Here is a 144,179-nt window from a genome sequence, read left to right as displayed (position 1 = left end):
ATCGACTCCCCATGTGTTAGAGAGAGAAATAGGAGACAGATAGAGAGATAGACACATGGGGAGTCAATTTATCATTTTGGGGGGTCGATTTATCACTGCCCTATAACGACGCTTGAAAAGATATTGTTCATCTATTACCTTTTCATTGTAGAAATCCTTTGTAGTGGCGTTTGTGCCTACTCCGCTATTTCTCAAAATCCATTGATTTTTCTTTAATGGGTCATGGACCAAATGAAAACTACGTTATCTCGGTTCAATTGTCAATGAATAGATTAATTCTAGAGCATAAAAAATTTATTGAAGAAATCCCAAATTTAATGAATAGATTAATTCTTAAATGTGAACTTTCTGAACTAAATACAAATTTAATGAATAATTAGTCAATTTCTCATCTATTATTTGTAAAGTTTGAGAGAAATTCAAAATTATTGATAAAACATTATAGCAAAAACTGAACTCACATTCTAATCTAAGAAGAATATGTACTTGATCATTCTTCCATGTTTTTCTTCTGTCTTGTACACAAATACAAGTAGACGTGCGTGTTGTAATTAGAAAAAAAATTGCATTTTTTTTCTAATTTTCCCCAACTCTTTTCAAACATTTCCTGGATTAATATTTTCCAAAATTTGCCTCGCCAAATTACTCCCGAATACAAACTTTGTAGCTATACGTACATATAGCACACGTGTTTGATATCTCAACCGTTCATCCGTTGGATCCCATCGTTGGTTACCACTTACCATAGCCTAAATAGCACTCTGCTGGACGATCCTAGCCGTCCGTCCGATCCAAAGATTTTACCCGTTCATGTGAACTGTTTTATAATTTCTCAATTTTACAACCGCCCATTTGCAGCTCCTGAAAGCCCCGTCGTTGTGGCACATCTTTAATGAGAGCCACAAGATGAACGGTCTCGATCTCTTATATGTGGCATGTGTGTAATCCACATTCCCTTTATTCTCAGCTACTAGGTTTTTTTATTATCCCTGTCAGCAAAAATCTAGAGGTGCAGAAAGCCCACAATAGATTCTGTGTTCCACGTGGCAGAACATGGGTGAAGAGAAAATCCTCCCCATCTCTCTCAAGATAAAGCTCAAACATACATTAACAGCTTTCATTCCATACATTTCTTCAGCTCCAACTATAACCCAATAGACACACTAGTGCTGAAATGGTGTCTATTTGTGCCTCTTCTGCTGTGGCAGCTGTAGCCATCTCTTCTTCCAGGCAAAGATCCTCAAACCCAAAATGAGGAGAGAAAAAATAAAAAGGGAAATGATATCAGCAGAACCAAGTTTTGATAATTGTGGCCAAGTTTTGATAGTTGTGATACCCCCATCTTGTCTTTTATTATTTAAAGAGGTGTCAAAGGTCATTGCAGTTCCAACACAACTCTCACAGGCCAATTAAAAAAGAAAAGACAAGCTGACTTTGTGCAGAAACTAAACAAAGATGCCATTTTTTTCCTAATGATTGATTTGTTGATCAAAAGAAGGAACATTTGGGTTTCCTTTTCCTGTATTTCATTGCTTAGCACAAAATGGGAGGAATGATAAATTGGTTTTTTTTTTCCCTTCCAGATAAAAAATGAAAAAATAATTTGGGTTTTGCTGAAAGTTTAAATGGGTATGTTCTGTTATTCTTTGCTAAGCAGTAAAAAAGAAAAAAAGGTTATTGGGTTTTGCTGTAATTCCTTTCTGATGCAAGTACTACGGGAAAGAATATGAGTTGGGTTTTTTCATGTGATTTTTTTTAATGGAAAAAGGAAAGATGAACAAGTGGTGGTTTTCTGTTGTTGGTTTTTTTTCTCCAAAGTTTTTTGCCAATACATTTTGACAAATATTTCAATGGATGTGATTCCAGTTCTCATAAGAGTGGAAATGGTTTGGGAGCAACAAAGGCCTCTTTTTTTAGAGGTAGAAAAATTAGACAGGGGCCGTCCACGGCAACTGCCGGACAGCGATCATTTTCTGTGTCCGCGGTTGCTTCCTTTGAAAGACCCTTATGGTTTCCAGGCAGCATCCCTCCTCCATGGCTTGATGGCAGGTTCATTAGTACTTTCTTTCTTTTTCCCATTTTCAGTTTTGCTTTTTCAACAGAAACTTAAATGTTTTGTTTGAAATCTGTGAATGCAGCCTGCCAGGAGACTTTGGATTCGACCCTCTTGGTCTCAGTAAGTTCAAGCTTCAATTCATACCTTTTTGTGCATTGATTGAGTAAAAAGAAAAAAGAAAAAGAATAATGAAATGTACCTCCCAGAAAGTTTTGGAAGAGTAGTTCATTCATGAATGTTTTAATTAAAATTTAAATCAAAATTGGAGTTTTAATTTAGGGAAATGATATCTGCACAACCGTGTTTCGATAATTGCACTGACCCATCTTGTCTTTTATTATTTAAAGAGCTGTCAATGGTTATTACAGTTCGCAAAAAGCTCTTACACACCAACTATAAAGGAAAAGACAAGCTGCGTTTGTGCAGTTATTAAAGCATGGTTCTGCTGATATCATTTCCCTAAATTTATATGACCTCCATTAGATTAGCTTAAAATGTTTGCTTTAATGTGTCATAACAGGTTCTGATTCACAGAGCTTGAGATGGAATGCACAAGCAGAGCTTGTACATTGCAGATGGGCAATGCTGGTATTTTCATTCCTGAATTTCTAACAAAGATTGGTATCCTAAACACTCCCTCATGGTACACTGCTGGAGAACTTGAGCACTTCACAGACAGAACCACACTCTTCATTGTTGAGCTTATCTTCATTGGTTGGGCTGAGGGGAGAAGATGGGCTGACATCATCAAGCCCGGGTGCGTCAACACAAGACATATCTTCCCCAACAACAAGCTCACTGGCACCGACGTGGGCTACCCGGGTGGGCTTTGGTTCGACCATCTGGGCTGGGGGAGTGGTTCTCCTGAGAAGATCATGAAATTGAGGACAAAAGAGATCAAGAATGGGAGGCTGGCCATGTTAGCAGTGATGGGTGCATGGTTCCAAGCAGTTTACACAGGCACTGGCCCCATTGATAACCTCTTTGCCCACCTTGCTGATCCTGGCCATGCCACTATTTTTGCTGAAAGTGCAAAAACCCAGATCCAATTCTAGTGCACCCATTGTATTTCATGCATGAAAACATAGGTGGAAATATCATTTCCCTCATTATTATTAGAATGTCATATCCACACTTTCTTGTTTAATAATGCCATTCTTCTGTTTGTTTTCGCTTTCGTAATTAGCTGTTAAATCCTACTGCAATTCCATAAAAGCTATCAACCACAAATTGGATATTTGAGAAATGCAAGATAATGGGAAGGGTGATGAGGTGCGGATATTATTGTTATTATCATATAACCATGCCAATGTATGCATGCATACATGCATACACATACATTCTGCATCATCAATTCATTTTTTATTTTATGGGCAAGCTGGGGTTAGGCTAGACCCCTACCAGAAATATATTTAAGAAAAAGAATTACAAACGAGTATAGCAAAATCCATCTCTATCATTATTTACAATACTCTCAAGGAGCGAAGGTTGTCTTTAAGCTCAGCAGTAGCGGAGATTTTGCGCCATGGGCACATCATAGCCCCAGAAATAACTTTGACTGCCACCACGGAATCAGCCTCTATCCAGAGTCTAGAGGCTTGGTGTTAGAGGGCCAACTTTACACCCTCCACAATCGCATCAATTTCAAGCTCATATAACCATCCCAATGTATGTATGCATGCATACACATACATTATGCATCATCAAATCATCTTTGAATGCAAGCAGACAGAGATATAAACTGCACCTCATCCGTGTACATATATACTTATCCACAGGCATACATGTAGAAGGTGTTTAAATTACTAAACTTCCACTCTGTTTTTCATTTGTGTAGGCTTTCACACCCAAGTGAAGAAAGCACGGAAGAGCATTATTGAGATTGATGTTGGGGAAATGATGGTAAATCTTTTGTGGGGATGGGAGTTGAAATGAGATTTTATGGCAAAAGATGTCTGTCATTTAGAGTTGTATTGCGATTTGTGCATGTATTTTATACTATGCCCATGCAGTGTACAAATATTTCTTGCATTTTTGCTTCTTAAGTAGCTGGTCTCATGCCTTAACAGGTAGCTGCAAAAGTTGTTAGCAACACCTTCCCTTTGAGTCTCATGACTTTGATTCTGAACTAATGTTTCGTCAATAAAAACCGATAAGTGAACTTCTGAATGGCCTAAGAATGACAAATTTGATGCTATCTTCTACCTTACTCGCAGTTCATAATAACTTAAAAGTTACATGATTTTTATTGTGTTTATATGTAGTCTGTTATGATTAAGGAACAAATCAGGGGCAGTTAAAACTTTCATCCAGATGGAAGGTGCTTTCTCCCTCAACCAAAAGATTATTGAATCAAATCCCAGATTAGGTACCAAAACACACACAAAATTTACTAGTTAACGCCCATGTTGAGCAAATCCCAGATTAGCTACCAAACACAAAAAAAAAGATTTACTAGTTACAGTCAATGTTCAGCAACCGTTACCAAACCACTCATTTCATGTATGTACAAGAACACTTGAAATCATATTTCAGCGTTCAGTTCCCCTCATGTTTTTGTTACCCAGAAACTTATGATTAAATTTAAACAAATCATGAATGACCGAGGGGAAGACACTGATGCATACATGATTTTACAAAAAAACAGTAGTTCTTTGTGGTAATTTTCTTCAATTTTTATGTTGTGAATAATATGTCAAACCATGTTTTAGTTGACTGTCTCACCGGATCAGTTAGGGAAACTAACAAAGAATCATTTTAGTGTTGGGATTAAAGAAAATCATGGGTTTTTAAAAAACTAATACATGGTTAAAAGGAGAAGACAGAATAGATAACCAGCAAAGAAACTAACATGTGGTTAAAAAGAGAAGACAGACAGCAAAGAAACTAACATGTGGTTAAAAAGAGAAGACAAAATAGATAACCAGCAAAGAAACTAACATTTGGTTAAAATGAGAAACTAACATTTGGTTAAAAGGAGAAGACAGAATAGATAACCAGCAATGTGTGTGAAAATATATTAGCAATTACATAAAAGATATCTGTCATAACTAGCTATACTTACCGGAAACAGTACAGTGGGATAATACTGAGACATTTATAGAACCTCTGAATAAATGGTCTCAAAGTGTGAAGGTTTAGAAGTACACTGAAGAAATTTTACAAGGGGTAAAATTCTTGTTGAGATCAGAGGGATGGCAATTCAGAAATAACACTCTTCTACTTGTTAGGTACTGAATATATAAGGTATTGATTATTGAATCTGTGCCATCTGTGGCTGATGCTTCTGGACCTGTAATATGCGAAAAATAAGCATTTCAAAACAGTGTATGGCATCAGATCTTTCGCAGAATAATTCCAAAATGTAAGCAACATTTACCTTCATGCCAGTCATTGATAATAATCAGTTGGAAGAAATATCTGAATTATTTAACCTCTTCTCCACAAAATATTTCACTTCGGAGACACCTGATTGCAAGAGGGGAGACTCACTTTCTATATTTAGCATCATCCCAGAGTTCCAAAGAATGAAATTAACAATTAAATTGTTACAAAAGAAAATCTGAATTAAATGTGAAACCGTCCTTCTGAAAGCAAAACCTAAACACTGTTGATGGTCTATCTGTTTATGAGACTCCAGAAATCAATGCCGTAATAATGCAACTTATATTGTTCTCATTGGGGTTTTAGACTCTATACCTGATCAAACAAAGACATTATGGGCAGAAGGTGACTCATGTAATGCCATCCTTGGGCATTCACAACAGGGATGTGACATCTCATATCGTGAATAGCATACTTGTGTTGGACCCGGGTAGAACTTCCCTGGGTCCAACACAACTATTGCTACCTGGGTCCGAACAAGCGGTAACTACTGTTGTAAATTTCGTTCCGGATTTCGGTCAATTCCGGAAATTTCGGCTGAAATTTACCGAAATTGACCAAAATTTGCCGAAATTTACCAAAAAGTTTTGAACGAAAATTTCCGTTTCGGTGGCCAAAACGAAATGGCCACCGAAACGAAATTTACAACATTGGCAGTAACAGAGCCGGGGCATGGTAACTCCGGTGTACCCTCGAGAACGGAGAAAATCCATCAGAGACTCGTTTCCTCGTTACTTCCGCTTGGAGGGGGAGATTGTTGGGGTTCCAAGCAAAAGCAAAGATCCCACATCGGAAAAGTGAATGGATGTGGGGGGGCTTATCAGGACTTGGGCACCCTCTCCTTAACAGCTAGCTTTTAAGGGTAAATTCTACCAGGGTCCCAATAAGTTGACTTGTGCTGGGTAGGGTGTTTATAAGAATGTATGAACAATGCGGCACACTCCCCTGTTTGTATCATCTGTTTTTCTTCTCGCAATAAAATTTTATTTTCTTCTGAAAAAATGACAGACAGAGGACAAAGCAAGTGCTTGTCAACCGGATGGGGAGATTGTAATAGTACCTTGCAAAGGCAAGGTAGAATTTGAATGTGCTTGAGAACTTGTGTAACAAGGTAACAAAACTAAAAAACCAAAGCAAAGTGGAAAACAAAGAGGCCAAATTATCCGAGATTATCAAACTAGTATCAAATATTAAATCTTATGTAGGACGATTTTCACTTAATTTAGAGTCCTAGTCATAGTAAGAATTCCTAATTCTAGATAAGAGTCCTAGTTAGTAGCTGTGTTTGAATTAGTAGTTTTAGTTTGAGTGAATTTAGGAAACAATTAGAGAATTCTATAAATATTGATCATGTAGTTTGTGTAGAGAATCAATTAATCTTCATTATTGAATAAACTTCAGTTGCTTATTTCCTTGCGGATTGAAGGTTTTCCCCCTTACCCTTTGTGGATTCAAGACCGTTTCTACCTGGGGTTGAAGACGATCTTTGCATTCTTTTCACACGCTTCAGCCGCGTCAAAATCTTTAGAAGTTTCCTTCTAATTCGTGAATATTATTATTAGCCACTAAGCTCTAATTGCAAGGGAACATTGTCACATAAAGCCTCTACACAAATTATCAAACATGGATCCTTTAGTACCAATAACTACAAAAGTGAAGTTACAATAATTCAACGAAGTACCAAAGTAGTGGTATCAAAGAATTGGGGTCCCGGACTTGTGTTTGACCTTGTAGAGAACCATTCATATGTTCTCTGACAGGTTAGTTCTTTGGTTAGAGTATTTGGAATGTATTATGCACCAATCCCGCCCAACCAAAATAAACCTCTACTCACATACATGACCATTACTTAAATATATTTTTAGGAATTTGCTAGGCAACTTTGTGGAAAGCCATTTCGCAGCTCACTTTTGCAGGAGAGAACTACCACCTCAGATGAATTAAATGAATATGACAAAATCTGCAACAACAAGGTGGCAGTTATCTCCTGCAAAAGTGAGCCGTGAAATGGGTTTCTGCAAAATTGCCTAGCAAATCCCATATTTTAAACATAAAAGATTACTCTGAAATAAAAATGAAGCAGCAACTAAGCATAAAATGCTAGATAAATAAAAATAATAATTCCTAATTACAAAAGAGAAGCATGACATGTTCTCACCGATCCCCTGCCTTCATTTTTTTTTGGAAAGGTAACCCTGTATTCCATAAGTGAAGAGGAGAGAGAGAGAGAGAGAGAGAGAGAGAGAGAGAGAGAAAGAGAGAGAGAGAGAGAGAGAGAGAGAGAGAGAGAGAGAGGGTTACCTTATCCAACACCTCAGTTGAGCAGATGTTCTTTGTTTTGGATCTCTATGCCTACTTTGGTAGAGTCAGTGAAGAGATAGCTAAAGTTGGAATGAGTCACCAGCATAAAAATATAGGAGAATCCTTGGGAGGAAGGCTACTGGAAAAGGTTCCTGGTGATACAGCAGTGAGTTTACTGGAAAAGGTTCATAAATGGTCTCCAACTTAAATTTCTGGAGGCGTCTTCTTTAAATATTCAAGGAATGCCATTAGTTCAGTTTGGTGAGAAAGGTCTATCTGTCAATGTTAGTCATTGGACCCTGGGTGGTGCTCTATTGCAATCTCATCCAGCTTATGTTGGGAGAATGCTTGGGTGAGCTGTGTGGATGAACAGGGTACCTCGACTGATAAGAATTGCATTGAAGTCCTGATTGTGGTTTGCCGATGGCTGGGAATGGATGCCCACAAATGAGAGCTGTCTTTTGGATTGATAATAGAAGCAAGCATAAACAAAATGGTGTTGCTGTAAAAGTCCCATCTCCTAGATAATAAAAGATATAGAATTTATCATTCTTGTTTGAGCTTAGACCTATTTCATTTTTCAAGTTGGATAAGTTGGGCTCTTCCTGATTTGTTTCTTTCTAACAAAGAGACTCCTAAAAACATCCTTGTTATAGGAACAGAGTGTCACTTCAAAAGCCTTCAGTTTGTGAACAAGTGATACCCAAGAGATCCCTTAAAGGATTTTTCACTCAACCTATTCATTTGAATCAGATGGAATAACCACAGATGTTCAAACAAAAATGAAGAAAGACTTCTCAATCCCCAACTGTGTACTTCTCTTTGCAAGGGAAGTGATAGGAGATTAGGTAAGGACTTTGGAAAGGACTCCTCCCTAGTTGACAAACTCTCCCTAATTGAAATTAGGTAGTGTTTGAGGTGTGTTGATAGTTGTGATCCGTATTTGTTGGAATATAAATCTAAGTTGGGGTGGTGTAGTCCTTTTTAGCCTATGAGCGATTTATTTTGTATAATTGAGTGTAAAGGGATCCAAAATTATGTAAACCTATCATCTCTAAGATCAGGGCAAAACTGGCCTTTATGACTGCTATACTTCTCTACTGTAATTCTTGTATTTATGGCAGTTTTCGTCCTCATTGATTTGAAATCAAGAGGCATGAGACCTTAGGCCATATCGTAAGGGGGAGTTTGATGCAAGTCCTAAGACTAACTTATGGTCATGATTTTAAATTTCTACCGAAACCAACACGAAATGACTGAAATGTTACTGACTCAAATGTATACCGAAACCAAAATCGTTAGTGTATTAGTAGTATATCAGCATATGTTACATATTTATATTTATGCACATTGAATGTGAATTGAGGGGTGATATCAAATCGGTCTATTTTCAGCGTCATATTCATAGTTAGCACATATAGATAGATGAAAACCTATATTACCTAGTTCAACAATTCACTTGTTTCATATTCAAGTTCATGGTTGGTTAGTCAAAGTCTTCATACGAACCCGGTTTATTGAGATAGGCTTATTGGTTTACTTCAATTCACTATTTTGGTTCACTCTGGGTACTTGTGCTTTGAAAAACCATTCAAATCCTCTTCAAATCCCAAGTATATGCTATGTCCAAAGCTAAGACTCAAAATGTATAAGGGTAATTGTAGTTATAAAACCATTCAAATCCTCCTCAAATTCTGAAGTATATGGGGGGTGGAAAGCTAAGAGCCTAAGACTCAAACGTAGAAAGCATAAATTGTACTTGGGAAAACCATTCAAATCCTCCTCGAAGTCCTAAGCCTATGGGTGGTTGAAAGCTAAGACTCAAAGGTGGAAAGCATAATTAAGATTCGAAAAAACATTCAAATCCTCCTTGAATTCTCAAGACAAGGGTTCACTAAGAACTGAAATTAAAATTTTGATATGGGAAATAAGTTTGCATAAAAACCCAATTGCCAAAATCAATCACAAACTTCTTCAATACACAACAAGACCAATGACCCAAGAAACCCAAAATCAAATAAACCCAACTCAAAATTCCCCCAAAAACTGTGATAAGAACTTCAAAAATGAAAATTTCACTATACCAATTTCATGTAAAATTGTAATTCCCTATTCATACACATGAATTCCTTCATACATATAATAATTTAATAATTGGAAAATACTACAAGCTAAAATTGAATTATAGAAGAAAAATAAAAGGGGTGATAGAGGTGGAGACGACGGACGGTGGAGATTGAAATTCAACTCATGTGGGGTCGATTATTGCCTCTTACAGAGACCTGAGAGGGAAGTGGCCGGCCGGTGCCGGACCCACCACAGCTGTTGCAAGCCATCCGGCCGGACCCAGCACAGGTCCGGCAGCCCACGTCACCGTCCGACCACCGAGAGCAAAGGCAACTGACTCGTCCGGTTCCATGACACGTGGCGCAGCGGGCCCACGCCATGGGCTTCTGCTCGATCACCGATTTAACTATCGCGGCACACGCTAGCACGCCCAGCCCCGTGGCTAGCTGAGACAACACCACGATCGGACCCATCTTCTTTCTTTCTTATCCTACGCACCCCCTCCACTTGACTACTTTCTTTTCTCTGTTTTGAGAGAAGAGAGAGATTGGGATTTTGCTAGCGAGATAAAGAAAATAGAGATTTTTTCGCTTCGTGTTTTTTTTATGTGGGTTTCGTTCTGTTTTTATACAGGAGTTGGTGGTGGTGGTAGAATTGGCCACGCTCGTTATATAGGTGAAAGGATTTGGAAATTTGTTGGCCGCTTGTCATGCAGAAAGAGATCTTTCTGGGGGTGTCCTGATAAGAGCTTTCGTGAGAAATCTAGAGATAATTTACGACGGGCAAAAATAAATTCGGACCCCCTGTAGGATAATTCGCACCCTTAGGAGGATATGTGGCAGACTTTAAAGCTTTTTAACGTTTGGTGCGAATTATCCTTCGGGAAGAGTCGTGGCTTGCTAGGGGAGTTGGTTGACTTGAGGATATGTTGAACCAGTCATCTGCAGTGTATCTCAATAAGGCTTGAGGATATGTTGAACCAATCAACAAAGAAAGATAAGTCTAACTAGTCCAACTAAAGACTCGTTCAAACCCGGCTCTTTGGTTGCCGTGTTTTTTTCTTTTCCTGGATTTATATGGGTAAATGTAGGAACAAAAGAGGGGACAAGCATTAATTAGAGAAAGATATTATGATGAGTGGAGAGAGATGGTAGAGAGAGAAAGAGAGACCACCATTTTCAAGACAAGATTTTGCTGATGTCAGCAAGAAAAAGTTGATATGACCACTAAATATTCTCTCACATAAATCCTAGGAAAAAAAAAACCCAGCAACCAAACTTGAACGAGTCTTTAGTTGGACTAGTTAGTGTGGACCCCGATCCAAGAATGGTGAGGGAACACCTACATCCTCTAAGATCATCCACCTGTGAAGGAGAGCTCTACCAAGGAACTCTCGAAACAGGTGCCACCCTCATAACATAGCACGAGTGGCGATACAAAAATAAATACCTTTCGATTCGGGAACAAGTCCGGATTCGAAACGTACCTAAACAAACTCAGAGTCGCCATCCATGGTATACGGCCATTGATCCTTAAACAAAATAGGCTCCGTATACCATGGATAACCAGAAATATATATGGGTCCGTGCCTGTTTACGAATGGAGAAGGTCTGAAAGCACCCTCAATTCGTCCGAGTGCAAGCACTTGGTCACTTATGCCATTTATTATTAAATTTAAAGAGTTTTGGGCGAAAATCATATGAAATAGGAACAATTCTCAGGAATCGTCTACCTAAGCATGCATTTCCTGAGGATAAAGAAATAAGCATACACAAAATGAAATGAAAAAAATGTGTCACCTAAGCAAAGCTAGGTTATGAGTGACATGCCTAATGGGGGTCTAAGTTCTGGTGGACATACACATGCAAGCTACAGCTAAAGGTATAGTATCAGTACAAGAAAGTAATAAAACACATCAAAACATAAAACACAAATCAATCCTATATATGACAGGACAAAACCAATCCTAACTCTAATGCGACTTGACTCGGACCAAGATGGCCGTCGATCTCAGCTGCTCTACGTATCCCGGCCTCGGGAAGAATCAGAGTCAACGTAGTTCGATGACCTATTCTAAACTACGATGCCTAACCGTCTAGAACCACTATCCTATACTCGATCCACTAGACTCGACTGGTTTTTAAATCTTTTTTACACAATTGCTTAAGTTCACGTGAATTGTAAGTTTTAGGACTCTCTATATGCCCTAACTAATGCAAGTTAGTTAGCCTTAAGCTAATGCAGGTGGGCCCTACATCATATGTATAACTAGGCTGTGCATCCTAAGGAAAACCATGGGCTGACTATATGCTTCCTAGTCTAGCCATCAGTTCGAGTAAATGTCTAACCGATCAACTCGAGGCCTCCTAACTCTAGGGACACTCACACGACAGGACACACCACATCAATACAAATCAAGACAGCCCCCTAACTCTAATTGGAAGATTTGAAATGTTTATTTTTTAAAGGTTTGGCTGGACCTGCGATGTGGATCTCAAGCTGCACTATGTACCTCGTGGAAGAGGATCAAGCCAACGTAGTTCGAAACGAACTCTCCTAATTACCACCAAAAAGCTTTAAAGCACCTCAAAATGACTTAAGTTTTTTTTTTATGTTTTTCAACTGTTTTTGAATTTTAAGATATTTCAATGCTCTTGTGATTTTAAATTTTTAAATATTTTCACCCTTTTGGTCAAAGGCCAAAGGGAACACACAATGTAACACCCTATGGTAAAACCCTTAGGGTAAAGGGGAAACCCCAAATCAACAAACTAGTATTCCAGAATAAAATGCAACAATCCACAAACAAATAGACGAGTACTACAAGAATAGAGAAAACATCCAAAAAACCTAAGCGAGCATAGCTCTAATAAGACTGAGCTAGTCTTTAACAAAGAAGAAAGACTACAACTCTAAAGGAGAAACTCCCAGCTATCAAAACCAAAGAAGGGGTGCAAGTGAGTCAATGACTCTCTAATAGCGCTACCAAGAATGAGGGTAAAAAATAGTCAAAGACTCACTAGAAGAAAGGGGTTACTCTAACATGAGGCTTAGTGAGCCTCCTAAAGGGGAAACTCTCTAAATGAGACATGGCATGTCTCATAAAAAGGAAAACATCCTAATGAGACATAGTGTGTCTCCTAATGAGGACTTTATTATCTAATAGGTGTCTAAAAGACTGTGCTAGTCTACTAAATAAAGAGGAGAGCACTACTTGGACTAAGTAAATCCCCTAAGGATGGGCTTGGGCTAGCACCTTCATCGCCCTGCCTCCACAACTTCAGCCAAATCACAATATTAAGATGATTTCCATCTTCCTCAAAGGACAATTCGTAGAATACATAATTGCTATAGAATCTTCATGCAGAGAACATATAATGCGAAATACTAACACAAAAGATTTCAAAGTTATAGATTCATGAAACTAATAGCCACACTTTGTAATTATTTCCTCTTGTTCACAACAACATGCCATTTATACCTTCTTTTCCTAAACAATGAACTTGCATGCTCTGTAAAATATTGAATTAATATATGATCAAAAATTAACTCCAATTTTTTTTTTCTTTCAAACATGTTATGCTTCCTTAGCTGAAATAACAAGGCATGCACATAACTGAAACATATCCATAGTCCCTATATATGAATAATTCTTGATGAATATGAATAACATGGTGATCTATTTACAGCACCATCTCAAGTTATTTCTTGTTATGAATAATGTAATCACCAATACTTATAGCTCTCTAATAATTGCTATGACTATGGAAAAAAAAAAAAAAAAAAAAAAGTGAGCCGACTCATCAAGTGTTCAGAATTTTGAAATGAGTAATCTCAGATTAAAGTGAACATGCTAGGTTAATATGACTGATGATATATATCAATGACTGCATTGATTCCTTGAGAAATAAAATGAGAATTGAAAAACTATGTCATGACCACAAGCTGGAAAACTGTCTATTTGTATGCCATTAACACAATTATGTCATTTCAAATAAATTTAAGACAAATGAACAGGTAATGCCATCAACTTCTAAATGATTCTAGAAAAGAAATATTAGTAGAACATGCAGATTATGAAGTAACATAACCACTTCCAACTATCAGTTCAACACACATAAATGATCCACAAAAGCTCTCAAATTAGCACAATGTAAATGACGTACAAGAGCTCACAATGAACATGACCTGTAAGAGCTTTCAATTCAGCACAATGACACTAAACTACATTAGCTTTCATTTCAGGTACAATGGAAATAAACTATGACATCATAATGAAGATGAACTACCATAACTTCAGCATGGCGCAATAAGAAATAAACCATTGGTTTTTATTTCAAGTTGTGACCATTGATCTCAGATTGTATATTAAATGGTTGATGTTAATTCTCAACAAGAAAAATGGAAGGAAGCATTGAATAGCATTATTAACCCATGGAGGAACTTTAAGAGCTTAGATTTATTAAAGGCAGCAGCACCGTGTGTGGCAGCTCCAAACACTCTTGGCTCAAGGTGACAGTACAAAACCAAAGAGAAGAATCAAATCTATTAAGGCCAATAGTTGGCTGCTGTCAGGTTAGAACATCACAGAGACGGCAGCCCTTTTGGAAAACATTATGTTATATCAAAGAACCTTTCCAAAACCTATCCTTGATCTTAACATCCCATTAGAATCTAGAATTTTCTTTTGTTTGTGACAGAAATTCCCCTTTTGTAATGGAGGTAATGCTGTTATGACAGCCTCCAACTTGACTTGAGTTTTCAGCATGAATCAACGCACATATAATGACTGATGAAGAGCACTTCCAAATGACACAAAGCTTTCAAATTTCTGAGCTTAAAAACATTCAGAGAATGACATTTTCTTTGGCAATTAGCTTGTACACAATTTTAATCAACAGATGCATATGCCGAAAGAAACGAAGAGAATAAATGTGGAGTGGTTGATTCCCTGTTATTTTATATGCAATCCTCAGCCAAGAGACCAGTGATAAAATTCCTAAAATATATGAGGGTTGCTATTATCAATGTGAATTAACTAATATCATGTACTCTAATTTACATGTGAAGGCTAAAATATGAACTCTGATTCATATCAAAATTTAAAAATCATCTAAAAGAACAATCTCAAAGAAAATGGAACTTCTAGACATCCACACATCAAAAAGAATCAAATCAATACAACATACAAGAAATTTCTTGAGTTCTGATAAAGATTGAAAATACCTCAAATCCGTTAGAATTTTATACTGAATATGGCGATCTCCAATCAAAAATGACGAACGATTAGATCGGATGACTCTGATTTTCTGAAAATCTTTGAAATAGCAAAGGATTGAGCTGAGTTCATTCAAATCTATTTCTTTCCCTTCTTTCTTCTTTGAAAATAATCAATTTGACCAAAAGAATTTTGATCTCTAATGAAAATGCATAGATCTGCGATGAAGAAGGTTGAATCTCATGGAGGTTTGATAGATCCGCAAGGTAAATGGTCAGATCTACGGATTTAACATTGTAAAATGATGAATCAAGACTCTATCTCTCTGGATCTAAGGTTTTGGAGTTTGAGCTAGGGTTTCAAATCTGAAAAATGAAGATTCTATGGTTTCAAGGTTGAAGATGAAGAAAATACCGATCAAAGAACGTGAAGATCAATGAAATCTAAGGTTAGGGTTAGAAGAATTTGAGTTTTGACAAAGTAAACAAAGGAAAAATCGCATATCATATCACAAGGGAAAGGAATAAGGGCAGATTGAAAAAATATGGAAGGATCGGCTGAATTCCGACCGGAATCCGACGAGAAATCGTCGAAGATGATGATTTGCGACGAAAATCCCTTTTCCTTTTCTCCTCCTCTCTCTCTATCTCTGTTATTTTCTACGAAAAAATGAACAGTTTCCTCCTTGCTTTTCTTTGATTTTTGCTTATATATCAAAATGATAGAAATGATATTGGCACCCCCGATTTAATAAGCGCACAAAATCGTGATGAGCGCGCGAATCAGCTCCGTCCCAGACGAGCTAATTCACCTCCCTTGCTTCGGATATTCCCTAATATGGATAATTCACTCCCCTTTTAGGTTCGCACTATACTCCTTACATCACTCGTCTTATTTGACAAATCAGGTCGGATTTTGACGAAATTTGGCGGGGGCCTTGGTGAGACTCTAACCTAAATTACAATGTAATTTGGGATCCTAGCTTGGTGATTGGATGGGGTTTCGCACAAACACAGCGAACTTGGGTCCGGTCAAAATGGGGTGTCTATAGTTAGACTTATCTTTCTTTGTTGATTTTTCTTCATTGTAGGAGATATTTTCTCCACATCAGTTGTCAGTCTTGGGCCTCTTGGCTGTTTATGGCCATGGAATAATAAGAATAAGGCACCAAAATTCCTAAAATTATTGGGTTAATACTCAAAGGAGACCAGCCATCTCGAACTTGGCCTTTCTTTATCTGTTTAACTTATCAGATTTTCGCACCCCCTTTTTTTTATAATGGCACCTTTCATTTTTTTTTTGTACGAGTCAGATTGGACGGTGATAGTTTTTTAGCAATCGTAGTTTCCTATCAGATTCTAATAATTGATTTTTCAGCGATCGTAGCTTCCTGTCAGATTTAAATAATTGATGTAAAACGAATATGCAGAAAGTCAATTTCACGGTCAATGATAATAGGAAAATTACATTTACACTCCCTCTAGTTTATGACACATTCAACTCTAACCCTGACTTTCAAAACGTGACAAGTACACCTCCTGAGGTTTCAAAACGTGACAGGTACACCCCCTCTGTCAACAGTCTGTCAGTTTAATTTGACAGAAAGACTGAAACTAACCATGGTTAATATTTTGAGGACATAAATACCCTCATTTGCTTAGGGATTAGGGTTGCGCCATTTCCCGCCACCGCCACCGCCATCTCCTGCCACTGCCATCACCTCTACCACAGAAATGAAACCCCACCCCATGGCTACATCAAACCCACATTTCAAGAAAAAAATATTGATAAAAACAAAAAAAAGGCCCTAAAATATTAGGGTTTATGTGCAAATCATGATAGTAGTGTGAATGAAGATAAATAAAACTCATAAATCGAGGGTTTATGTTGATAAATAAACAAGGGTTTGAATCAAACCCTAATTTTCAGTTTTCAAGTTTGAAAACCCCAATTTTTAGTTGGGTAAGACGAGGGCATTTTGGTCATTTCTGCCTCGCAGTCTACTCCGTCACGTTAAAAAAAACTTCAGGGGGTGTACTTGTCACGTTTTGAAAGTCAGGGTTAGAGCTGAATGTCTCAGAAACTAGAGGGGGTATATCTATATTTTTCCCAAATGAATAAACAAAAAGTCAATTTCACGATCAATGTGAAATCAAGACTGTTCATCTTGTAGAACATCAGGAGGTAGTGGCGAAGCCTGGATTTATACATAAGGGGGGCAGGCTTCGAAGGGACCGGGCCCAATTGAGTTGGGCCTATTAAGGTGTTTGACCCAGCTCAACGAGGGAAGCTGCCTCCCTTATGCTACATGTACCTCCGCCCCTGTCGTGAGGCGACCCAGATGGTCTTGGTCCCATCCTGAACGAATATAAGATAAAAGACTACAAAAAGTCAAAAATCTGATGTTTAGATTTTCTTGGCAGAAGCCTGAACTAGTGTTGTTGGACCAAGGGTCCAGATTATCCAATCAACTGTTCATAATGGCATTTGGTCGAACTTGTGGTTTCTGTTGGGATCAAGGAAGGATATGATCACGTAAATGATGCAGAAGTTGGACCCAATAAGGGGCCGTTTGGATACCCTTTGGATTTGGATTTGGCGGTGAATTTGGATTTTTAAATCCAAATTCGGCGTTTGGCTAGCCTTTATCACATCTGGATTTGGATTTGAGTGAAATCCACAAGATTTACAAATTCCTCATATTAGTGTAATTTTTTGGATTTATAAATCTTTTCTGCGAGAGGTTAATAAATTTAAATGTGACCCGTAAGGGGTTAAAATGACCAAAATATACCAAAGAAGTGTTAAATGACTAAAGTACCCACATGACATTAAAAAATGATCAAAATACGTCGTATTAGGTAAAATGACTAGAAAACCCCTGGGGCAAAATGACCGAAATACCCTTATAAATACCCCGAGTCGTGCAAAATGACTAAAATACCCTTATGACATAAAAATGATCAAAATAACCTCATATAGGGTAAAATGACTAGAATACCCCAAGATTATGAAAAATTACTGAAATACCCCTATATCAAGTAAAAATGACCCATGGATCATAAAATGACTAAAATGACTAAAAATACCCTCATGTGATAAAAATGATAAAAATATGCCATATTAGGTAAAATGACTAGAATACCCCCGGGTCAGGCAAAATGACTAAAGTACCCCTATACCAGGTAAAAATGAAAAAAATACCCCCGGATCGTGCAAAATGACTAAAATACCCTTATGACATAAAAATGATCAAAATAATCTCATATAGGGTAAAATGACTATAATACCCAAAGATCATGGAAAATTACTGAAATACCCCTATATCAAGTAAAAATGACCCAGCTCATGAAAAATGACTAAAATAACTAAAAATACCCTCATGAGATAAAAATGATAAAAATACGCCATATTAGGTAAAATGACTAGGATATCCCCGGGTCATGTAATATGACCGGAATACACCTATATTGGGTGCAAATGACCAAATACCCTAAGTCATGAAAAATGACTAAAACACCCTTATAACATAAAAAATGATCAAAACAGCCCCATATAGGGTAAAATGACTAGAATACCCCTGGACCACGGAACTGAAATGCCCCTATATCAAGTATTTTAGGGCTTTTTGGTTTTGTTAGATTTCAAATTCAAATCCAAAGAGCACCCAAACAAAAAAAAATTAGTTTAGATTTAAAATCCAAATCTATACGTGGTCATCCAAACGGCATTATTTATAAATTTGTGAATTTTAAAATTCTGAATTTTGAATCCATGGATTTTGGAAATCCAAATTCACCTCCAAATCCAAATCCAAGGGGTATCCAAACGGGCCCTAAGTGTTTTTAGTTTCCTTTTAGTATTTCTTGATGAGTGAACTGTAAATCAAAGGAACAAATTACAATACCATAATCCTTTTATTTTGTAGGAAGGTTTTGTACTCTCTAGGAGGTGCCAGTGTGATCACGCTGTGTTCTCATTTAAAATTGCACGTGTGAGATATGAGTGGGATTTATTTGGAGCATTCATCACGTGCCCTTTATTGTCAAGAGTAATAAGAAAGTGATATAACATCAGGAAGGATTGAACGGGCGTGATTGCCACGTACACTGGAGCTGGCTTTGCCATGTGAATAAAATGGGTGAATTTATCATTTCCGTAAGGCCATGTTTTAATACCCACAAGAATTAGATTTGGATTTCTCACATTGGCAATTGAGATTTGAAACTAGATCAGATCCTTAGATTTCCAAATCAGCTATTATAATGGAAAAAAATCCGATTTGCAAATCTATTCTCCAAGACATTATTTGGAAATCAATATTTGTGGCAATTACCGTCACCCTCACTGCTCCTTGACCTTGCTGCTGCAGCCGCCAGGTCTCCCTCCCTTCCTCTCGTACAACATGAGCATCAGGATTATTGATGTATTTTGTATCCAAAACTCAAATCCAAATCCAAATAAAAAAACATGAGGTATCCAAACGCGTCCTTATACTAGTGTGAAATTTTCAATGGAGAAAAAAAAACTTTAACTATTTGGATTGCAAGAAAATTAATTCACATGGAATTTTCTCTTTGGCTTTTTTTTAAAAAAATTTCATAATTTAGATGGAAATTATATGATTATGGTTGATCAAGTAGTTTGATGCTAAAAAAACCATTTTCCCCATTCTTTCCTAGGAAAGTGATGCTATGAAACATGAGTAAGTGCTTCTTTGATTGCTAGATATTTTTTGGGGTCAAAATTTGTTCAAGAACAAGTGCTTATTCAGCATTTGTTGAACATGAAAGGAAAACAGTTTGTATAGGAATGAAACAAATTTGATTTCTTTAAAAATTCTTTTCTTAATGCCTAGATCCATGTTAGACGTGCTTGTGGTTCAGAAAACAAACAATAAAAGAAAAGTTACCTTTATTAGTCGTAGATCGCAAATATGATCATTGTGTTGGGTCTAGTCCTTATCAAGCCGGACAGCTTCTTAGGTTTTAGCCCTGGGTTGTAGTAGTGTCTCCCTTTTTTTTTGAAAAAAAAACCATAGATCTAGAAGTATGGATGTGTGTGTGTGTGTGTGTGTGTGTGTGTGTGTGAGAGAGAGAGAGAGAGAGAGAGAGAGAGAGAGAGAGGAACCGAGAATCCAGGATTTCCTTTTAGGCTCTGTTCACTTGTTTTCCCGGGAAAGGAAAAGAAAATGTTTCCCGGGAATCTGATGTGGCATTAGGAAAAGAAATCCAGAGAATCTGTACAAGAAAAGGTTCCCCTGGACTGTTTCTGGACTGTTCACTTGTGCAGGAAAAGGTTTCCAGGGAAACTGCTTGCCCTTCTTTTTGCACTAGTTTTCCCGGGAAAAGAAATCCGATTGTTTTTTGTCGGAAATGTAATCCCTAAAGGGGAAGGGGGATGGGGAATGGGCTTTTCCATGTCATTTTTTGACTTATTGTAGAAATCCACATGTGCAATTCTATTTTCCTGGGAAAGCAAGTGAACACTAGAATTTTGTTTTGTCAAGGAAAAAAGAGGCTGTTTTCCAGGGATTTGCTTTCCTGGGAACGCAAGTGAACAGAGCCTAATTGACGGACAAGCAGCTGGTGAAGAGGAGCTCCCCCAACATGAGAAAATAGAAATCCTACCCCCAAAGGTGCAGGACTTGAGGAAGAGCCAGAGAATAAGGAAGTTTAGCCAGAAGATGATAGACCATTTGGACCACAGTAAACATGGCTTCACTTGAGTGTGCTCATCTCCAAGGGTATCATGCCTCCGGTTGTCCTTCCCTCTACTTTAGGCATAACTCTAAGGATTGGGTAGTGGTCTTGTTCTTGTTATTATATATCTTTCTTTATTAAATATTCTAGTAGGGGTCCACCTAACCCTAGCTTACCCATAAAAGAAAGGGGGTTTCCTTTTATTGCAACAAGGCTATTTCCTTTTCTTAAATTTTCTTTCTTTTCATTTTATTTTCTTCTTGCCATATCATTTTTTTAGCTTTGGTTGGTTGTTGGTATTTACCTGGTAGATTAGTCCTGAAACAATCAATTACTCTAAAAGCTTAAGATGTGGAGAGGACGTTATTTAATCTTTTATCATTTAGAACTCTCCTGCACGTGTGACCCCTCTTTGTCCCACATGTGAAATTTTAATATCAAGGAGTTGTTCGGTTTTGATCTGAGGACCTGTCGTGTGGTAGAAGCTCTAATACAATGTGAAACAACCAATGACTCCAAATGTTCAAGTTGTTGCCTTGTTGTAGAAGGCGTTATTTAATCTTTTTTATACCTTAACATTAGTTGTGTAAGCAATTAATAGAGAAGAGACAAACATTGGATTTATTTGGAAGTTACCTCGTACAATAGTGGTAAGTAGTGGCTGGTTGTCAACATCAACCTTGTAGAGCAGTGATAGGGGGTGTCATTAACAATATAGAGAGAAAAGAGGGAGAAAGAGTAAGAGAGTGAAAAGCATAATTCTCAAGAAATATAAGCAAAATTCTACCTTTTTTTGTGTTTTTTGGCTTGGATTTCATAGGGAAGAGACAAAGGTGACACATTAGCAAACATCACTAACAATGTCTAAGGATTTCAGTCGTAGCACCCAAATGCCAAGCAAAACCCTAAGCCTTCATGGCTGTTGTGCAACCAAACACTATTGGGTTTTCTAACCTGAGGAGCACAAGTGAACGGAGCCTATAGAAAAAGCACAAAATCGTTCCAAGAAATTTCGGTCCTCACTGAAACAGAAATTTTGGCCGAAATTCGGTAGAAGCACTTGAAATGTTAGTTTTTTGGGCCGTAATTTTGGTAATTTCGGCCGAAATTTTGTAAAGAAATAAAAAATTAATATTTTATCGAAAATTTTGGCGAAATTTCCAAAATTTCAACCGAAATTTGGTAAATTTCGGTTTCAGAACATTTCGGTTTCGATCGTGACCGAAATCCAAAATTTCAGTCCGCATTTCAGATTTGATTTCGGTCTAAATTTAAAACCATGAGTCATACCAACGATAAATGGGTGCATTTATTAAACCTAGCAAACGGGCGGGCCGGGCCGGGTTTGACCCTGCCCGTACGGGTCCGGGTCAAAATGACCCGGAAAATTTTACGGGTCATTGAGCTCAGACCCGCACTTGGCCCGCACGGGTTACCTGATTTTTGACGTATTTTTTTTAAGATTTTTTTTTTGTATAGGGATTCGCTAGCCACTTTCGCCGAGGCTACTTTTCGGCTTGTCGCCCATCCTTTGCTGCAAAGATCGGCAGTAGTACGATTTGGGCAAAGGTGGCTAGCAATAAATAATAATAATTTATAATAATCATGCGGGTAGTAAGTTTTAAATGAAAAATTACGGAAAAATGGAAGCAAAGTAGAAAAATTACCAAAAGAATGTATAAAAATATGACAATTACCAAAATACCTACAAAGAAAATTAAAAAATTATGACAATTATGGGAAAAAAGGCCTCTCTATCGGCACCCGCGGGTCAATTTTAAACGGGTCACAGATTGGTGACCCGGACGCGGAATTACAGGCGGGCAGGTGGACCTGCAGGTCCGGGTCCCTTTTTGCCAGGTCTAGCATTTATCATCAACCTTTTATGGGGGCCAAACATTATGTAATAGTCACGTGACTTATACGATTGCTGAGGGCCCACATATTAACTCAATCCCGTGATTCATCTTCCTCCGCGCCAATGGAAGTCTCCCGCCAAAGTTCAAATTGCTAAAGTCGAAAACAAACGTTTTATAAATAATTTTGTAGCTTCCCTCGAAAGCTTTTACTTTCACCAGAATCCAAATTCAAAACATTCAAATCCAACGCAATTAACGCCTCCCAGGCGTGCCTTAAAAGTCCCAATTAATTAAATAAAGTCCCCAAACTACTTCAAAATTACGACACCACCCTACTCTGTGGGCAGTTTACCAAAATCCAAAGCAGAAAAGGAAAGAGTTCATTTTAGTCATTAAATAATCAAAATAATATTCATCAAGCTTCCCTCGCAAGCTGTCCAAACCGTTTGAAATTTTCAAATTCCCCGCTCACCCCCTTCAATGAAACTCTCCCCCAAACTCTATAAAAAATCACACAACCCAACCCTTCTCTGCAACTCTCATCCTTCCCTTCTCCTACAAATTCACCTCTCCATTGCTTCTCTATTCATCTTCCCAAAACCCATTTACCCAATTCAATCCCTCTCCAATTTCCCCCAAAAGACCCCCTTTTTTCCAATAAAACTCTATTCATCCTCCATCCTTCAAACAAAAATGCCTTCAATCCCCGAAGAACCCCTCCTCGCTCCGAACCCAGATCGATTCTGTATGTTCCCAATCAAATACCCCCAAGTCTGGGAAATGTACAAAAAAGCTGAGGCCTCCTTCTGGACTGCAGAGGAAGTCGATCTATCCCAAGACATTCGCCATTGGGAATCCCTAACCCCTGACGAAAAACACTTCGTAACCCATGTTCTCGCCTTCTTCGCAGCCTCTGATGGCATAGTCCTTGAAAATCTTGCCGCCCGTTTCATGAAAGAAGTCCAAATCGCTGAAGTCCGAGCCTTTTACGGGTTCCAAATCGCCATAGAAAACATCCACTCTGAAATGTATAGTCTCCTCTTAGAATCCTACATTAAAGATTCTGCTGAAAAATCCCGTCTCTTTCGAGCTGTTGAGACCATTCCTTGTGTTGCCAAAAAGGCTGATTGGGCGCTTAAATGGATTGATGGTTCGGAGACCTTTGCGGAACGCCTAATTGCGTTTGCTTGTGTGGAGGGGATTTTCTTTTCTGGGAGTTTTTGTGCGATATTTTGGCTTAAAAAACGTGGGTTAATGCCGGGTTTAACATTTTCGAATGAATTGATTTCGAGAGATGAGGGGTTGCATTGTGATTTTGCGTGTTTGTTATATGGGTTGTTGAATAAGAAGCTTAGTGAGGAGAAGGTGAAGGGTATTGTGGCGGATGCGGTTGATATTGAGAGGGAGTTTGTTTGTGATGCATTGCCTTGTGCTTTGGTTGGGATGAATGGGGATTTGATGAGTCAGTATATTGAGTTTGTTGCTGATAGGTTGTTAGGGGCTTTGGGGTGTGGGAAGATTTATAATGTTCAGAATCCATTTGATTGGATGGAGTTGATTTCATTGCAGGGGAAGACTAATTTCTTTGAGAAGAGAGTTGGGGAGTATCAGAAGGCTTCTGTTATGTCAAGTTTGAATGGGGATGGGGGGAATCATGTGTTCAAGTTGGATGAGGATTTCTAATATGGGTTTAGTACTTAATTTTTTTTATTTTTATTTTTTTATGTTGTTTTATGAGATATTGATGTTGTTGGGGGTGTTGTTTTTAATTGTTTGTTTGTTTAATTTCTTGCTAAAGAAATGATAAGAACAAAAAATTTAACTGACTGTGTCTGAGGGGTTTTTCTTGTATTGTTTCTATGAATAGTTAATGACTTCTTTTTGTACTTCGTCCATGCGTTCTTTTGGATCAGGAGTTAAATTTTCTGTGTAGCTGTAAATCGACAGCCCAAAAATTAGTTGCCTTTATCTGCTGTGTAAGAAGAAACTCAATGCTTTCGAAATGAAATGCATCATTCCAATATATAATTCTCAGATTTTAATGAAATTTCACCAATTAAATTACATTATCACCTCAAATTCTTCACGAGTTAGTGAAGAGTGTTAGAATTAGGGCTGCAACTCGAGCTGGGTTTTACCCGACCCACATCGACCCCAACCTGAAAATAACCTGGGTTGGGTTCAGGTTTCATGGGTTTCGGGTCGAGCCGGGTTGAGCATTCAAAAGCCTGCATGAATCTCGGGTCGAGCCGGGTTTGAAGGGGCCCGACCCGACCCGAGTTACATAAGTTATAGTATGTACATTTTTTTCTATTGTTAGTTAAAAGTGAAAACCCACGCACCCACTGTTATTGTATGTGAGTGTAATTTTTGCTTCTATGAGTTGAGTTGATTCAAGTGTTTGATTAAGCATTGTTTGATTGTAATTACAACATTGTTTGATTATAGCATTGTTTGATTCAAGTGTAATGTGAGTGTAATTACATCATTGTTTGATTCAAGTGTACTGTGAGTGTAATTTCTACATCTATGAGTTGAGTTGCCTTGCCAAACAAGAATTTTCCTTAAAAAATTGCGTCAATGTGAAAAAACCCGGACCCGGCCCGGCCGGAGATTTATCATGGGTAGGGCCGGGTTTGGGAATCGTGGGTTTTCCGGAAAAAAACCCGACCCGAGATAGTTCTCGGGTAGGGTTGGGTTCTCCAAAACCCGACCCGCCCGACCCGAGTTGCAGCCCTAGTTAGAATATATGAGAACCAACAGTTGTATTGGGTTGAGATTCACCGTTGGATCATCTTGGTGGTAGATTAGGCATCTTGATTAAATGTGGTAATATTGCTTGATGATGCAATTAGACCAAATTAGTAAGTAGGTCATGATTTGTTATGATTCATTGGCTTTTAAGCCCTCTTTGCGACACATCAACAAGGCGGCAATCATCTTCAGCAATATCAACAATAGGCAAACAACGATCGATTGTAGCAGTGTGCATCAAAATTTGCAAATTTTTATATTACTTTTTTGGGGTATCTATTGTAATCAAACATATATCGATTTCCAATCCATATACTTTTGAGGGGGCATGTTCGAATATGTGAGATCCAACGGTTGTATTGGGTTGAGGCTCACCATTGGATCATCTTGGTCGTAGATTAGTCATGTTGGTTAAATGTGGTAATCTGGCTTGATGAGGTAATTAGATCAAATTAGTAAGTAGGTTAGATGAGGCAAGCAAAATAAATTAGGAGATTAGATTTGATTTGATTTGATTTGGTGGCCAATTTATTTAGGTAGGTTTATTAGGGAAGTAGATTAGATTGAGATTATATCTTTCCATGTTTATCCTTTTTAATAGAAGTCTTTATTTCTCGTTACTCGAGGTGGCAAACGGGCTGTGCCGTGCCTGCACGGCATGAAATTTTGCAACCCACACGGCCTGCGGGCCAGGCACGGCACGAATGTGCCGGAGGTTAGGCACGGCACGAGAAAACAGCCACATAAAGCCCTTTTTACACTGTTTTTTGTCGTGCCGGGCTGCTTTTCGTGCTGCGTGCCTAAACCTTCAGCCCGGCACGGCCCACTGTAGCAACTGTGCCGTGCCGGCACGGCCCAGTTGCCACCTTGACTCGTTATCGAGGGCCTTGTTTAAAAAAAAATACGCCGTCTAGGGGCTGTACCGGGACTCACTAGGAAAAGACCTAGATCTGGAAGTGATTTTAGAAACCAATCGCGTTCTGGTAAAAGATCTCAATATCGTATTCGTCTAGAAGAAAAACAAAAAATTGCGTTAAATATGGTAATCTGGCTTGATGAGGAAATTAGATCAAATTATTAAGTAGGTTAGATGGGGCAAGCTAAATAAATAAGGATATTAGATTTGATTTGATTTAGTGGCAAATTGATGTAGGTAGGTTTATTAGGAGAGTAGATTAGATTGAGATTATATCTTTCCATGTTTATCCTTTCGAGTGTTCTATTTAAAATTTTAAACACTCATTACTTCATAGTAAATTATTCAAGATAAGTGGAAATCTCCCTACTTTGTCAAAGAGAGCTGTAATATCTCTTCAATTATGTATTAATCATGTCAAAGTAATTTGGATCTAAATCAGACCTTAAGATTAAACTCACAACATGAAGATCATCACCTCTATGCGTGGGTGGGTTGCTGGGAAGGACACGAAATCAACCTCCTCATAAGCAAAAGCAAGTATTAAGGCCAAATCATCTTGGAAATTCTTAAATGCTTCTCCTCAAAGAATGCCACTCTAACCCTCTAATCTGATGAGTGTGATTTATGCAGCAGAGAGTTATAGCTCTGCTCTTTGGTAAGTATTAAGGCCAAATCATCTTGGAAATTCTTAAATTGCTTCTCCTCAAAGAATGCCACTCTAACCCTCTAATCTGATTTGAGTGTGATTTATGCAGCAGAGAGTTATAGCTCTGCTCTTTGGTATTCAACTATTCATTAGACAATTTTTCATATTCACAGAGAAGGCAATATCATATTGATGACTTGGTTTGGGAACAAAGGCATTGAAATCACTGAAATCTACATAAGCTCCGATTAAACTAGGGAACATAATGCTGTGACCTTTTTCCAATGCATGAGGGCTTGGTTCTTAATTTTTTTAAGTGTAAGCTTGTTTATGGGTGCTCCTTAAGTTTCAATTTTGATTTAAGAGAAATCAGCCAGGAGCATTTCAAAAAATATGAGTACAGTAAGAGCTTTCATAATTAATGCTCCTTAAATTTATAGTCTTTTATATCCTATGCTCAAACTGGAACCCAGATTGTTCATGTGTTGGTAATTTACAATCTCTTATTTCTAATACTTAATCGAAAAATCTTGTGAAATAAGAATAAGAGTACATTCGTAGAAAATGTTGCTCACTGTATTCTTTATAATACTGTACGTAGGTACAACATTGAAGAAGAGAAAAAAGTGGAAATGGAAAAGAAATCAGGAATCAAAATTTACATATTGTTATCACATTTCATACCACTAACATTCAAGGTTTTAAATTTCGGCCGAAGACCGAAATTTCGGATTTCAGTGAGGACAGAAATCGAAATGTTCTGAAACTGAAATTTCAAAATTTACCAAATTTCGGCCCAAAAAAACTCCATTTCGTCAGCCTTTACAGAATTTTGGCCAAAATTTAGGGATTTCGGCTAAAATTCTGGTTTCGCTTACCCCTGAAATTACATATGAAACCAAAATTTAAAACCTTGCTAACATTATGACAGGATTGGAGGGTGTGTATATATAGTATGTTTCTACCCAAGAGTCTCGGATGTCCTCCGTCGATCACATTTCATACCACTAGCACGACTTTGATGATCACATGTCTCAATAACCCTATGTACGCTATAGTTTCTGAACTAATCTTTCAACATGGACTGTAAGAGTTCATTTTCATATGTGAAACCAAGCATTCGTTTACCAAAAGTTAGTGTTCACCTAGTTGAAGGAGACATATTGGCCTTATAACTGGGGGGGTCTGAACTGATAGAAATAGTCTCAGTTTTGCTCATCATTATCTTATATCCAAGGTTGACTGAGTACAGATGATCTTTTAGAGTCAAGCATGAAGCATTCTCCATTGTAACAGACACAAGCATTGAGGTGAATTAACTATTGGAATGGACACAAGCATTGAGGAGAAATAATTTTGTCTTTTTACTAATAGATTTGTGTAGATTTTCAGATGATGGAAAATTACGTAGTAAAGAAAACTCAGGTTAAAATGTTAAATCTATCCATCGCTTGGCATGGATTACTTTAAAGACATATAAAATGCTTTTTTTAGAAACAAACAAAAGGAAATATTCATTTTTACATTATCTGAGGGAAACAAAGTGTTTTTCAGACAGAAATGGACGATGTTTTAAACAACCAATTACTCCAAAAGCTTAAGCCCTGGGACATGGCGTTATTTAATCTTTTATATTATAGTACTCCTGTTTGGGTTGGCCATTGCATGTGGATTTTTAATATCAAGGAGTTTTGAACTTAGGGCAATTGCTCTGATACCATGTGAAACAACAATTACTCCATAAGCTTAAGCTGTTGGAGATGGTGTTATTTAATCTTTCATACTTTGACACAGCCGTGACAGACTTATTTTCTAATACTTAATAATCTCTAGTATTATATATAAAAAGATGTCACCGAGAATGTAAAATCTAGGAAGAAATTATATGATGCCCAACCGTGAATATAAAGGGTGGAGAGAGACAAAAACTCTCTCCCTTGATTTTAAATCCAAGAGAAAGCCCCGTTTTGACTTTTCACCAAGGCAGCAGGTTTTGTCTCCTTCCGCCCTTTACATTCTCATGGTCCGGCATCATATAATTTCTCAAATATAGGAATGCCGGAAAAACCTAAAAAAATAAAAATGAAAAATATAGATAAAAATAAGAAGCAAAAGTATATTAAAATGTTTTCCCAATCAAATGAATTAAAAGTATATTAAAATGTTTTTCCAATCAAACGAATTATTATTGAATTTCTCAAAATTTTACGTTTATATAGAAATTGTGTTTTTCGTGAGAATGCCTGTATAAGTCCTCATTCGGGCCTTTTGATCTAATATTCAAATTTGTGGGATGGGTTAGATCCTTAATACATGGCATCTCCATGGGGTGGCCCACACGATGAACAGTTCAGATGATGCCTATCTCATATGGGTTCCAGGCTTCCAACGTCAATGCGTCTAATTTTTGTCTCATCCAGGTTGATCTCCGCATAATTTGAGCCGACCTTCGATCCTCCTCACTTATGGCGCACGTTAGAGGCTTTTCTCAATTATCTCTCTAGAAACACAGACAAAAAGAGGAGGGGTGGCAAAAACCTTGGGGCCTTATCGTGCGCACCCGAAATGTCTTCTTCATCTACACTCCAGACCTCAGGCATTCTGTCCAAAGAGCAGCTAATTCATCTCTTTAATCGCTTTGCATTTCTCACCTCACAACCAGGTAATTTCAATCTCATTTTTACCCTTCCCTTTTCCCTCTTTTTCTATATATACTTACCAATCTCTCCATGGAACATTTGCCTTTTTCTTCTTCACTTCAATCACTCCTAATTTTTCCTTCTTTTGTTCAGATGTCAAGAAACGAATATCAGATGCTGTCAAGGATAAACAGGTAACCCTCACTGCCCTTCTTTTTATTTTTATTTTTCAAGTTTTAAAGTTTTCCTTATTATGTATGTTAATGGCCTTAATGGGTTATGTTCAATTCATTCAAATTCTGTTTTGATTGAAAACCCAGAAAAAAAATTTCTTGTATTTTAATTGGTATTGTTTTGCACTTTTATCTATGCTTAGAAATGGAAGATGACATGTGTAAGGCCTCATAATGCATCTGTTAAATTGTTATTTACATGCAGACGCACCCAATTGAGAATTTTCTGATTGATGGGTGATGATTGTCCATATTGTATCATTGGGTTAAGTCTGTTTGCTAGACAGGGATACATTTATCCTTTTGATAGATGGGTTGGATATGAATGATTCAATCAAGCAGACCATTGCAAATTGAGACACCCCACGCCGTTTATTTATTTTTTTACCGTCCTGACGAGAAAGAAGAGACATGTTTATAAAATAGTTAGGGTTTGATAAAACATTCATTGGTATATTCATTATAGTCGAATAATCATTCATTGAAACTTCTATGTATGATGACACTAGCTGAAATTCTGACAAACTTGTAGAACCTGAATCAAGTGAAGTAAAATTTGCATAGTTGCACTCACAATCAGAAAGCCATTAGGTACATCCTAGACAGCTTTTCTTAAATTTGGTTTTACTCTCCTAGATTGTAATCTTGGTGCAATGAGGCTTCTCGGTGTCTGCCTTCGGGAAGACAACAATCCTTCGCCTCAGAGGATCCTTGGCAACATGAATACAATGTTTACAACTGGCCCGGGTAACAAAGCAAAGAAACTAATGCTAAAAGTCAACACGGAAAATATGTGAAGAGAGGTTATGTACTTATGTGATCTGCAGAGAAAGCTTCTATTTATTTGTTGTGCAGCGCAAGAAGGGAAAACTCTGTATTATAAAGACTCCCACCATAATCCTACTCCTCGCTGGGCAGAAATGTTAAGCGGATAATCCCACATATGCTATAAAACTCGCCCAGAAACAGTAGTGAAACATCTACATTAAAAATGGATTGCAATTAGGGAAAAAAAGTAAAAATGCACGAGGTTCAAAATTTTATTAAAGAGTCATAAATTGGAAGAAAAGGGATAAGTGGCCTAAGCATGTGATACACAAACCTGCACAGGCAACACGCCACGATCCAGCAGGGCTCTCTGGCTGGATCCAACCCAGTCTAATCTCTCCCTGGGAACGATGGATGAAAGACTCAACAATCCCTCTAAATATGGGAAGAACGATAGTTTCAAAACTCCCCACTGTCATTGTCGACTCGCCCAAGTCGACTCCCTTTATCTTGGTCGCATTGTGTCTGGGTTTACATTTTTTACATACAAAGTCAATCAAAACTCTATTGACTCTTCTCGGTTATGGTTGTGTCAACCATATACTCGAATGAGCCACTCCGAGTTGGCCTGCATTTGCGTTTTGAAACACCAGGAAGAACAAGCGGCCAATGCACCATGAGTGGGAAAATCTGCTACTAAATGGCCTGAATTCCTTTTGAATCTCCCTTGAAAATCTGTCTATTTCTTTCCATTCATATCAGCAAGATCGTGGCGAAGAGAGACAAACTCCAAAGAGTTCGACCGCTTGAATCATAAGGTGTTTCCCCTTGATCACATTCGTACTGATTAAATTTCCTCATTATTTTCTCAACATAATGCGATTGCGTTGAACAATGCGATTGCGTTGAACAATCTCTTCTAGAGGTTTATAAATTTTAGTCCATAGAATTGCATCAGCTTAACCAAGTCTTTCATGCCAAAATTCTTTTCCAAAATTTCTTGCTACCATTGACAATTTCTTAGTTAGTTTTGAAGATCAGCATATCATCAACAAAAAGGTAAAATACGAGAGGTTAGAGGTTGGGACAACCAGAATGTGAGCATTTCACTCTCAACGGTGTTTAAGTCGAAGCAGCCCAATCTTAAGTGGAAGTGCTCGGTGGTGTGGAACCTAAATAACCCCAACAAAAGAGAGTTTATGTGGAAGGAATTGGAGGAGGCCAAAGGTTGGGAATGTTCCCCCTAGTGCTTGGTAGGTGACTTCAACACCATTCGTTTTTCCGAAGTTAAGGTTCGAAGAAGGGTCAACACCAACATGATGACTTCATCAATTAAAAGTACCTATTGCTTGTTGCTTCAAACTTCACTTTTAAAAATAACAGGGAGGGCCTCATGTTGACCAGACTTGATAGGGTTCTTTTCTCTTAGGAGTGGGACCAATTATTCATGGATGTTTGGCTGATGCTTGATCACTATCCCATCCTCCTTCAGTCAAGGCAGGATCATAGGGGTGTGATGGCCTTTATGTTCGAGATGTGGTCTAAGGATGTGGTTTTCTATCACGGGGTTTGAGGATGAGCTGAAGAACTTGTGGAGGGTAGGACATTAACAGAGGGTGGATTGGTTTTGAATGAAAACTATAGGGGATTAAGAAGAAAATAAAAGCATGGAAGATGGTAATGACTGGAGGGTTGGGAAACAAAAGGAGAACATTATTAGAAACATGAGGACATGGATGAGGAGGAGGAAAATAGGGGATTAGAAGAACAACAGAAGGATACCATATTGAATTGTAATGTACTTGAATTGCAAACATATCTCACCCATGTTTTCAGTTTTAGTTGAAATTTTAAGAATTGTCCAAAATTCATCATTTTATTTATAGGGGACATTTATATGTTCTAATCTACAATGCTACACATCCGAGGAATCGATGATATACATTTAGAGGAAGATTTATTCATTCATAGTCAAGGAAATTCAATTTGAAACGACCCTTGTAATAATAACCTTTTCTAAGAAATTCCCAACTCTTGTCAGAATGACCTTAGTAGAAACACTAACTCAACACCATGCTTGATGATGACCTGAGAGCCTGGAAAAAGGATTCTTTAGGCTCTCATGTACCGTTCAGTACTTGACATTGTAGACAATGTTGGCTTCTGATATCACCATAACAAACACTTAAACTTCTGGAAGGACTTGCTTGTGCTTTCACAAGATTGGGTTTTGACTTTTGTAGTCAGGGTCATTCCGATTGTGGTGACCTCTCGAGAATGATGACCTGGTTTGCCCTACTCAAGAGAAGCCACTCTCTTCTTGAAATTCTTTCCATTCTTCTTAACGCAGCCATCCTTTTTGTCATGATGGTTTGATTTAGGCATTGGTTTGTGTTTCTTTTCAAAGGAGGTTTCAACTTTCAAGAATATATACTTTTGATATCAATTCAAATCCAAAAGGTTTTGTCCCTGTTTTTGTTATACTCTTCTATTCAAATGTGAACTAAGAGAGCTTGAAGTAACATCTCTTTTTCTTTTTTTTCTTGAATGGTGTTGAAGTAACATCTCCTCTATATGTTCAAGGGAATTTTTGTATTACTTCTGTGATGGCAATGAATTCTCAATGATAGCTGCCACCTAGAAGGCGTAGTCCACCACCATTCCTTCAGCAAGAATCTCATGTACTATGATATGAAATTTATGCATTTGGGGCATGACAGATTTGCGGCTTACTGTGGTGTGTTATCAAGATATTTAACTACTACGTTTTTGTAATATCCAACATCTTCAATCACCTATTTCATTTCTATCATTTCATAGTTCTTTAGCTGACTGAGTTATCTTGGTTGTTCAATATGTTCAACCAGCATCCACCTTAAGATTGTTTAAAACATGGTTTTAAATTTCCACCAAATCCGACACGAAATGACCGAAATGTGTCTGTTTCTATCCCCACCGAAACTGATACTGAATCAACGAAGTGCAGAAGCCAAAATCAAAAGTGTAATAGTAGTATACTATATTGATAGACATTACGTAATTATATTTATATGAATTGCATGCGAAATGTAGTGCAGTATTATGTATAAATATTTATATGACTTACATGTGAAATTTGGAATGTACTAAATTATTAGACATGTGCGAAAGTGTATGTAACTAGGTGATTGATGTTTTTAAACCATTATGGATGGTTGTCTTGTTTATGTGACGTTTCTAAAGTGTGTATCTGTGCTTATTCTAGCATTTCATATGGTTTCATCTTTAAATTCTATCATTTGCATATTGCTTCTATATGTTTCCTTGATTTTACAGGATTTCCACTGAAATTTTCAACTGAAACCAAAACCGAAATTCAAAACCTTGATTTAAAATAGGTATTTACTTTGACAAAACAATCAATGATATGCTGATTGTAGTCCTGAACCAATAACCAATGATGGAAGCATCTTAATATGATGGCATCTAGCAAAAATCAAGTGCAACTCATAGAACCCAAATCTGGCGAAATAAAATTCATTCTGATGTGGTCACCATTCAGAAAAAGAAGACATCTCGATGTGGTCATGATGAAACTCATAAAATTGAGTTATAAAATAAAAAAACTGTGAAGAACACTTATCAGTTTGTGAGGAAGAAGATCTTGAGCAGGGAATGTCTATACCAATTTAGGAAAATACAAGGCTATTATTTTAAGTAATGTGTCCTTCAATGGAGTTTTTGTAACTATGTGTTGCTGCAGTCCTTTATCTAGTTGATTCAATGATTTTATCTGCAGGAAGCGGTTGCTATGACCACCGCAATACAAGAGGAAATACTTTTGGAAATGGGTATTGGTAGGTTTAATACTGTTTCTTTTTGAAAGAATACTGATTAGCATACTGTTATAGATTATTTTTTTTGAGAAATTAAAGATAATATATGCCAAATGTTCTGTATTTTATACTTCTAGATGAACCTTATGTTCTGTATTTTCATTCCTTACAGCAACTTTACCTACGTAATGACATGTATTTGATGGTAGGACATTTCTTTAATTTTATGTGACACATGTTTCTTTGGGCTTATTATGAATAAAAGTCCTAGTCCATTGATGCAGGTACTCTTCTAGTGTTTCTATTATGCAGTTAGGGAACTTTTAAGCTGTTGGTGAAATGCCCATTAGTCAATCTTCCTTAGGGAAACGTAGATGTGTTGGAAGTTAGAAGTAACAATCATAAATTATATGATGGCCCGTCTTCGACTATTTATGAATATTGCCATAGCATACCTACTAAAACATTTGCTGATGATACATATGACATGATTAAGAGACTACAAACCTTACAAAAGTATGCGGAGGTTACGGAAAAGTGGGATCATTCGCAATGATCATCATTTTCATTGTCTGCCTAAAGTTCAGGGAAAATTCTACACAGAAAGACTTCTTGGTTGTAGAACATGGTGATATAAAATGAGCAAGGTTTTAAATTTCGTTTCGTTTTCAGTTTCGTTCATTAGTGAAACAGAAATATTTCGGTTTTGGTACAAAATTTTGGCCAATATCTTATAAAATCACGGCTGAAATCTAGGTAAGACAGTGGTTTTTCTTTTTCTTTCTTGTCATTTTTTACAGAGTAATGCTAAGGAAACCGAAAGTACCACTGAAAAGGGGACTGAACAAATTGATTATCGCCACATCCTCACAAAAGAAGTGAGCAATCCCTTAGCTTTAGGAAAATCAACAAAAACTAAATTTTTTTTGTACACATGACTCATTCTCATTGTAGGTCCCCTGCTTGGTGGTACTCTCGGTCTCTATATCATTTTCCTTTTTTACAAATAACTTGAAAGAATCTCGTTGTTCTTCTCTTTTCTACAAGTGGAGTTGATTTTTGTCCAGGTTTTTATGGAACTGTTGACATTTTGACAGGAACTTTGCCTTTTTTTAATATGAAAAGTTACATGTTTTGGACAAAATCCCAAAATTTCGGGTGAAATTAGGTATTTGTCCGAAACCAAGTGTATTTCGTTTCTGTAGCAGCCGAAATTGAAATATTTCGGCCGAGATTTAAAACCATGAAAGTGAGAGGGTCCCCGAGGGTATAAAACATTTGAAGAGTTTTTTGAGTTGCTCTTTAAATTAAGGATACAAGTTTGCTTAACATTGAAGTTTGGCAAACATGAAACATGTTCACTGAATATGTGTGACTAGGAATACTTATTGTAACCTCGCTTCCATTAAAAGTTCTCGTAAGTGTTATCATTGATCTGTTTCTCCAAGTATGTCACCAAAGCTGGCTAGGGACCGATTTAATCATTTAATGTAACACTACTCTGTCCTTATTCATCTGGTAATGAACACTTGATAAAAGACCTGAGCCAACCATGATATAATTACATAGAAGGAATTGATATTGACAATTTCCTTCATTTTCATGATCTTGAGAATTATTATATAAATTATAATTCTTGTCGAAAAGTAGTTTTATTGTCCTGTGTAGTACTGGTTCTATTGGAAGCTGTGAGCAATTCTTGAAATTACAGGAGCCCATTTTGTTGAAATAATGAAATTAGGGTTAACATTGTAACAAGTTGAGTGTAATTTTTCTTGTTTTGAAAAAAATGATATAATTTTGATAGATGTGCACTTAATCTGTACTTGAATTACTAGAGCGATCTGGTTTGTTAGTTAACTCTAATAAGACAAGTCTTAACTAACTCAGGGTTATGTAACTTATCTGGTGTTTTCTATTGCAGATCCAAGGTTTGGCATTGGTTGCTTGGGGAAAGTGAATACAATTTATGAGAATGACCAGGACTTGATGATTCGTTTTTATGGTTTTGTTGCAAAGTACGTTCTCAAATCATTTTTTTTCTTGTGTTCTTTTGGCCGACCCTCTTGTTTTATTGAATCTTATTCCCTTCTCAAGAACCATTGTGTTCTGACCGTTTGAGGTATAAAAACAAATTAGTAAACAGAAGCTCACTGCTATTTTTTTCATTCTTGTTTAGGTCCTTGAAACCAACAATATCAAATATAATATAGAAAGAAGTAAGATTGTATAGTCATCTTGATCTGGCAGGGGCAGGATTTTCTTTCATCTGCTATTTTAGCCGACCCTCTTGTGTTTTTTTTTTTTGAATGGTAAAACCCTTTTGTTTTGTTCAATCTCATTCCCTTGTCAAGAACCATTGTGTTCTGACTGTTTGAGGCATAAAAACATATTTGTAAACAGAAGCTCCCTGTTATTTTTTTGTTCTTGTTTAGGCCCGTGAAACTAATAATGTCAAATGTAATATAAAAAATAAGATTGTAATTTTTTTCTTTTAGTGACACACTATGTGCGAACTTTTGAACTCTAAATGAGGAGAGTTTCACCAACTTCACGACCGGGACCTCTGAATTTTGCGAAAGAAACTTAAGTGGTCTTCTATTGTATCTATCCAGATCCCAAAAGCTCAAATTCAGCTAGATCCCAGCATTTTCAAATTGATGTTCCAAAAGTTTGTCCCACTTTGGTTAATTCACGTCTGAGTCGATACAGAAAGTGCCATTCTGATGGGGTAAATTTTTAGAACCCGTTTAGCTGATGTAAATTTACAACTATACATTTCGTCAACAGAAAAGTCGCCAGATTTTGCCCTGAAGCAAGTGGAAAAACTTCCTGGTTGGTAATCTAGTGGCTCTTCAGCTACATACTTGCACTCACTAGGTCCACTGGTCTTGTGTCTTGACATCTTTTGGTTTGTATGTCTCCGATTACATAATTACCAGTACACAAGTAAATAAGCAGTGAACCAAAGACAGTCATAGATAATCCCCCAATAAATTGGAGACATCAATATATGTATTATACATAAATATTTATATGAATTACATAATTACATTTGAAATGCGGTATGTACCGAATTATTAGACATACGTGACAATGCATGCCACCAGGTGTTTGATGTTGTTTAACCACAATGGATGGGTGTCTTGCTTATGAGATGGTTTCTAAGTTTGTATTTGTGCTTATTCTAGCATTTCTTAAGGGTTTCATCTTAAAGTTGTATCATCTACATATGTTTTCTTATGTTTCCGTGATTTTTACCGGATTTCTATTGAGTTTTTCAACCGAATACGAAATGTTTTCGTTTTCGTTGTGACCGAAACCGAAATTTTAAACCTTGGTCTCGGTTAGGGTTGGATCATATTTCTCCTTGAATCTTGATCTACACCATAAGTCAGTTCTTTGATGCCATGTGAATGATCTTCTAGAGTTCCTCCAAAACAAGCTAAACCATTGATTTTTGTAGTTCCTTAAACTATGCGTGGGATTTCCATTCCGCATGGGACCAAGACCATGTGACCCTTATGATGATCTATAATATTAACAGTCTTCATTGCACATAAGTACTGACTACTTAGTCGTTCTCTTAAAAAATGATACCAAAATTTCATGGCTCTCTTGGCCCACTCTTCTTTTATTAATCACTTGATGTGATAAGCAGAATATTATTACCCTTATTGAAGGAAAAAAGAAAAAAATGAAAATAGCAAAGTCGATATAAACCGTACTTATTGTGATATCTCCAAAAATTAACCTGTTTTTGCTACCCTGAAAATGACAGGGAAGAAATGGCCTGCGATGAAGCTGAACTTGAGCCTGATGAATTTGCAGAAAAAATGCATAGTCAGCAGAAACTACAAGAGAAGGTAGATTTTATCTGTTTATTTATAATATGAGTAGAATATGTGGGTACTTCTAACAACTAATTAATGGAGTTTTGCAGCAATTGGAGATGCTAAACCACATGCGTAGATTTCACCCCGACGACCAGTCTGCAATCCTTGAGACGGTAAGTGACAGAGTCTATGCTTTTTACACATTCAAAATGATGCATCACTAATATTCTGATAATATAAATTCACATTTCAGTGTGCTAATATCATCAATTTGGCTTATTGACCGGTGTGCTATGCTTGTGTTGCATGTTTTGTCCCCAGTGTACTATGCAAACATAACATTGTCACGGAACTGTGACAGTTGTTTGTCACAATCCTGGCCCACTGTACACATGGCACACATGTATTCTGATTTGTCTATAGATCTGTCGGGCCCCATGAATCCTCTCTATTGCTGCCCTGATCTGATGATTCTAGGCCCTTTATCAAGGTTAACAAGAAGTCAAGAAGATGTCTGTTAGAAAAAGATTGGACCTTTGATCAGATGATCCTGGCCCACTGTACACATGGCACACATGTATATTGATTTGCCTATTGATCTGCCGTGCCCCATATATCCCCTCTATTGCTGCCCCGATAAGATGATTCTAGGCCCTTTATCAAGGTTAACAAGAAGATGCCTCTTACAAAAAGGTTGGACCTTTGATTGTTTGAAGGCCATGATCTAGGAGGAGTATCTCCATTCGACATATGACTAGGATCCACTGCGTTGGAAAAGGAAGTTCTTAATCGAGTTATTGTGGAGGGTGACTCCTTAAATACAATTAGTTGGCTTAGATGCTCTCTGGCTCTTTGGCTTAAAGTCTTGGGTATGCTCCCTAGAGACGAGAGTTTGAATCCCCCTGGGCTTGCCCGATGCGTGTGGTTTACGGGTGATTGCGCGCATCCGGAGGGAATTAGTCCCACTCTACAAAGTGGGCTGGGGACACCCTATGTCATCAAAAAAAAAAAAAAAAGGTTTCTCCGTGGAGGTTTGCTCGTTTCTTTGACAAAATCCTTGATAAAATTGAAGGTTCCTCAATAACTTTCAATCATTTCAAGAGATCGGCTAACAGCGCGGCAGATGGCTTGGCTAGAGATGGAATTAATAGGCTAAGTCTGGAGTGGTTTGATTTTTAGCCCCCTTGATTTGGGCTTCTATCTTGTATTATTTCTTTCTTTCTGTTTTAGGTTTGTTTGTATCCTGTCGGGCTGACTGTCTTGGTCACCTGTTGCTCTTTGAATAAAATCTTTGCTACCATTCAAAAGAAAAAGAAAAAAGGATCCACTGTGTTGCCTGGTGGTTGCCTATAAGATCAATGGCCCCAGTCTCCAGTCACGTTTGCCATGTATACATGTTGGGGGATTTTCACAGTTGAAATCTGTAGCAGAATTCTTTAAACATTGCAGTGGTTTATTTCCTATGTCAAAGACTGTTCTTGTAATTAATCTCTAAAAAGTTTCTTTTACTTGTTTACAGCTTCACCAGCAGCTGGAAGAAGCCAATTTTGATAATAGTGCTGCTGTTTTAACTTCTGAGCAAATTCAAGAGATTGTTAGGAGGAGAGTAACACCCTTCACCAAGGCAGCAAGGTAGTAATTCTTCGAGCTTCTTCTTTATGTTTGTTTTTATTTCTGTCATGTTTCAATGAGGCAACTATCAATCTATAATTGTATCAACTATGAAGAATGTTTATCAGAGCCCTTTGATTGAAGAAAATTAGAAGCTCCATCATTGGCCCATGTACAGTGGGACTCACCCCAAATGAAACACTAATAAGATAGCATCATGTAGTTGGGCTGCTCATCTGGAAACAAAAATGTTGTTCTCATTAACATTGTTGTTGTTGTTGTGATTATTTACTATTATTATCTTGAAATATATATATCCTTCTACACCACAAATTGTTTAATGACTGTTGATCCAGATGCATGACGTGGATAAAAACTAGCATATTTGCTTTTCATCAATGTATTTTTTTATTTTATTTTTGCTTGTCGTCAATGTGATATTGCTTGTTGCAGTGTTTTCTTGATAAAATAATATTGACTGATATTGCCTTGTTGGCTGGCCTCTGGATTCTGATCAAAGTACATGGATTAGATCCTCTCAAAGACACCCATTATTTATTTTATTTTTTTCAATTTAAGTTGGTCACAGGCTAGAAGATCCTCCAGACTTATCTACCCAAAATCCATATTGGTTTATAATTTTCTCACAAAGCCCATAGCTGTTGGGAAAATTGCCTTGTTTCCTACAGTTCAGTGGGAAGCAAAATTAGAAATACCGTTTTTTAGGTTTTAGTAAAACCTAAGGTATAAAAAGGAAAGAGATGGTTTTCTTTTGGCGCGAGGTGCTCTTTGTTTGACGTTTGCAATGAGGAGGCAAGGGAGAGAGAGGGGGTTTTCTTCTCGGGGTTCTCTTGGGAACGGTCTTGGTTGATGAGCAAGGGTTGCGTGTTTGTTGGTTTCGGGTTTTATCCCATTGTAATCCTTGTATTCTGTTTTCTCATAGTGGAAGATTGTGTTCTCACCCGTGGATGTAGGCATCTTGGCCGAACCACGTAAAATATCGATGTTCATCTTGTGGCTTGTTTTCTTATTTTACTTTTTCGTTTATTTGTACGCAATTGGATAGGAATTGCCCAGTGGATTTTCTTTTCCAACAATAACTTCTTATCAGTTATCACATAGAAAATGAGGATGTTGTCAATATGATATCTTTCCATGTATAGAAAGCCTATATCAAGTTTCTTCAAACCAGTGTTTCAAAACTCAGACTCAGACGGGAACTTGGCCACAGTAAGAGAGTCGACTCTGGTGAGTCAATGATTGATGTTGTCAATTTTCATTAACTGGGGCTAGTTTACAATTAACACGGAGAAGGCATCTCGCGACGGGCTGTTGCATGAGGGAGCAGCCACATAGGCTCAGATTTTGTCTTATTCATTTAATTCATCTGAGGTGGCTGCTCTCTCATGCAACAGCCTCCACGACATGCCTTCTGCGATGGTCCCTAGCAAATCCCTTTTAACAATGCTTCAAACATGTAAAGCTTTTCTCATCCTTCTCATTATGTATCTCGCAGTCTGTATGAATGTGGTTGCCAATTGGCTCATCTCTAGATTTTGATAAGCTATGGGATGCTTCCCATAAAATTGGAAAGACAGAAATTGGGGATGACATGCTCAAATAAGAAATGTAACATGATTTTATTAAAAATAATTTACTCAAATAGTATGTATTTTTCACTTGAATTATGTCCTTGCGTCTATATTGGGAAAACATGCCTCTAAAGTTATTTAAAACATTATATATAAAAACTTTATTTCAATTATTAAATACTATACCCTAGATAATGGGAAAACTTGGTTAGCTGCCGGGATTATTTAAGTTATACTCAACTCAACTAACTCTTTGTCCAAACTAGTTGGGGTCGGCTACATTTAGTTGGTGGATTTTTTTTTATTCTTGGGACTTTTGTGGAATTTCCGTAGGAAACCCACGTTTGGTTGGTGGGCCCAAAATAATCCCAGGAACCAAAATAACCTTGCACGAAACCCCAGGAAGGAAAAAAAATACTCCCAAGAACTAAAATAATCCCAGGAACCAAAAAAATGCTTGCAGAAGAATTTTTTTTCTTCCTAACAGTTCAAGAAACCAAACAAAGCATCCCACCATAGTCTGGGATACTTCCACGGAGTTTTTTCTTCCCACCAATCTCCCAGGAAGTTTTTTGTTCCACAAAAATCCCAAGAACCAAAAAAATTCTGGCAGCTCCGTTTGATTGCCGGAATTTTTTTGGTTCTTGGGACTTTTGTGGAATTTCCGCAGGAAACCCACGTTTGGTTGCTGGGCCCAAAATAATCCCAAGAACCAAAATAACCCAGCATGAAACCCTACCGTGGAAAAAAAAAAAAACTCCCAAGAACCAAAAATAAGCTTGCAAAAGAATATTTTTCTTCCCAACAGTTCAAGCAACCAAACAATTTTTTTTCCCACCATAGTCCGGTCAACCAAACATGGGATTTTTATTTTACTGGGATACTTCCAGGGAGTTTTTCTTTTCCACCAATCTCCTAGGGAGTTTTTTGTTCCATAGAAATCCCTAGAACCAAAAAAATTCCGGCAACCAAACGGAAGTCTAATCCTGACACAAGTTGGGATTATTTAAAATATATTAAATAGAAATATAAACTTGTTTTGGATTATTACATTCATCATAAATATGAGATTTTATATTCTGCGGGTGCGGAGAGTCCAGTATTTTTCAGAAAGTAGTCAGAAAGTAGACGTAGGTTAGGATCATCCTATGGAGGTGAGTAATGTGGTACAAAGTCTATATACATCGTGGCCCATCAAATGAACGGTTTGGATCATCCTATGAAGTGAGCCCCACTGTACAGAATATAAAATCACTCATAAATATGAATCTTTTTTTTTTTTTTTGATGACGTAGGATGTCCCCACCCCCTTCGAGAGTAGGACTAGTCCCTACGGATACACGCAACGACCCACTCACCACGTGTATTAGGTAAGTCGGGGCGGGGATTCGAACACTCGTCAACAGAGAGCAAACCCGTGACTATATGCCGAAGAGCTCATAAATATAAATCTATAGTATACATAATGGAAAAACATGGGTGGCCTCTGAGGTTAATTAAATGTAAAGTTTTCTTCAACTATTAAATATTTTATAAATTTAAAATTTTTATAACCAATAAATATCTTGTACAACTAAAATTTCTCATTAGGGAAAGACTAAATTTCTTATAGATTTAAAAAAATTTATAGCTTATAAATACATTATATTTTAAGCTCCAGCTTTATTTTTCCCTCATAAACATTTAAAAAATTTAGTCAAAGTAGGTATTTTTGCTAAATTAGACGACCGACCGCCTTTCCACCAGAGCCACGAGAACACGAAGGATGCACACGTGTGAATTGGGGTGATGAATGGCTATCCTTTTCTTAGCCAAACTTTCACTTTTAGGGCATTAGGGTGATGGATGGGAAGGTTTAGGGCTTAGTGGGAGACCATGATAAATAAATCATTGTCAAAAAGTGACCCTCCATCCATCACCCCCCATAAGGGAAGCCCCCCTAAAGCTGACCCACCACATGCTACATGGCCCACTACCCCAGCTTTTGCCCTAAAAAGTAAAAACTCCCCTTGCTGGAGACAAGTAGATGATAATATGGGTTGTGGGCCCTCCTAACGGCCCTTGGCTGGGACTGCTGCCCACGGGCAGCTTAGCACGTGTGGCTGGGCATTGTTATTGTTTGTTACGTTAAGAGAATATAGAACTAGAAGAGAGTCACTCTCGGTAATAACGTTAAACATATAAATTTTGGGTGTAAAATCTTGACCGTTGATCTTTTAGAACAACATGAGGTGACTTTTTCTTAACCATTCGATTAGTGCCCTCCAAATAGATGGGTAAAAGTAAACCATGGGAAGTGATATACTCGCCCCCTTTTCTTCACTGGGCAGCCACATCTAGTGAAATTATGAATTATGACCTCCCTTTTACAACTAATGTTGAGATGGCCGAGTTGGTCTAAGGCGCCAGATTAAGGTTCTGGTCCGAAAGGGCGTGGGTTCAAATCCCACTCTCAACATATTTAATGCACTTTTTTCTTAAGTATTTGGTCCCATATGAGACTACTCTTTTTATTAGGGCGAATATTTCATTTCTCCATAATTTAAAACCATGTGGATCTACGTATAAACATTAGACCATCCTAGTATACATCAATCTTTTTGTGTTAATTCCTCTAATAATTACACCCTCTGGACAATGACCCACTGAAGCCATGTTTACATGATCAGCTCCGTTGATTTGGTGGGTCACCACTATCCGGGCCCATTGTCGTTGGTCCCACCTGATCAGATGATCATAGCCATTAGATTGATTAGTTTATTTTTGGGGTTTACCAAGAAGCTAAATCCATTTTAGACTGTTGATTTGGATTTGCATTTCACACATTACTATGACCATGTAGATCACCTAATGCTGGTCCACTAGATCAATGGTCCTGATTACGCACACATGTTTGCCATGTGGCTTGTGGAACCTAAGGTTTGTCATCAGGATCATATTCTACCAGTGATTTAAATTACAAAATATTAAAGAGAAGAAAAAATGATTTTTTTTTATTAAAGTCTTTTCATTTTTAATCATATTTAAACTCGTTTTGGACTTTCAAAAACAAAAAAACATACAAAAAATAAGTACCAAAATCCATTATTTACAAACCAAATTTTCATTTAAATACGTTTTCCCCATTCTTCTTCACCTTAATTTTATAATTCTTTAAACTTTTTGCAAGTGAAGAAAAGATACTAATGTTTGCACTACCATGTTTTGATAATTGCACTAAGTCAGATTGTCTTTTATTATTTAAACAGCTGACAAAAGGTTATTCAAATCCCAAAAAGCTCTCTGAGCATATTAAAATGGAACGAGCTAAGTTTTGTGCAATTATCAAAACATGGTAGCACCAACATCATCTGTAGCATAACAAATAATGATAATGGAATTATTGTATTAAAATTACTATACAATTGTTTTGAATTTCTAATTCTTGACAAATACATAAAAATATTAGATTTAATAGTGTTAACATGGATTATCCTCATGGAGAACAACCCCAGTCTAGCAAACACAAGAACTTAAGATTTGTATATGTGATCAGATCCGTTGACCCTAATGGCAACCATAAGCCTGCCATAAGCCCAACTAAATGCCATTGAAAACAGCCAGATTAGATGATCTTAGGCCCTTGTTACATAAAAAAATCATTTAGGGCCCGTTTGGATACCTCATATTTTGTATTTGGATTTGGAATTGAGTTTTGAATACAAAATTCGTAGATCCGCCAGCACAGAGGGAAGGGGGTACTTCCTACTCGAGGAAAGAGGCTGAAGAGCAAAGAGGGTTGAGGAAACTGCCATATCTGTTGATTTCCAATTACAAATTTCCACAACATATTTGGAAATCTGACTTTTTTTCATTGTCAGTTGCTGATTTGGAAATCCAATAATTTGATCCGGATCCAAATCACAACGCAAAAAAGGGCTGCAGATGTGAGAAATCCAAATAAAAATCTTCTCGGCATCCAAACGGGCCCTTAGGGTTCTATTGAGAAAAATCTAAACTATTGATTTTTGTAGTCCTTTATCTTTTGCATGGAATGCCCGATTGAGACTCTGTGGGTCACTTCATGAGGTTCTACGAGATCAAGCCCACCCTATGGGACCCAAAAATTACCTTTTACCATTGATCATGAAACTGACTTTCTGTCAATAACAATGTTACAGTAGGAGAAACCACAATCACCACCGTACATATATATGACCACGGCTAACAATTAAAACCATTTGCTCAACAGATCGGATGATCCTAGCCTTTCAACCAATCGACTTTTTGCAAACTGAACACGAACCATTGATCACTTTCTATGTTAAATCTCCAACCACCCATTAGCCAATGCAACTTTTACCCCATGCGACGTTATCACTACATGAACAGTTTCCAATAACCATACACATGCCATCTCTACATAACAGGTCACCCAAAAACACTAAATCCCTTTAGAAAGAGCTGTTAAAAGTAAAACACCTCCAAAATTAGTTATGCCACAACTATCAATTTGTCTTATGTGCAACAAAAATAGAAAAAAAAAAAAAAAAAACAAATAAGACAAACTGACTCGGCGGAAAATGATTTACTTATGGGTGTCAACACCAAATTTCAATGTTTGCAATCAAATCTATTTTGCTTTTTTATTGTGTGTAACACGAAATTCTGGGCCCAGCCACCCCTATCTCTCTTTTAAAGCCCAAAAGCAATTCCTTTCCCTTCGCACGTGTCAACGTGGCTGCCCAAAAAAAGGGTTCACCTTTTGTACCTAAGACCGACAACCTAGGCCTACCATAAAGCGCATATATCACCGGGCCAAAAAATAAAAAGTCACAACACCAAAGTGAACATCACACGTGCCAATCTAATTATTACACACCCACTCCCTCCCCCTTCATCTCTCTAACAAAAGTCGCCATAACACGATCTGCTATCTATCCAATCTCACCTCAATCCAAGTGAGATATCCACCCACTGTTCCATTATTAACAGAAATACCCCTCACAACAGCAATAATTACTTTCGTGTTACACATGTATTTTTATAATTAGGTGGGCCCCATCTATTTCCAACGATCCACACTGTAGATCCCTCGCTACTGATGGGCCATGTCACAGAAATCTCTCTTGTCAAACCATCCTAACCCTCTGATTTGCATGGAGTTTCCTGATGACTGTCTGCTATTGCATCTTGTTTTCTGACCGTCAATTTAAGATGAATCGGAGGGTCAGGATCTTCTCCTGTGAAGTAGTTTTAGGTCATGGGATAACAGTTGCTGAGCAATCCCGGTTCAAAACCTGAATACCAGTGGGGTATTTACTTCCATTCATGTAAAGGCAAGTCATTTCTCTCATGATCAGGGGCATTTTGGTAACTTCACGCCATGAAGTCTTGTATATATACATATAGAGACCGATTCTGTTTCTCCACATCCTCTCTCTCTCTCTCTCTCTCTCTCCTTCCATCACTGCTCCAATGGAAGAAGAAGATCAAAGAGAACTACAGTTACTCCCCACGCCCTCCACGACGACTCAGCCCAACCAGTCCACGGACTCTTCGCGAAGGAACCAGACAATGGGAGACTCTTTTGACCTGCCATCTTTAGACTTGCAATTATCAATCCGCCCACGACCTGTTCTTCCATCTTCAGATTGTATTTTGCCAGAATCCACCACAATTCGAGGTTATGAAGAGATTAAGAGTGAGATGAGGAGTGTTGAGGTGCTGAAGAGGCACACAGCAGAGCAAATTCGGTTGGCTGCTGTCGAGAAGGCTTACGCAGAACGGGTGAGAGAGATGACAAGGAGAGAGATGGAGTTAGCGGAGTCGGAGTTTGCACGTGCAAGGCACATGTGGGAGAGAGCACAAGAAGATGTAGAGAAGGCAGAGAGGATGAAGGAGAAGGCGACCCGAAGGATAGACCCTACGTGCATGGAGATCACTTGCCAGGCTTGCCGACATCGGTTCCGGCCATAATCTTAGTTAAAGAGAGAGAATTAAAGACTTTGCTCTTGGGTCATTTGGTGCCCGAGTCTGCCCATGACTTGGTTTGCCAACTGCTCAAACTCAGTCAACCCGAGCGAGTTATGAGAGAAAGAAGGAAAGGAAAAAAAGAAATTAATGAAAGAGAAAAAACAGTTCTCCCCACCTAAAGAAAATTACAAGCTCTGCAAAGGGCAACTGAACAGTGACATGAGCAAGAATAATCAAATTGAGCCCAGTTCAATAAAACATAACTTCAAAATTTTTAAGTAAAGAAAAGCTGTAAGAAACTAGAAAAATCAAGCAAACCCATGTCATCAAGCTTTGTCTCTATTGATGATCATCTTTACTATTGTGATGTATGGTTAGTTTATTTTTAATCTCAAGATCAACCAGTTCAATTTACTGTTACATTTATATAAGCATTCAAAGTGATAAGACATCTGATTTGTTTTTCTTTTTGCCATGCTTTGTGTGAAAAGTGGTTCAATTTTCATTCTGCCTCCACAACTATATCTCCCTTTCTCTTTCCAGAGTTCCTCATTGTTTCCATTTTTAACTGCAGATAACGATACAATTATAACAAGTACTCACCTATTGGAGATCAATAAAAGTTACCTTTTAAAAATAAACATGTATAACTAACAGAATATTCTGAACTTATGGCAGATGATTTTCAACTTGATGATTCTGATTTGTGTTTGCCCTCAGATACAGTGAGTTTAAGAGTCAACCGAGTTAGCAGGGTTTTTTTTTTTATTATAAAATTTGCCCTTGAATAAATTGCTGGCATAGCAGGCTTCTTCTTTTTTTCTTAAAGTACTGCGGGATTTGGACTAAATGAGTCGACTTAAGCTAAAGAGTGAGTCTGATTTTCAAACCTTGAAGCGAATAGAAGTGGCAAGTGAGCAGGGAACAGAACACAAGAGTTGTCCACATCAAGATGAGATAGCTGTATCCACTTGACTTCAACTGCTTAACTTTTGATCATTAGGGAGCAACTCCCACTACCATGTACCTGAAATTGGACAAAAGAAAGAATACAGCTAAATGTTTAGGACAGGACATCAAACTTTCTTTGAATACCAGCAAAAGTAACAATGATCAGCCCAACCACATAAGCTGAATAAAGGAAAAGAATCAAATCATGGAATCAATCACATGAGATGGCGGGTGAAACTTTTTGAATGTGATTACTGCCGACATCGGTTCCAAGGGTAAACAGTTCCCTGAAGATGTTGCAATAATGGGATTAACATGATTTGTTAATGATTTTATTCCCCAAACAGTTCAATAATGCAACAATTAATTCTAAAAAAAACAAGGGATGTCCATCTACTTTATCATTGACTTTTTGCCCATTTTTGAATTTGGAACAGTGCTTAAGAACGACTTAACAAGTTCCTGAAAAGCTAGTATGAACAGGAAAGAGCTGATATTTGGCAATCCTTCACCCAGCCTGGACTTACAAACCAGTATAACTACCGAAATGAAGACTCCATTCACTAGTCCTGCGCACGATTTGGAGAACTTCCAGCGATATTTTAATAATTTTGTAATGTAATGCATAAGTTGTGCCACATGAATGCACAACATGAACTCATGTCGTTGTCACACCCACGTAGAGACCTCCAAGCATTTACATTAAAGGAAAAAAATAGAAAAAATCTTAGTACTAAAAGCCACTGAATAGTGGGCACACCAAGAGAAAGAAACCATCCATAATAAAATAAGGGTATTTATATCTGAGGTGATCTAACCTCGGTCACACTAGCTTTGTTGTACAAGAAGTAAACTGTTCTCTATGGCTGACATCAGCCATATTACTTTCGGTTTTTAATCCCATGCTTCCACAAAAATGAAATGCTGATTTTTATACAACGGAGCTCCAGCGCAACGGAGCTCCAGCGCGACGGAGCTGACACCAACTATTTATATCCAGCAATTTAATCTAGGGCAAATTGTTACCAGCATCTAGGATGCACTCATATATCTTCTTCGGATCCATGGCCCATGCTAAATTAAAAATTAACCATGGGATCTGTGACTTAAAAAAAGAAAAATCTGGTTCTGCATGTCCTAATCATTTTACTCTCATGACGCATGCCCACTTGCACCCAAGATTCTTGGTTTGTCATCTTATAGTTGGATACAAGAGTCATCTCAAGTAGATAAATCATCTGCTCTTATCATCCACATCAAGTTACAGCACATATGCACCCCACATATTGAATTTCCACATTTCATCTCTGCTTTTCCATACCTAACAACCATCGCAATGCATGATCTGACACACCTTGCTTTCCAACATATCACATGGTGATTTGCTACATGTGATTTGAGGAATCGGTCTGTTTATGTCGCAACTTTTAAGACACACCTACATGCCATTCATTTGTATTTTGAGATATATCAAAGACAACCAGGACCAAAGATTCCACTTTGATCCAGGGGATAAATTCTCATAATGGATAGATATTGTTGACTGCATACATCTTCCTCCTGCCTTTGGACGATCTGGGGGTGCTGATGGTATTTCTTTGTAAGTTTCAATCACTTGTCCAATACTTGGCTTCTCTCAACCTAACTTTTCTATGTTCAATGTAACACTTCCAGCTATAATGATTAATCTAATTTATTATTCAACAACTAGGGGCTAAACCGACATGAACCAAGGATTGGCAATAAATGCTAGATATTACACGTGCAAGTATCTATCTATTCATACATGCTTGCGTACCTATAGCTACTACACAATTGCAGATTCTATTCTTATGTATCCACTGTGTTTGGTAATAGAAGAGTACTCTAATTGTTCCCGCGCAAGAAGGCTAAGTCCTTGACCAGTTTGTACATACCAAGTAGGCCCGTATACTCATGAAGAAAAAGACATCTCTAATAGATATAACTTCCTACAGACATCGAAGTTAAAAAATTCTGCCTCAAAACGTATCCATTGCATAACTTGTATGTGGAAGATACAAAGTGCTTTGATAATATTCCAAGCAAACAAGAGGAGAGGTACAGTATTAGGTCTAATTATTAATATAGAAAATATAACCACACAAACCCACTCAAAGCAAAGAAGATATAGTACGCAGCCATCAAAAAAGGTTCATCCAAGTCTATAGCCTCAATTTCCCCATGTTTCAAAACTAATGTCATGGCACGGAAATAAAAATTAGAGACAGTTCCACAAGAGAGATCAAATGCATCACTTTTAGCATTTTCAGGAGAAGAATACAAATGGGTAAACAAGCTGCAGGGTTATACTAACCATGTAAGCATTCCCTTGCTTGTCCACTTCAGACATAATCAATATGCCCCCCGTCCGAAGTATATTGCAACTGGTGTATCCTTTCTAGACTTCCCTCCCGGGAGAAGAAATAGCTTTGCAGCCCAGGCAGTGAGACGAGGTAAAGAATTCCTAGGAATATCTGGCCAGAAATTTAACATAACAAGGCATGCATTGTGCAAATACCTGATGCTTACAATAGGCCATAGTTTTAAAACTCCCCCGTGTCATCGTGGACTCCCTTTTACCTTAGGCCGCGTTCCTCTTTTTGCCCTACAGAGTCAATTAAAACTCCTTTGACTCTCCCAAAATATGACTGCATCGACCAAGTAATGGACCGTGTCATGCGAGTCAATTAGGATTTTCTTCGGCCGCATTCTGCGCCGCATCCGCGTTTCGAAACACTGCTTCCCACATGCATTGGGAATGATATATTTTGAGAAATAAATAACCTATGTTTCATGAGTGTGTTTCCTATTGCCGTAAAATTTGTCACCTTGACTGTTCAGCTGATATCTCTCGGAGTAGAGATCAGCTGGTCACAAACAGATAAATAGACACTGCAGAAAATAATTTCTATAAACACAGCATAAGAACAAACAAGAGATAGATCTACTAAATATCAATGATAACCAGTTGCTCATTTCTTTCCTCTAACCCCCTTCAACGAACAGACTTGTGCTTGGGCTGTGATTACATAAAAGAGGAAATCTCAGCCGCACCCCTGAAATTATGGAGTATTATCTCAAAAAATGTGATGCTCTTCAAAGTAGCTGACATGTACCCCTCAAACCCCCCTCCTTTTAGTCTATCATTTTTAATAGGACAAAAGTAACCTTACAAACAGAAGCTTCCTGCTCTCTGCTGCATGTTAAAAATGATAAGAAAAATCTCCCTCCCTGCTGCTCTTCTCCTTGCCATACATCCCGACCTCTTCTCCTTCCACTCCTCTCCTCACTCTCTCCCATTCTTCTCCTTCCGTACCAATAAAACTCCTCCCAAAACGTCCCTCCTATTTCTCTCAGCTCGAATATGTGCCTAGCTCTGATTTCCACAACGAAATTGTCCATCTAAAACTCCACTAGTGTCTTTCTAATTCTCCCAGCTTGGAAGATAAAATCCGTGTTCTCGATGGTGTAATGTATGCTTCCACACTCGCACAAGCTTCCACACTCGCACAAGTAGAGGACTCCCTCCCTCCCTCCCTCCCTCCCTCCCTCCCTCCCCCTCCCCCCCCCTCTCTCTCTCTCTACGACTCAGATCTTTTTCTCCTCAGGACTCCCTCCCTCCCTCCCTCCCTCCCTCCCTCCGTCTCTCTCTCTCTCTCTCTCTCTCTCTCTCTCTCTCTCTCTCTCTCTCTCTCTCTCTCTCTATGACTCAGATCTTTTTCTCCTCAAATGCCTCGTCGACTCGTTGTTACCAGCCAACAAGAAGTCCTTCACTTGGATTGCCTAAATTTGATACATCCCGAGTTCGGGTCCAAGCAAAGCTCTATGAAGCTCGCATTATCGGTTTTAAATGATGGAGAAGTGGATTCATTATTGGACGTCAGACCTGTATGGATGTCTATCCCATTGTTTCAAAATGCGGATGCGGGTCAAAACAGGGCCGAAGAAAATCCTAGTCAACTCGGCAAGGAACATTCGAGTACTCGATTGACGCGGCTGAGTACTCGGTTGATGCGGACATAACTCGGGAGAGTCAAAAGTGTTCTTATTGACTTTGTAAGGCAAAATGTAAATAAAATCAACTTTCATTTAACAGATATTGAAATGGAGTCGCATCACTCCCATTCTCTAAGCTCATAAAAAACAATGGAGTGGGTACTACTTCCCCTTCTAAAAATCATTTCATTGCTTGGATCTAGATGAAAAACTCTAGAACCGGCCTTTAGATCTTTAGGAAATTGGAAACAGAAAAACACATATACTCCTCAAACACCATAAAAGATTTCCAAACTAATGTTCATAAATACCCTAGAAGTATCTTTATCAGATCATGGTCCGTTTTTTTCTGGATCTGAGAGGTATGGGGTCATAAAGCTTATGACATCAGTTGTACAACCAAGAAAAATGTGACTCTCCCCTTTTTGTCAAGTTGTTGGATCACCTTCACTCTCGTGTCTCAATTAGGGTTAAGTAAGGTCTCCTTTTTAATCTTGGCCTACACCAGCTTTGATACCATGAAGTTTAAAGTAATGGAAGAAAGAGAACCAGAGGATGAGATGAGAAGGAAATCATGAAATAGGGTTTTGTTCCCATCGTGGGACATTCCCTCTTGTACTTTCACGTAAATTCTAATAACAAAAAGTCCCTAACTTAAGTTACATCAAACATAACTAAAATACATATGAAATAAACATATATGTTTCAACAATTGTTAGGTGCACTGTTGTCCGCACACCTGAGCCATGCCGCCATGTTCCATCTTTCTTAAGTGTCAACAATGCCAAGACAATACCAACCTTTTGGCTGCCTTTTTTTAGTTAGCAAAAGGTCTTGTGTTTAGACCTTTAGATTGTAGCTTCGAGGTTGGTATCCCAAGAAATCTCTTCACAACAATGCCAAGACAATACATGGGCTCATCAACTCCCTAATAAACTCTTTATCAATTCCTTCAGTTTCCTCGTGTAACTCTTCATGCTCTTTAAGAGTGATCCTATAATGTGGAAAGTTAGGCAATCGTGAGCATGAAACTAGGTTTATGTCGATTAGATGTCCCATATGGGTCGTAAGGCACCAAGTAGCTCGTCAGGCACAAAAACCGGCATATTCGTTCATGAGAAGGTCCAATTCCTCATGAATCTTGTGAGTCATTTCATCCCCTTCATGTACAGCAAGTGCATAGGCCAAAAAGAGATGAGTCATGCCCCCCGCCCCCCCTCACAGACCATCCGATTTTCGAGAGTGAGTAGAAAGTTAGATCCACACTCTACCTTCCATTAATCCTTTCAAAAAGTCATTGAACACTACAAATTTCCATTGCTAAACCTCCTCCTTAGAAAACCAGACATAGGAAACTCATCATGTATGGAGGAAAGAAGAACTTGTTTACCGTCCCTGTAAAAGGTGCGTTGGTCTAACAATAAACAACAAACTTTCATATCCAATATGTTATACCAATTTCATCTCTATATTTTCCCAACTGAAAATGAGAATAAACAAAGATGAGTAACCATAGATTCATTGCCTGTTCAAAACTAAAAGATCTATACTGCCATTAGGAGTAGCGCTGTGTTCAAGCCAATTGGACACCACCTCTTTTGAAACTAGATTCTCACAAATTTTGACATCAAAAATCATTCTGTAAAGCTTCACAGCTTTAGTGCAACTTGATTGGAAGATATTGTTGTGTAGCCAATCCATTTTCATCAACTTGGGTGTGAGTGTGATAGGTCGAACGCCTAGGACATCACTTGGAGTGTATTCACAAGAAAACTCTTGGTCTTATCTGATGCCCCTTCTTCACGAGGTTTTAAATTTCGGTTTCGGTGTCGCTTTCAATCATCACAGAAATGGAAACGTTTTGGTTTTGGTTGTAAAGTTGGGTAGAAATCCCATAAAATCACGAAAATGTATGGAAACATATGTGAATGATAAAATTTTAAGATGAAACTTCAAAAAATGATAGTACATACTTAGAAACCACCACATAAGCAAGACAATCATCCATAATTGTTTAACAACATAGAACACCTAGTGACATGAGCTACCATGCATTCCTTATAATTCAGTATATATTACATTTCACATATAATTCATATTAATATTTGAATATAATACATACACAACATTTTACATGCAATTCATATAAATATAATTCGGTAACATATACTGATATAGTGTATAACTAATACACTTATGATTTTGGCTTTGGTATGCTTTTCAATGGGGATAGAAACAGAAATATTTTGGTCGTTTCGTGTAGGTTTCAGTGGAAATTTAAAACCATGCTTCTTCATAGGCTTCTTCCTCATCACCCTCTTCTCATTACAATATATAATGAGATAGTTCTCACGCTCTTCTTTAACTTTTTAATGGAACTCTGCAAATTTAGGTCTCGATTTCCCACATCAGAAGCAATTAAATTGTTGCCCAGTAAATTGGGATGCACTCACATCACAAATGGTGCCAATGCTGGTTGCTCATCCTCCTAGACCTCTCCCACAATTTTCTGGTTTTGGTTGATTGGTTTATGCAGCACCTCCCCAACCAAAGACCCTAAAAGTTGTTTGGCACAGTTGTCATTCAACCTTAGTTGCAAGAAACCTTGCTTGATATGTTCAACTTTGATGTAATTCCATGATAATGCAAATGTGAATTAGCAAATTCATGATATAGCTTCTTCAATAACTGGGATTCCGTCTCTCATAGTGTTAATATAGCTTCATATGATATAAATTATTGGTGTATTCCCCAAACTTCCTATTTGCTTGCTGGAGCTATTGATATTGTTGATAGAGGATACCTTCATGGTTGTTTAGTGGAAATTGGGACTCAATTATATCCACCATCTTCTCCCATGAACTGATTTTTCCCTTAACAATTTGAACTTTAGGCTTCAGACATCTCCAAATATTAAAAAAAAATCATATCTCGTTCATCCAATCAGTCAGGTACTTGCTATGGGTGTTCCTCTTTATAAAAATCAGGCATGCCAACATTAATAGGGGACTTTGGTTCCTTCCATCACCTCAATAATTTAGATCAAGTAGGTAATCAGGCAGAGCACATGAATTGACAAGTGATCTAGGGGTTCTAAGATTTCCAATGATATCATCAGTCCCATGAATTCTCGCTTGGCCCAATCGATCTTAAAGTCGGTGTTACAAAGTCTAAAACACCTTTCTAGTCACATAGTCATGCTGGTTTGATGGATTACTTCCTCCTCCAATCATAGCCCGCAAAAACCACCGACCAAATAGGCTTTGATACAAACTAATGCAGTGTAGTATCAAGAAAAGAAGAAGGCAATAGCAAAACAATGGATATGAGCAAAATAAGGTTGAAAAAAAAGAAACCTGGTGAAAACCCTAACAAGCACTTAATAAAAGCAAGATAGAAAGCATAAATTCTCATATCTTTCCTTCTCTTCAATGTGAAACTCTAAAATAAAAGCCCCAATACGACTTCTCCATACCTCTCATATCATAAACCACATTTTCAAAAAAAAAAAAAAAACACACACACCAAAACCCTTCTAATAGACCAACTTATAACATAAGAAAATCCCTAAATTACCACCCCCACCCCATAAGTGAGTTAAAAGGAAAATGACTAATCTACCACTAATTGAATTAACCGAAAAACAATCCTCTTCCAATCTAAACAAACCCTAGTAAATGTCATTTGTTCATTCCAAATTTGAACCGTAGCTTGTTGATTTGATGATGGTCCTCCATGCCAAGTTTTAACTCATATGCTTCAGCGTGGCCCCACAACATAAATTCAAAGTCGTGCATGGAAGCGAGACCCTTGTTTCTTCTAAACTTGAACCCCCACCCCCACAATTCTTCTTCTTTGGCTTCTTTGACGTATGAGAGGTTACATTTGCATTAACAGATGTCGTATCCAGAATAGGATGGAAAGAAGTGGAGCCTAATATTAATCCAAGGAAACAAACAAGCATAAACAGGGAAGGGGAAACAATTGAGTCGCAAATAGCAAGTACTCTAATACATGTCACAATAATAGGCATTGGCACAGCTACATCGATAATGATATTACGTCTCAAAAAACACATATGACATATAGCATGGATGATATCGTACCCTTTACAACAAATAAACATAGATTATGGATTTATGGTTATGTAAAGAGGCAATTTAATAATATTATTTTAAACTTAAGGCAAATACAAAATAGGGTGAAACTAATAAATGTCATTTGTTTCCTTCCAGATTTTAAGCATGTCTAGTTGACTTGATAATGGTCCTCCATGCCAAGTTTTAAGTCATTTGCTTCAACGCGCCCCACAACCTAAATTCGAAGTTGTGCACACAAGCAAGACCCTTGTTTCTTCCAACCTTGACCTCCCCTTCTTAGGCACTGGCACAACTCTGTTGAGAGTGACATGACATCCCAAGAAACACATATGACATATAGTACAGTGGGCCAACTACTGTTGAGATGCCACAGCCCAAAATTCACATTGCATTTTTATTTTTTATTTTTTTTAATGGTGGCAAATTTCATTCCAAAAAGATGACCAAGCAAGCCATCACCAAAAGTACAATAGACGCAAATATGAACAGAGAAAATAACATTGCTCAAATGGTCTTACTCCTAATTTTCCAATAAGTGGGCCAAATAAAAGGTTCGAAAAATGAAGTCCTTCAAGCCTCCAATAAGAACGTTGATCATGCTGACTTCACATGGTGGGGCCAATCACAGTCTCTTGTACAAGTGCATCTCATAATATCATTCCCCATCAAAATATCTAGGGAAATGATTCCCAGCCCCTTGTTTCAATAATGGCACTCTACTCTTTACTTTACACTTTTTAAATCGGTTGCTATGAACATTTTGGGAATTGTAATAACTTTCAAAAGCTAATTTGAGAAGTGTAAAGTAAAGCTTGTTAATATCATTAAAAAAAAGAAGTAAAGTTTGTTAATATGTGCATACTATTATGGTGTTCATGGGGTAGTTGTATTGTAGTTATTATGTGTTTTTTAGTAGTGGGTGTTGGTTGTTGATGACGTTGTCTTGAAAGTGGGTAAATGGAGTACCGATGTGTAACTAACTTTGTTCTTGTATTTAAATAGTTGTATTACAATGGAAATGTAGAGAATTTTTTGAAGTTTGGGGACAGTGTGGTTCGGGCTCCAAGTTCCAGAAGGAGTTTCTTTGACTGGGAAATAGATGAGGTTTCGAGATTTTTTGAGGTGCTATATGGGTGCTACATCAGAGGTTCTGGGGAGGACAAAAGGATATGGATCTGGGACTCTACTAACACTTTTTCTGTTAAAACTTTCTATAATAATCTACTGCCTCTCTCTGTACCTTCCATGGAAGCAAAGGTGTGGAAAATCCAGGCTCCTCCTAGAGTGCGTATTTTTGCTTGGGCGGCTCGTAAAGGTCGGATTCAGACGATTGATTTTCTTCGAAAAAGGGGGATGTGGTTGGTGGATCATTGTCCCTTGTGTATTGAAGCTGGGGAATCTATAGATCATATCTTCATCCATTGCAAAGTAGCAAGATCGGTATGGAGTGGTATATTGTCGTACTTTGGTATGCTATGGATTTTTCCATCCACGCTAAACGAGCTTCTTGAAGTTTGGGAGGTTGGCCCATAGAAGAGGAGAGGAAAGGTGCTTTGGAAAGTATGTCTTCTAGCTATTATGGGTACTGTGGAAAGAAAGGAACGCTAGGGTGTTTGTGGGTATGGCTAAATCTCCCTACTTTTTGTTCACCAAAGTTATTGCTCTAATTATCTCTTGGGTGAAGACTCTTCCTTTATTTAGATTCACTTCAGCTTTTGATTTATGGGAAGGGTGGCAGGAGGTGTGCAATAGTATGGAGAGGAGATACGATTGTGCAAGCATGGGAACCTCCACCGGAAGGGTTGATTAAACTTAATTTTGATGGATCCAGCATGGGTAATTCTGGGCCAGTCGGAATTGGAGGCGTTTTGAGGGATTCTTGCAGTGAGACCAGATAGACTTTCTCGGATCCGATTGGATCGGCAAACGCTAGTGAAGCGGAAGTAAGGGCAGCTTATCAAGGCATAAAAAGGTTAAGGAGAGAGCACTTGGATAAGACGATTGTGGAAGGTGACTCAATGAATGTCATTCGATGGTTGAAAGGTGTGGTGGTCCCTCAATGGCGATTTGCTCACCTTTTTATGAGATTCAAGACAAAATTGGGGGCTCATCTAGCATATCCGGAGGTCGGCAAATAATGTGGCAGATGGCCTTGCTCGTCAAGGAGTGGGGCAGGCGAATTTGGAATTTTTTGATTTTCTTCCTCCATAATTGTTTCTCACTTCTTGTTCTCTTGTTTTTCTCTCCTTGTATATTTGGAGTTTCGACCATCTCGGTCTTCTCCCTTTTAATGAAAGCTTCACCTTTCAAAAAAAAAATATGGAAATGTAGAGAATTTGCAACCAAAACATAAACTTATGTTTCAAGAGAGTTATGGTTCCTCTCGAATTGAACCTTTAGGAGGTCCAGTTGACTCAAATTAAGCTTTCTCCTCCTCTTTTGATCTTTTCTATCTTTCTTTCTTTGTTTCTGTTACGGCTAATTAGGCACATAACACTTGTAGTGCCATCAAATTTTATTCAATCAAGGGTGGAATATCATTTCACATATACATATAAGTATATAATTTCACGCACAAATGTTGCTTCTAAATTCTGTATAATGTATAAACCGGAATTCTCTGTATAATGTATAGTAAAATATAGTGAAATATTTTCTAAGATCTCAACCATTAAAGTCCTAATTGCTCTTGCATCCATATATAAGCTTCACATTCACCAAATTGAGTGTTAAAACGGCATTCTTGAATGGTGAACTTGATGAAGAAGTATATATGGATCAACCTGAAGGTTTTGTTATACGTAGTCAAGAGCGTAAAGTATGTAAGCTAATTAAGTCTTTATATGGGCTTAAACAAGCTCCTAAACAGTGGCATGAGAGATTTGATAAGGTTCTAGTATCAAATGGTTTTAAGATACATGAATCTGACAAATATGTATATAATAAGTACAAAGGTGGAAAAGGTATCATCATATGTTTATATGTAGATGACATGTTAATCTTTGGTAGTGATATGGATAGTATCACAAGGACCAAAGAGTTACTGTCATTGAATTTTGATATAAAAGACATGGGTGTTGCAGATGTGATTCTAGGTATTAGAATAATAAGAAAAGATAGTAACCTTATTCTTACCCAATCACATTATATTGAAAAAGTACTTAGAAAATTTGATCACTTTGATTGCACACCAGTTTCTACACCTTTTGATTCAAGTTTAAGATTATATCCTAATACTGGTAGGTCTATATCTCAATTAAAGTATGCTAGTGTCATAGGTAGTTTAATGTATGCTATGACATGTACTAGACCTAACATAGCATTCGCAGTTGGAAAGCTAAGTAGATTTACTAGCAATCCTAGTAATGTTCATTGGAATGCTATAAATAGGATATTAAAGTATCTTAAAGGCGCTATAGACTATGGATTGTCATATAGTGGGTATCCTGTAGTGTTAGAAGGATTAACAGATGCCAGTTGGTTAACTGAGCGTGTTGATCATTCATCAACGAGTGGGTGGATATTCACTCTTGGTTGGGGGAGCTATCTCTTGGGCTTCGAAGAAGCAAACATGCATAACTACTTCCACCATAGAAGCTGAGTTTATTGCATTGGCCTCATGTTGTAAAGAGGCGGAGTGACTGAGGAATTTGCTAATAGAAATTCTTATTTGGCCTAAACCTATGCTATCGATATATGTGCATTGTGATAGTTAGGCCACACTATCAAGGGCATATAACCATGTGTACAATGGTAAGTCCAGGCATATTAGACATAGTGTTGCAGTTACTTACTGATGGAGTAGTAACTATAGATTATGTGAGATCAAGTCAGACTTGGCTGATCCATTAACAAAAGGTCTTACAAGAGATATGGTGTTAAAGACATCAATGAGGATGGGTTTAAAGCCAATAACCAATGATCACCAATGATGAAAACTCAACTCAACGCTTGAAGAGACATCAAGTCTTGAGTTCAATGAGCCAAAGTACATCATATGGAGTGATTGCAAGCACTGTACATTATACAAATGCCATCCCAAGAAAGTGCTTGGTACCTGTAATGTGTAACGGAGGAGGTTGAGCATTTGGGCTCTTAATAGGCTTATAACCAGGTTGTTAGGGTGCTATAGTTACAGGGGCACTCGTAAGGGTGCTATAGTTACAGGGGCACTCGTAAGCCTACCTATGTGAGTGTGGAAGTGGTGCCGCTTCCTATTAGACTTGGCTAGTAGTCTCTAGAGCACTCATGAAACCGAGATATAGACACATGACCAATACATGTGTCGGCTTAGAAGAATCACCCAAAGAGAAGAATTTCGTATGTGTGAAACGTATCCGGTTGGCCGTATAGAATAGCTAGTTCAAAGACACGTCTCCTATGCAATTCAAGTCAACTTTGATGTGTTCTCACCATAGTTATAAATTTTGTTTCGTTTCATCCGAAATGGACGAAACTTTTCGTTTTCGGAACGAAAATGAAACAAAAACTGCAAAATTTCGTTTCGTCCGAAATTTCAGTCAATTTCGTTCGAAATTGACCGAAATTTCTGATTTCGGACGAAATGGACAAAATTTTGAATTTCGTCTGAAATTTAAAATAACGGCTAGTTTGACTGGATTTTGCAGAATTTACGACAATGCCCCTGGAACGGCTCTTTTTGGTTTTTGACCATTTCAACCTCAAAATGTGACCGTTTATAGCTGTTGGGAAGGGTATTTTAGTCATTTTTAAATGCATAATCAATTAAAAACTCTATAAATAGCCTTTTCCCTATCTTCTTATCCTCCACCTTCACATAAGTGATTTTCTTTCTTTCTCTCCTTTCTCTACTTTCACTTATATTATCTATTCTACTAAATTTCCTACAAGTCTATCATCTTCTTCAACTCAATCCAAGTCTATTTTGGAGCAAAGGGAAGGCATACATTCAACTTACCACTACAAGAAGTCAATAACTATTTCCAAAGGCTTATTTCAAGTGAGTGAAGGCTAATTTTTTCTTCTTCTCTTCAACTCAAGTTCAACCTCAAGGTTCGCTTTATTTCTTTCCATTTCTTTTCTTTTATTTCTTACTTCATTTGTCCCCTTCTACTTCATTTTTTTTGTAATTTGTTTCAATTTTCTTTCTTCTAATTCATTTTTCCCCTTCTTCTACTTCATTTCAGAATGAGTGGGTCGGGCTCGGGACCTTCTGCAGGAGCATCCTCTATTGGTTCGGCACCCGCTAGATCGGATGACCCGGCATGGGCTTACGGTACATTGGTTCCGGGTCAAAAAAATAAAGTAACTTGCATATTCTGTGGCAAAGTCATATCGGGTGGAGGTATAACACGCTTCAAAGAACATTTAGCGGATATTCCTGGTGAAGTAGCATCATGCAAAAAAGTGACTGAAGATGTAAAATATCGAATGAAGTAACTTTTACATGCAAAGAGAAAAGAAAGGGCTAGGATGAGCCTATCCAGAGCAGAGGTTGGAGATTTTTATGGCACACCAGATGAAGAAGAAGAGCGGGATGAAGAAGACATTGGCACACAATTTCCTCAACGAAGAGGTAAGGAAGTTCTTGTAGAACCGAGTGGTACAAAAATGAAGAAGGGAATCACAGGAGGGATCAGGAATTTCTTTGCAGCACGAACAACCCCTGGAGCCCAGCCAAGCATTAAAAGTGCTTTAGCTACTAAAGAAACAATGGATAGAACAGACATGGCGGTTGGCATGCTTTGCTACGATGCCAATCTCCCTTTCAACGTTGCCAATTCACCTTTCTGGCAACCTATGTTTGATGTTGTGAATGCCGTGGGTTCGGGTTATAAGGCACCTACTTATCATGCTTTAAGGGGTCCCATTTTGAAGAATACAGTGGATGAGGTAAATAACTACTTGGAGGAGATTAAGATGTCATGGAGATACACTGGCTGTAGCATTATGGCAGATGGATGGACAGACACCAAACAACGTTCCCTAATCAACTTTTTGGTGTACTGTCCTAAAGGAGTCATATTCCTCAAATCCGTTGATGCATCTGGCATAGTGAAGAATGCCGATGAATTATACAATATCTTTGCAAAGATTGTCGGAGAGGTGAATCCGGAATATGTGGTGCAATTTGTAACTGACAGTGAGCCAAGTTACAAAGCTGCTGGGAAAAGACTAGAAGCCGCGTTTGGTACATTCTTCTGGACTCCGTGCGCAGCTCATTGCTTCGATCTCATCTTGGAGCATCTGTGCAAACCGACTGTATTTCCTCACATAGCAACCACAATTGAGAGGGCTCGAACGATTACAAAGTTCATCTACAACCATGGAAGCCTCTTGAATTTGATGAGGAAGAAGTTCACAGGTGGGAAGGAGTTGTGCCGCCCTGCTGCAACCAGATTTGCTACAAATTTCATTAGCATACAAAGTCTGGTGTTGAATCGGAAAGCACTTCAGCAGATGTTTGTGTCTGATGAGTATAGTACTAGTAGGTTTGTCCAACACCCACTGAGTGAAGGGGTAGTTAGTACTGTGTTGGATAAATCTTTTTGGGACCAATGCAAGTACATTCTAAACATCAGCGAGCCTTTAGTGAGAGTGCTGCGCTTGGTAGATCGGCAGGACAAACCGGCGATGGGTTACCTATATGAGGCCATGGATAAGGCCAAAGAGAACATCAAGGAGAGGTTGAAGAGAAAATCATATTACAATCCCATCTGGAGGATCATCGACCAAAGATGGGATAGGCAACTCCACAGTCCCCTCCATGCAGCAGGATATTTTCTTAACCCTGCTCTCTTTGTCACTCCTACCTTCTCTAGGCACAGTGAAGTAACCAGAGGCTTGTTGGCATGCATCACTCGACTAGTACCTGATGAAGATACACAAGACCTCATCACCTATCAGATTGAAGATTATCGAGAGGCTAAGGGTATGTTTGGAATGAAGCTTGCAATCCGCAACCGAACGAAGTTGGGACCAGGTATATTTGAGTTTTTTGTTTAATTAAGTATAATTCATTTTAACTTTCAGTTTCTCAACAAATAATGCTTTACTATTTATTACTCTACAGTTGCATGGTGGAATCAATTCAGAGGTGACGTGGAAGAATTACAAACCTTTGCGATCAGAATCCTCAGTCAGACCAGCAGTGCGACTGGGTGTGAAAGGAATTGGAGCACCTTCGAACACATTCACTCTGCAAAGAGAAATAGGTTGGAGCACCAAAGATTAGATGACTTCGTGTTTGTCCATTACAATCTTAAGTTTCGAGAAAGGTATACAACGTAATATAATGTTTTCAACTCTCACCTCATCACTTTAAGCTTTTAAGTTTAACCTTTGACATTAAACTTAATGTTTTCCTTTTCAGTGACTTGTTGAGGAAATCATCTACCACTAGTGACCCTTTGAGCATAGACCATCTGGATGTCATGATGGATTGGGTTGCAGAAGAAGAAGATGTCATATTCACGCCGGAAGACATTGGGTGGGAAAATCTTGAAGCACCTACTGCTGTGGTTGGGGCCAGGGACGACGACGACGACTTTCTCATGCCTCTTGAAGAAGATGTTCCTACAGGTGGTCCAGGTGGTGATCACGGCGACGGCGACGACGACGAAGAAGACATTGAGTATGATCATCCGGGTTATGATGACTGAGAGTTGTTGCTACCAGCTATTGTCTATGTTTCACTTTCATGTATCTTTTTTTTTATGTTTTTCTATATATCAGACTATCAGTTGGACTTGTGCAAGACTTTATGTGTTTAAGTAATGAATATGCCTTTTGTGACACATATTTTGGACTATTTATTAGTTTTTCATCTTTTTCTATTGATTTTTTTATTTTTTTGGATTTTTCTCATATTTTTTAATATATTTTTTGTGTGAACGAAAAGTTTCGACCGAAATGACCGAAATCCCACCGAAATTCCGTTTTGGTGGCCAAAACGAAATGGCGACCAAAACGAAATTTACAACTATGGTTCTCACTAAGTGAAGGTTCAAATCGTAAGATACCTTCATTTATGCGTAAGAGTTCCAAATATGATGAAACATTTTTTTATTTTGAAAATGGTGGGAGATTGTTAGATTTTGATTTTCAAAATCTTATTTTTTGGTCAAAAGAAAGTGTTTGGCAAATGTTTTCTAAGTGTGTTTTGGAAAAGGAAAAACTTTTATTTGAAAAGATTTGCTTTTTGCAAGAGAAAGAGAAGAGTGCAAAAGTAGTGTGAAAAAGATAAAAAGATAGTCCTATACCGACTCATAAAAAAGAAAAAGTTGTGTTTATAAAGCCTTACTCTTTTTTTTACTTTATTATGGTGCTCAATGGGTCTTAGCCTTGGGTTGAAACGCAGGACAGTGCAACGCACCGTTCGCACGCGCACGCGCGCGCGCGGGGTGGGCAATGGGCTATAGGGCGCATAGTGGCGCTTTTTTAGGCGCACTTTGTACTTCGCACGCCGCATCGTAGCGAGGAGCAATTGGAGCCTTTCATTTTTCCCGATTTGATCCGAACCGTTGGATCAAGATCGGCTTGGATCGGTCAAGTGGATAGACCAAATGGTTCGGTCGGGTTGGGCCTGAGTTCGGGCCCAACGGTTGGCCCAGCAGGCCTAGGAGCTCCAATGTATAGTGCATGAGCGGGTGTGATCCGAAGCGTCGAATCGTAGTATAACGGCTAGTGGAAGATGACCGTTGGATGGTGTCCCATCTGCTCCATGGTCAAAGGCCCAAAGGGTGCGATCTGCACCATGGATGGGCAATCTAGCGGTTCGGAGTTGAAAGGGTTTTTACACAAGCCAACGGTCACTCCAGGATTGATCTGAACCTTAGAGTTAGACACGATCTAACGGTCAGAATTCAAACCCGCTGAAAGGATGTCCAGAAAGGGTGTTTTTCAATGGAAAAAGCCACCAGAAGCTCTATAAAAATAGTAGAAAATTCTCATTCTAAACAGAATTCGGATTTCTACTTTGGCATACCCAAAATTACTATTTCCAGCACAATTCTCTCTCTCTCTAAACCCCTACAAAGTTACTGTTTTACTGTTTTTAGAAATCCTTTCAAGTATTCTGTTTTCTGCAGAAATAGAACTCTTGGGTCTCAAATACTTGCAAAATTCAAAGGTGATTCAGGCTTGATTCCGTTCAGTGCGGAATGTCGTCAAGCAATCGGTTTGGAACCGGGCTTCATTGTATCTTGGAGGCGAGTTCGTGGTCTCATTTGCACACTACTGGTGGGGGCGAATATTGTACTAAGGAGAGCGTTTACGCACCTTGAAGCATCTTCCTATCTTCTTATCTTTTCTTAGATTGAACCAGTACACAAAGATCTCCAACATTTTCGGCCTCGGGCAGACTTTCATGTGTTCAAACCATTTCTACGCATTTTTTTAACATGGCATAAAAAAAAGACTAGGGCTTATTAAAATTCAAAACAAACTCTTAAGGCTTCGTTTCAATCACGTTGATTTTATCAGCAAAATTAACAAGCGCAGATTCAGTACCTTCTATGCATACCAAATTTAAACGAAAAATAAAACAAAAATTCCTGAATCCATAGAAACGAAACCCTAGATTTCAAGAATATAAATCGTACCGGGACGATCTTAAAAGCAGGAAACGGGGAGATGGAAATCGAACTCTATACGGCAGATTCCATGCAGATTTTTTCCTTCCTGTTTGAAAAATTAGTGGACGGATTTGAAATCGAAGAACTCTGAGTGATTTTTCTTCTGCCTACGAGAGATGATGAGACGAGAACGAAAATCCGTTGAAACGAGAAGGGGAGCGAGCGGGGGTAATTTCGAAATAGAAAGGCGTGAGAACATTTGTTTTGTTGATCGTCACGTGCACAGTTGCCGTGGCTCTATGCACATAATGTTTTCTGTTTGCACGTTCATTAGTTGTTGCTTCCTACTAGTCATGCCCTTCTTCTAGGCATGGTTTTAAATTTCGACCGAAATCCGAAATTGGAGACCGACACCGAAATCAACTGAAACCGAAACGGTCATTTATTTCGGCCGAAATTTCGGTTTTTCCGAAATTTGACCAAAAAAACCCGTTTTTTTATATTAATTTTATATTTTTCCGAAATTTTGACCGAAATTTAATATTAAATAAAATATTGATTTCGGGTTATGTACCAGATTTCGACCGAAATTTCGAAATTCCAAGGTCCAAAACCGGTACAGAAACCGAAATTTTAAACCTTGATGTCAAGTAGTTGTTGCTTGTATGTAAATATGGTCTTAGGTCATTAGGAAGTTGTGGGTAGTGGTGGGGCCTTATGCATCCACATGTCAGTTAGTTTCTTCATTCCACTAAGAATGTTTCTCTCTGCATTGTTAGTGTAGTAGTTAAAGAACAGAGGTCAATGCTAATGAAGGTAAGAAAAATCAGATTGCTCTTATCTTGTGTTTAGGAGGTTGGCTAACTAGAAGAAGCCAAAGTTTGTTTTGTTTTACTCTTGTTTCCTTGCGCATGTTACGTTGATCGGGATCGTTCATCTCGTGGGGTCTCAAGATGAGTGAATTATACCCACCGGATGGCGTTGATGAGGAATTATAAAAAGTGGAAATTATATTTTCAATGAAAACGACAATGGTCTAATTCTAGACTCGTTAGAATTTTCATGAGATTTTATATGGTGTGAGCCCTTATAGTCCCGTATTTTTCAAAAAGTACTATACGGACCATACTAAAGGATGATCCAAACCTTTCATGTGATGGGCCACAACGTAAATAGGTTATGCCCAAAAAATCATTTCTATAGGATGATCCTAGCCCTCCGATCTATAGAGGTTTCCATAATATTTCTTCCTATGGAAATGATTTTTGGGGAACAACCTATTTACGTTGCGACCGTTTAAATCATCCTATAATGTGGTCCGTACATTGGTTTTTGAAATACCGGATGATAAGGGCTTACACCATATGAAATCTCATTATGTAGGATTATGCACCCTCCTTGTAATAATGTAAAAAAAGCGTTAAAGTCCGCCATCACTCTCCTCTCTTCCAACCATTTTCATTTGTTATTTCTTCTAATCCTTCATTTCTTCTACACCTTAGAGAACTTTTTTTTCTTCTCATGGCATCGATTTGGAAAATAGCTAATAGAACACCGTTCTATCAAATCGAAAATAAAGAAGAATATTGATAGATTGAGAGGAAAAGAGAGAAGAAAGTGAGCTAATTCGAGGAAACTCAGGCCTCCAATGAGTTAATTCGAGGAAACTCGACCTCCAACGTGCCAAGCACTAAACGTGATTTTATTTCTTGCTCAAAAAGCCATACAGCATCTACATCTTATAGAAAATAAGGATAGCAAAAGAGGAAATATAGATTAGCAGAATAGGAAATAGGAAAATAGAAATATAGTGCAATATGGAAATCTAGCTTAATTAAAATCTTCTAAAAAAAGGAAAGTGATCATAACATTCCTCCGCCCTTAATTTCAACCTTGTCCTCAAGGTTGATTATCCTCATAATCATCATCGGAATACCTAGCTGGCTCGATCATCAACAACTGTTTTTGTCTACAACGATGACCCTTATGCCACTTCTCATCGCAGTGCCAACATAGCCCCTTAGTCGTTCGGTCCTTGAGTTCATCTTCCGTCAACCGCTTCACATGCATGTTACGACCCGTGGATTCAATGGGACCTTCTTGAAGAAGATCAGGGGGTCGGCCAGTAAAGCCATCATACGAACGTCGACTATCTTCATTTAGTCTTTCCTCTTGCAATCGGGCATAAGAGATAGTCGCCGTCATCGTGCGATGACGATACATCTTAACTTCACGCTTAATGTTTGGACGGAGTCCTGCGACAAACGTCCCAACTAGCTGTGGCTCCAACCAATCTATAGCTCGGTTTGAGAGTCGTTCGAAGCGACCTTGATACTCTAAGATAGTTGTTGTTTGCTGTATTTTTTGCTAGCTCGCCATGGACATCTTCGTACCCAGATGGGCCAAAATGAACTAATAGACCTTCTACGAATTCCTTCCAAGTACGAATTCCATAACAAGTTGCTTCAAACCAATCATACCATTGAGTAGCATCTCCCTCGAGATTGATAGAAGCGATTTGCGACCCTGAGATCCTCTGCCGTCAGATGGAATCAAAAATATCGCTCCGCTCGAGACACCCATCCAATCGGATCGCTACCATCCCACCGCGGAAACTCGATTTTAATCAGTGGAAAATTTTGATCTCTATCAAAAAATGTTTCGCCACCTCGATTATCACGTTCATTGATTCGACGATCACGAAAGTTTGTAATGCCTTGTTCATACTGATCCTTATGCACAATAGTAGATTCAGACACAAGATCAGGTCTATCTTGGGTGGTCATCACTTGAGGAAAATTCAGAATTTGAGAGACCAATTCTCTAAACATCTTCATTATTTTCTCTTCGAAAGCTTGGAATCTTGAATCAATCTTTGTATCCAACTTCGATTCGAAAGCTTGGAATCTCGAATTGATCTTCGCATCCAACTTCGCTTCCAAGGCTTGTTCTCCCGATGACGAACCATTCTTGTTCCCAGCGGCCATGGAATAAGCCTTCAAATCGCTAATACCGAGCTCGTTCTTCTGAAGACGCGTTCGAGGCATCCACCAAGAAAGTGCTCTGATACCAACTTGATAGAACACCGTTCTATCAGATAGAAAATAAAGAAGAATATTGATAGATTGAGAGGAAAAGAGAGAAGAAAGTGAGCTAATTCGAGGAAACTCAGGCCTCCAATGAGTTAATTCGAGGAAACTCGACCTCCAACGTGCCAAGCACTAAACGTGATTTTTTTTCTTGCTCAAAAAGCCATACGGCATCTGCATCTTATAGAAAATAATGATAGCAAAATAGGAAATATAGATTAGCAGAATAGGAAATAAGAAAATAGAAATATAGTGCAATATGAAAATCTAGCTTAATTAAAATCTTCTAAAAAAAGGAAAGTGATCCATTTCCTAACAATAGCTGGCAATGTGAACACGTTTGAGCTTCGACTTCGATTGTATTTATGTTTGTAGGGTTTAAAGTTTAATAAACCATAGTTACCATGAAACTCTTTTCGGGTCGTGGTGAGTTGGAGCTTTTTACGAAAAGTGAATTGGGCTGATCCCGAATTCAAATCCAAATCAGATGAACATGGAAATCCAAAAGCTTGCACCCCTGGTCATGGTACTTCCTAAATAATCGTACCTATACCTGTTTTTCCAAGTGTTTCATAGAACAATTTAGGAAACCCATTTCTAGTTTTATAGGAAATCAGAATGGGCTTCTATATCCAACTTTCTGTTCTATGGTGCTATAATTTTAATTGGGTTTTGCACAAACACCCCGCCCGAGGCTCTAGAAGGTCCTTCCTAGGCAGGAGGAGTCCCATCTAAGCTCCCATCTACGACGGGTTTGCTAGAAGGTTGGACCATTTTGAGGAAAGAATTCAAGTCCTCTCTGAAAATGTAAGAGAAGATATACTCAGGCTTGCTAAAGATAGTCTTGATCGTAAAGATAGTCTTGAAATATGCCCACCACTTTAACTAATCATGGTTTCCCTCTTGAGCTCCCATCGAAGTTTAACTTCATCCATTTGTGAGGTGATAGCTCCCACTTTGGTTCTAGTTTTGAGCACAGGGTCCTTTCCCAAATGATGGTTTTCTCTCTAAAGGTATTATAATGGTCTCTCTAAAGAAGTTGTAAATTCAAATCACAAAAAACTAAGAAAATCTGTTTTTTGTAGCCATATATAAGCTCCCCTCCTAATCGCTTTCCTGATTTAGACGTAACTCTTATAGGTTATTCTTGCTTCAAATTCGACTCCAAAAAACACACTTTCTGACATGTACCTGTTTATGGTGTGTGTGTTGTAGTTGCAAAGTAGTTATCAAGTAGTTAATTATGTAGGATTATGGCTGTTAGTTCTATTGTGTGTCATGTTAGTGGGTAGAGTTTGTGTGTAAGTGGGTTGTTGATGTGGCACTCTCTATGTTCATGTATTTAAGTTCTTGTATTTGAGTGAAATAGAAGAAGAGAATTTTTACAGCAAAGGAAACTTTGTTTTGAGGAGAGTCATGGTTCCTCTCGAATCGAGCCATTAGGAGGTCAGGTTGCCTCGAATCAGCCTCTTTCCCCCTCATTTCTATTTTATTTTCGTTTAATTCCGTTATGGCCAATTAGGCTTGTAACAATTTCCTTAACTTATATGAAGTGATACGGGAAGCGGAAGCAAAAACCGAGGAGTCTAGAAAAGATAAAAATGCCAGAAGTGAAAAGTTTAAAGAAAAAGAGGAAAAGCATGGAAAACACCATGAAAAATCAACATAAAGCATGCACTAAGCCTCACTGGAAGCGAACAAGAACGTACGCGAAGAAGGGTTAATGTTGGTTATGGTTACAAGTATTGTAAAGAGGACTTTGCGGCTGATTAGAATTACAAGTTTTAGGGATTTATAGTTTCACCAATTTTATTCATGTAGGTTTGATGTTAAGTTTGTAGGAAACGATCCACATGTATTTTATTTGCATCTTAAGATGTATTTTTAAGTTTATAAATACAGTCTTGTTTTTAAGGGATTTGCTTGCGTCCATCGCAGAAGGCATTTCACGGATGGCCTGTTGCATGTGAGAGCATCCACATCATGCATGAAGACAAAATTTACTGGAAAAAAAATCTGTTGAAAAGGGAGCAGGTGTGGCTGCTCTCACATGGAATAGGCCATCCGCGAAATGTATTTTGCGATGGACGCTAGCAAACCCCTATGTTGAGTTGGATGTCTTGAATTCAAACCCGATTGGGGTCCGAAATATTGTGTGTGACCCGGATAAGGCCGGCCCGTTTTATGTGTTTTTCGGCCCGATAAGACTAACTTATGGCCCGCTTTATATAAAGGGGCTTTTAGGGCTTATTTGGTAGCAAGTCTTGTAAAGAGGGTTGAGAGCTCAAAAGAAAGGGGAAAAGGGTATGCTAGGGTTTCTAGTGGGTTTGGTGAGAGAGACACTGATCTTCTCTTGTAATCTCTTGATCTTCTAGTGGATTTTTTCTCATCGACCCTACCGTGGAGTAGGCTTTTGCCGAACCACGCAAATCTTTGTGTCTTTTGTGTGTTTGCTTGTGTTTGTTGTTTCGTTTTGCTCTGCCATTGAAATCGCAGATCACGTAAGAAGAGGGGTCTTTTCATAACAATATTTTTAAATACATTCCCTCGATGTTATCATTCCTTTTGGAATTTTAATTACGTAGATTGAAATAATACACTTAAGCATGCCAAGCAATCGTAAAGTCTTTGGTTGAAAAGTTTTTAGTCATGAAAAGTTTAAGAATACAAGATAGTTAGCAACAAAAGACACCTTTATCACCTCATCGACAATAGGAAACAACTCATTCCTTCGGAAGCGAGGTATGTTGCTTGTGGGGCAATCACCATTGCCCCCCATGCTTGGATGATGGTGAATCTGTGGGTCATCTTTTCATGCATTGCTCCTTTTCTCATCAGATATAGAGCTATGTACTTCTGAGGTTTGGCATATCTTGGGTTTTTCCATTATCCATTCCGGATTTGATGCATCAGTGGGAGTTTGTGCCGTGGAGAAAGAAAGGAAAATTATCGTGGAGTATTTGTTTGCTTGCAACATGGTGGGTGATTTGGAAAGGGAGAAATTCTAGAGTTTTTGAGGGTGTTGCTAAATCCTCGTACTGGCTATATATGAATATTATTGCCCTCTCTATATCGTGGGCGAGATGTCTTCCGGCATTCCGATTCGTTTCGGCCTTTGATTTATGGGAAGGGTGGAGAGAAGTTTGCTTTAGTAGGGAGGCTAGGCCTCAGATTGCTCCTCCTATTGGGATGCTCAAAATCAACTTCGACGGGTCGAGTTTTGGGAACTCGGGCCCGGCCGGGGTAGAGGGGTTGTGTCTAGATGATTGTAGCGAAGTAGTGTGGGCTTATTCTGACCCTCTTGGTTATGTGATCAAAGGCCGAGGTGAAGGCGGTTTATCATGGTATTAAAAGACTTGATAGAGAGAGCATGGATCGAATTATTGTGGACGGTGATTCAATCAATGTGATTCGACGATTGAAGGGGTGGTGTTGCCTCCTTGGAGATTTTTGTCTATCTTTGATGAAATAGATGATCTAATCTCGGGCTCTGCTATTTTTTAAAATCATGTGCGGCGATCTGCCAATGGGGAGGCAGCTTCTTTGGCTAGGGGTGGGGTTAGTCATATGGCATTGGAGTGGTTTGACTTCCTCCCTCCTTGAGAGTTTTTTGTAATTTTTATTTTTACTGTTGTTTTGCCTCTTGTACTTTCAGGTGTGGTCTTCCTCTTCCCACTCCCTTTTCTAATGATATCATTCTACCATTTCAAAAAGAAGAAGGAAACAACTCATTTACAACCAAAATCTACCTTTTCATCCCTTGCCTTGGAAACAATTAGTCTCTCGATTGATGCTAGGATGACTTCATGATGGCATCATCATCAAGGAACACATTTGGCTCTTCTTTCCTCTCGTGTTGTCTCTCCGCTTCTTTGACATTGCTCCTTTGAGTTGTGGTTGTATATGTTGCTTCATCATTTCAACCTTTGTCTCCATCGACAATCTCAACTCTTGTCACCCAACGGTAACACGATCAAGCCATCACCATAAAAAACACTTGAGTCACTCATTTAGTTTTATGCATGTATTCATTACTCCCATTGCTCTCTCCCTAATTTCTCCTCCATCACTCATCAATATCTTACCCCTTGGCTCTTCCACTAAGAACATCACAACATGTTACGTATGACCCGACACTGCTTATATACGGTCAATTTTCATGATCTGGTTATATATCTGAAATAAGTTCTTTGCAAATTTGATATTGATTTGGGCTTTTTACTCTACTCAATTTAGCCTTTTTTGCTTGTTACTAATAGTAGATATATGCTGTTGTAAAATCTATATTTCTTGTTGCTATGGGATCCAGAGGTGTCAAAGACAGAAGGACGGGTTGCACAAGCCACAAATGTTGCTCTTGGAGGTACAGTTACAGATGGTTCCACTACTGAATGGCTCGTTCTAGATCAGAAGGTAAAGTGCCCGCTCCTTTCCTTTTTGTTCTGTCATGTAGAGGCTTGATTTCTAATATTTTGTTCCATTTTACCTCCCATGTTCTTCAATATATTTTTATGGTTGCTTTAGCTAGGCCACAGACCTGACTATGGAATTTAATTTTATTATTTTTTTTTTTTTCAATTTTTGTTGTAATAACACGACTCATGTTATTGAAATTGTATGAGAGAAGACATTGTTGAAAATTTTAATGGGTCTCTTTGAGCAAATATGAAACACCGGGAAAGAATAGCTAAATCTGATGTTCACCCGGATAGCATCATACTTGTATGGACTTGCAGCAAGCAATGCCCTGAAAGGTTGCCTTCATCATTTTTCCGGTTGGTACATGGTGTGCCTCAAACTTCTATCTAATACCCTAATCTCTGCAGTCTTAAGAACCACAGTCATATGTTCCTTTATCAAAGGTACATGGCATTCAAACTGTGAGCCCCACAATAGCTGGACATAATAGCATGATTGACTCTTGTTATGTGTTTTGAATTTCTAATGCCAAAAGAAAAAGAGATAAAACTTAAAATTTAGGTTATGACTGTTATTTGGTTTTGTGGAGGCTATCAATGATTTTTAAAGATGTTTCAGAATTCCTTGTAAACAGATGACTGAAATGGAATTGATTTAAAAAGAATTTCAGAAAATAAGAAATGATGAGATCTTTTTATCACTTCTATTCTCTTTTATAGTTCTGACTTCTGAGCAATTGAAAATGCTAGTGGAGAAAGGTTTACTGGAAGTGGAAGTACTTGAGACTGCAATGTTTCAAAAGTATTCACAGTGAATAAAAGAAGTGTCAGTTGCTGCATTACGCAGGGATTTTTTAATTCTATTTTTTTTTGGTAGTTGGATATTTTAATTCTAGGTAACAAAATTTAACAAGGTTTAAAATATTGGAAACATGGTACTTATTGGAACACCATATCCCTTATGCATTGTCCAAATGTCCAATACAAACTGATACATATAATTCTCTTTCTTATAACCCCACTGAAAATCTATACATATTGGGTCATATGCATTTGTATTGGTCAATGCTTAAATCCTTGAAAATAATCCCTACGTATTTTTTTTCTAGTGCCTGACCCAATGAAGGATAGTATATTTTGAGATATGCATAGTGCTTGCTCAGGAACTTGCTTTCTCATCAGAGCTTAGGCTTTTCCTTTATGTCTTAACAATTGACATAGTAAAAATTCCAGATACAATGTTGGTTGAATCTTGCTTCTATGAGCATAAGTTGGATGTTCCGTATGGAGCTTTGTCTAAAGCACCTCATTTTTGTTATGACCTTTACCTGTGCGTAATACTGTACTTACGCAGGCTTTTCCTTCAAGGTTCTGATTATCCGTTATGAACCAATGGACTATTAATTTAAAAAGATTTAATTTTCACCATCTTTATAAGTAATATGATTTATTTTCTCCCCTGGTTATACTAGATCTCTCGGGAGTTTGAATTATTTCTTTTGTTGCATAATATGCTAGTAAATTTTACAGTTTAGACATATTTATCAGTAAAATGAGGAGCAGTTCAAAATTTTACTGTCAACTTCTTGCATCAGAATCAATATTTGAAGTTGTGTGTAGCTTCGATCACAATGTGAGCAATAATTTTCAACTTAGGTATATTCCTTTTTTTTACACAGGTAAACTTGTATCCAATGGCCAGAGGTTTTACTGCAATAGGAACTGGAGGTGATGATTTTGTGCAAGCTATGGTCGTTTCCGTTGAATCAATACTTGAACAGCAAATCCCAGAGGTAAATAGTTTTTTTGTTGCAATTTGCAAAGCCATTCTCTTGTTTATCCAATACTAAGTCTAGATGGGACTATATATCGTTGTTATGCTTATACAATGCAATGAACCTTGAGGTGATGTTATGCAAGCTAAATTATTATGGTATATTTCTTCAAATTCTGTTGTCCAGATTTGTTTACTGGTTCTTTATTGATTTTGTTTTTGCCAGGAAAAAAATGAGCCATCTTTTTTTTTTTTTGGCGGGGGGAGGGTGGTCTTCAAGAACGTGATGCAGGAATGGCTTTTTTTTGCCATTCATAGTGTGATTCCATCCTCACTTGTTATGTATGTGATATCTATCTAGACTGATATTAATATTGTTAGTTTCTGATTTTTTTTTGTTTCTTTTTCCACTATTGGTTTCAGGCTTCAGCTAGGTGAATGGTTAGTACTTGAATGATTTGTCTGTTCCATGAGCTGTTGGTATTTTAATACAATAATAGCCCTTGTTGGTATTTTACAAAGTTCTTTTGTTTACAAAAAAGAAGCCAATTTGGTTTTGGAAAATGGGTTTGCTCACTTCCTTCACAAAAGCGAATAGTCCCGTATTCGAAAGTGAAGAAAAGCTTCATGGGTTTATATAGCTTTTCACTTCTTTAGCTTTGTGAATGAGAAGAGGAGAAAGTGTTCCTTCGCGCATGAGCCACCAAGTGGACATTGTGGGCTTTTGGCTAAACCACACGCGCGCCGCCCGGCTCGGCCGGCCGTGTGTGTAAGTCAAGTTTTTTCCTTCCCCTGCATTTTAATTTTTGTTTCTATCCGTTTAATTTAACTTCCCTTTACCTTCGCCATTATTGATAAGGTAAGCCGGCGTACCTTAAGTAAGCCGGCGTACCTGAAGTAAGCCGGCTTACTGGAACGTCAATTAACTGGATAAATAACAGCGCAGTTCTCGGGACCGCTGGCGTACCTAATCGTTGTGACTGTTGGGGAAGTGTCTCTTCGCATCTGTAACGTTTTTTAACGGCTCTTTTCTTAAAGGTCGTCTTTACTCCTCCATTAAAGGGTGCGTTGAACGGACGTATTTTTGGTTTATAAAAGAGGAAGTTCTTTGTGTTTTATATACAGAACTTTACAACGAAAAACTACTGTTTTTATTCTTGCTTTCTCTATTTTACTGTAAACAGAGATTTCTTTCTTCTTTTATTTTACGTATTTTGTTGGGCAATTGGAGTATTCGGGGGTTCGAATCTTCCTTGCTCGTGCAGTTCTTAGAGATCGACAGTGCGTCGGGCTGCAGTATCCTGGGGGTGATTGCGGCCAGTAATTTGCTGCATCAGAATTAGTTTCTGCAGAGGCGTAAATTCACCTTAAAGAGAGCGACAAAGTCCGCACCTCATCTCGCCGCATCGGAAAAGGTTTCACTAACATCGTTTGTTTGATTGTTTCTGTTTCTTAACAGAAGTCTGGTAAGCCGTATTATTCTCTAAATCCTGCAACTTATATTTGTTGCATTGGATAGGTTACTTGAATTTGTTTACATACATGTATCAATCTCTCTTATCATGAAACAGGGTCGTGTTACACAAAGATTATCTTTGAGGGGCAAGTACCTGTCTGTAAATATCGGGCCCGTTCCGGTTGTCTCTAGTGAACAGGTCCCTCTCTCTCTCTCTATGACTTGCAGTGATGATTCTTTCGGTTTCATAACCTTTACCACTATGATGCTGTAAATGGATCAAATTATTTCATTTACTTAGCTGTCTACAGTTTGGTTACCCAAATACAGATACAAGTATCTAAATTATCAAAGTCAGATGCAACAAAGTATGATTGACCACCACATTATTTTGGAAGATCCAGTAGGATTTTCCTTATATTAGTATGCAAATACTCAGATACTCCTGTCTGGATCCTTGCATCATATATTTACAGTTCCATTGCTTGTGTGCACACCCACATCAGTGAACACGTTGGAGGGTAATTTCTTCTTGCACACATCTCAAATGAGGCCTTGAATAGTTGAATGCCCACTTCTCTCAACTAAGGGCTCTCCTGCTACCCTCTAGAATGCATATAAGTTTATTAATCATAACTTACAAATGACATTATTTCTTCTTAAAGAAGAAATTATCTAATTTGCCTCAGATGACAGTTAAAATTTGTTTATATTTATCTTTAGATGCTATATTTAATGTCTTCCAAAGAGTCCCTAAAGTTATATTTGCAAGTATGGCCTTATTTTGATTGTATCCAGAGAGGCCCTAAATCTGGAATTTTGTTTTGAAATGTATCTCCATTGTGTTTCCAGGTTCAAGCAGCGTACAATGCTATGAAGAGAGATGACAGGATGAAATATTTTTTTTAGAGTACCTCCACATGTAAAAGCAGAGCTAATGAATTTTCTCTTCTTTAGCTCTTGATTTATGTGGCTTGTCTGACTCACTTAATCTATCTTTGGCAAAATTGGCGCCACTGGTATCATCCAGAAGCCCTCGTTTCATGTTCACATGTTTTCTTTTTCTGTGTAGCTATGTGTTATGGGGGAATGGGATGGTGCAGTTGATGGTCATATCAAAGGAACTACAAATATTTTGTAACCTTCCGATAGAAGAAACTCTGGAAGTTTGGGTAAGGGTATTCATCTTTCTCCTTCACTTCCTGGGTTTTTCATTTCCAGAGAAAATTTAATTGTTATCTGACACTATGATACCAAGAAAGTGATGGATGGATCAGTCAAATAGCCACTTCGGGAAAGAACGTAAATTTTTTAATGGAAGAACATATTTTAGTCACATGATACAAGGGACAGAGATTGTCCCCTATAAGCTCCTCTACTTTCCCCCTCCTTTGTTAGGGAATCCGCCATTACGTTAGCCTCTCCATGAACATGGACATTATCCGAATTTCTATTTATATCTGTGATTTCTACATCCAATTAGCTAGTCTCCAAGGCCCGCTGCCCACCCGATCACATTTGATGAGTCACCTTCAATAACCAATTGTCCTACAAAATGCTTAAAAAATACGAAGCCCAGGAAATATATCTTTTCATCCCATCCAGAATGAAAGAAGCATGATATTGACGGCGCTCTAGTCCATGTCTTCTACTCTATTTATTTGTCTTAATCTGATATTCACCATTTAGTCAGCAACCTTGTTTCTGTCGCAAGTGGTATGTAAAGCTAGCAAAAATCAGCTATCCTCAGTCTTGAGTGAACTCCCAAGTTGCTCTTTGCTTACTGAGGATGGAATAGACTCACATTCCATATCCTTGAAGATGAAAAAAGACTGATTTTCTAGATCCACTGACAATGATGTTTATCTATTCTTTGAAATGAATTTTGTTACTCTTTAAATAAAAAAAGAAAAGAAGAGAAAAAAAAGGAATAACATTTTGATTCATTTGCCTACACAGAATTGTAACATGGCTTCTTTAATGATTGCAAAAGCCATGTTTCTCTTGATTCCACAGTTCAAATTTCGAGTGACCCTTCGTGTAACGACCCGATTCCCGTGACCGGATCGCTACAAGCAAACACCAGTCAAAATACTCACAATAATTTTATTTTTTATTTTTTAAACAAACCATCTATGAAACTTAAACAACTGCCATTCTTATTCCATAACTAAAATGTTCCTTACAATAACATCGACATTTCAATAACATGTTCTACTAAATAAAATCCAAACTAGAAATTTCTTAAATAAAACCGAGACGTCGACGAAAGTATCGTCATTTCAATTATTTCTCCCATCGCTCTATGCTCCTAAACGTCCTCGTGCGCAAACGCACCCTCGTGGGCATCCTCTAATCCTGGGGTGAAAACAACGTCAAGCAGAGTGATAGTAACCTGGCAGGTATGATAGTTCAATCTAAACAACAGATCAAGATCCATATTTATTTATCAATTCAAATAAACTGAACAAATACTTTTCCAACATGATAATTTATAGAGATTTTCTAAACCAGAATAAGAGAATTCATTTTAAAGAAATACAACTACTTGCAAATTTAAATATAAGAAGATCATTTTTAAAGTGAACAACTTACTGAGAACTGAACGAGAATAATTAACTAACAACCAGAATAATTACAAATCCGTTACGTTCTCATTATAACGATTTAATTTAATTCCCAGGGCACTCCAGCTCCCACTAGCTTGTTGCCCTTGCCAACACGGTCGATTCCGCGGGGACTTATTACGATAGATCATACCGCCTAGGGACTCTTGGTCTCCGTAGGATTCCGACATCAACTTGGAGTTGCGCGGTTCTCCCAAGTTGTATACCTTTGTTTACGGGGATAGCTCAATGGCTTCCCATCACCCTTTCCCATTTCTTCTTTGGGTATTTCTTAAGTGTACATACGGCTTCCACGTTATTTCATATGATTAAAAAGAAATACAATTTAAACTGAATATTTTTATCAGAATTCAGAATCCATTTCAACATATAATATAAAAGACATAATTTCATTTATTTATAGAATAACTTAGAATCAATATAAATCAAATACTTCACCATTCTTGTTGGATAAATTAAAAGCCATACGAGCAAAGTTAGGTATCACCTGCCTTAATCTTATAATCGCAGTAGGACGAGATGGCTCCTGTAGGCAAATCAATAAGTGAAATAGGTCAACTTATTTTGGTCTAGGTCCTTTTTAATCATTTTCATATTTTCTTTATCGGGAGGAGCCCCTGGCTTTGGGGTCAGCAGAGTACCTGCAACGATACAACTGCTGCCCTGTCTAAGGTACAAATACCACACAGGCAGCACTATAGCTGTCCAGGTTTAGGTATTAAAAACAGCAAGTATATATCACACAGGCAGCACTATAGCTGTCCTGGTTTTGGTATTAAAACAGCAAGAGACTTAAATATCACACAGGCAGCAATTGTCCTGGTTTTAGGTATTAAAAACGTCAAGTATATATCATGCAGGCAGCACTATAGCTGTCCTGGTTTTGGTATTAAAACAGCAAGAGATTTAAATATCACACAGGCAGCACTTGTCCTGGTTTTAGGTATTAAAAACAGCAAGTATATATCACGCAGGCAGCACTATAGCTGTCCTGGTTTTGGTATTAAAATAGCAAGAGATTTAAATATCACACAGGCAGCACTTGTCCTGGTTTTAGGTATTAAAAACAGCAAGTATATATCACGCAGGCAGCACTATAGCTGTCCTGGTTTTGGTATTAAAACAGCAAGAGATTTAAATATCACACAGGCAGCACTTGTCCTGGTTTTAGGTATTAAAAACAGCAAGTATATATCACGCAGGCAGCACTATAGCTGTCCTGGTTTTGGTATTAAAACAGCAAGAGATTCAAATATAAATATGTACACTATACTTACTTGTGATGCTACAAAGCTTGAAGATGACTAGGGTTTTTCCCTTCCCCTTTTTCTCTTCTCCCTTCTTCCTCTGTTTTTTGTTTTGTTTTAAAGTGACCCTCTCTCTCTATTCCCACGTTTTTGTGCAAGAATGGGAGGAGTGCATCACTCTTCTTATACTACTTTACTTTCCTTAATTTAAGATTGGTAATTATGGTGAGTGGTGAGAGGTTATGGTAAGTTGCCATCAATCAATTCCTTTGATTTCCCATGACTACCATATAGGTAATATATAAAAGAGAGGGAAAAGAGTTATGGTAGTTGCTCACAATCAAATCCCTTGATTTGGGATTTGATTGCTCATATTCCCAAAAATTTCTAGATTTTATCCTTTAAGAAATCTCCTAAAATTTTGAGATTTGAATTTTACATAAGAGAGCCAATCATACCAAAAGAAGGAGTTCAAGATTCCTTTTCAAGTGGAAATCAAATCTCTAAAAAGAAAAGGAAACTTTCCCCTCCCCAACATTCTTAACTTATCTTTCATACACTCATTGATACTTACCTTAATTATATATATATATATATATATATATATATATATATATATATATATATATATATATATATATATATATATTTAGTAGTTTTGAAAATGCTATTTCTAAGTATAGTATACTATAATGGATTTTTGAAAGGATTTGTAGGTGGACCCACACATATATATATGCACGTTTTTCCATACAAGGAAAAACGTGGGTTTCTTCCCTCCACTTTAAAATTCAAAAATTTTCCACCTTTTAAGTGCTATTTTCCACGGAAATTATTTTCTTCTTTTAATTAGAGAATTTAGATCTAACCTTCACTAGCCATAGATTCTAAGATCTACGGATCTAGGCAAATCGAAGGGAAAAGAGTGATTAAATTTTACGATCAAGGGTTGATCAACGATGGATCGTTGATCCCCACCCTTGAAATTTAGATCCATCGATCCAAAGCCTAAATCTTAGGGTTATTAAAGAAAAGTTAATCACAGTCATTACACTTCGTATGCTTGATCATGAAATTCTTCTGTTTGACACCACATTTGTATTCACTTCTAACCGTTTCTCTATTTGATGCACTTTCGTACACATAAACCAACTCATCTCTGTTTTAGGATCAAAATTCTCGATATTTGCATCTACTGAGGAATTGTATTGAAAATCTACTTCTAATTTACTCATTTAATAGCTGGCTGCTGGGAACTGACTTCTTGCTTAATCATCTGGTAGCTGGATTCTTCGATAATTTACATATAAATTACTCATATCATAGCTGATGTGCATTATCCATACTGTCTGTGTATTATTCTAAGACCAGAGGGTTTGATTCTTGATTCCATATCACCGAAATGCCATCCTCCAGTTAAATGCAATATCTGTCTTTATGTCAATCAACGGTTCACTTGCTGTCTTTAAAACCCGGAGTTTTAGATGGCGAATGAAAGAGACCCGGATGCTCTCATCAACTGAGTTGTCCTCTTTCTTGGCTCATTTTACTAAGAAACAGAAAACTGATACTACTTGACATGAAATGTCTCATTATAGCAAAAACTACTAGAACTTGAGTTACCTATGATTTTGAAGTGCCAAAACTTTCCTTTGGAAGAAACCAAGTTCTCCTGACACAAAAACTCCCATGAATACCATTTCTCAACTGTCCGATCAACATCGTGAACCAGAACGTCCGTCACCGCTCCGGCTTTTGCCATCATCCCTGTGGTGTAGATCACTGCCATCCGACCAGGTGCCTCGGGTCGATCCCCACTCGGTCCATCGATCACCACCACATCCCATTTGTGCTCATAAACCAACTTTGGCAACAATGTGAGGGCCAGTGGGCATCTCGAGGCTTGGAGCGGCTTTGCTCGAGGCATACAAGCAGGGTCTATCCTTGCACGTCTGAGTAGCTCATATGCCTCACCAGCTGCTTGGGTTTGGTTGATCTCATAGACATATGTGGTCTTGAATTTTGTGGGGGCCACCATGATCTTTTTGACATCATCCTCAAGAAACAAGGTGGTGCCACCAACATTTAGGGTGGAGAGGAAATCCAATTGGGGATTGAGGCCAAAGACAAGGAGATTGCAGGGGACTTTGAGGGAGATGACATTTGAGAGGAGGTGGAGTTCCTTTGTGGTGAGGGTGGCGTCTTTGGAGGCATTGGGATGGTGTGTGAGGGTGTTTGATACGGGCGGAGGGAGCTCCGCACATGACGGAGATGGGGAGGAAAATGAGTCTGTAAGAGATTGTGTCTGAGGAAGTGGAGGGGCAGAGGAAGATGAAGTGTTGGTTGTAATTTTGAGGAATCTGAGGATGGATATGGTGGAGAGGACGAATAAGGCGATGAGAGGGAGCCTTGCCATGATAATTCTCTTCCTCTTTTGTCTCTGTTTTTGCTGTTGCTGCTGTGGTGTGTTGTGATTCTCAGAACTATGGAGGGAGCCTTTCCTCTGACCTTTTTCTGTTATGGTGCGTCTTTTATGTGATAGCCTTTGGTTTTCTTGCTTGAGAGTGAAGGGAGATGTTTGCTGTTGTTTCAAGCCTTTTCCTTTCCTTTTGTTTATGTAGAGACTTGTGCAATTTTGTTCCACTTTTATTGGCTCCTTTGGTTGTTGAGTGTAGTAGAAGAAGGCTACATGGGGTAGTTGGGGGGTAGCAATCCATGATTTCCTTTTTTTGGAGGTCTTTTTAAGTGACCTAACTCTAGAACAGTAGAAGTCATGACTAAGGGAATGATATGGTGATACTCTTGCATCATGAATCTTGATAATGCCACCTCCAATGGCTATGTAGAGGGGCCCATTGTTTGGTAATCCAGACTGTTCATCTTGTTCTTGCCACCATATATTGATGATTTTTTCATGAGGGTTGCAGGTTGAGGGCCAAAAAATAAAATAAGTGGTGGGCCAAAAAATAAAATAAGTGGTCCAGATTCAATAGATTCAAGTCCCCTGTGATCGGATGGTTAGATGGCACAAAAGTTATATCAGCTGGAGAAGCCTAAACTGTTGGGAACAAAAATGATCAATGGCTCATATTCAATTGGTATATTGGAACCATGGTGGGTGGTATGAAATTGCCTGGGCATGGACATGGTTGTGGTGTCTAATGTGGCCAGGGAGTGCCACAATATACTTAAAAGAGGGCTGATATTTCCACGCTCGTTTTTCACAGCTCCAGCCCCTCGGACATTCCATTCTCCAGTATTAATCGCGGCTGTTTGAATGTAAAGACACCAAGGATGCGTTTGGTTAGAAAAATGAAGAGAGTCAGGTGGGCGGAAATGACACCGAGGCGGAATTATAGGGGGGGGGGGGGATGCTGAAATCTGTTTACCGAGGTGGTATATTCTGCCCCCGTCAGAATGAAAATTTTATTAGAATTTTTGTTAAATTAAATATTTCTTTTTCTTTTTCCATTACGTATATAGGAGAATTGGCAGCCGGCCGTAAACTTTGCCACACTTCTATGAAATGAATCCTATTGAAATTCACCTTCATGAAAATTTTCTAAGGGATTCATTAGCCGACCCCAACTAGTTTGGGACAGAGGCTTAGTTGAGTTGAGTTGTTTAGAGGAGGAGGATTGGAATAGAATGCCTTCCTGATTTTGGCAATCCAAAGGCAGCCCAAGTTTTGAAGTAGTGTGTTATCATTTCATGTGATTTAAATGCAACAGAGGGATGCTTGTGGAGATTGTTGGTTTCTCTTTAAAATAAGCTTCTTTTTATTTTTATTTTTGTATTAATCTGGCAAGCCGGAATTGTTGGTTTCCTCGCTTGATTGATTGTAGTATTATCTGTTTCTATATCATTTTCCAATCGAGAATAATATTTGTACCCTCTTTCTCAGCATTTTCACCCCCTTTTGTGTCTTTTCTTGAAAATGGCTTCATTTTAGGAGATAGACAAAAAAATGAGGTGGAAATGTATTTATTTTTTTGCGAATGACAAACAGATGGAGTGGAAATATCATTTACCTACATGATTAATTGTCAAGAAAACCCTTGTTTTTTTATAAAAAGACGCATACCTTTGAGAGGGAGCCATGATCTACAAGATTGAAGGATCCTAGGCCTTTGAATGAGCCTTTTTTTTTATTTTTTATGCATGAGATGTCCGTTCAGGGATTGGATCATGGTAAACTTGTTGAGTCAACTCATTTTACTAGTGAACTGAGTTAGCTCAAGACGAATTTTGAGTTGACTCAACGGGTTTTAGCACCATGCTCCCAGCCAGTACAGGTGGTGGGCCCAATTACTTGAACCTGAACCATCCATCGATGTTAATAAGATTGCGTACGTTTAACGTAAGCCTTCTCAAACCAAAATCTTGTTAGAAAAATTGATGTGCAAATCTGTAATTTAGGATTCGAGAATGCCTTATAACCAATTAATCTCACAACTTGAAGACAGAGATCAATAATACTATTTCCTGCAATAATAATCTGTAAAGGAAAAAGAAATCGTTAGATCACTAATCGAGTTGAGGCACGAAGAATCTTCGTTGTCCTTAAGGCAAATCTCGCCCCCACTATGACAAATCAACGGTGCAGATGGGCGTCTCGGTGTATGCCTCCAGGATACAACAACTCTCGCTCCAAGGGTGTGCACTCACGCAGCCCGGATGCCTAAGAACTCGCTTATATTTGCCAAAAGCCTTGATCAGAAAACCACAGAGAAAGCCAGAGAAGAGAAAGAGCAGAAGAAGAATCCGTCAATGATATCTTTCTGTTTTCTCTAAAACCGATTTATATAGAAAGGTAAACGACACGTTAGGGTGAAACGACGCACTCTTTTAGTGCGTGAGAGACGTTTTCCAAACGGTCACTAAACCACGATTAAGGAATCTCAAACGGTAAAAAAAGAGTTAAAACAAAATTAAATAAATTCTTGACCGTTAAAAGGAAAAAATAAATAAAGAAAAAGAAAAGCCTTAGGTCCACGCGCGCGGCCGGCCGAGCCGCGCCGGGCCGGACGGCGCACGTGTGTGGTAAGATCAAAAGCCCACCGGACCCAAGTGGGCGATCCGTGCGCGTAGGATCCCCATGACCTCTTGCTTATTCACAAGGTTAAGAGAGTGAAAGTATATATATGGCCACTCTCATCCTCTCACACTTCTCATCTAGGACTAAAGTTTTCTCATGACTTTAGTCTTTTTGGAGAGAAGCCCAAAAGCATACATATAATGACTAAAAACACCCAATTGTAAGTTTGAATTACAAAAAGACTTTTTTCACATAAAAAGTCAACAATCCCCCACTAATTCAAAATTACAAGAAATAAATAAATCATAAATGTAAATAGATTTGATCAAGGCAAGATGTGTTATGCATCAGTAGAGGTGTCTTTTGGACTTAAACCTTTACTTAGTGTAGGTATATCGAGTTTATCAAGTACTCGATGAACATACGTCTTGAACCAAGCACTTTTAGTAATAAACTGAGACAACATACCACACACACAGCACAGAAGGCACAACCGGGCGGCGCGCGTGTGTAGTAAGATCAAAAGCCCACCGGACCCTTGATTTGGTCTCAAATCCAGATACCCAATTTGCATCGCTATACCCTTCTAGTACAACATGATATTTAGTGAAATGCAAACCATAGTCTATGGTTCCTTTAAGATATTTCAATACTCTAATTAGAGCTTCCCAGTGATCACTACCAGGATTACTGGTATAGCTACTGAGTCTACCCACTGCATAGGCTATGTCTGGCCTAGTGCAGTTCATCAAATACATTAGACTCTCTATAACTCTAGAGTATTCAAGTGGATTAACTCCACTTCCTTTATTCTTACATAATCTTATACTTGAATCATATGGGGTAGCCACAGGTTTACAATTAAATTGATTAAACCTTCTAAGAATTTTTTCTACATAATGAGACTGAGATAGAATTATTTCTTCTGGGTTTCTTTTAATTTTGATACCCAGGATTACATCTGCCTTTCCCAGATCTTTCATATCAAAATTATTTGATAAATTTTTTTTAGTGCCTTCAATTACACTAATGTCTGTTCCGATGATTGACATATCATCTACATACAGACAAACAATAACACCACTATCCCCACTAAATTTGCTGTATACACACTTATCTGATTCATTTATTATGAATCCATTTGATAGCATCACACTATCAAACTTCTCATGCCATTGTTTTGGGGCTTGTTTCAAACCATATAGAGATTTTATAAGTTTACACACATTTTGCTGTTGGCCTTGGATTACAAAGCCTTCAGGTTGATCCATATAGATCTCCTCATCTAATTCAACATTCAGAAATGCAGTTTTGACATCCATTTGATGGATTTCCAGGTTATAGATTGCAGCTATGGCAATTAAGATTCTTATTGTAGTTATTCTGGTTACAGGAGAATAGGTGTCAAAGAAGTCCATTCCTTTTTTTTGCTTGAACCCTTTAGCTACTAATCTACCTTTATATTTATCTATAGTTCCATCAGTTTTTAATTTCTTCCTAAAGATCCACTTGCAACCAGGAGGCAGATTTGTCAAGATCCATGTGCCATTACTCAAAATGGAGTCTATTTAACTCTTGACAGCTTCTTTCCAGAATGAAGAATCTGGAAGGGACATTGCCTCTTTATATGTCTTTGGATCTCCTTCTAGAAGATAGGCAATGAACTCTGGACCAAAGTTTTTCTCTACTCTTGCCATTTTACTTCTTCTATGCTCTATTGATTCTTCAGACACTAGATGTCTTTATTTATAGATTCAATGGGTCTTTTAAGTGTGTTCTCACTTAGACTAGTCTGATAAGGGAATAAGATTTCAAAGAATTCAGCATCTATGGATTCTATTATGGTGTTAGGTTGCATATCAACATGATCTGACCTATAAATCAAGAACCTATATGCACTACTGTTTTGTGCATATCCAATGAATGCACAATCAACAGTCTTAGGACCTAACTTAGTACTCTTAGGATCTGGAATCCTAACTTTAGCTAAGCACCCCCACACTTTAAGGTATTTAAAATGTGGTTTTCTATTCTTCCATAACTCGTAAGGAGTTTTGTCAGAATCTTTAAAAGTTATCTTGTTCAGAATATAACAAGCAGAGAGAAGAGCCTCTCCCCATAAATTTTGAGGTAATCCTGAACTTCTTAACATAGAATTTACCATGTTCATTAGAGTTCTGTTTTTACGTTCATTTTGCTGTGGAGAGTATGGTGCAGTAATTTGATGTATTATGCCTTGGTTTTCACAAAATTCACTAAAAACATTAAAAGTGTATTTACCACCTCTATCAGATCTTAAAATTTTGATCTTCTTTTCTAACTGATTTTCTACTTCAGTTTTATATGTAATGAATTTGTCAAAAGATTCATCTTTATTTCTAATAAGATAAACAATACAATATCTAAAGAAATCATCTATAAATGTAATAAAATACCTTTTACCTCCTCTAGTTAAAACATTGTTTAAGTCACATACATCACTGTGAATTAAATTTAATAGTTCTGTTTTTCTTTCTTCTACTTTGTGAAAATGCTTCTTAGAGTACTTTGACTGCACACATACTTCACATTTCTCTACTACTTGATCACTTTTAGGAATTAAACCTATTGTCATCATTTTCTTTAAAGATGCATAGTTAACATGACCTAGTCTACAATGCCATAAACAAGAAGAATCAGTAATATAAGCAGAAGAAGATGAAGCTTTATTCATAATGTTCTCAGTTACATTCAGTTTGAATAAGCCCTCATTAGAGTAACCCTTTCCCACAAATTCACCACTTTTAGTGATTACAAATTTATCAGCCTAAAAATCCAGTTAAAAACCTTTCTTGATCAGAAGTGACCCAGACACCAGATTCTTTCTTATATCTGGTACATGAAGGACATCACAGAGCTTCAGAACTTTTCCAGATGTAAGCTTCAACAGCACTGTTCCTTTACCCGTCACAACAGATGAGGAAGAGTTTCCCATGAAAAGCTGCTCTCCATCCCCTACAAGCTCGTAGGAAGAAAATACACTTCTGTCACTACAGATGTGTCTGGTGGCACCAGTGTCCACCCACCAGTCCTTCATGTTACTAGCCAGGTTCACTTCAGATACTACGGCCGACAGATATTGATCTTCAGCCACATTAGCCTGAGGCGCATTGTTTCCTTGAGGGGTTTCCTTCTTATCATTTTTCCGACAGTTTTTAGCATAGTGACCTGCTTTTCCACACACAAAGCAGTTACCCTTCTTTTTCTTGAAATCCTTATTATTTTTCTGGAAATGACCTTTTCTTGATCCAGATGCCGGTTTAGAAAAAGTTTTCTTTCCAGATGAAGATTCAATGAGATTTGCCTTAGAGTTAAACTCATAGGCCTTAGATTTCTGTTTTCTGAAACGATTTTCATCTTCAGTTCTAAGATAAACAAACAAGTCTTGAAGAGAAAAATCATTTCTGTCATGCAATAATGTGTCTTGGAATTTCTCCCATGAAGGTGGTAGTTTTTCAATAATTGCACCAATTTGGATCTGTTCTTCTATTTTGATCCCTCTAGCAAGAATGTCAGAAACAATCAATTGGATCTCATTCACTTGATCCATAATGGATTTTCCATCTATCATCTGATATCGAAAATATTTTCCAATTAGATGTTTCTTAGAACCCGCTGCTTCGACTAGGTATTTCTTCTCTAGAGTTTCCCACAACATTTTTGCAGACTCAATTCTAAAAAATACATCAAACAATTGATTACTGAGACAACTCAGTATATGACCTTTACAGAGATAGTTATCTCTTTTTCTTTTCTCAGTGAGATGAGTTCTAGCAGGTTCTACCTCATCAGGTAATGAGTCAGGATCATTCAAGATATAGTCTAGGTTTAGAAAAGTCAGAAAGAATCGCATTTTTTCCTGCCATCTACCGAAATCCGATCCGTCAAATTTCTCCGGTCTTTCGATTTGGGAAGCCATGATGATTAATTTCCAATAATCGAAAGCCCAAAAATTACAGATCACAGATTGAAGATTTGCCTTAAGATTGTTAGAAAAATTGATGTGCAAATCTGTAATTTAGGATTCGAGAATACCTTATAATAAATTAATCTCACAACTTGAAGATAGAGATCAATAATACTATTTTCTGCAATAATAATCTGTAAAGGAAAAAGAAATCGTTAGATCACTTATCGAGTTGAGGCACGAAGAATCTTCGCTGTCCTTAAGGCAAATCTCGTCCCCACTATGACGAATCAACGGTGCAGATGGGCATCTCGGCGTATGCCTCCAGGATACAACAACTCTCGCTCCAGGGGTGTGCACTCACGCAGCCCGGATGCCTAAGAACTCGCTTATATTTGCCAAAAGCCTTGATCAGAAAACCAGAGAGAAAGCCAGAGAAGAGAAAGAGCAGAAGAAGAACCCGTCAAGGATATCTTTCTGTTTTCTCTAAAACCAATTTATATAGAAAGGTAATCGACACGTTAGGGTGAAACGTCGCACTCTTTTAGTGCGTGAGAGACGTTTTCCAAACGGTCACTAAACCACGATTAAGGAATCTCAAACGGTAAAAAAGAGTTAAAACAAAATTAAATAAATTCTTGACCGTTAAAAGGAAAAAATAAATAAAGAAAAAGAAAAGCCTTAGGTCCACGCGCGCGGCCGGCCGGGCGGCGCACGTGTGTGGTAAGATCAAAAGCCCACCGGACCCAAGTGGGCGATCCGTGCGCGTAGGATCCCCATGACCTCTTGCTTATTCACAAGGTAAAGAGAGTGAAAGTATATATATGGCCACTTTCATCCTCTCACACTTCCCATCTAGGACTAAAGTTTTCTCATGACTTTAGTCTTGTTGGAGAGAAGCCCAAAAGCATACATATAATGACTAAAAACACCCCATTGTAAGTTTGAATTACAAAAAGACTTTTTTCACATAAAAAGTCAACAATCCCCCACTAATTCAAAATTACAAGAAATAAATAAATCATAAATGTAAATAGATTTGATCAAGGCAAGATGTGTTATGCATCAGTAGAGGTGTCTTTTGGACTTAAACCTTTACTTAGTGTAGGTATATCGAGTTTATCAAGTACTCGGTGAACATACGTCTTGAACCAAGCACTTTTAATAATAAACTGAGACAACATACCACACACACAACACAGAAGGCACAATCGGGCGGCGCGCGTGTGTGGTAAGATCAAAAGCCCACCGGACCCAAGTGGGCGATCCGTGCGCGTAGGATCCCCATGACCTCCTGCTTATTCACAAGGTTAAGAGAGTGAAAGTATATATATGGCCATTCTCATCCTCTCACACTTCCCATCTAGGATTAAAGTTTTCTCATGACTTTAGTCTTTTTGGAGAGAAGCCCAAAAGACTTTTTGAATTACAAAAAGACTTTTTTCACATAAAAAGTCAACAAATCTGATGTAAATGCTGAGGAAAAATTCATGAATCAACCTTGAGAGACTGTTGGTCTCACCACCTCAACTCCAAAGTCTAAACAGGTGAACTTTGTTTACATAAAAGAATAATAGAAAAGGAGAAAAACCAATAAGAAATTATTATGCTGCTTGGAAGGATTGGAAACAAAGGCCACTAGAGATCTCATAGATGAATAAAACACCCAAAGTTCTTAGTTTAGGAAGAAAAGAAAAAGAAAATCAACAGGTTAGGTAGATTACACAGAGTGTTCCACCAAAAGGTTTACATTTTATGGCCAACTCTCGGTAGATTGTCTGCCATAAATGGCACGCCTTTTCCCTTGTGTGGGTTCTTTTATCTCTTAAAGTTGGAAATATTTGCATCATACTGTAATTTTGATATGGTTTTTTCTGGGTTAGGGGGCAGGGGCTTCTTTCTTAAATGTACGTGGTGGGTCCTTCTAGTTCAAGGAGATGGGGGGTTCAGAAACTTCATGTAATAGAATATGGAAGGTTTCTGTCATTGCTTCAATCATGTAATACAAACATGAAAGTTTGTTTTTAATCTTGGTTGGCATCTTATAACATGTCTTGGTCCCGTCTAATTCATGCCTGTCTCTTCCTAATGCATTTGACATTACTTAGGCTTAGTTTAGTCTTCATAGCTGATTAGTGCAACTAAGAACTTCAATCATTCCCTAATACAATTCTGCAGATCCATTAGAAGTTTGCCATGTGGCAACTCGGCGCATAGATAGTGTCACATTTGATGTATTAACATTGAGGTGTGCCAGAAAGATTTTTGAACCTTTCATTATCTTACATGTAAGTCACTAGTTTGAGAATTGAATAATTAGACTTAACCAGCTCATAATCTTACATGTAAATCACTGGCTTGAGAATTGAATAACTAAATATGGACATGCACCGAAAGTCCGGTGTAGTACACTATCCAATTGGCTTGCCTGCTCATCAATCTCAACGATTTGTATAAGCCAGCATGATATCGAACGGCTTATATACCGAATCTTGGCATATATCCTATACGTAGAATTGTCTCTATTGTCTCTCCAGCTTTTATATAAAAAATTACACTGTCCTCACACACACAACTGTGTATTCCTGCCCCACTTTGGTTGCTAAGCTAATTAAAAACCTCTTAGTCAATAACCCAATGGAGAAAGGATCTATTTAAGGGTTTGGTCCCTTTCAAACGAAGCTTCTCAGCAATTCCTCTTTGAAAAACTTCACAAAGGATTTGAAGTTTTCAATGATCCAATGCCTCCCTCACAAATTCACTACATTCCCTTCTCTAATACACATATCTAATACATTTTTAGTTTTGCCCACCTTGTCTATATGTAACAACTTGCTCAAGGCATCTAAAAAGGAGGCATATTATGTTAAATGGAGGCATTTTTTTTTAGAGGAATGCTAAACTGAAGGGTTTTGCACGTCCTTGCGAAAATAAGCTACAATGGGCCAACCTGAGTGGACCAGCAAACCACACTGCATTTATGATGGGAAGGAAAAATGTAAAATTAAATGAATAATAAATGCCCTTTGCTCTGATGGTCCAATGGGGGCACTCTTGTAGCTGGTTTTTGCCAGGCGCCCTTCACTTTAGCATTCATCATTTTTTTAATACTCTCTATATCTCTCTAATCTAGCTCATAATACAAGATATAAGCATTGTTTACACCGAATTAAGAGGTGATTTCTTATGAATTTATAAGAAAATGATAAAGAAGCCAAGAAAAAATGAATAAAAAATAAGGAAGAAATATTAAAACCCTAGAACCTGATAAAACTTTCTACCTTCTGGCAAGGTCTGTGTAATTTGCTACATACATAAGCCTTATTAGATATTTAGATGTGGGCTTTGTCAGTTTGGTTGGTTTTCTTTTTCTTTATTCAATAATTATCATTTTCCTAAGGATGGCTTGGGCTGACTCCAAGACTAGTCATTATCAGGGGCCAATAGTTTCTTCCACTCCCGCCAATTTTAAATTTAGCACGGTGGACCTATCTCCCTTTCTCTCTCTAACGGTCACTATCCATTCAAAAATTTTAAATTTTGGGGTGACGTAGGCCTACCAATAGAAAATTATTTTACTATCCTTTTATAATTTGGAGTTTTTTTAACATAGTCTGGTTAATTGAGGAAGGAATTTAAGACAGATCATGGTTATAATAAAGGTATACAAACAAAAACTAGAGTCATGACACAGTAGGGAAGCGGACTGAGTTCGCACTGTGACTCGACCATGACTCGGCCTTGTCATATACAATAATTTCAGTCATGTATTATATTCATACAGCAAACTAAACATACCTTTCTGAGTTGACTCGGTGACTCGGTCTGATGTTGGCACACAGTTATAATGATCACAGACTTTTGTACCATGGGTTTGTTTCTGTTGAGGTAGATTGCTGTTGTCATTGTCGGTACGCTTGTTCTTCCTACTGGGTTCTTTTAATTTCTTTAATACCCCCATCAAGATCAGCATCTTCAACAAGAGAGGCTTGGCCTTACAGACCTTTCTCTTATTCTTCATCTTCTTTCTAGTTTTGACCTTGTAGAAAGGAGCAAAACTTTGTGTTTCTGGTTCATGAGAGGTGAACTAAAGAGTGATCATGGGAAAGAACGCCGAAGATCAGGTTATTCTGCACTCGGGATCGAAGGTATGTGCTTAGACCCAATTCAAAATTTTCATTTTGTACCATTAGTCTCCATGGCCCAAAGCTTCAAAAATCTATGCAAGAACCACCACAAATCAGGGTCCATTAGAATTTGAATTTGACTAACCGATCTTACCTTTTATAACCAATCCAATTCCTTATTTTGAAATCATTTTAGATATATATCCTCTTTTGAATTTTTGATGTTCTGATTGGTTTGCACAGTGCAAAGCTTCAAAATTATCATGTGCTTAGAATCTAAGACCCAATTCAAAATTTGGAGTTTGTAGCATGAGTCTCCATGGTCCTAAGCTTCAAAAATCTATGCAAGAATCACTACAAATCAGGGTCCATTAGAATTTGAATTTGACTAACCGATCTTATCTTTTATAACCAATCCAATTCCTTATTTTGAAATCATTTTAGACCTATATCCTCTCTTCAATTTTTGATGCTCTGATTGGTTTGCACAGTTTAAAGCTTCAAAATTCTCATGTGCTTAGATCCAAGAGCCAATTCGAAATTTTGAGTTTGTAGCATTAGTCTCCATGTCCCTAAGGTTTAAAAATCTATGCAAGAACCACTACAAATCAGGGTCCCTTAGAATTTGAATTTGACTAGCCGATCTTACCTTTTATATCCAATCCAATTCCTTATTTTGAAATTATTTTAAACCTATATCCTCTTTTCAATTTTTGATGTTCTGATTGGTTTGCACAGTTCAAAGCTTCAAAATTCTCATGTGCTTAGAATCCAAGACCCAATTCGAAATTTTGAGTTTGTAGCATTAGTCTATATGGTCCTAAGCTTCAAAAATCTATGCAAGAACCACTAAAACTCAGGGTCCATTAGAATTTCAATTTGACTAACATATCTTACCTTTTATATCCAATCCAATTCCTCCTTTAGAAATCATTTTAGACCCACACGCTCTTTTCAACTTTTGCTGTTCTGATTGGTTTCCACAGTTCAAAATTCTCATGTAAAAATTTCTGAACATCAGGCTCTAGTGGGATCTGAATTGGGAGAATCAATCTTCTCTTTTATACCCAAATCACCAATTCAAAGTGGCAGACCAAGCAGTATGGTTGTAAAGGTAAATTTAGTTTCTCCTTATTTTCTCCATTTCCTTCTACTTGTTGGGTTTTCTTCTGAAATTATATTAGAAAAATTCCTTACCTCAATGATGTAACTAAATTTGGATTGAATTACAGAAACCACATGCAGTCATACCTCCTCATATAGTAGCAGAAGCCATCTCAACACTCCATGGTCTTGATCTAAGGTGGTCAGGCCCAATCACCCCAAATGAAATGAAATATGTTGAACAATACGTCCTAGCGAAATACCCACAATACTGTAATGGCCTCATAGAAGAAGGGGATAAGACCGATCTCTACAGCCTATACTTCCACAATAACTCTTTAGATAACCCCGATGATAAGCGCAAGTCCCCACGAGGACTTCGAGACTCTTCGTCCCCTTCCTTTGGAAGCAATCTCCCGGACCTCGACAAGACCCAATTGGAGCCCTCTCGGTTGCTCGACATACTCAACAAGAAATCTTCGTTTCTCGGGAGTTTCATATCAATCCCTGAAATTCAAGCTCGAAACCGTGTATTGAGACATTGTGGACTGACCGACGACGAATATCTAGTCCTCTTCACTTCCACTTATAAGGATGCTATGATGTTAGTAGGGGAGAGCTACCCTTTCTTTAGGTACAATTGCTACATGACGATCATCAATGAGGAGGTTGATTGCATAAGGGAATTTGCAAGTTACAAGGACTCTAAAATGATTGCGGCACCGGGGACTTGGTTGGATTTGAGGATCAAAGGTTCACAGCTTAGTCAATACTTTAGAAGGAAATGTAAGTATAGTCCTAAGGGATTGTTCTCTTATCCTGCCGATGTTGGGGGGACTCGCTACTCGATGCATTGGATCTCCGAGGCTCATCGGAGTTCATGGCACGTTCTTCTCGATGCTTCGGCACTGATTGTCGGCCAAGATCAGCTGAACCTTGCGCTTCACCGCCCTGATTTTGTTCTATGTACACTGGATAATACCCATGCCCATCCTTCTAAGGTTACCTGCCTCTTGGTGAGGAGGCAGTCCTTTGATTCATCTTCTGCTCAGCTTCTTGAGTGAGGTTTGTATGAGGACTAGATTGGTAGCATATATGTACTTTTAGTTGCTTTGGCTAGAACTGATGGTACTGAACAATCTGAAGAAAAGAAAATGGGTTTTATTTAAGGAACCCAGATATGTAATCTATCTATCATGGTCTGATAATCCAGATTAACAGACATTTAAGAAAATATTAAGGTAGAGTGTTGGTGGGTTGTCTTGGGTGTGTTTAGTGATGCCAAATTGCAATGTGTTCATATAAATAAAACGAATGTCAGTTTGAGGGAAATGAAAGACTCTAAATAGGCTGCAACAAGTGTTGGGTTATAATGAATGGTTCAAATATTTTAGCTTCTTCCTTACTAATGAAAATAACCTATTCGAGATAGTATAGGAACATCATCCCTTGTTTAATTCCAAATCCTTCTGACCAAGATGCATGATTATCACTAGAAATCAAAGATTATATGGCAAATCATTCTCCCTTCTCAAATGTCCCCTTTCTAAAAGTTTATGGTTTTTGTATAGGTAAAAGGTATTAATGAAAAGAAGTGGTTTTCTCTTGAGCAAGTGTTTAGAAACTCAAAACTCGATTCGAAACGGATAATAGTTTAGCTCCATGTTGACTCGTAATGAATCGAGTACTCGATCAAGTTCTCCGTGATGAAAAGCTTGTTATGTCTGATTTTGTAGTACTTTATTAAGTTTTCTAATTATCAATCTAGGTTTGTTTTTTTTTTTTTTTTTTTTTTTTTTTTTTTTTTTTTTTTTGGGTTTTTAGGAGAATTCAGTTACGCATGATTAAACCGACCAAAAGTTTAATATATTTGAGTTGCACTCAATGATGCATTTTAGGAGAATTCAGTTACCCATTATTAAACCGATCAAAGAACAAGGATAATGGTAAAGAATAGCAAGGTGGAATCACTCGACGCCGGATAGGATGCTAGGAATCACTCGACTAGTAAGGCGGAATCGCTCAACGCCAAAGGGGAATCACTCAACCCTCGGGAGGAATCACTCGCTTATAAAATGCGGCATGGACGATGAGCTCGTGGACGACCTATTACTGAAATATATGATGATGATGTGCGAGCTGAACTTGCCGAACTCCATCAATATATATAATCAAGAGCTTTGGCAAATGGTGAATGATCTTTTAGAAAGAGCGCCGCCGCGCCGGCCCCCTCTTCTTCCCGAAGTAGGAGAAGTGCATCATTTGGTCGTGAAAGGAGGAATACGAATGAAGATGGTGACTCTTCTAGTTCCGTTGAAGCTCCAACAGCCCCACCAAATGACCGATGGAGTATGGAACGATTGGCTAGAGCTCTTGAAGGAATGGATAGAAGCATCCAAGTGAATGCTCCGGACTTTGAAGGTAAGCTGAATCCCAATGACTATTATGATTGGATAGCATCACTAGATGCATTCTTTGAATGGAAAAATCTCTCGGATGAAAGAAAGGTTCAATTTGTCGCCACAAAACTCAAAGGACATGCGCTTGTTTGGTGGCAACAATATCAAAACAATCATGAAAGAAGGGGGATTAGAAGAACTAGTACATGGGCGGAAATGAAACTTAAGCTAGATGACAAGTTTCTACACTTGGACTATTCTCAATCTCTTTATAAAAAGTTTCATCAATTGCGCCAACAAAATGATCAATCCGTGGCTGATTATACGGAGCAATTTTATAAATTATTGAGCCGTATAGATCTGAATGAAAATGATGATCAGCTTGTGGGAAGATATTTGAGTGGACTGGAATATAGTATTTATGGAGAGCTTGTGATGCATTCTCTTCACACTCTTGAAGAGGCATATCAAATGGCTCTTAAGGTCGAAGAAAAGTCCAGGTGGAATTCTTTTAGGAGGGGTGAATCCTCTAAGATTACAAAAGAAAAGACTTCTTTTCAAGTTAAGAAGAATTCTTCACACGTTTCTGAACGTCTAAACCCATGCGATGAGGGAGGAAACAAGGAGCGTAACAAGGCGGTTATGTCACCAAATTCTTCTTGCTTTCGTTGTGGTGAACCTGGGCATAGAGCATATGAGTGCTCTAAGAAAAAGGCTGAACTAAACATTGTTGAAGAAGAAGTCGAAGAAGATGAGGAAGAAAAAGTACCTATATATGATGAAGAACCTGAAAATGAAGAAGAAGAGTATTGTAATCCTTATTGTGATGTTGAAAGCCTTGTTGTTCGTCGTGTGTTGTCTGTCCAAGAAGATGACAAGTGGCTTAGACACAATATTTTCCGAACATATTGCACGTCATATGGGGAAAAAATGTGTAGTGATGATTGATTCTGGAAGTTGTGAGAATATGGTGTCTAAAACCATGGTTGAAAAGCTTAACTCAAATGCGAGCACCACCCTAGGCCTTACAAAGTTTCATTAGTATAAGCGAGGTGGTGAAGTCATGATTTCTAAGAGGTGTCGAATCAAGTTCTCAATCGAAAAATATGATGATGAGATTTCTTTGATGTCCTTCCTATGGATGCTTGCCATCTTCTTCTAGGAAAGCCGTGGCAATTTGATAGATGTGTTCACCATGGTGGGAAAAGAAACACCTACTCTCTTATTAAGCATGGGGTGAAGTATGTGCTTAACTCATTGAAAGACATGCCTACTAAGCGGCAATCGAATAGTCAAATCAATTTGCTATCCGACAAAAGCTTTGAACAATGTTGCAAAGAAAAGGAGGTGGTCTATGCTTTGGTAGCTATGGGAGATAGTCAAGAGTTTGAGAAAGAAATTTCAGCAAGTGTTTCTAACTTGTTGAATGAGTTTAAAGAAAGAGATCTTGTTATGGAGGTTTCTAACACAAGCTGAAGCAAAGAAAGTTTGGACCTTGCAAAGTTGTAAAAAAGTTGGGTGCAAATGCATATCGCTTGGAGTTACCAAATAGATTGGTCATCAGCCCTGCTTTCAATATAAGCGATTTTTACCCATATTATGGAGACCTAGATGAAGAGTTGTTGGAAGGCACCGATTTTTCTACTAGACCTGCTACTTTACCGCGAGAAAATATCAATGATCTAGACATGCGTTATATGACTACTCGTCATGGAGTCTATACACAGTATCTTGTGCGATGGAAAGGAAAACCAAACTCTGAAAATGCATAGATCTCAATGGAAGAATTGAAGTGATTGGATGAGCAGCTTTGGCATGACCTCACGACGAACTCGAGGTCGAGTTCTTTTTGAGAAGGGCTGAATGATGCAGTGGCATATCCAAGTGGCACCGTAGGATGATGCCATTTGTCATCCATGTGGCACATCTATGTGGTTTGACTTGGTCTTGGGTTTTGCATGGGAATTTAGATAAGCAATTACTATGTCTAGTTTTTAGTATGTGTTAGGGGGCTTGTATGTTAAATCAAAGACCTTATAGAACATCATGAGGTAACCCGCATGGTCTTGGTCCATCCTGAACACGTGGAAATACCACGCATGAGCTAAATGAATAAAAAATCAATAAATTGACATTTCTTAGCAGAATCCTAAACGGAGCTTGTGGATCATGGGTCTATATAGCCCTCCAATCAAGGTGTTCTCAACTAATATGATTATGATCATGCAAACCGGCCCATTAAATGTCCGGGTTTAGTTAATTGCTTCCAAAGTGTCCTATTTGAAATTAGAGAATTTTTTTTAAACGATCATTGTTTTAATTGAGAAAAAAATAAATTTGTCCTGTAATATAGACCCACTGGTGTGTATATGATGATAGGGTCCATGAATATTGTTGGCCATGACAAGTTTGGCTTATTGCCACTCCACATGCACTAGATGATTCTAGGCCTTTGATCGATCGGGCGTGATGAAAAGGTAATACATCAAGACGTCGTTAGGCCGTTGATTTTTGCACAGCCTAAATCTTGCAAAAGAAACCTAGACCCACTAATAGCCCCACGAAGGCCCATCAGATGAACAGTTCAATCACCTGTGCATCGCAGCGTAGGGTCATGGTCACTTTTGCTCATGTGCTAGTTGAGCTCCTGCAAATAAGATCAACTTAAAATAATCTTATTTGCAACGAAAAAGCCAATTTTATGCTCCTTAATTCCTGAAATTAAGATGCTTATTGGGCCTCAATTGTCACTGAGAACACCATGATCCGATGATCCTATGTCTTTGATCCATCAAGCCTTATTTATACTGCCAAGAAAAGCTAAGCCGTTGATTTTGTAGGCCTTTATTTTATCTTATGCATGGGAGGTCTTCTGGATCGAACATGACTAACTGTGCCTCACCCATGGTTTTTCTTCAAGCATTCAAGAATGACCTTTAGCATACACCTCAAACTCACCTGTAAACAAGCTCCACAGCCCTATAATATAAAGTACTGCTAGGGGAACTAGTTTTAAGACTGGGAACGAAAACCGAACAAATCAAGTATTCCCACAACATTATGAGCCCAACAACAGCTTCCCTTGGTTTAACTTGAACCGAAAACTCACTAAGAGGGTGATTTTCATTTTCCTTTTTGAACACGTGTCTTTGTGTTTCAAAATGTGGATGCAGGTCAAGATTTGGATGCGGGTAATGGCACTGCAAAAGTGAATCCTTATGGACTTGGCACGATGTGGTTGAGAACTTAGTTGACGCAGTTGAGTACTCCGTTGATGCGCTCATAACCGGAGGCGGTCCAAGACTCAAAGGCGTTTAATTGACCTTGTAGCGCAAAATGCTGGCCAAGAATGTGGCCAAAGTAAAGGCAGTCAATGATGACTCGGGGGAGTTTTGAAACAGTGCATGTGATATACTTTGTTGTAGGCTACCAGGCCCGTGAAATGCTTGGTTATCATGTCATTTTCCTAACACATAATTCAATCAATTAGCCCATCAAATAGGAGACACAATTGACCCGAGTTGCACCCCTAGAAATTTCTGATAATTGTGTTGAAAATTTATTATTAAAGCGGAGATATTTTGGTGACATAAGTCACTGCAATAGTGGAAAATGTCCATGAGAACAAAGGGTCATCATCTCGATGATTTCCCTTGTGGCACGCCATCTTAGTTCTTAGGACCTATTAATGAAGTCAGTAAATAGAACACTAAGTCTGTGTACGGTGTTCCAAAATTGGGCACTCCTTTGAATGAATGGTTCAAAAATCTAAAATTTCAGACAATCCTAGCCATCCGATTTTTCAACATCTTTGTACCATTCTTCTGTTGACTTGTAAGCTCTCTCTCTCTCTCTCTCTCTCTCATGTTGGCTTCTAAGAGACCACTTACCTGGTGGGCCCAGCTTACATCCTTCTTAACCACTACCAAATCACTAGCAAAGTACCCAGAAAATACGGATTTTTTGTGGTAAAATCCCGAGTATCACCAAACCACTAGAAAATGCATCATCCTTTGTGCCGATATTCTACTAGCCCTATGAAGGGTTTCTTTGATTCATGTTCTGATTCTCCCTTAATTGGAATGAGAAAAAATTAAAAATGTAATAAAATTTCATTCCGACCAGAGCAGAATCAAAATACCACATCCTGGGGTGGGAAGTAGATTCTGACATTTTAACCCGTCTAATTCCGTCCCGGTGTCAATTATGTCCCTTGTTTTAGTTCTTTTTTTTTTTAATCATTAACCGTGATTTGGTGGTTTGGATTCGGATTCCGATTCAAATTCGCCAAATCAGCATCTTATTCCAATGCTGCCTAATTTTGACCTTTGTCTCAAAAAATGAACATCAAGGATGAAGAGTTGACCCCGGCAAGAATTAGAAGGTGGAAAATGTCGGAATATGTTTCCAACCCAATTTGAAATGAAATTATTCTTGATTTTTTAATTAAATATTTTCTTCTATTTTCCATTCCATTCAGGGGGAATTCAGAATGGGAATTCGAATAGGACGTCAATTCCAATTCTTGAATAAATGGCTGGGATCATCAGAAAATGAGATTTTAGGGCACCATTGCATGCCACGTGTTCGGTGGAGATTATCAGTATCTCGCTCCCGTATTTATTGAAAATTTGCCAACTGATAACTCCTCTTTAAAACCCACGCTGTTTTGCTGAGAAAGGAGAATCAGCATTATTCCACGATGGGACCCACAATAAACTGACTAGGTATATGTCTACGAATCAGGTCGTGACACATCATCTACTTCTCGTGGGATGTTTGAATTCAACGTAGACTGTTCTCTCATCTTGATTCAACTCCCATATCTTGGAAAAGAGCCTTCTAACTTTTAAAATGACAAAAAAACCCCTTACAATCAATACAATCCCAGCATCATCCCTGTTTTTCAACGATTGTGATATTTTCATGCTTGCCAAACATTATTTTTGAAAGAGGATGGTTGATTATTCCATGGAGATACGTAGAACATGTTGCGAGACTACTAAGATGGTCTTGATCCCATCTATCTTAAATCCTGAGTTCAAACCTCCTTGATAACAAAATTTACATGCAATGGCCAAACCCAAAAGAGGGGCCACATGTGCCACGTGCAGGCCAACCCTAAAAGAGAGGGGCCACACGTGAGGAGGAGTCTCTCTTAACATAAAACGTTAGGGCATGTGAGTTGTACACTAGTACGGTGTTTAACGGCGGATGAAAACTTTATTCACATGCCCCAACGGTTTTTGTTAAGAAGGGTCAATTTAAGAAATGAGAAATTATATGGTGTGAGGCCTAAGGTGGAAATACAGCCCTTGACATTTGATCCAACAGCGGCTCCTCAAAAAGTGAGCTGCTGTTGGATCAAATATCAAGGCCGTATCCATACCGTATTGTTGTAAGGCCTTACACAATATAAAATCTCTTAAGATATATAGAGATTTTATCCATTTTTTGTTTTTTTTTTTCAATAATGGCACGTTACAAGTTTGTGGTCGGGAGTTTCAAGAGATTCTTTCACTTTTTTTTTCTCTAACACCCACAACCTTAGTCTATTTCAACGGTCTAAACCTAAATTTGGAATATATGTCCTTTTATCTTGCTTCATTTGCCCGTTAACTATTTCAACGGTCTAAACCTAAATTTGGAATATATGTCCTTTTATCTTGCTTCATTTGCCCGTTTAACGATCTTCATTACCCCATTTCCAAACCCATAACCTTTTCACCATAGAGTGAGAGAGGAGAGACTCTCAACAACATAGAAATAGACATAATTCACAAGCCTTCTTCTCTCCATCTTTGAAATAATCGAAACCCACATAATCCAACCGGAGTAAAACTTTCCGACATGCTTTCCGGCTTACACTCCGGCCGTAGGTCTAAACCTCCAATAGTAATCTACTTACTATAAAATTAGAGATTTGTACGGTCACGTGGGTTCGTACAGAATATTTATTTTTTTTCTATTTTCTAACACATCCAATCCGTTTTAATTAATTGTACACATGCTAGTCAAATTTCAAAAATCAGGAGGGCATTTTTGTCAATAAAAAATATCTCTATTCATCCATCTATAAAAGGCAAGTGAGTCTTCTATTGAAAAGCCATGAAAAAGAAGAATCAATGGGGCTCATAACAGGGAAGCCGTGGTTCCTCGCCGTAGTCTTAGCCGGAGTCTTAGCCGCCGTGCTTCTCATCTCCGGCTTCAGCCGAGCCGCCGACAGATCCTTCCTCTGTTCTTTAGGCTCCTACACCCCTGAGCAGAACTCGCTTCAACTCGGCGCTATCCTCCACTACGCCACGTCAACCATCGTCCCACAACAATCCAACGCCGAGATCAGCGTCTCATTCGACGTCTTACGCCGTGCGTCTCCCTGCAACTTCCTCGTCTTCGGACTCGGCCATGACTCTCTCATGTGGTCCTCTTTTAATCCACGTGGCACCACCATATTCCTCGAAGAAGACCCTAAGTGGGTCCAGACCGTGCTAAAAGACGCCCCTATGTTGAGGGCCCACACCGTTCGCTATCCTACGCAGCTCTCCCAAGCCAATGAGCTCTTGAAGTATTACAAAACTGACCCTGCTTGTCTACCGCCGGATGTTTCTCTGAAAGGGAATGGACGGTGTAGATTAGCTCTGAGTGGATTACCGGATGAGATTTATGATAAGGAGTGGGACCTGATAATGATAGATGCGCCACGTGGATATTTTGCCGAAGCGCCTGGGAGAATGGGGGCGATTTACTCGGCGGCTGTGATGGCGAGGAATCGGAAGAAGGACGGCGTGACGCACGTGTTCTTGCACGATGTGGATCGGAGGGTTGAGAAAATGTTTGCCGAGGAATTCCTTTGCGCGAGGAATCGGGTCAAGGCGGTTGGGAGGCTTTGGCATTTCGAGATCCCCTCGGAGAGGAACGGAAGCCGTAGTAATACGGCGTTCTGCTAAAGTGCACCGGGAGTTGAGGTTTGAACAGTTGTTTTTGGTTCTTACCAATTTTGTTTATCGTCATATGCCTTTAAAAGTTATTACCATATACAGTGGAATGATTCCTCATTTGAGTTGTTCGTATTTTTAGGAATTTTGAGAAGATTTTTTTCTATTTCTTTAGAAAGATAATAATGTTTTGGCTGATGATTTTTTAACCCCTCCTGTAGGATACTGTGCGCCCCTTTTTAACGTGATTTGTCGTGACAATTCACGTTAAAAGGGGGGCGCATTATCCACATGGGTTGTGGAATTTCGGGTGGTTGGGTGATGATTAGATGGGCGCGGGCTCTGATATTTTAGGCGGAAAATGTTATTGACACCCCTATTTCTAAATGACAACGACAACGACAACGACAACACAGAAAGTCAGTTCTATGATTGAGGGGTAAAATGATGTTTTTGAAATCACAACCGTTGATCTTGTAGTTATCGCGGAATGGGCTAACATGCGCATGTTGCGTAGATAAATTCTGGGAACGGCCCACTCCCTTTCGGTTTGGTAAGCGGGCCCCACTTACGGTGAAAATTTAATAACTTCATTGAGAGGTGGGGACAGGAAAGATCTAGAGGAGATTTTCTTGTATCTCTGTCCAATTCACAACTCTGGCTCTCGATATAGGGTGTTTTTTGTCATTTTGCGATATAATGTGTAATTGCTGTGGTGGTCCACCCAGTAGCTATTGTACAGGTGGATTCATGACACTGGAGTTACTTTTGATTTTTCTCTTCATGATTTGAGAGGAAATTAAAACCTTTGTTAAACCGCTCGCAAAGTTAGAGAAGGATTGTAATGTGAATGATAAATGACAAACAAATAAAGTTAGGAAAAGGAAACGGAAACGGAAAAGCGGAGGTGAGGGAGTTTTTATATGGTTTGAGCCTCGAGGGAAATGATTTCAACACAGACATGTTTTTGAATACATGCGCTCATGTCTATTGTCTTTTACTATTTTTTTTTATTTTTTATGACGTAGGGTGTCCCCACGCCCCTATGTTGAGGGCCCACCCGTAAACCACACGCATCGGGTACATAATTTTCAAAAAGTAGCGGACAGATTACTCAATAGGATGATCCAGACCGCCCATTTGATGGGCCACAATATAAACAGGTTGGGCCCATAAAATTCATCCTCATAGGAAGATCCTAGCCCTCCCATCTATAGAGGTTGGATCTTCCTACGGGGACGAAGTTTGGGCACTACCTATTTATAATGTGGTCCATCAAATGAACTGTTTCATCATACTATGGTGTAAAGCCGTAGAGTACCTTTTGAAAAAAACTGGACTACAAGGACGTGCTAGCAAAATAAAAAGGGATAATTACAACTACACCCCCTCTAGTTTCTGACACATCCGCTTCAACCCCTATAGTTTAAAAAGTGACAAAGACATCCCCTCTAGTTTCATTTTGTTTAAGGTTTGCCCCCTCAGCTGAAGGTTCGTCCATAGATTGAAGGGTTAGAATGATCCGATGGAGCTGATTTTTTGGGCACACCCTATCTATGTCAGGACCCATCAAATGACCCCTATAGTTTAAAAAGTGACAAAGACATCCCCTCTAGTTTCATTTTGTTTAAGGTTTGCCCCCTCAGCTGAAGGTTCGTCCATAGATTGAAGGGTTAGAATGATCCGATGGAGCTGATTTTTTGGGCACACCCTATCTATGTCAGGACCCATCAAATGAACGCTTTGGATCATCCAAATAATGTGGGCCCATACCCGAATCCAAACACTACCAAACGCTTTGGATTCGGGTATGGGCCCACATTATTTGGATGATCCAAAGCGTTCATTTTATGGGTCCTGACATAGATAGGGTGTGCCCAAAAAATCAGCTCCATCGGATCATCCTAACCCTTCAAAGCTGAGGGGGCAAACCTTAAACAAAACGAAACTAGAGGGGATGTCTTTGTCACTTTTTAAACTATAGGGGTTGAAGTGGATGTGTCAGAAACTAGAGGGGGTGTAAATGTAATTATCCCAAATAAAAAAAACTCAGGTTAACGGAAGGTAAAACAACGACGATGAGAATGTGCCATGTGTGCATAAAATCACCCTTTTGGTAATTTTCTTGAGGAGATATTTTTTTTGCCCCTCTTTAGGATAATACGCCCCACTTTTAACTTTATTTCACGTCAAAAAAATGATAAAGTCTACCCTCAATTCATGTTGAGAGGAGAAGGGGGGCGTTGTTTATCCTAGAGGGGGTGAAAAAATCATTTCCCTTTTCTTAAACAAAAACAAAAGGATTGGTTGTATTTCTCTTGTGATGTGGTGCCAACAACCCATTTGTTGGGTCTCTTGCTCGCTTGTATGACCATCTTACCAAGGTTTTTTTTTTGTTTTGGGTACCATCTTAGGAAGTATTACTCAAAGGAAAATGTATTCATTTGGGTTTGGGCCTCTAGCTCAATGATCGAGATTTTGTTCTTCAACCTTCTGGTCCAAGGTATATGTACATCCCATCTACTTTCAACTCCCTACTTTTTGGTGCATCCAAACCAACCTACCCAATGACAAAGATGATACAAAGACATGTCGTTTCAACCATGGTTTTAAATTTCAACCGAAATCGGAAATTTCGGACTGAAATTTTGGATTTCGGTGGGACCGAAACCGAAATTTCCCGAAATTTGATATTTCGTGAAATACCAAATTTTGGCCAATGGCATTTTTTTAAAAACAAAATTTCGGAATTTCGGTCCCAAATTTCGAAATTTAATACCAAGTTTTAGATTTCGGTGGGGTCCGAAATAGGTACGGAAACCGAAATTTAAAACCTTGGTTTCAACAATGGCACTTTTCAACGATGATATTCCTTTGACAGGACTTTTGGGCCGTGGGGCCCACATAATTTAGATGATCTAAGCGGTTCGTGTGTTGGTCCCCCGTAGTACGGTAGTAGGCAAGTTGTGCCCCAAGAATCTTCTCCATGATACTAACATGTACCCGGTCAAACACAAAGGTTTTAAAACCTGAGTGGTTTTCTCCTCCGACTAAGTGCGTCCCGTGGATGACTAAAATAAGTTTTTTAATCTTAATGACTCACACAAAAATTTTAATGGACTGATTTCGGGCGACACACTCAGGTCTTGTTTAGGGACCATGAAATTTTATTCTATGGAATATTAACTTGCCAAGTATTTAGAGAGGGGCCGAAACGGGTGTTGGCTCTTCGGCATAAAGTCACGGGTTTGCTCCCCGGAGATGAGTGTTCGAATCCCGCGCGGACTTACCATAACGCACGCGGTTTGTGGGCCACTGTGTGCATTCGTATGGGAATAGTCCTACTCACGAAGGGGGTGGGGACATCCTGCGTCATAAAAAAAAAAGTATTTAGAGAGGGACAGGAGTGGGAAAGAATTGAGAGGATCCGTATCAAAAAGAGTGAATGCCTTGGTCCAAAAGTTATGGGTTTGCTCCCCGGAGACGAGTGTTCGAGTCCCGCGCGGACTTACCATAACGCACGCAGTTTGTGGGCCACTGCTTGCATTCGTATGTGAATAGTCCTACTCACGAAGGGGGTGGGGACATCCTGCGTCATAAAAAAAAAAGTATTTAGAGAGGGACAGGGAGTGGGAGAGGGAAAGAATTGAGAGGATCCCTATCAAAAAGAGTGAATGCCTTGGTCCTCCATGGACGGCTCGGTGACAATTGCGATCGTTTGACAATTATGCCCTTAGCGATAAATTTATACAGTGGGGCACAGTTTAATCATCCTTGTATGTTGTTTTTCTCATAGAGAAAGATCGTGTTTCTCACTCGTGGAAGTAGGCTTGGCTGAACCACGTAAATCTTGGCGTTCATCTTGTGGCTTAATTGTTTATTTTACTTTTCTGTTAATTTGTGCACGGTCGGATCGGATTTGCCCAACGGCTTTTCTCAACAACCCTCTTTTATATGTGGTGGGGCTGTCCAATTTAGACTACACGTCTTGATCATGGGGTGGGGTCCACCATTTTACACCCACATAAAGCAATTGTTGGGGTCCACCATAGTGGACCACATGTGTTTACACCCATTTTGGGTTTTATTGGTCATGAATGACTGAATCAACAAGTGACCGTCCGTGTGGACTGAGTCAATGTGTGTGGCAAGGGTTGCGTATCATCCTACAAGGGGTGCGAATATATCATTGCCCTATTTTATTTGGTGTAAGTACATATAGTTCAGTATTTTTCAAAATAGGAAAAATAAATACTGGACGGCCCATATCACAGGATGATCGAAACCTTATAGGATGATCGAAACCTTATATATAATGTACGGCGCACAATGCAAATAGGTTTTGCCCCCACAAATGATTTCCATAGTATGATCCCAACCCTCCAATCTATAGAGGTTTCCATAATACCCAATTCCTCTATAGATTCGAGGGCTAAGATCATCCAATGGAAATAATTTTTTGGACACAACTTATTTACATTGTGGACCATCAAATGGACAGTTTCAATCGTCCTATGGTACGGGCCATACAGTACTTTTTGAAAAATAATGGGCTATAAGCACTTGCACCATATAAAACTCCATAATATGAGTTGTGGGTCCTCTTGGAACAAAATCCTAGCTCCGCCCTTGCATATACACTCACCCTAGTTCACACGCCCGGACCGAAGTTGGTGAAACCGCCAACTAACATGTTTGTAGTTGTGGACCCACTACTTTGGACAACATGTTTTGGTGGGGTGTGCCACCATCTCGGCCTAAACTATGCAAAGAATGGGGCTCGCCATTTTACACTATGCATAGCATATGGGCCGAGAATGCATGTAGTAATGTAGTAATCATATACGAACCAAATGAGTTGTCAATGAACAGGCTACTGATATTGGCACTACCACTATACTTGCACTAACTCACATTGTCTTTTGTTTTTAATCGGCTTGTGTGAGCTTTTTGGGAACTGTAGTTAACTTTTACAGCTTTTTAAAATAATATAAGACAAGGCGCTTTAGTGCAATGATCAAAACACGGTGGTGCAAATATCAGTGGACACTACTCATCCTCAGAAATGGACGGTGTTGATCATCCAGATTCCACACGGTTTCAGGGCCACTTTAACAAAACTGACCGCTTACTCTCGTAATTGCAACACGTACTCAGAATACGTGTCAGAATTTCAGGCATAAAAGTCCACGTGGCAGCATAAGCGACGGAGCCTTGCAAAATTTTCTCTCCCCGAGTCCCCGTGTAGAAAAATAATAAAAAGGTAATCACATTTTCAAACTACCCCTATTTCAACCTAAAATTACAAGAATACCTTAGATGCACTTAAATTTCTCGGTCTTTTGGTACACCCAAAGAGAAAGGGAAATGATATGCCCCCTTGACGATAAAATCTCCCTCTAACGTTAAAGGGGGTTGAATTTATCCTCAAGCAGTGAACTATTTTCACCGAAAACGTAAAAGGGGGGTTTTACCCGCCGAATGGGGGAAAATATCATTCCCCGAAGAGAAAATGTCAAAGATTATTTTGTTTTAGTTTTGTCCTAATCGGAATGGAATTTTTATTAGAGTTTTTTCAAATTGATTTTTAATTTTAATTTTTTCTAGGAAATAAAAATGCGTTGCTGATTTTGATTCATGATTCGGGGGATCCAAACATACCTCATTATCTCAATATCTCATTGTCGGAAAAATTCTATATAGAGAAATGAGTAAATTTAAAAGGGAAATTTATGAGCATTAGCCAAGCACAAAGTGGTGCCCATTATATTTTGGTGTCCAACGAATCATTTTTAGAAGGGATTTGCTAGCCAATTTTTTGGGAAGCCATTTCGCGGCTGACTTTTTGCACGAGAGAACCCGCTCCGAATGCCTTCCCACGAAATCCCCTAGCAAATTCCTTTTGGTAGTGATTGCTGCAATTTTTAATGGATTCCACTGGAAAGTAGCAGTTTTAGGCGTAAATACATAAATTCGGACATTTTCCTGGGCCACTTTAGTGGGATGGGAAAAATGACATGGAGGGAAAAGTCCGGCATATTTTCTTGCTTTTAAAATCTTGTTGTGATGAGAGAATTTTGAGTATGGGAAAAGGAAAACAACTCTTTTGGCCTTCGGTTCTTTTCCTTTCTTGACAACTGAATACCTGTTTTTTATTCATTTTTCATTTCAATAATTTTTTCGTCTTGGATTCTCTTTTCCCTTTCTTGACAACAAAACACCTGTTTTATATTCATTTTTCTTTTCCTTTCTTTTTTAGCCTTCATTTTTCTTTCCTTCTCCACAAAAGTGTACCAACCAAACACAAGGGTTTAGATTTTGAGAACATTATTTCCCCGTTCGAAAGATCACCAAATGGCATCTTCGTAAATTTTGAGCTTTACAAAGGTATTTTCTTCTTAAAAAACATGGATAACAATTAAAAAAAAAAAAAAACAAATAGAGAAAGAAAACCGCTTCTCCTTCTTCTCTCTCCCCTGACTCCATAAAAAAAACAGAAACCCAAAAAACTCCAATCTCCTCCCCTTCTCCTCCTTCAATCATGTCCGGACTCTCTCTCGCCGTCGGACCCCGCACCAACCCAACCCAAACAAAATCCGACCCAAAACAACCCACCAATAATCGGACCCAACAATCAGTCATGGGCGGAGTAATGGGCTCACTCCGAGTCATCGAACTCCAACTCGTAGCCTTCATAATGGTCTTCTCCGCTAGCGGTCTAGTCCCAATCTTGGACCTCGCATTCCCTCTCTTCGCCACTCTCTATCTACTCTCTCTCTCTCGTTTTGCTTTCCCTTCTCCCCCTAATTCCAAATCATCACCCCCCGAAATTTTCCAGGGCAGCCCCTTCTTCCGCCTATATGTCGTGGTGGGGACCACTATCGGGCTCTTCCTCCCTCTCGCCTATGTGCTTGGTGGGTTTGCACGTGGAGATGATCATGCCGTTCGATCTGCGACCCCACATTTGTTCTTGCTTTCTTTTCAGATTCTGACTGAGAATGTGATTAGTGGGTTGAATCTTTTCTCGCCTCCCGTGAGAGCTCTGGTTCCTTTGCTTTATACGGTGAGGAGGGTTTTTGTTGTTCTGGATTGGGTTTATGATGTTTGGTTCAACAAGAAATTACCGGCCAATGCTGAGTTCAAGGTAATTATTTTTCCCTTCCTAATTTTGCAGATTAGAACCATTGATCAATCTGAATCTTCAGTTTTATAGCTTTGGTCTGAATTGGTCACACTATCAAATAGAAGATACAATAGGGCCCACTAAAAAATGAACACAAACAAAGAAAATTCAACCATTTCAGATTAATTGCCATTGTAGAACCCACATCACATCAAGATCCGACGGCTGTAAATTCACCCATTTGGAAAATTATCTCGAAGTGAAGAAATTAATCCGCTTTCAGATCAATTGGCATTTTTATAACTGTTGGATTTTGATTGATCCATTGAAATATGGAATTTGATTGGCCCACCTCAAAATGAACACAAACAAGGAAGATTCACCAATTTTCAGAACGTTTGCCATTGTAGAACCCATATCAGATCAAGATCGGACGGTTGTAAGTTCACTCATGGGAGATTTTTATGTATCGTTTTCTTTAGTTGGTTCTGAAGGTGGGGCCCAATCGATCCCTCCTTATAAATCGCCTCAGAAGTGGATCTTGATTTCCATTGTTCATCCTTGATCTGAATGACAATTTCAGACTCGGCTCCGGTGGGGTCCATCTCGAAATAAGGGGCTGGTTGGATACTTGGATTTTAGCATCTAGGTCTTAGTTTGAAAGTGGTTTAAAATTCTGGATTTTACAATCCATTATCCTGGATTTTAAGTAAGAAATTCAGATTTTAGAAATCTCCCCTCCATCCCAAGATCTCTAAAACCTAGAAACACAGGATGATCTCCTACTCTCTCGCTCGACAGAAAGAAGGTGAGAAATCAGAAAACAACGGATGGTCTCCTTCTTCTCTCGTTTCCCATCCAAGATTTTGAGGAAATCCAAGATTCTAAAATCCGCATATCCACACGGCCCCTAAAGGAAAAAATTGACCCACTTTAGTATCATTTGCCATTTTTGAAAGAGTTTGCATTTTAATAGATCCACCTAAATGTATTGTAATAGTGATTATTATACAATAATGGATGATGCCATCTTTATTTTTAAGGAATTTGAAACCTAAAAATTGTATAGGAGGGTTTGCATATCCATAACAAAGTAGTGGGCACCACCTTTGATTGATCTAAACTGTTCATTTGCTTTTGATCTCCCCCCAAATCATCCCATCTTAACACCCAACAATGTGCAATTTTTTGTTGTTGAGAATGGACGGTCAAAACTCCCTTGTAAGCAATGGTTCAGATTCATTGATTTGGTGGTAGGAGATCCTAAGAAAGGTCTATCAAATGAACGTTTCGGATCAATCAAAGGACATTACATAGTGTAACAACTAATCCATATCTGTTGCATGAGTAAATAGAGGGATCAAAATTATTATTATTGTTGTTATTGTTATGACATTTATTTTGTAGGACATTGCATGGAGTTGGTTTGGAAGATGTTTAGCACTTGCGAATTTAGTGTACTTCTCCATCAATCTCTTCTGTTTCTTGATCCCCCAATTTCTACCGCGAGCATTCGAGAGGTATTTCAAGGAAAGGGACGAGATATGCGCGAAGATGGCTGAGGACAAACGATCGGCAATGCTGCAGCCAAAGTCGACTCCGGCCCCGGAACAGGAGGCAACTCAAGGGAACAAGAAAGCTGATTGAAAGCATATAGCTTCATCTTTCTATAAGGGGTGCTCCAAAGACAACTTCAGGTGCAAGAACTTTAATGTTGAATCTTTAATATGTGATAAAATTTAGGATCTTGTTTTCTCAGAACTTACTTGCTTTGTGGTTTTTGAGATCTTAGCCAATGTTTTGAATTGTTTTTTCCTGACCATGAGGATAAAATTTTGAAGTCTAGTATATATGATGTGGGAAGAGCTTTGGCAAGGGTAAATAAATCAAGAATCTGTATAACTAGACCTTATATTATATCTAGTTGTACACACGAGCTAGGTAAGAACTGAATCCAACATTCACAGACTGTAAGCAATAGCTTGAACTAATTGATAGAACTAATAACACCTATGGATCCGAGTGCAATTGGGACAAATCTATCGGAGAAAAGAGAAAGGGAATTCAACGTGGAGAGAATGGAAAAATTGGGGTTTCGAAAAAAGATAGAAAAATGTTTGAAAACGCAGATTTTAAAAACTATTTAGAGCCTAGAAACAAATAATAACAATTGACCAGAAAATTTTAAACATACAATATATTGAAGGATATATGGAGTAAACAGAGGATATATGGACTAAATATTGTTAAGTTAGGGTTGTAAACACAAACTAAATATTATTAACTGACTAAATTAGATTAAACATAGATTATTTGATATAAAAGATTTTGCTTTGGTCTCTTACAAATCCACCAAGGGAAGAAATAGCCAAATCAATTGAATCCACCCGTGATTTACACAAAATCCTTGATTGACACAATATTCACAAGGCTCAAAAGGGTTGCTAATCTGTCAATGTTTAATAATTCATTACATTCATACTAAGGCTTTACATTATGGAATTTGCAAGGGAATTTCACAGAAAGGCATCTCCCACTGACTTTTGCATGAGAGTACAGCCATTCCATAAAGTAAATGAATAAAAAAAAATCTGCTGAAACAAATTTTGTGTCACAAATGAACGCCTTCTTGGACTTTAAGAATTAAAACAAAAACACATCTAAACAAACATAGAACTTGCAAAAATAAAAAAAAATTAAGACACATGGGTGATAGTGTTAGATGAATAGAAAACTCTAATTAAAATACTATTCCATCCCAATTCCTTTAAGATAAAAATTTCAAAAGATACTTATACCCCTATGAACAAAGAAAACCCTGGTGTTCTTTTGATGGACACCCCCATCATATATTTAGCCCTCTTTTTTTGTGATGGACGGTACCTATACTATCTTTGCCCCCCCCGCTTGACAGAACTCGACCCTGTCAAGTGAAACTAGTAGAGCTGAGCAATGGTTCATCCTTTGGAGCTTCACTCGATCCTCCTACGGAAATCTAGTCATGTGGTAATTGGTCTTGTTTTCCTCATCATCGTAAACGCTTCTGTCTTTTCAAAGGTTCCAATTGAGCTTCCAATTGGTCGATCTTTTGTATCAGTATCAACAATAATGCGACACCATCCCAAACCTAGGTTATAATACCTATTGATGTAGGAAGAACTATAGGAAGGGTAAAATAAATCAAAAACTATATGATGGTTCACGAACAGGCAGATCTAGACCCTATAGTGAGTCTACCTGTGGATGCTTGCCTAGGCAAGTGCTGAATCCGGCATTGACTGACTGGCTTTTTACATTACGTCCAGTTCGATCCCTTGGTATTTACCAAGTGAAGAAACATACAAATCAATGAAATTCATGATTGAACCTTAAGAATCCACTTAGATTGTGCCTTGCCATGTACCCCCTAGGTACCAGAGGGGGTTGCAATGCTCTCGAAAGTTTAGCGATCACACATTCATATTTGATGTCACAATGATTTTTACATTACATATATAGAATTCTTTGTTAGGACCCAGGTAGAGCTCGCCCTTAAAAGCTAGCCGTTAAGGGGAGGGTGCCCGTGTCCTTATAAGCTCATACAGATCCATTAATATTTCCTATTGGGATCTTTTTGCTTTTGCATGGAACCCCCAACAATCTCCCCCTCCATGAGGAAGCAATGTGGACAATCTCACCCCTTCACGCGTAGGCAATGTGGGAACTACGAGATCTTCCCTGAGGGGAGTTTACATCCTCGGAGGCACACCGGGGTTACTGAGATCTTCCCTGAGGGAATTTTACATCCTCGGAGGCACACCGAGGTTCCCACGCCCCAACTTTGATACCACTTGTTTAGACCCGGGTAGAACTCGCCCTTAAAAGCTAGTCGTTAAGGGGAGGGAGCCTAGGCGTGCAACTTGAGTTGGGCTCAACCAAAACCCGACGGGTTCAACGAGATTTTGGCTCAGGTTGGGTTGGCATTTCCTAGGGGTGAGTTGGGTTAGGGTTGGGAAAAGTCAACCTTATTAATTTCTAGTTGGGTTAGAGTTGAGGCCTTGGCAACCCCGACCCGACCTCCGACCTCCATCCTCTAATTTTATCTTGATTTTCTTTGGGTTATTGTATTTTTCAGTTTGGCCCAAGGTGAACCTGAACCAACTCCACTCAACCCAACCCAACCCAACTTCAGGTTAGGTTAGGGTTGAGAGATTTAGAGGCGGGTTGGGTTGGGTTTGACCATCCTCAACCCGAGGCTCAGGTTGGGCTGGGTTAGGGTTGAGGGAATGCTATCTCGGGTTGGGTGAGGGTTGGCCTCAACCATATCCAACCCGACCCGAGTTGCACCCTTAAGGGTGCCCAGTTCCTTGTAAGCCCATCCACGTCCACTAATATTTACGGTGTGGGATCATTTTGCTTTTGCGTGGAACTCCCAACATTCTTTCCAGCGACTTTATAGACTTGGACCTAACTAAAAAACACTTTTCACTTGTTGATTTCCTAAGTTAAAAAAAAAAACAACACTTATCAGAACCAATTACTCCCACATAAAGCTCACGAAAATGCAAAAAAAAAAAGAAAGAAGAAAAAACTAAAACTGGCTGGTGACTAGTGCCTAAAACACTATCTCATCTCAATTCGATTAAAATTAAAATCTCAAAAGGCATTTACACCCATATAAACATTAAATAAAAAATAAAAAAAACCTAAATGTACTGTGATGACACTTTCTCCCCTACAAACAAAAACAACGTTAATGCACTTCTGATGAACTGCACCATGATATTTAGCCCATTTTTCTATTTTCGTGACGGATATCCCCTTAAGAATGGCTCCATCTAGGAAAAGTGGTGTAGCTAATCAACTTGAATCGTTTATAAATTTCTTGTTTTCCTCTGGTGTAAGGAAACGTTTTTGAACTAAAGGGATGATGCTCTTCTTTTCCCTTTTGCCATCCTAAATCTTATTAGGATGCGACATTGGTTAGATGAACAGACTCACTTTGAGCCGATCGATCGTGTGTTTTTTCCTGTTGGTTGGTTATCACTCTAATTGGTTGGACAGAGGGTTAATATTATATTTTTCTTGTTTTTCTTTACTGAATTTTGTTAGCCTTCTAAGAATTTATTTTTCTAATCAATGGAAGATGAGGTATGACGGGTTTTTTGAAATGAACAAAAAAAACACTTGTTTTTTAACAGACGCATAGTTTTCTATAGGGTCAAACACCTATTATGTTTGGTGCTCTACTTCTTTATATAAATAACATGTAACCAGAAAACAAAAGTAGTAATTTTATAAGAGAGAGAGAGAGGAGAAAGTTTTTAGAGTGGGTAACGTACATCTGAACAGTGGCTTCAATCCATGTTTTGTTAGGAAGGTAGGAGACATATTTCTCCTTTCATAGTACTTTAATTATGGGTTTCAAGAACCCCCAACACCCAAAAATAAGAAGGCAGCAGCCCATTAAAGTGGCTATTGGTTGTATGCCCCTTTTTTAACATATTTAGCTGAGAGTGGATTGTATGGGTTTTGTTTTTTTTTTTGTTATGATCTTTTGTTTCCTCTCAGGAATGATATGTAGCCATGGCTAGCCTGAGTTAGTGTTTCCTCAATTTGTGCCTTTTTTGTGGCATCTAAATAAGGGAAGAGAATTTTTAACAATTTGTATTCATCAATAAAGCCTCTACAAATCAGGGTTAGTAATGTCGCCACACGGGAATCCCATGGTTTTCACTCAATGTCCCTAGGAAGGCCGGGAAATAAAAGGTTTGGATCATTGAACAAGTGAAACCCAAGCACTTTTGCGCGCTCGTGTGCATGCGATACCGACGGGAGTCCTTGCAAAAACCAGCTACAAGGGTGCCAATAGGGGTGTAAATGGATATTCGGAAATTTGATTACCGTCCCCATCCGAATCCGTTTAAAGCGAATATTATCTGAATCCGTTTCAAGCGGATATTATTCGAATCCGTTTATGAGATATCCGGCTCTTAGCGGATGCGAATCTGGTAAATGGTATATCCGATCCGTTTAACATCCGAATTCAAGAAGTAAATCCTTTTTATTTATTATTAATAATATCATTAATATTTATTTTTAATAATGACACACTATCTTTTGTTTTTATAAGAAAAGTGAATATTCTTTTTATAAAAAATAAAATAAAAACAAAAATAGCCCAAATCCATTCCATCAAAATAACCCAAACCCATTCCATCATATACAGAAAAAAAGGAAAAACCCAAAGACCACTACCAACACTATCATCCATCCCCATCGCCTCCGTCTCTCTCTCTGCCTTTGTTTTAAAAGGAAGAAGAGGATCTCATATATTTTAGGGTTTTAGTTAATTTTGTGAAGAGAATGTAGAAGTCTAGTTTTAGGGTTTGGAAAATTCATTCGAGTAAGTAAGAGAAAAAAGATAAAGTGCTGCAATAAAATGTTCGAATTTACCGGATAAACGGATACGGATAATATCCGAATTCGAATAATATCCGACGGATACGAATTCGGTAATAGATATTAAATATCCGTCGAATCCGAATCCAAATTCGGATAGTGTATACTGTAATCGAATTCGGATATAGCCATATCCGCTCCGAATTCGATCCGTTTACACCCCTAGGTGCCAAAGTGCATTCATAAGGGCACAGAGAAATATAAATTAAAATTAACTGGATAATAAACTCACTTTGGTGAGATGTTCTAAGGGTGGCACCCTAGTAGGTGGAATTTTTGCAAGGGTTCCCTTCAATTTAGCATTCCTCAAAAAAAAAATGTGAATTGGTATAAATTACTCACACTATCTAGTTTTGCATGCATTGGATTAGCCATGGCCCAAAAATGAACCACTTTCACCATGTTTTCAATGGATTTTTCGGTCTATGCAAGTTAGCCACAAACGTATTATTTGTGATAGTTTGCCATTTTTAGTTACTTTCTTCATTTGCAGTCAAACAATGGAAAGTTTGGGAAAAAAAAATTCTTACTTTTTTAGAAAGTTCCTGCAATCTAAATATTGACACTAATCACTTTGTTAAACACAGCTGAGAGTTTTGTGGGGATTGTAAAATCCTTTCATAGCAGGTTAAAAAAGAGTAAAATGAATAAAGTGGCGTCATTATCAAAATTAGGTAGTGTGGATGTTATTCCCCTAAAGGGATTTGCTAGGGTCTTCAAATGACACGTTGCCAAAGACATCAGAAGCTTCAATTAGGAAGTTAGGTTGTACTATTTCTTTTGGGAATTTATATCCACACCTCTGTTTCGATGCTGTTGCAAAATGCGGAGTGGGAATATCAAATTGTAAGGATTATGTTTTTCTTATTCCTTTTTGTTACTTTCATTTGCGTTCTAGGCTTAGATGACCAAGATCCTCTTAACACTCCTGAAGTTACATTATTAAGCTAATCTTCGACCATCTGATTGGCCCATACCCGAATCCAAACACTACCAAAAACACAGTGGGCCCACATTGTTTGGATGATCCAAAGCGTTCATTTGACGGGCCCTGAGCCCCTGACATAGATAGGGTGTGCCTAAAAAATCAGCTCCATAGAATCATCCTAACCCTTCAATCTGTGGACGAACCGTCAACTGAGGGGGTCTACCTTACACAAATTGAAACCAGAGGGGGTCTACTTGTAACTTGTTAAAGAAAATGGGTTAAGTTGAATGTGTCGGAAACCACAGGGAGTCTAAGTGTATTTCTCCGGCTTACTCCTATTTTTTCTCTGTGTCTTGAAAGATAACATTTAAAAGTCATCTTTTACCGGCATCTACGGAAGGTTAACCGGCCGTACTTCTCCTTCCGGTCACCTAATTCTTTTGGGGTCTTATAAAAAGAAATATAAGATAAAATGACCTTTAGGTCCTACACAAATACGGAGAAAGACAAACATCACTGCATTTCAGATTTTCCAACCGCCCCAAAATAAATTGGGTGGAAAGATAAGTGCTTCCAATAGAATGACCAAAAGACCCTTACAACATGTTGGGGGTCTTGCAGTGAAGGGGGCCTCTTTCTCGAGGATTATTTCCGACACCTTGGTTAATGCTCATAAAAGAGGCTCATTTACAAGGTGGGCCCAGGTTTTAACTAATCTAGGCTATTTTTATTGTGGGCCCAACCAAATTTAAGAACCTTGGTAAGGGTATTTTTGTCATTTTGTAACACTTTTGGCTACCTAAACAGGAGAATTTATAATTTTATATGATGGGTGGCCGTGAAAACACGTGAAGTCTAAAAAATGTAGGTACGACCCAATCCACATGATGATCTAAACCGTTCATCTGTTTGGGCACAATGTAAATAGGTTGTGCCCCAAAAATCATTTTCATAGGATGATCCTAACCCTCTGATCTGAACTGATCTGAATATAGAGTGACCCAAAAATTATTTATGGAATTTTCTACAGATCAGAGGGTTAGGATCATCCTATGGAAATGATTCTTGGGCACAACCTATTTACGTTGTGCCGCCCAAACAGATGAACGGTTTGAACCATCATATGAATTGGGCCGTACCTACTTTTTTTAGACTTCACGTGTTTTCACAGCCACCCATCGTATCAATTCTCACCTAAACCGAACCCTTTTTCGAAAGTATTTTCCATAAGCCCAATGAAGATCGAGTTTAAGTCGTACATTTGTATAATTTCTTTGTATGAGATTGAGGAATGCAAATTCTTGGTATCCTTCAAGGGCGCAGAAAATAAATCTATTTCAAAATGTTTTCCATTAAAGTAATCTCCCCATCATGGACTTACGCCACCACTTTTTAAAGGCAAAATTGTAGCCGGCAAAGCAAAAGGAAGCAAAAAAATAATGGAAGAATCCATTCTAAGAAAAAAAAACACATTAAAATCATTACCTTTTTAACTTTATAAAGTAAGATTAGTCAAACAAATTTTATTTTATTAAGTAGCCAACTTTTTAGAGTAGTAGCCTTTGTAACCTATAGTCCTCAGGAGGTAATAAGTCATGGGTTGGATCACAACTTCATCACATGAAAAAAACAAAAATAGTACAAAGACCCATTAACCATCATCATTCATTATAAAATTCACTCTTAACATACAAACCAACCTGCCTTCCAATTCCACCACAAACCAAGCACCGTTTTAATTGAAGACTAACACATTTTTCAACGGAGACCCATTACTTTCAGCATTAGGAAATAATCATTTCATTTCAATTCAACCACTGGACATCTTAAATTCTGAAAAAGAAGAAGAAAAAGAATAACACCGAAACCGAAAACTCATGTGGGGGGTCTCACCTTAGTTACTGCAGAAGCTACTGGCAGTAGAAGACCCCAACTGACTTCAACTGAAGCTTATATGATAAAAAAAAATCTTAGCTGGTTGGGTTAGTGCAGCACATAGATGAAGGAAACGCTTAGGGAGGGGGAGAAACTCGTTTCCGAAACGGGTACGAAATGCTCTTCGGAAAATTATGAAACGCATGTGAAACGCCTGTGAAATGTCGGTGAAACGCGTTTCCCATTTCTTGAAAACGCGTTTCCAAGAATGAGAAACTCATTTTATTTTCATGGAAACTCGTTTATTGGAATTTTAAGACTTTAAAAGGATATATTAAACCCCCTTTAGTTTACTGTGGAGAGCCCTATCTAGTTTAGAATTATTTATATTATATTCAAGATTCTAGTACAAGCATTTTCCTATTAATGTGTGTTACCATCACATTTATATGTTTCACTAGCGTTTTCTTTAGGTTTCACGTACATTTCACTAGCGTTTTCCAAACGTTTCCCAATGCGTTTCACATGCGTTTCTCTATCGTTTCCCATTTCTCGTTTCCCCTATGATTTTTTTTCACGCGTTTCACGTTTCCGTTTCCCGAACTGGTAACTATGATGCAACAACCCAATAACCATTTTAATTTGGAAGGCTGGATTTGGTGGATAGGATTGAGATTAAAAAAGACCAAACGAAATCGCTTCTCTTTCTAAACCCTTCCTGCTTCTTCCCAAACCCCTCTCCTCCCTAGCAAGAGAGAGAGAGAGAGAGAGTCCTCCACAAAAAATTAGCAACAAATTAGGAAGCCAAACCTAATTCCTAAACAATACGGTTTCTAAAATTTCTTTGCGTCTTTTGAGAGAGGGAGCCACGTAAGATATAAGCAGGTCCACGTGGGCGTGAACGGTGAAACCCCATCCTGCTATATTATAATAGATTTTCTGTCTTCTACTTTAAGTATCTACATCTCATACGTGTTTCTCGCATAAATAGGATGATCACCAGACTCTATCTCCTTCATGTCCACCACACTCTCACAGGAGCTTACTACGGGATGTTTCACGAACCACAATCATCCCACCAAACATGATCCTCTACAAACAGGGACTCAGGAACCACACAGACTATGTCCTCCGTTCATTTATCCTTTTTGGGTTTATCCCACCAAACATGATAATTCTCTTTTTGTTTCTTTCCAAGACAATTCCACTTTATGTGTCTCGGTTTCTTACAATTGTAGCGAACTCTTTATTCTTGTTATGTTTGAATTTCTTAAAAACTGTATACATTGGTTTCTTTTCCTAAAGAAATTATTTTTGCATTCGACACTTTCAAATAATTACGGTCCAACTAAAAGGACATCAATATTCTTCTATTTATGTTCTCTCAGCCCCAACACTGAGCATCATACGAAGGTGATTTCTCATTGTAACCTCTTGATGTGCAAAGTCGATTTCTATAACCGCAATTGGGAACCTGAATCTAGTTTAGTACATAGTTTACTACATTGCTCATTCTTTTACAATCAAGTTCATCTTATTAATGTAATCGACTATTAATTCACAATCATAAGATTTTATGAATGTACCAAATATTTAGCTTCTATAAAGGTTGACTATCCATATTCTAGCTGTGTTATTGTCGTCTAGAAACTCTTATATAGTGTCTTTTAATGACAGCACTAGTGTTCAGTGAGAATTTCTCCTTTGGAATAGGAATCTAGAAGCTAGTCAACCCTATCTTAGCTAAGTGTGGTTCAGACTAGTTGTTTACAAATTGGAAATTTTGATCCTTTCTATTCTGAGTTTCGCTAGGTTAAGTGTTCTATATATTGTCCTATCAATCATGATATTCAACTCAGAATTCAAATAATAGAGAGTTAGATGACCGGCCAGAAAATCGGTAGTTAAGTTGCCGATTAAGATGCTAGATCGGAGTAAAAAAATGCGTGTTGTTGGTGCTTTTCTGCAACTCTTTGATCCATGTGCAGTGATTCCTGTAAAACCCACCTTCAGATATATTAGCAACATTGAAAAGAAGCAGTTGGCGTTCGTGGATCATGATTCCGATGCAATCTGATCATGATCAACTGTCGAGATCAATCTAAGATCCATCCAATGGCTTATAGATGACTGATAATAAATGGTTGGATGTTATCTTCCACACTTAGCTAGGCATAGCTCAATCTTGATGTTTCTGCAGTTTGGGTGTCCATATATTGAGTATGGTTGGACCTTAACCCGAACCAAGTGAACCCCAGGTTTGTAACAGCTCCAAAAGTTGCCCCCAGCCAATAAAAAATGGTTAAATTAAGTGGGAAGTGACATTATCAAAACAGGACAATATAGACATAAATTCAAGGTCTGTGATGCTTTATGTATAGATGGAAAAGTGAAAAGTAAAAAGTGAAAAGTGAAAAGTGATAAATGGGTAGTAACTTGGCACCTTATGTAATCTTCTGTGAAGAAAAAGACAGTCATAAGCTGGGCAGCACATTTTTCCCTTCTGGAACTTGTGTGCATGTGTTACATACTTGTACTAGGAAAAGATACTATAAAGAAGATCACTATTTACGATTTTATTTCTCACTAATGCAACTGTACCATGGTACAGTGTGTCTTCTCTCTTTTCATTTTGATGGGCCCCACCGTCCTTCTATAAATTAAATGATCATTTTTTATGAGTAGTTGTACTGTAATGCATGTATTTTTCTAAAAGAGAAGTGATTCGCAAAACTACAATTATAAGTTGCTTGTGTTAGATTTCCTCTTTAATTATATAGACTAACTAATTTGGAAAGTGAACCCAACCTTGAGATTAAAACTTGAAGTCTTAATTAACGATTGAGATTCAATTCGAATCTTCTAATGACTATTAAATTAAATAATCTCCCATTGTTGGAAAATTATGGGACCCACTTCTACCCAGTGGAGACCTTGGGGAGTAGCTACTTTCTTCTTTCAACATTTTAAATAACTTTTTTCATAAGACTAAAACTTCAAGTGTTGACCCTTCTATTCTATCAATCAGGGTTGAAATAAGCCAACTCGATTTAGTCTTAGGTTGGATTAGGGTTAACACTCGGGAACCCCAACCCGACCCAAACCCAACACAGATTTTTTATTTTATAATGAGTTTATCCCAATTTTTATAAGGAAAATAATATTAGCACAGCCACATTTTGATATTTCTTTTACTTTTTAGGAAAAATTACCAATGGGGAATATAAAAATGACCTAATTATAAACCGGACCCATTCTTTTATGAAATTATCAACTAGGGACAAAAGAGGTCTTGTGAGTAATAGCTGGACAAAAATGCCATTTTCTTAAGCAACAAGTTTTACTTTTCCACTTTTCCCTCTTCTCTCTTCTTCCCCTCTTTTTTTTTTTTTTTTCACTTTTCCATTTTCAACATTATTTTTTTTACCCTACCGATCATCTTCCTCATCGTTCAGCCACCATGGTTACTGGGAAGTTTCGAAAAGTTGAAACGTGAGTTCATTCCCATCTATCTCCCTGTATCTAGGTTTTGTTTGTTTTAGGGTTTTGCATTTCTCCTTCTCCTTTTCAATGACGGATGAGGAAGATGAATCGTAGCGTAGAAAGGAAAAAAAAACAGTGAAAAAGAACGAGTGAAAACAAAACAAGAAGTAAAAACGTGTTCATAAAGGACTTGATAAGCCCATTCGAAAATTGGTAACCCCACTTTTTATACCAGAAAACCCCAATCCCAGAGGCTTGAAAACCCCCTTCCAAAACTCCAGTACCCTCGACCAATTTTCAGGGACTTGATAAGCCCGTTCGAAAATTGGTAACCCCACTTTTATACTAGATAACCCCAATCACAGATACCTGAAAACCCCCTTCCAAAACTCCAGTAGCCTTGACCAATTTTTAGGGACTTGATAAGTCCGTTTAGAAATTGGTAAACCCATTTTTGATAATAGATAACCCTAATCCCAGAGGCTTGAAAACCCCCTTCCAAAACTCCATTACCCTCGGCCAATTTTCAGGGACTTGATATGCCCGTTTGGAAATTGGTAACCCCATTTTTATACTAGATAACCCTAATCCGAGAGGCTTGAAAACCCCATTCCAAAACTCGAGTACCCTCGGCCAATTTTCAGGGACTTGATAAGCCCATTTGGAAATTGGTAACCCCATTCCCAGAGACTTGAAAACCCCCTTCCAAAAATTTAGTACCCTTGGCCAATTTTCAAGGACTTGATAAGCCATTCGGAAATTGGTAGCCCTACTTTTGAGAGTTGCTAACCCCCTTCCAGAGAGTTGATAAACTCCTTATGCTACAAAACCCCATGCCTATAACAACTCTTCTAATGGCATCAACTTTTTCTTATACAACCACTTGTCTTCCAAAAAGTGAGTGAAGCCATCCTGCATCATCTCCATAACACACCCTAAAATACAAACCACTTAAACCCTAAACAAGATAAATCAGAAACAAAAGAAGATGACAAGTAGGTAAAAAATACTCAACTTCAAGTTTTTGGGATACAAAGAGATAGATAGTAAGAACTAACTTTCAAGTTTTCAAAACTTGCCAGCAACAATGGTAGTTGAATGAGGAAGATGACAAGTACGGTAAAAAATCAAAGAGGTGATAATGGAAAAGTAAAAGAATAGGGAAGAAGAAAAAAAAAGGTAAAAACTTGCTGTAAATGTCAAAGGGCATATTCGTCCAACTTTTACTGACAAGACCTCTTTTGTCCCTCGTTCGTAATTTTATAAAAGCATGGGTCGTATTGATAATTAAGTCATTTTTATGTCCCACAGTGGTTATTGGTCCTACTTTTTAATACAGGGCTGTCAAAGGTTGCTGTATTACAGTTCTCAAAAAGTCCTCACAAGCCAATTAAAAAAAGGAAAAAACAAGCTGGGTTTGTGCAGTTATTACAACATGGTTGCAAGTGTTGATATCATTCCCTTTCAAAATTATAGAGTTACACCATGAAATTGATATCTGCACTCTAGTCATAACCAGCTAACTCAACCAATTAGGTGTGCCAATATCATTTCCCTAGCCTGACACACAGGAATATTCCAGTCATTTCCTCCCAAACAGTACGTAACCCACGATATCCAGTCATGTGGGCCCCACAACCCCTCCTTGGCATCTTATACCTAGAAAAAGGCTCACCACCTCATAAACACTGACATCTCTCTTCCATGTTTATCAACATAAAACCCCAACACCCTCTCTCTTTCTGAAACAAGAAAAGCCCAAAAAAGAAAACCAAACCCAAACCCATTTTCAGTAATCGAAAATGAAGAATCTCTACCCAAAAACAAAACACAGAATCCACCCATCTTCATCCTCCTCTTCTCCTTCAGACCTTCTCTCTGTTGATTCCATTCTAAACAGTCTCCCATCCATCATTCTAACCATAGCTTCAGTTCTTAGCTCAGAAGACAAAGAGGTTTTAGCATACTTCATTCTCCGCACCATGGAAACCCCATCTTCCTATATCCAAAAAAAATGCAAAAATCTCCAAACCAAACCCTCTTTAAACTGTGGCTGTTTCGACTGTTATTGTAAATTCATGATTCGTTGGGATTCTTCACCAAACCATGATCGAATCCACCAAGTCATAGACGCTTTTGAAGACCATCTTTCAAACACTGAGACGCCTAAAAAGAACGGGAAAAATCGGAAGAAAGATCGCCGGAGAGACGGCGATAAGTCGGAAAAGATGAAACCGGTGCCGGGGCCGGTAACTGAGGGGCAGGAGATGGAGGAGGAGGGAGGATGTGAGGAGGTGGAGACCGGTTACCTGCTACAACCGGTCGCACCTGTGCAAGAGGTGCCGGTAATTGACAATAGGGGTTTGGTGAGGAAGGTCTGGCCGGGCGTGTTGGGTTTATTGAATTCCCGTTTGTGGAGCCTTTGGAATCCGAATGCATGAGAAGAAGAAAAAATTGGTGGTATGTTTTATTCATACACTGAGAATATAAATATTTCGTTTGGTAATTTTTTTTTTTAACTGAGAAATTTAGACTCTTGCTCGTTTTTAATTTTTTTTTGTTTTCGTTTACTTGGGGGTTAAGCAATTAATCTTGATTAGATGTCATTGTCTTGGGTGTGTGACTGTGCTTGACAACAGGGGGTGGAAATATCATTTCAACACACATTATTTTTTTTAAGATTACCAAAGAAGAAAAGAGTGAAAATGCATGGGTCAAATCCTTCTGGGTAAGCGTTAAGATCAGAGGCATTAGAAGAAAAAAAAAATTCTTGCCTGGGAAGGTGGCTTTTGGGGATGCTTATCCTTTATTTTAACCAAATGACGATAATGGCCTTATAAGCCTCGAATTGCTTTAATATGATTTTGTGGGTATTTTGGTCAATACGTGGTTGAGGTTGCCACATACCATCCTTTAATATAAAGGATTGTCAGCCCTAAACCCTATTATCGAACTCAATAATAGGTTATGGACTTACAATTGGTTGTCAACTTGTCAAGGTCGAGATTGAAGTCGCTTTTGAACACTTGGTTTGATGATGGTGTGTTTTGGTTATCTTATTAATGGCATTTAATGAGGTATTGAAGTTTCATTATTTGAATTTGTTGGGGTTATTTTGGGAACAATGGAAATCGTTAGTCTGTAACTGTGATTCGTGTTTCGAATTAATTTATAGATGAAGGCTTACTGTCCCTTTCTATTGGACTCTGATTGGGAATTGTTCAAGCCAGGTACAGAAGAAGAGGGGTGTGTGTAACAAAACTATAGGTGCAATTATCAGCTGCTTAGTGCTGCACAACAAAACCGCTCAAACCGATAAACCGAACCGAACCGGGCCATTCGGTTTGGTTCGGTTCGGTTTTTATATCTACCGGTTCGGTCGAGGTTACGATTTTCACAAAACCGATCCAATCGGTTTGGTTCACGGTTCAGAAAATATTAATCCGCAAAACCGAACCGAACCGGTTCAGATATCTCGTTTTAGTTTTTTTTTTGCCGTTAAACTTCAAACTTCAAACAGTTCGTCCATTTCCCCAAAATCAAATGGTCCAAAGTTGTCCATTATCCCCAAAATCAAACGGTTCGTCCAATATTAATCCATTATGTCCTTTTCTATTTATGACTGCCCATTACTTATAGGTAAAATACAAATAAACCGTGAACCGAACCGGTCAAAACCGGTTCAGTTTGGTTCGGTTCAACTGCCAATCGGTTCGGTTACGGTTTGGAAAAATCCAAACCGATGGGATCGGTTCGGTTTAAGAAGTTCCCTTAAACCGAACCAGACCGAACCGTGTGCAGCCCTATTAGTGCTCATTATGAAAAGGACCAATTACCAATGGGGGACAAACATTAGGTAAAATTATCAACAGGACCCATGCTTTTCAAAAATTATCAATGGGGGACAAAAGAGGTCTTGTCAGTAAAAGCTGGATGAAAATGCCCTTTGGCATTTACAACACATTTTGACCTTGGTTTTTCCTTCTTCCCTCTTCTTTTACTTTTTCATTATCACATTTTTGTTTTTTACCCTATCAGCCATCTTCCTCCTTGTTCAGCCACCATTGTTGTTGACAAATCTTGAAAACTTGAATGTTGAGTTCTTACCATCTATCTCTTTGTATTTAGGGTTTTTTTTTTTTTTAGGGTTTTGCACTATTTTTCATTCCTCTGTTTCTGATTTATCTTGTTTAGGGTTTAAATTTTTATTTTTTTTAGGGTGAGTTCTGGAGATAATGCATGGATGGCTTCACTCACTTTTTTGGAAGACAAGTGCTATAAGAAAAACTTGATGTAATACATGAATGGATGGCTACACGTTTTTTGATTTACTTAATTTTTTTATTTTTTATTTTTTGTAATACACAAATTGGGATGTAATACATGAAGCACATTTAATGAAAACAACATCCATTTCTTTTATTATTTTTATCATGAGCAGAATTGTAATGCCATTAGAAGAGTTGCTATAAGCAGGGGGGTTTGTAGCAGAAGGGGTTTATCAACTCTCTGGAAGGGGGTTAGTAACTCTCAAAAGTAGGGTTACCAATTTCTGAATGGGCTTATCAAGAAAATTGGCCGAGAGTACTGGAGTTTTGGAAGAAGGTTTTCAAGTCTCTAGGAATAAGGTTATCTAGTATAAAAAATAGGATTACAAATTTTTGAATGGGGTGATTAAGTCCCCGAAAATTGGCCAAGGGTACTAGAGTTTTGGAAGGGGGTTTTCAAGTCTCTGTGATTGGGGTTATCTAGTATCAAAAATGGGGTTACCAATTTCTGAATGGGCTTATCAAGTCCTTGAAAATTGGCCGAGGGTACCGGAGTTTTGGAAGGGGATTTTCAAGTCTCTAGGATTGGGGTTACCAATTTCCGAATGGGCTTATCAAGTCCCTGAAAATTGGCCGAGGGCACTAGAGTTTTGGAAAGGGTTTTCAAGTATTTAGGATTGGGGTTATCTAGTATCAAAATGGGGTTACCAATTTATGAATGGGCTTATCAAGTCCCTTAAAATTGCCCAAGGGTACTGGAGTTTTGGAAGGGGGTTTTCAAGTCTCTGGAGTTGGGGTTATCTAGTATCAAAATGGGGTTACCAAATTTCGAATGGGCTTATCAAGTCCCTAATGAACACGTTTTTACTTCCAATTTTTTTCACTCGTTCATTTTCACGTTTTTTTTTTCTACCGTACGATTCGTCTTCCTCATCCTCCATTGAAATGGAGAAGGAGAAATGCAAAACCCTAAAACAAATGAAAAATATAACCTAGATATTGAGAGATAGATGGGAATGAACTCACGTTTCAAATTTTTCGAGTTTTCCCACCTCCAATGGTGGCTAAATGATGAAGATGACTGGTAAGGTAAAAAAAAGTAGAGTTGAAAATGAAAAAGTAAAAAAAAAAGAGGGAGAGAAGAGAGAAGAGAGAAGAGGAAAAAGTGGAAAAGCAAAACATGTTACTTAAAAAAAGGGTATTTTTGTCCAGCTTTTAATGACCCAAGACCTCTTTTGTCCCTCGTTGATAATTTCTGAAAAGCATGAGTCCTGTTGATAATTCCACCTAATTTTTGTCCCCCATTGGTAATTGATTCTTATGAAAATTGGCATCCTCGTTCCCTTTTCCTATAAAGCCTCTCTCCTCCCTTCTTTTTGGCGCTTAAAAGCAACTACAAATCCCCAAAATTATCGCCAATCAAAAAAGTGTTTAATAAAGTTAGGGGTGCCGTTATCAAAATATGTCATTCGTTATTGGTTACATGACCTATTATTTGAGTAGACTGCTTTGTTTAAGGCCTAAGATGCGCTGATTATGAGTCACCATTGATCGATCTGAACCGCCCATCTGTACCTTTGGTTCATCTTGTATGCAGTTTTGGACCCTTGATGTTGAAGGATTAAAACATTTGATTATTAAGGGGGCGGTTCAGATCGAGCAATGGTGGAGGTCACCATATAATGGTGTGTAATTCCCATACTACTACAATAAGATGCTACTAAGCATTCATATGTCTCACTCAAAAACTTCTGTAGACGGTTCTGATTCTCATTTTGGTGTAAAATATTGGACAGGACAACCAGATCAGTGGTCTGGATCGTGTGCTATTGTCCGACTCGTATTTCGCTCCCCTTACAACGTAACGTCAAATCACGTTGTAAGGAGAGCGTAGGTGTAATGCGGACGTCAAATCACGTAGTAAGGCTGAGCGTACGCGTAATGCAGGACTTCAAATGATCGTACGTGTAATGCAGGACGTCAAATCACGTTGTAAGGGGAGCGTACGCGTAATGCAGGGGTGAAAATATCATCTCCCAAAAGGAAGGGTAATAACGTCATTTGTTGGCGTCCGACTTGTGGGAGGCAGACATGTAATGGGTCCATTCGATCATAGAACTTGAATCTGGGCCGTTCATTTTTCTTCAAAAAATAGGTTCTTACTTCTAGATGTGTTAAATTCCAGTCACTTCCTTTCCATGACGGGGCCTACCAAAACATCATGAGAATTCCTAAACTAGGGCTCAACCACAAATCACAATGCATTTGTAAAACAGTATCAATATTGAATAGTGGGCCCCATCTCTGACTGATCTCAACTGTCCAACTTCTAGGAGCTATCATGGATCTCTGATTGCCTGTATTTTTGTTAGTTGAATCTGAACTAGGGGTGTAAACGAGCCGAGCCGAGCTTGGCCAGGCTCGGCTCGGCTCGGCTCGGCTCGTTAAGCTCACAAGTGAGGCTCCGCTCGGGCTCGGGCTCGGCTTGGTCAGGCTCGCGAGCCTTACCGAGCTCAGGTTATATTATGTTCACACCCCTCATCTTTCCTGTACAGCCCTACTAGTGTAATTTGACTACTTTTTTTACACTATGGGGGGTGGTCCTAGTAACAAATGGGGTTCCAAAAATGAAGTGACATATTTTGCCTCCCCTTTTCACTCCATGGACAACCCTTTTAATGTATATATTAAATATATTAAATTCTTAACGAGCCGAGCCAAGCCGAGCCTGGCCTAACTCAGGTTCGGCTCGGTGAGGATTCGAACCGAGCTCGAGCGAGCTTCCGAGCCCGAGCCAAAATTGACACCCTTAATCTGAACGATAAGAAACTATATATAGGCAATAATCAAACATCCAACTAATTGTCTAAATTCTAATTGCCGGGTCTACTGCATTATATAGGCAGTACGACCCGATCAAAATGGTGGGACCCACTATGAAACATCTTTTCCAATCTACCTTTCAACCTGACTTCGTATTTAGTAGCATTGAAGGTGGGTCTACCTTGAGACCCCATGCAGGGTATTTGAGTCTTTTCCTTAAAAAAAAAGAAAATCCACGATCATCATTGCATTGTCGGATGACTCGGACGGTTTTTTGTTTCTTGTTGCAGTGTCCGTATTTATCGGCCCGACAAGCTTATCTGCTTCTCTATCCCCCCCAAATTATTTTTTGGATATACGATCAAAAATTTGGTAAAAAAAGGGAGATGATTTTTCCACCCCCGCCGCCTGTAGGATGGTACACCCCACCTTTTAGCTGAATTGTGGGCAGACTTTAAACGATTTTTGACGTCAAATCACTTTAAAAGGGAGGTGTATCCATCGGGGGGGTGTGATCTCCGATTCTTCTCACAGTAATAAAATTCAAGGAAAAATTCCCAATTGGCGAGAATTGCCAAAGAGGGGCCCTCTTTTGAAAAATTGTTAGAGAGGGACGAAATGGGGGTTATTTAGTCTCTAAAGGGAGTTAGTTATCAACTCTCTAAATGGGGTTAGTTATCGACCCTCTTTAACAATTTTTCAAAAGTGAGTCCCTCGTTGGCAATTATAGTATTTTGATGTAACCCATTGGCAATTTTTCCAAAATTCAATAACTGCAAAATGAGAGCAGTAAAAGGTTATTTTTGGGAAACACATTTGGAACATGTAAGTGGAATCAAGACCGTTGATCGTTTAGAACATAATGAGGCCCCCAAATGATAGTGGTCCTATCTTGAACGGACATCTATGCGTAAAATAAACGACTGAATTTAAATCAATGGTTTATCATTTCTGGGCTTAATTGAGTTGAGTTGAGTTGAGTTATCATTTCTGGGCCAGTTTGGGACAAATGTTAGTTGAGTTGAGTTGAGTTATCATTTCTAGACTGAGACTGAGACTGAAACTGAAACAAGGCTTGAATGATCAAGTGCTTAAGATTATACTATGAAAGTGTTCTTCAAAGGAATTTGGCCGGACACAAGATTGCCATTGATCTAAACGGACCTGATCACATACACCGGGCCCTAATTGGGGCCCAACGAGAGTCTTTAAGAAACCGTAACAACCCATCTTTTTTGCATTTTCGTAATGGGAGATGATATTTTCACCCCCTGCATTACATGCACACACCCCTTTTAACCTGATTTGACGTGAAAAGTGGGCAACTTTATGTCAAATCACGTTATAAGGGGGGTGTGCAAGTACTGCAGGGGGGTCGGAGTTGAAAATATCATCACCCTTTCATAATGTATATAAAATTTCATGGAAGGAATGCATTTATAATAACAACTAGAATTAAGTAGGTTAAAAGGTGCAGGTGCAATCTAATGGGTTTGAGGAACATTTTGCGGAAAATAAAATAATTAAAGTTAGAGGGCTGCTAGCAAAAAGGGATTTCGTTTGGAAAATAAAGACGAAAACGTGGAAGTTTTATAATTATTAGTTGGAGATGAATTAAATTAGTTCAAAATTTATAAGATGTGACCCAAAGCATTGAGGTAATTAATGTTTAAGTGGGATTGTATCCTATATCATGCCATTTTGGAAGGCGTTCTAATAGACAGCTTGGATTATTTGATTGGGTTTTGCTAACGAGAGGGCACTCGTTAATGAGCATTTAAAGCACCTATTTTCATGCACCCCCACGCATATATCCTCAAACACATTTATTACTGGAGCAACGATTGTAGTCGAGATTTTATTTCCATAATTACAATTTCAACAAAAGAAGCTTGGGTTTGGATTTTACAAAAATACCCCCACCATGACAAAATAACAAGAATACCCTTATCTCATAAAAGATAACGAAAATATCCCTACTTAAATCTCATGAAAAATGACAAAAATACTTATATCTTATAGAAAGTGTTAAATACACCTATCTCTTCGGGAAAAAAAAAAAACTCATATATCATGGAAAATAAAAAGACCCTATCTCATAGAAAATTATCAAAGTACAACTCACTCATAAAAAATGACCAATACACTTATATCTCATAGAAAATAATAAAAAAGACCTATCTAATGCAAGACAATTTACATGGTGGACGGCTCTGCACTTACGTGCAACCTGAAAAAAATACTGGTGGCCGCATTTTTTTGGTGATCCAACCATTCATTTTGTTGGGCCCGGATTTTATTATCTAATTAAGATCTATTTTATTCTCTAATAAAATCTTCTCCATAGAATGATCTTAACCCTTTGATCTGAGAAGGTTTAAAATGGATACCACAATATAAAAAAACTACATAGATCGGGGTTAGGATTGAAAAATATTTTCTGGGCACACCCCCAACAAATTAAAAAAACACGTTTGCCGACATTGTTTGGGTGGGTGATCCAACCATTCATTTGTTGGGCCCTAATGTAGATAGTGTGGGCCCGTAAAATCTTCTCCATAGAATGATCTTAACCCTTTGATTTGAGGAATAAAAAAAAATGCATAGATTGGAAGGTTAGGATCATCGATCCTATGAACAAAATACACTATCTCATAAAAATGACAAAATACACTATCTCATGAAAATGACAAAAATAAACTTATCTCATATAAAATAATAAAATATTTCAATCTCATGGAAAATGGGTTAAGGTAGTTTGGCTACTATCTTTTATGACATAGGGGTATTCTTGTTATTTTCTCGTAATAGAAATGAAATTGTGGGAAACGGTTCTCTAATAGTAAATGTGTGGGTACATGAAAATAGGTGCTTTAAATGCTTAAGTGAAAACTTAAGTGAAAAATGAAAAATGATCAGCACAAAACTTAAGTGAAAAATGCAGATCACTTCGATCCAGATCATTTAAGGTTTAATTATAAGTGAGAAGGTCTCGAATAAATCAATGGTTTCTAGTTGGTCGAACCACTTGGAAACTGGACGGTCTTTGCATTATATAAGGATGCTATTGGGTTGCAATTTTGACAAAGGCCCATTTGCAGCGAACAAGGTGTTGGTACAAATTGGAATGGTGGTGAGCAAATTGTTTAGTGCAAAAAAAACAGAGAGAATGAGGGGAGAAAGAGAAATAGTCAAGGCAAGCCCAAGCTTTCTCTTAAAAAGACTTTAATTTCCCCACTTATGTAGGTGTCTACTAGGAAATAAGTCCCCAAGATACAATGCCTAGGTACAAAGGCTACACCCCAAGTTCGAAGCAACCAGTATTCCCTTGTAAAAGAAACCAGAAATAGAGATAGAGAAAACAGAAAGAGGAGAAGGTCTTGTTGAAAATGAGATCCCAAGTCTTCTTTTATAGAAGATAAAAAGACATGAAGGCACCCTTTCAAGTGAAAATACCCTTTCATTTAAAATAACACATTTTCACAACAAGTGTCTTTTGAATGGAAATAACATTTCACAAAAAAGAAATTTCTATTTGAAAACTCTCATTTTTTTCTATTTTAAAAAGTAAAATATTTTAAAAAATATCCGACACAAGATTCAGGAAAGGCAAGCAACAGACAAGGTCCCAAGTGTGATTAGCTTCAAGAGTTGCAAGTTCCTCGAGCATGCCAAATGCCATTCATCATGCTCAAGAGCCGACTTGGTAGATTTGGGCTCAAATGATAGTGTAGAGTGCAATGTGAATGATGGCATAGCGAGGGTTGGGTTTTAAATCCCTGGTTTGGCCTGTTTTATCATAAAATTACCATCATTTGATGGTGGTTCGACACTTTACTACATGAAGGTTAGGTTTTACTGGCGGTCATAAAAGTGAAAATATATGCCGGAAAAGGTTATAATGGCAGTTTGCTGGTGGTCATAAGGTACGATCAACTCTGGTTCGAGACTAGGTGGGTCAGAGCAGATGGTGTTATCAGCTTAGAAGTGTCAAGATCCCCCAATGGATGGATGATCACCATAGTGAGTTTTGGTCTTTCTTGTGCAGAGAATTATGATCTAGAGATCCAAGAGTTAACATAGATATGCAATGGGTTTATCCTAACTCACAGATATTCTGATGCTTTTGTTCAACCCATGCCATTTTGGTTGGAGCATTTGGGCAAGACGATTAATACTTAATTTCATAATCATTATTGCAGGTATTTTTTGGAAAAGCTTGGAAAAAATCATTTCTAAAAGTTCATAACGTTTGTACATGTGAAAAAAAAAAGAGATGACTTGAGCCAACCCTATTCAATTTTATTTAGAGGTCCTTCAAGGGTATGATAATATCCCTTTAAATTAACTATAATCGTATAATTTTCCCACTAAATCATTCCAATTCACCGAATAGTTCGAATTTTGATGTAAAAGGTTTTTTTACCGACGCACAAAGAAAATATTTTGACTAAATCATTGGAAGAAAGAATTTTCTTTCAGAAATATTTTTCGTGTATTCCAAATAGGTGTATTGTAGTAATTCTATGATCAAATTGAAAACGCGCTTATATATGGAATCTCGGACACAAGTTACATAATTTTCAAAGGAAAAGAAGTGAATCGAGTATCAATTTGAGCATCCCTAACATGTGTGATAGGAAGAGTCTGGCATAAAATCAATTATCTTAAGTACACAAGATTGCATTAAATAAATTTCATCCAATGTCCCATATTTCTAATCATTTGTGGAAATTCACCTATCAAAAAATAACATTATAGGCTTGATAAACGAATAAATCATCAAACATGTCTTGCTATTCGACCAACATAAGTATGTTATTAATTAGATGAAATATATTAGAGAAAAAAGATCAAATATCACAAGATCTTACCGTTGGATGGTTGGTTATTAGAATAGAAAATTTGCTTGATTAAGTAACTAGATTAGATTAGCATTTAGATTAGATTGGAATACTCTATTCTTATCTCACTACAAGAAGAAGGCCTATAGCGACAGATTTTTGCCGTCGCCAATTAACGTTCACTAAAACTTAACACTGGTGACAGCAAAATTTACTGTCGCCAATTACACATACTTAGCAACAATCAATTTTAAACCAATGCTAAATGTATATTTATGGGGTTGGTTAATTCTTAACCGTAGCTTTATCAAATCAAAAAAAATATTTAATACTTTTAAACTCACATGTTGGCGATGGTTAATAATTTCCCACATCGATTACATGTCTTTCCTGCAAGCACTTGCTGCCATATTTTACATTTACACAGAAGGCAATTCGTAACCGCCGTGGTAAAAGTTTATATAAAACACTAAAAAGAGGGATAAACATATAAAGATTAATTAAGATACGAAGGGAAGGAGATAAGAGTAGAATGCTCTAACTTAACTTAATTGCAAATCTAATCTAGTTACCTAATCAAGCAAAATTCCTAATCTAATAACCAACTATCCAATGATCAGATCTTGTGATATGTGATATAATAACCAACCATCCAACGGTCACATCTTGTGATATCTGATCTTATTCTCTAACAAAATAACATTTTAAACATAATAAGCACCATAAATTGCTACTATTGTGAAAGCATTGTTCTCATACTGAGAAATTATATGACGAAAGGCCTTATGAACACGTACTCATCATCCCATCCTTGGTATTTGATCCAACAGCAGCTCAGTTTTTGAGGAGCTGCTGTTGGATCAAATGTTAAGGGTGGTACCCTTATCGTACCACCTTTATGGGTTCATACAGCCTTTCATCATATAATTTCTCATTCTACAATTCGATAGAAATGAAAACAACAGAGAAATTAGACAAAAACTTGATAAATACATGAGATTTACCGGTCACGTTGTGTGATTACATCCTTATGTGAAGGCAGTCTAAGAGCTTCCACTATAAACAAAGATAACAAAGAAATGCGCAAAATAGAGTCCAAACCCTAGTCTCAATCCAAATTTATTTTTTTTACATGACGAAAGTACTACTAATTTAGTGCATCGAGTGTGCTAACCTTGATTGCTATGTGGGGGTGCAAATGAACTTCTTCGGTGTCTGTTATGTAAATCTAGGATCTAGGCATTCAAATCATAACTTTGTAGATCAAGAATGCCATGATCACAAACAATAGATGTAATCAATAATATTCTACATATATATTGAAATTAATATAAGCTAACTACACATTTAATCTAGAATACGTAGAAGATTGGGAACTTACTTCGATTGGTCGTAGCCATAATGGGATAAATATCCTGATGATCATAGCTACCATTAATATCCCGATGATCGGTCGTATTAATCCATTAACATATTCTACCTCTCTGAATGATAATAACTCTAATGGGATGAATATCCTGATGATTAATTAGATGGAAGCAAAGACTAACCCCTTATTTATTGAAAACCCACTGTTAGTGTTCTACCCATAACAGAACTCTAATCAGTTTAATTGATCTAATGTACATTAATTTAATGTACTAATAATCCTAATGTAGTTAAACTTAGCGCTGCACTAAAAAAAATCATGTCTAACTAAGATACTTATTCGTTGGCTAAATTTAATAATTTCACATTTAATCTCTCTTCTATCTAGATAGTTGATCAAAGATCAATGGATGCCCACATGAATACTTTGTGAGCCTGCCATTATAATGGTAAGAGATCAAGATCATAGGAATAGACATCTGATAGAATTTGAGACATAAATATTATAGTAAGGGATCGAATATGCATGGCTCGATTGACATGAACAATTGCCAAGATCAGCATGTGGTGGCCCACCTCCTCCTCCTCCTACCGACAAATCTCGTTGGGTGGGTCCCACCCCATTGCCGACACCATCTGATCAATCCTATCATTTTTACTCTTTTCTCTTTGTGGGCTAGTGTTTATGATTGAGGTTGAGGGTGGCATTCCTTTGACATCTTTCCCTTACTTTCTTCGCTCGTTTTCTAGTCCTTCGTTCTTTTCTCCCTAAAGAAGATACCCGCTCTTTTCGAATTTCGCACGGAAAGACCAACTAGCCGTTGTCAGACCCCTCATCTTGCTCCCTCTCAATGTGTTGTGAAAGAAAACAGGACACGATTTAGAATCATTCCAAGAGTATATCACTAGCATGCTCCCTACTTTCTACCACAATTATAAGTAGGGAAATGATACGGGCACTCCCCACTTCTCGAATCCGTAGTCAATCCTATTTCCGATAGGAGCAGTTGACAATTGAATCCTATTTTTCCATTATTTTACTATCCGATTTTAAATCCCAAAAAAGGAAATGATCGATATTTTTCACTCCTTTTCCAGCATTTCTACCCCCTCATTTGTTTTTTCCTACAAATGAATGCACATTCTCCTTTTGTTTATCTTTCCAAAAATAAATTCATTTTTCAGAAAAAGACAAATAATCGGGATGGAAATGCTAAGAAAGAGGGTGGGAATATCATTTCTTCTTCTCAAAAACTTGTGGATCTTAATAAAATGACTAGTGAGAGGAAGTGTGGATATCATTTCTTGAGTAAATTGCGAATTCAATTTTTTTGTTCCTTCTTCATTAATCGAACTTTTTGATGTTATGGCAAATTCAACATATGTCATGAGTTCCTAACGTTTGCGGAAATTGGTTGTGGTGGGATATCAAGAAATAAAGTGTGGATATCATTTTTTTTCTCTCCAAATGACTCCTACAGCTTTCACCAATCCTAATTGTTGAGCCCATGAATGTTTAACGGTTGATTATAGAATATTACACATTTTTATTTTAAATCATCACTTACGAACCATGGATCAAATAATTAGGAGTTAGGACTGTTCGACTAGGGCAAATTCAGCACAATGACTCATTTGATTAGGGTTTTTCGATTGGTGGGTCCCGATTGATAAAGGCACTCCAATTGTACAGTAGGAACAATCAGCTATTTTGTCAATACTGTTTTGTATCGTTCCCTATCATCTTCAAGTTTAATTGTTTTTCATTTCTTCAATAATTTTGAGTTTCACTTGAAAGTGACTTGTGGCCTCCCAAGAAGCCACCTTAATAGTACTTCAGTACTGTTTAATCTCATTTCCCTAACTAAGCAATCTTAAAAGGAAAAAAGAGAGAGACAGAGAGAATCAACCGAATATTATTTACTGGTAAGTGCTCGTCATATGCTGTTCAATACCCTAATAATGCAGGCAAAAGCAAAACTACCAAGAATGTGTAGCATGGAACAAATCCCTAATTCCTCAACTTTTATTTTAGCCATCTTATTTGTAGCCTACTTTTTAGGCAACAAATCCTGTCCAAAAGACATGATCTTGGGCTTGTTAGATATCATTTTAGTTCTCGTTCATTACAATTTGGACACGATTTACAGACATGATACATGCCTATTATAGGATTTTTATTTTAATTGGGGTTATTTTAGTCATGTTTTTAGCTTTTATTTAAATTCTTTTAGATGGACGTATGAGATTATTTGCTTCGGTCTTAAGTTCTTTTATAGTTTCTTTTTTCTTGTAAATGAATGTCATCAAATCATTGTAATGGAATTCTTTGAATTATTGGAAAAAAAAGAAAAGAAATTGACCTCTAGGCTTTTTTGAGCTCCTTAAGAACTTTTGGGTTATTAGGATTGAGAAATTATACGATGAAAGGCAGTCATGTAAAGGTTGTACGAAAAAGGTACCCCCGCAGCTCCTCAAAAAGTGAACTGTTGTTGGATCAAATATCAAGGATGGGATGATGAGTTTGTGTTCATAAGGCCCTTCATCTTGTAATAATCTTCCAGTCTCTTTCTGCGAAATTCGACTTGGATGGGATGGAAGTAAATCTCGTCTTCTTCAACAGTGATTTGAAGTATTCTATTCCCTGCCATGGTGGTTGAAGGGTTTCTTTTCTTCTTTATTTTATTTTTTTGCCTTTACTGTTAACCAAGAAGAACCTCCAGGACTGCATCACCTAATCACATTCAGTTTTTTAGTTTAAAGATTTCAAGTTAACGCAATTTCAATTGTAGAAACAATAAATTAGCCGACAGAGGTTGAATTAGGATCGATTATGCTAAGTCAATTTCTACCACACACAAAAAAGAAGCTGTAATACGAGAGATCTCATCTTTTATCTTTGATAACTTACTGGAATAACAGACTCTCTACAAAGCAGGGGTAAGGCTGCGCACATCTATCCCTCCCTAGACCCCGCAATGGTGGGAGCCTCGTACACCGGGCCACCTTTTTTCCTTACTTAATGGAATAACGTGATAAGTCATTTCCATTTCGAAGTGGGGATCGACCCACTTGAAAAGGATTGCTTTGAATCAAAACCTTCCAAACTGGAAATCTTCATAGCAAAAAAGGTCAGATTAATTGGGCTATAATCAAAACCTTCCAAACTGGAAATCTTCAGTCGAAAAGTTAAGATGAATTGGGCTCCATGTCCTAGACCTTTCAGGCATAATTGTCAGATTGTCTATATGGTACATAAATAGAAGGGAAATTTCAACCCCAGAATGGTTTTGGAATTTTCGCTATGTTCTATTATTTTTAATCTTAAATTATTTATGCCTGGACATTGCAGACACCAGAATGATTCATGTTGCCTTTGTCTCTAAGCTTAGAACTCTCTCTTTTCACAGAACTTTTAGGGGAAAAGTTGATTGTGGGGTACCTTGCTTTGCCAGAACCTCCCATCGATTTCAGCTTGATGAGAAAAACACTTCATGTGGATGATTGTGATTTGGGAACAAACACCTCTAACTGTTTGGCCTTTGCAATTGCATTGTGGTGCAACTGGGATCGGTCAGTGATTTGTTTGCCTCTTTCGGAATGGAAGTTTCTGGCCTAGGTTTTGTTCTATTTTCTTATCATCCTTTGTGTTGGGATTGGTGATTTCTTCCCAAGCAAATGCAATCTCCTTTATAGTTTCTTTATTTGAATGGGAAACAAAGAGGAGAGAGAGAGAGAGAGAGAGAGAGAGATTAGGGTTTGGAATGTGTTTCGTAGTTAGACTAGGAGAGGGAGTCACAACCGTTTGAGAGACTTCAGATTTTGATTTGCTAGGGACTTTTGCAGAAAATCATTTCGCGGCTGGGTGTCGCATGAGAGATCAGCCACACAGGCTCACTTTTCAGCAGATTTTGTCTTATTTATTTAATTCACCCAGCCGGGAAATGCCTTTTTGTGAAAGTCCCTAGTAAATCCCAAGCTAAGTATGTAAGGTTTATGTTAAGGGCGATGATATTTTCGCCCCCCCCGAAAATGGAAACTGTCAAGATTAGCGTACTGTGCATTACGCATGCGCCCCACTTATAACGTCGGCGCATGCGTAATGCAGGGGGTCAAAATAGGGCAGTGATAAATCGACTCCCAAATATCTTAAATCAACTCCTTATGTGTCTTCCTCTCTTAGACACATGGGGGGTCGATTTAAGATATATGGGAGTCGATTTATCACTCCCCTGAAAATATCATCGCCCTTATGTTAATTGTAAAAGGTAGTGTTTGGATTCCGAAATTTGGTGCTTGAATCAGGCTTTCGATTGAGATTCCACCCCATTCTGGCATTTGGTTCAAAAAAATGAATGGAATAATAGGGAGGAGCTAAAACTGGGGCGGAATTGATGACGGTAAAATGCTGCTGTTTCCCACCCAAGAGGTGGTATTCTGATTCCTCCTCGACCGTAGTTAAATTTTACTTGAATTTTATTTATTGAAATTTTAATTCCATTCCATTTTCAGGAGAATCAATGTAGGAATCGGAATATCAACCATGGTATAGACATGCCAAACCACAGAAAATACTCATGTTATCTTCGTGCTTGTTTTGTCGATTCTTTTGTGAGTGATTGGATCGGATTATTCTTGCCAGTTTTCGACAGAGTGGAATCATAGTGATGTTATGGCTTGGACAAAAGAAGAATAATCAAATATTTTTTTTCAGATATTTGATTTGAATATAGATTTTGATCGAACGGTATCATTTTTGCGGGTTTTTTTAAAAAATCATTAAGTAGAGAGCGTTTATTGGCATGTCGACTACGATTAGTGGCTTTGATTGGTGCATAATACAATTCGATTTGCACTTGTTAGAAAAAATAATAATTGAATACTAAGATTCTTAAGACTGTTAGAAATAATTCAAGGGACTGCTCTTTTGCTTACCAAACCCAACTTGATGCAACTAGAATATTTTTTTGCGGGTTTTGATTTAAATATAGATTTGATCGAACGGTATCATTTTTGCGGGTTTTTTAAAATATCAATAAGTAGAGAGCGTTTATTGGCATGTCGACTACGATTAGTGGTTTTTATTGGTGCATACTACAATTCGATTTGCACTTGTTAGAAAAAATAATAATAGGGTGCTTATAGATGAATTAGGTGTTACTCGAATTTGATTACTCGGACCAAACTTTGGTGTTACTCGAATCCAAATTTTTTTGTATTCATGTAAATTTTAGAATGAGAAAACAAAGCTCTAGAAGTCGGATTGCACTTATCAATTTGATGAAAATCCTTTGCAAAAATCTAATTGCTGAAGAGGAAGGAAGAACTGCTGAATCGTGTCACTTGGTAAGCAGCGTATTCGCCCCCTACTGTACAACCGGGATCTATGAATTGATGCTCCAAGATAAAACAGCCCTAACATGCTCCAATAAACATGCACTTGCTTACTGATCCACTTTAAATCACCTTAGAACTATGCTCAGACACGGAACGAAAGAGAAGAGGCAGATGGAGCAAAAACTCAAGAAGAAAAATCTTTTCCTGTAAAGCAAAATGTTTCTCTGTAAATCAGAGTGCTTCCTTCTCTCTCTTTATAGAGAAGAAGATGACCATTGGGAGAAAAAGCAAAGGGAGATTCTTTATTTAATTTGAATCTTCCCTCCAAAATTTTGAGTTCAAACTTCTAGCAGCAGTCCTGAGTTTTAGCTAGGTTTTCTAAGAACCGCAGGTGGCTTCATTGATGAACGACCAAAGTTAGTTAGCGGGGTGTTGTGTTCAGGTTGTAACAAGTAGGGCTGCAACCCGGGTCGGGCGGATCAGGTTTTGAAGAACCCAACCCTACCCGAGAAATATCTCGGGTTGGGTCGGGTTTTTTTTTCCGGAAAACCCACAATTCCCAAACCCGGCCCTACCCATGATAAATCTCAAGTCGGGTCGGGTCGGTTTTTTTTTTACATTGACACAATTTTTTAAGGAAAACTCTTTTTTGGCAAGGCAACTCAACTCATAGAAGTAGAAAAACTCAAGCATGGCAAACTCTTTAGTGCATTAACTAATAACTGGTCCAAAGAGAATAAATTGATGCATTATCAAATGAAAATAATTATATTCATATGAGATAAACAACAAACTATTTAGTGCATTAACTATTTAGTTGAAACTTGAAACCCTAGAGCTAAAGGGGGGAAACGAACCGAAGATGGAAAGAGTCCTTGTGATTGCGTGTGTGCGTGAGTTTTACTTTTAAGTTTTCACTTTTAAAGTAACAGAGTTTTAGAAAACAAAAATACAACTACAACTTAAGTAACTCGGGCCGGGTCGGGTCAGGCCCCTTCAAACCCGGCTCCACCCGAGATTCATGCTGGCTTAGACCCGGCTCGACCCGAAACCCAAGAAACATGAACCCAACCCAAGCTATTTTCGGATCGGGTTGATGCTGGTTAGGTAAAACCCGACCCAAGTTGCAGCCCTAGTAACAAGTGCAAGGATTGGTGGTTGGACAACTAATCAATACTCTTAAAATCCAATCAGCATAAAGGTGTTGAAAGGAAAGAATGACGGTCCAAAGAAATAAAGGGTGATGAGTTGGAGATCATAGATCAAGACCTCTCTCTGTAGTTGATTACATAGATTGACTGGGGACAGTCATACATAAGCATTGACCTTATTGATGAGTAAGATGGAGTAAGGACCAGGAAGATTCGATGTTGTGCCAAACTTGTACTCATAAAAGCCAATGGATGTGTGTGGTCATGGCAAACATGTAGAGATGCCTACAAAAAAAAGGGTGATGATATTTTCACCTCCGCTGAAGTACTTGCACACTCCTTTATAACCTGATTTGACGTGAAAAATGCGCAACTTTATGTCAAATTACATTATAGGG

At 38.2% G+C, this 144,179-nt stretch overlaps 8 protein-coding genes, 2 long non-coding RNA genes, 1 other non-coding gene and 1 pseudogene across 13 annotated transcripts; 9 read left to right on the top strand and 3 right to left on the bottom strand.

Annotated features, from left to right (window-relative positions):
* Positions 1–1,174: 1,174 nt before the first annotated feature.
* LOC143860108 (chlorophyll a-b binding protein, chloroplastic-like) lies at positions 1,175–3,132 on the top strand (annotated as a pseudogene). The gene is made up of 4 exons (XR_013239593.1): positions 1,175–1,235; positions 1,863–2,049; positions 2,139–2,176; positions 2,577–3,132. The product of XR_013239593.1 is annotated as a chlorophyll a-b binding protein, chloroplastic-like (transcript).
* Positions 3,133–9,795: 6,663 nt separating this feature from the next.
* Positions 9,796–10,514, bottom strand: LOC143860107 (uncharacterized). The gene has a single exon (XM_077370629.1). The coding sequence runs from the start codon at positions 10,279–10,281 to the stop codon at positions 9,985–9,987; it is 297 nt and encodes a 98-aa protein (XP_077226744.1). The 5' UTR covers positions 10,282–10,514; the 3' UTR covers positions 9,796–9,984.
* A 12,586-nt stretch (positions 10,515–23,100) lies between these two features.
* Positions 23,101–24,476, top strand: TSO2 (Ferritin/ribonucleotide reductase-like family protein). The gene has a single exon (XM_077372053.1). It carries the CDS (start codon positions 23,281–23,283, stop codon positions 24,268–24,270), a length of 990 nt encoding a protein of 329 aa, XP_077228168.1. The 5' UTR covers positions 23,101–23,280; the 3' UTR covers positions 24,271–24,476.
* Positions 24,477–29,411: 4,935 nt separating this feature from the next.
* LOC143862053 (plant/protein) lies at positions 29,412–40,141 on the top strand. Its single transcript, XM_077373044.1, has 7 exons — positions 29,412–29,568; positions 29,699–29,739; positions 34,325–34,382; positions 36,286–36,379; positions 38,143–38,227; positions 38,305–38,370; positions 39,717–40,141. The coding sequence occupies exons 1-7, from the start codon at positions 29,472–29,474 to the stop codon at positions 39,831–39,833; spliced, it is 558 nt and encodes a 185-aa protein (XP_077229159.1). The 5' UTR covers positions 29,412–29,471; the 3' UTR covers positions 39,834–40,141.
* Positions 40,142–43,777: 3,636 nt separating this feature from the next.
* Positions 43,778–43,858, top strand: TRNAL-AAG (transfer RNA leucine (anticodon AAG)). Its single transcript has one exon. It is a non-coding gene; the product is annotated as a tRNA-Leu (tRNA).
* A 2,473-nt stretch (positions 43,859–46,331) lies between these two features.
* Positions 46,332–66,296, bottom strand: LOC143860790 (uncharacterized). Of its 2 annotated transcripts, none has more exons than XR_013239811.1 (3): positions 66,008–66,296; positions 48,246–48,382; positions 46,332–47,923 (listed from the first exon to the last, which is right to left on the bottom strand). It is a non-coding gene; the product is annotated as an uncharacterized LOC143860790 (long non-coding RNA). The 2 variants fall into 2 exon arrangements; XR_013239812.1 differs by having other exon boundaries at positions 46,332–47,438.
* Positions 66,297–69,477: 3,181 nt separating this feature from the next.
* Positions 69,478–78,552, top strand: LOC143861857 (uncharacterized). The gene is made up of 6 exons (XM_077372810.1): positions 69,478–69,595; positions 73,379–73,482; positions 75,167–75,280; positions 75,488–75,603; positions 76,493–76,916; positions 77,570–78,552. The coding sequence occupies exons 3-5, from the start codon at positions 75,182–75,184 to the stop codon at positions 76,602–76,604; spliced, it is 327 nt and encodes a 108-aa protein (XP_077228925.1). The 5' UTR covers positions 69,478–69,595; positions 73,379–73,482; positions 75,167–75,181; the 3' UTR covers positions 76,605–76,916; positions 77,570–78,552.
* A 300-nt stretch (positions 78,553–78,852) lies between these two features.
* Positions 78,853–83,149, bottom strand: LOC143861098 (glucuronoxylan 4-O-methyltransferase-like protein (DUF579)). Its single transcript, XM_077371993.1, has 2 exons — positions 82,215–83,149; positions 78,853–79,075 (listed from the first exon to the last, which is right to left on the bottom strand). The coding sequence occupies exons 1-2, from the start codon at positions 83,005–83,007 to the stop codon at positions 79,029–79,031; spliced, it is 840 nt and encodes a 279-aa protein (XP_077228108.1). The 5' UTR covers positions 83,008–83,149; the 3' UTR covers positions 78,853–79,028.
* Positions 83,150–93,532: 10,383 nt separating this feature from the next.
* On the top strand, positions 93,533–96,064 carry LOC143861705 (uncharacterized). The gene is made up of 3 exons (XM_077372590.1): positions 93,533–93,723; positions 94,724–94,816; positions 94,935–96,064. Exons 1-3 carry the CDS (start codon positions 93,676–93,678, stop codon positions 95,868–95,870), a joined length of 1,077 nt encoding a protein of 358 aa, XP_077228705.1. The 5' UTR covers positions 93,533–93,675; the 3' UTR covers positions 95,871–96,064.
* Positions 96,065–102,918: 6,854 nt separating this feature from the next.
* On the top strand, positions 102,919–104,306 carry LOC143860740 (glucuronoxylan 4-O-methyltransferase-like protein (DUF579)). The gene has a single exon (XM_077371553.1). The coding sequence runs from the start codon at positions 103,331–103,333 to the stop codon at positions 104,150–104,152; it is 822 nt and encodes a 273-aa protein (XP_077227668.1). The 5' UTR covers positions 102,919–103,330; the 3' UTR covers positions 104,153–104,306.
* A 6,292-nt stretch (positions 104,307–110,598) lies between these two features.
* Positions 110,599–113,111, top strand: LOC143860801 (uncharacterized). Its single transcript, XM_077371621.1, has 2 exons — positions 110,599–111,284; positions 112,671–113,111. Exons 1-2 carry the CDS (start codon positions 110,682–110,684, stop codon positions 112,908–112,910), a joined length of 843 nt encoding a protein of 280 aa, XP_077227736.1. The 5' UTR covers positions 110,599–110,681; the 3' UTR covers positions 112,911–113,111.
* Positions 113,112–125,605: 12,494 nt separating this feature from the next.
* On the top strand, positions 125,606–127,194 carry LOC143860824 (uncharacterized). Its single transcript, XR_013239816.1, has 2 exons — positions 125,606–126,450; positions 126,630–127,194. It is a non-coding gene; the product is annotated as an uncharacterized LOC143860824 (long non-coding RNA).
* The last annotated feature ends 16,985 nt before the right edge of the window (positions 127,195–144,179 follow it).

Source organism: Tasmannia lanceolata, unplaced genomic scaffold, assembly GCF_043159265.1.
Source record: "Tasmannia lanceolata isolate RefF3 unplaced genomic scaffold, GAP_Taslan_0.1 ptg000037l, whole genome shotgun sequence".
Classification (NCBI taxonomy): domain Eukaryota; kingdom Viridiplantae; phylum Streptophyta; class Magnoliopsida; order Canellales; family Winteraceae; genus Tasmannia; species Tasmannia lanceolata.
This window is presented reverse-complemented; position numbering and strand designations above follow the sequence as displayed.

Coding starts and splice junctions, on each gene's coding strand:
- LOC143862053 (XM_077373044.1), top strand. CDS start 29,472: ATGTCTTCTTCATCTACACTCCAGACCTCAGGCATTCTGTCCAAAGAG. Junction 29,569..29,698: donor ATTTCTCACCTCACAACCAG/GTAATTTCAATC, acceptor TCTTTTGTTCAG/ATGTCAAGAAACGAATATCA. Junction 38,371..39,716: donor AGTCTGCAATCCTTGAGACG/GTAAGTGACAGA, acceptor ACTTGTTTACAG/CTTCACCAGCAGCTGGAAGA.
- LOC143861705 (XM_077372590.1), top strand. CDS start 93,676: ATGGGAAAGAACGCCGAAGATCAGGTTATTCTGCACTCGGGATCGAAG. Junction 93,724..94,723: donor TTCTGCACTCGGGATCGAAG/GTATGTGCTTAG, acceptor TCTGAACATCAG/GCTCTAGTGGGATCTGAATT. Junction 94,817..94,934: donor CAAGCAGTATGGTTGTAAAG/GTAAATTTAGTT, acceptor ATTGAATTACAG/AAACCACATGCAGTCATACC.
- LOC143861857 (XM_077372810.1), top strand. CDS start 75,182: ATGGCCAGAGGTTTTACTGCAATAGGAACTGGAGGTGATGATTTTGTG. Junction 75,281..75,487: donor TTGAACAGCAAATCCCAGAG/GTAAATAGTTTT, acceptor TGTTTTTGCCAG/GAAAAAAATGAGCCATCTTT. Junction 75,604..76,492: donor ATTCCATCCTCACTTGTTAT/GTATGTGATATC, acceptor GGGCAATTGGAG/TATTCGGGGGTTCGAATCTT.
- TSO2 (XM_077372053.1), top strand. CDS start 23,281: ATGCCTTCAATCCCCGAAGAACCCCTCCTCGCTCCGAACCCAGATCGA.
- LOC143860801 (XM_077371621.1), top strand. CDS start 110,682: ATGTCCGGACTCTCTCTCGCCGTCGGACCCCGCACCAACCCAACCCAA. Junction 111,285..112,670: donor CGGCCAATGCTGAGTTCAAG/GTAATTATTTTT, acceptor TTTATTTTGTAG/GACATTGCATGGAGTTGGTT.
- LOC143861098 (XM_077371993.1), bottom strand. CDS start 83,007: ATGGCAAGGCTCCCTCTCATCGCCTTATTCGTCCTCTCCACCATATCC. Junction 79,076..82,214: donor TTGGCACTTCAAAATCATAG/GTAACTCAAGTT, acceptor TTTTCACCCCAG/GATTAGAGGATGCCCACGAG.
- LOC143860107 (XM_077370629.1), bottom strand. CDS start 10,281: ATGGGTCCGATCGTGGTGTTGTCTCAGCTAGCCACGGGGCTGGGCGTG.
- LOC143860740 (XM_077371553.1), top strand. CDS start 103,331: ATGGGGCTCATAACAGGGAAGCCGTGGTTCCTCGCCGTAGTCTTAGCC.